General features: G+C 46.7%; 2 protein-coding genes and 2 long non-coding RNA genes across 8 annotated transcripts in view; 3 read left to right on the top strand and 1 right to left on the bottom strand.

Moving 5' to 3' along the window:
• Positions 1–68,940: 68,940 nt before the first annotated feature.
• LOC139052278 (sodium-coupled monocarboxylate transporter 2-like) lies at positions 68,941–112,707 on the top strand. 4 transcript variants are annotated; one of them, XM_070529354.1, is made up of 15 exons: positions 68,941–69,450; positions 74,492–74,557; positions 74,651–74,702; positions 74,848–74,915; positions 75,855–76,012; positions 76,087–76,227; positions 78,755–78,884; positions 78,975–79,063; positions 82,935–83,044; positions 87,141–87,208; positions 90,331–90,417; positions 90,890–91,050; positions 96,382–96,488; positions 108,157–108,251; positions 109,464–112,707. In XM_070529354.1, the coding sequence occupies exons 1-15, from the start codon at positions 69,118–69,120 to the stop codon at positions 109,542–109,544; spliced, it is 1,746 nt and encodes a 581-aa protein (XP_070385455.1). In that variant the 5' UTR covers positions 68,941–69,117; the 3' UTR covers positions 109,545–112,707. The 4 variants fall into 4 exon arrangements, with proteins under 4 accessions (XP_070385455.1, XP_070385456.1, XP_070385457.1 ...); XM_070529355.1 differs by having other exon boundaries at positions 68,942–69,231; XM_070529356.1 differs by lacking the exon at positions 68,941–69,450 and adding an exon at positions 73,922–74,030.
• On the bottom strand, positions 79,550–118,370 carry LOC139052279 (uncharacterized). The gene is made up of 2 exons (XR_011509814.1): positions 118,186–118,370; positions 79,550–81,917 (listed from the first exon to the last, which is right to left on the bottom strand). It is a non-coding gene; the product is annotated as an uncharacterized lncRNA (long non-coding RNA).
• Positions 118,371–131,637: 13,267 nt separating this feature from the next.
• On the top strand, positions 131,638–132,543 carry LOC139052332 (uncharacterized). The gene has a single exon (XM_070529426.1). It carries the CDS (start codon positions 131,638–131,640, stop codon positions 132,541–132,543), a length of 906 nt encoding a protein of 301 aa, XP_070385527.1.
• Positions 132,544–138,268: 5,725 nt separating this feature from the next.
• The window catches only part of LOC139052263 (uncharacterized), an 8,091-nt gene continuing 2,180 nt past the window's right edge, over positions 138,269–144,179 (top strand). Inside the window, exons 1-2 of one of the 2 annotated variants that reach the window (XR_011509805.1) lie at positions 138,269–138,548; positions 140,031–140,167. This is a non-coding gene — a long non-coding RNA (uncharacterized lncRNA). Of the gene's footprint in view, positions 138,549–139,370; positions 140,168–144,179 lie in introns of those variants that run through there. The other variant, XR_011509804.1, reaches the window with a different exon arrangement.

The following is a 144,179-nucleotide window of genomic DNA, read 5'->3' as shown; positions in this document are numbered from 1 at the left end:
TATTCTGAGCATTCTTTTCTGCTAAATGTGTAATTTTCGTAGATTCGCTAAGGATGTTCCCCCCCAGACCAAATGACAATAATTTAGATGCGAACAGAACAATGAATTGTGAAGGAGCAATTTCACTTTTATAGGGAGGATGTTCTTATGAGTGTAAATCGATCTGATGACACGTGACAGTTTAGATGCTACGTAGTTTGTGTGGTCGTCCCACGTAATTTTCTCATTGAAAAGTACACCTAGTACTTTAAAGGAATTTACTATCTCTATTTTAAAATTATTAAGAGTGATATCATCGTTAATAGGAACATCCTTGTTTTTTGGACGGTAAATAATGGCCTTTGTTTTAGAAGTGTTAATTTTTAGAGCGTTATATTTTGTCCACTTCTCAAGCTGCCTAAGTGCTGTATTTGCTTTCATGATCACGTTCGAGGCAGACGAGGCTGAAAAGAATGAGCTGGTGTCATCAGCATATATGACCATTTTCATTTCTCTGTCTATCTGTGTTATATCATTCACGTATATATTAAAAAGAAACGGGCCCATAATGCTGCCTTGCGGTACTCCGGAAGAGAGAGTTTTAACATTGAATCGGTGACCGTTTATTTCAACATACTGTTGTCGACTTCCGAGATAGCTGCTCAAAAGCATCAATGACGTTCCTCTAAAGCCATATACTTGAAGCTTTTTTAAAAGTAACTTGTGGTTCAGGTGGTCAAAAGCCTTCGAAAAATCTACATATACTCCTAATGCTAAATTCCTGTCATCAAGCGATTTTAGAATGTATTCTTTTTGTTCTAATAGAGCGAGTTCGGTGGACCGGTGTTTCCGAAAACCAAATTGTGAAGGTGTCAGTATATTATGCTTACTACAAAAGTTATTCATCCGGGTCAAAATTACTTTCTCAAGCCCATTCGAGAAAACGGGTAGTATTGACAAAGGCCTATAGTTTGCAAAGTCATTCTTGTCACCTTTCTTATAAACAACTGCTACTCTTGCAATCTGCATTTGCTGAGGAAAGACACCATTTGCCAGACAAAGGTTAAATATATGGGTGAGACTCGGTGCTATTACATCCATAACATATTTCACAGGTTTCACCTTAATACCGTCTTTGTCACAACTCCCGGAATTATTTAATGAAAAAAATACGGTCTTTACTTCGGACTGAGTGACAGGACTTAGGAAACATGTCTGATTCATGGTACAATTTATGTAGTCCAGAGCCATCACATCATAATCATTTCTCTGGAGATCAATAAAAAAATCATTAAACGCATCAGCCAACTTCCTGCCCGACAATTCTTCATTTTCTCCACTAATTTTTATAACTTGGTTTGATAGAGAGGGAGAATGAAGCACACTTTTTAACTTTTTCCTCGTCACGTCAGTCCTAGAGGTTGAGTTAAAAAAGAAATTGCAATAACACTCGTCTCTAGCTGTTCTGATATCTTTCGTTAGTTTATTACGAAGGCATTTGTATGTTTTAAAGAGATCAGAATCGCGATTTTTCAGGAACTTCTTATACATCCTATCCTTCGCTTGAATTCTAGTAAGTAGATTTGGCGTTATCCAGGGTTTACGTATTTTTTTTTTGACTGCGTAAGGTACTTGTAAGGAAATGATGCATTATATAATTTCACAAAGCTACTCAAGAATAAGTTATATGCATGATCTGCTTCTGTTTCGCACAGCACATTGCTCCAATCAAAATTATTGACTTTTTGTCTGAAAAGTTCTAAGTTTTTAGGTGTTATTTCTTGGAACTGAATACGCTGTGTGCTCTTTGGGCGTGCGTGGTTGTTTTCAAGGTACATGTATATGGCATTGTAATCGCTAACATCACTGCATAATACTCCGGCTTTGCAAGAAGGTGTGTAGTTATTTGTTATAAATAGGTCAAGTAGTGTTACAGATGTAGCGGTAATTCGGGTGGGGGAACTGATAACATTTGAGCATCCAAAGGACAGAATGAGCTGCTCCATTTCTCTTTTAGCGGGAGTATCAGTAAGCATGTTGATATTGAAATCTCCGCCCATTATAATAGTGTACTTATTTTCACCGACAAAAGCCAGTAAAGACTCCAGAAAAATAAACCAGTTGCGTGCGTCTCCGCTCGGGGGCCTGTAAACAACAGCAATAATATTGCTGTCTACTTTTAATGACAGGATTTCATAGTCTGTGTGAATGCATGAGCAGGCCGGCAAGATTTCACATGAAAACTGTTTTTTAACAGGCACTGCTACACCGCCCCCCCCCCCCCGGCCGGTAGTTCTGTTGAGATAAAAATTACTGTATTTCTTCAAGCGAAAGGCGTTTTAATCGTCAACGTACCACGTTTCCGTTAACATTACAAAGTCGAAATGCGACTGAATTTCATAGAACAACGTTTCGAGTTGAGCGACCTTGTTTCTGGCAGACTGTACGTTCAAGTGGAAAAACTTTAAAAAATTAGAGTGTAGATTGCAAGATTGTTTGGCAAGATCGGAAGGTAAGACATAATCGGACTCAGCCATGGTAAACTGTGGGACCATGGTTAGAACAAGAGATCAAGCGAACTAAACGAGCTGATCTAGGTCCTCCTCGTGGCGGACGTTGATAGCGTTGTCACCGTCTTTCTGGCGAAGATATATGTTTCCATTTCGATGCCACGCATATTTGAAGCCATGCGTTCGTGCCCAGTTTTTCACGTTTGCAAGAAGTGTCCTGTTTCTTTTCGTCAGATTTTCAAGGATGTGAAATCGCTCATTCAACGCATTTAGTTCCTTTCTTCGTTTCATAAACGCCTCCTTTGTCGACTGCCTTCCAAAACGGACGATAATTCCTGGCACCTTATCTTTAGCGGCTGGCAGCCTGTGAATAGCAACAACATCATGATCAGTCAACTCCGGGATTTTAATCTTCCTTGCTACTTCATTTACCTTTGACAACAGGCTTTCTTTTTCAGTTACCGGAATGCCGTGAAACTCGAGATTCATTTTTCTGCTTTGCCATTCTAGCTGGTCAACCTCTTTCATGATCTGGGAGGTATCAAAAATTTTTTCTTGCCTTTCAATTGTTTCAACACGTTTCTTCAGTTCGCCTATTTCGTTATCCTGGCGACGCATGTGGATCAGGATTTCGTCCTACTGACTTGACATCAGCTGAACTGATTTTTCGATATTTTCAACAATATCTTTAAGCGTTGCAAGTCCGTCCACCTTTTCATTCAGAGCAACCAGGAGTGTTGCTAGTTCAGCTTCAATCCTGGGCTTGGTTTCCTGAACACCCCTCGTCCGGCCCGTTCTACAAGTAGGGCACCGCCATGCCTTTCTCCATGACTCGCCTTTTGACTTAAATGTGTTCTCAGACACGTTAGAACAATTTCCAAAATGGTATCGGTAGCCACACTCCGCGCAAAGCAGTCCTTCGCTATCCAAACACCCCTCGTTACAACACAAACAGATCTCTTTTTCCGTGGAAGCCATGGCAGAGAAAAAAAATATAATACCTTTACAGCATTTGCTATTACTACAGCAACGCTAAAATGCCAAGGCAGCAGTGGCAGTGGTTTTAGACGATTGGTAAAGTGAAAATGCACAAATCGATGACTAACCTGCAAAAACGCAGAGCATGTGAATTAGACAGTGCCGACACGCTGCCACTGCTGCCAAATGGTGGTCCGATGTTCTTGCGTCCCTTCTTATACTGTGACGGTCCCCAGCGCGCTGATGTCGCTCTCCATTCCGCATGCGCCGATGTACTTTCCAGGCGATCGTCTCAGCTTCCTGGCAGTCTGGCGGTGGAAGGAGCTATCACACAATCGTGATTCCCAACCGATGCGCAATCAACTGCAAAAACGCAGAGCATGTGAATTAGATAGTGCCGACGCGCTGCCACTGCTGCCAAATGGTGGTCCCTTGGTGGTCCGATGTTCTTGCGTCCCTTCTTATACTGTGACGGTCCCAAGCGCGCTGATGTCGCTCTCCAGTCCGCATGCGCCGATGTACTTTCCAGGTGATCGTCTCAGCTTCCTGGCAGTCTGGCGGTGGAAGGAGCTATCACACAATCGTGATTCCCAACCGATGCGCAATCAACTGCAAAAACGCAGAGCATGTGAATTAGACAGTGCCGACACGCTGCCACTGCTGCCAAAATTGTAGAAGTGAGGTTGCTGCTTATGTCAAAACTCACTGTCTGTCTCACTGTCTGTTCTGACTCACTGACTCACTGGAGTGAGGAAGCGCGGCAGCAACTGCCTCTCGCTTCAACGCGAACTATAAGCGGCGAAAACAGAGCGCGCGGCGGGCTCTGTCCGCGTTACAGATCACTTTCAAGAAAGTGCTGAGGCAATCGTACCGCCAAAGTGGATCGTCGCAAATACGCCCTGCTTCGGTCCACTGTGCTACTTTGCAGGCGAAAACAATCTCCTTCTGTTCCTGAAAGTCCCGCAAGGAAGTTTCGGCTACTCCGAATGCCTATGATGCGGCCCGATTTCCATCCGTCTCCACACACATGATCACTTTCCTCTGAAATGCGGCATCATGATGAACTTGGCACTTCATGCTGATACGATGACCTGGATAAGTGCTCTCGTCGCAAGAATCTGTTCTTTTGTCTCAAAAAGAAACATGGGCAGAATTCAAGGAAGCTGATTTTTTTTTTATTCAGATCGCCTGTATAGTGTCATTGAATCTTCGGCTTTACTGCAAGCTCGCAGACTTTGCATATTCGCCTAAACGAAAAGCCATCCTGTGATTGCTAAATTTCTGCCATTCAGAGATAAAGAATGTGTGCTCATAAATGCCGCGAAATTCGAAGGTGCCCATTTCGGTATAAGCGAAGATTACTAACCAAAAGTATGACTTGAAAGGAAACAACTATTAAAGTATGCTCAAGAAGAGAGAGAAAACTTGAAGTTGCATTTCAACAAGCTTATCATGGCTGACCAAATCTTCCAATACAATAGTGCGAAGAATGCAGTGGAGATTGTGCCTCGACAGCCACCTTGTTCTACATATATCTGCCAAGAAGTGTGAGCTCACATCAGTCGTGGTTAACTGTCGAAGCTTAGAAAACAAGAAATCAGAATTCGCCTCATTATTAAAGGGAAGCTGAAGAGTCTGTCGAATGCAATAAGATGCACATATACGGATGCGGGAACCTTACAAACCATGCAAATAAAATTGTGGGCGGGATGTTTCACTTAGGAGCGATGTAATCGCCGGTTAAAATTGAGCTGTCACTCCGCCCCACGTCGAGCGCCGCACTCTGCTGCTGACGCTGACGATGCGAGAGGAGACCGGAAACCGCAGCGTAGTGACGTTAGCACTGGTGTTACGTTCCTTCGCAGTCTTCGCGACCGTACCTGACCGCGCTTGTTTCTGCGTGCGTGCGTGCCGTCATAATCTGCTTCGCTCGACCCTGTATTCCTTTGTTTGCACGTATGTAGAGTGGTACTTGACGTGCGCACCATGAACTGAAGTGGTGGGCCGATCATGTCGGCGTTCTGTGCAGACTACGGCTGCACGAACACCAGCGGCTGCGACGACGTTCCATTGCTTCCCGCAAGAAGCTTGCAGCTAAGTTGGAGGCTGCTGTGAATCGAAAGAATTTCAAGCGCTCAAGAACAACAGGGATGTGCTCTAACCACTTCCGTGACGACGATTACTATACAGAGTTTATCAGTAATGCGTGAATGAGTGAGAGTACGCAGCGCAAAATGTCGGGGCTATAAAGGCACAAAGGCGGGATGGGTGCGGGCGGGCGGACGGTAACTGGTCTTGGGAGATCTTATGAATACACGAACTCGTCCAAACCTGGATTTTGATTTATTGCTAGCTCCTTCGTGTTAGCACGCTGCTGAATGGAAGGTACATGTTCATCTCCCACCCTTGACGCAGCTTTCGTCGCAAACCACCATTAATTTTCTATTCGCATGTGTGTTGTGAAACAGCCTACATGCAGCTACCATAACGCAGTGCAAGTGTATAGTTTGCATGTGTTTGAAAGCCGATGCATGCCAGGACGCAGCGCTTCCCCTCGCGCACATAGAGAAACCGGCTGCCTTACGTAGCCGACGGAATTCGCCGCCTTCACGGCTCCGGTTACGAGTAGCGTGCGGATGACGCGCTGATGACGGTCACTACACGTGCTACAAGAGCCGGAAAGCTTTTCCTGTATCTAAACCGTCTGTGTAGATTGCCGACAGCTTTGGGGCAGCGCAAAAATGCCGACGATCGCATCGCTGCTTACGTTCCACGAGGAGGCATGCAGGAACATAACAGTACAGTTGTTTGCCCGGAAACGAACGCACTGGATCGCTGAATACAGCTTTGCAAAAAACATACTCGCCAAAGAACATTTCTAACACGAGGAGATTCTAACACTTCGCTTTCGTTCGCGTCGAAAGCACTGCTTGCTGCCAGCATCTTTTGCTTCTTGGAGAGGCCGGCTACGCACATGTAGGGAGCAACGCCGAACTCCTCAGAGAAACGCAAGCTCTCGAAATTTACCATTACCGTCTCACCAAACCACAGCGCCAAACCACCTTGCACCGTGCTTCATGCGTGGCGGTAGCGGCATAGAATAAAGAGAATAAAGAACACCATTGTTGACGTCACGAAGCGCCCGACCAATCACAGGCGGAAACGAGGTGCGCGAGCTGCCCCGAGTCTGCTGCTGCACTTTTCGTCAAAATAAAATCTGTTTGCGCTTTCTTTCGCTCAATTTCGATGCGATATTCCGATTCGGAGGGTTGAAAACCATTACGTAGAGCTCTTCACTAATTTTTTCTGGAAGATTCTTCAGCTTCCCTTTAAGAACGAATGACCCGCATATAATTTTTGGTTGGCACTGAACAGTGGGTTGAAAACACTAAAGGCAATCACGAATTTTCCCAATTGACCTATTTAGTGTACTGTAAGAACCAGATGACACAGGGCAGCGACATGTTTGTTCTTGTGCGCAGTAGTCTCAGCAGCGTGTACATGAACACTAACGATTCATGGGAGACTATAGTACAAGATCATACTGGAGAATGACGCTACTATGGCGGTTGGCTCTTTTTACAGGCCACCAGCTGGGACCAGTACATTGTTACTGCTCTTCAACTTAAATACCACTTTGCCAACTCTCAATGCAACTCGCGTGACAGTCGCGGGTGATTTCAACCTGCCCGACATTACGCGAGCTTCCTTGAGACCAACATGACACAGTGCATCATTGGTCCATTCTGCCCTTCAAGAAACAACGAACACCCGCAATTTTCCTCCGCTTGTGACTGCTCCTACGAGGGTAGCCTGCACTAGTGTAAACATTTTGGACCTGTTTGTTTCTAACAGCCGGAACTTTGTCAGTGCTTACAGTGCCAGCCATTAGCGATCATGTTGTTCTGTACTGGAGCATAATGTTTCAGAACCCCACGGTTTTCATTACGAAAGAGGGGACAATAGTTACATTTCAAGCAAGCTTGATGCATACCTCTCAGAATCCCAATCGATAGATCTGTTTTCAGATGTGAACATGTTCTGGGTTGTTATTAAAATAAAACTTCTAACTTGAACTTTCATCCAATTGCAAGTCTTATCAGTGAAATGCTGAGAAGGTAAACGCCAGCTCAATAAAGAACTTCAAACACAAATCAATACAAACTGCTTATGCACTGTCTTTTGGTAGACCCTGACATGCACCATAATATGAAGGAACTGAGAAAGAGAATCAAAAAAGATGTGCGTGAAGTGGAAGACCTGTATTTGTGCAACCTAGGTGAAACGGTTAAAACAAGCCGAAAGGTTGTATGGAAATGCATCAAGAAAAATAATAAAATGGAAATGATCGCCCCAGACGTCATCAACACTATCAGTTTTTCTGCAGCTAACACAGGTAAAGCTGAATATTTCAACCGATACTTTGAATCAGTGTTCTCGCCATCATCAAATGTCGCAGATAGGACCTCTCTGGATAGAGGAGTCTCAGAGACAGCCAACATTACAATTTCAGAGCAGTGTCGTTTTCCTTCTAAAATCAGTTATTGCAAGTTGAGCTTCTAGCCCTGACAATATTTCCAACTTCATTTTAAATAAGCGTGCTCTTTCAATTAGCCTTTCCTTAACAGTTATATTCCAAAAATCTCTCTCAAAGTGAATTACCTCTTGACTGCAAAGCAGCAAATGTAGTTCTAGTTCACAAAAGGGGCAACAAAGCAGGCTCTGACAAGCAATCAACCTATCTCTCTTACGTGCGGGAGCTGCAAAATTCTCGAACACATTATTTACACAAATCTAACAAAACACCTTATGGCTGACAACTTTTTTGTCAGGCACGATTTTCGAAACAGGATCTCGTGTGAAACGCCATTGATAGAATTCACACATGACATTGCCACTGCTTTTAATTATGGCAGTCAGTTAATGTATGAGGGACGTTCCGAAAGCAAGTTTCATAATTTTTACATGGAAACTTTATTGCCCCCCCCCCAAAAAAAACACACCATAGCATCATGGACTATACACGTTGCACTATTCTTCCACATAGTTACCACCGCCAATGAGACATTTGTCATAGCGTGCAATCAGTTTGAAGAAACCGCTCTGGTAAAACTCGGTGTCCTGTAATGCAAGGAATTGTCGCACAGCCTGTTCCACCTCAGCATTGTTTTGGAACTGACCTCCTGAGAGAGCGGCTTTCAATGCAGGGAGCAGGTGCCCATTCATACCAGATAACAGCATGCACTTCCATTAGCGAGCACGGTGTCAGCACACGTCTGTCTGCCATCATGATTTTTGCTCGAATAACCTTGGGCATGCCGGTCTGCTGGTACTCTCTCTGCTTCGGCGCATGGGCCATTCCTCCTCCACTGGCACTCCTTCCATTGTCGAACCAGCAATTGGTGTGGATTCCTATGGCGGTTGTTTGTTTCACCTGGTGTACCATCTTCTCTTTCAAAAAAACGACTAAACTTACTTTCGGAATGTCCCTCGTAATTTCTTAGGTTTTAGAAAGACCTTCCATTGTACATGCCGTGTTGTTCTTTTACTAAATCTTAAAATTCCTGCCGACATACTTGCGTGGCTCAAAGCCTATCTTACTGACAGCAACGCATTATTCTAGATGGTGGGTGTTCATCCCATCTAGCTTCTCTATCTGTTGTCACACAAGGCTCATTCTTAGGACCACTTCATTTTTGGTTTATATAAACAACCTTGTTGACGATATTTCCAGCCGTGTCCAGCTATATGCTGATGATTGCTGCATGTATCGGGATATCGGCTCAATCACTGATTCAGAGCAGTTAAATTAAATTGTGGGGTTTTGCGTGCCAATTCACTTTCTGATTATGAGGCACGCTGTAGTGGAAAACTCCGGACATTTCGATCACCTGGGGTTATTTAACGTGCACCTAAACCTAAGTACACGTGTGTTTTCGCATTTCGAACCCACGACCTTGTGCTCAGCAGCCCAACAACATAGCCAATGAGCAACCACGGCGGGTGATTCAGAGCAGTTAAAAACATCTCAGTGCTGTACTTCCGTGGTCTGCGACGTGGAACATGAAGCCTAACTTCTCTAAATGCAATTTTATTAGGTTTACTAATAAAGGAACATCATTGCCTATCTACTATTACATGGATGGCTCGATTCTCTATGTTGTAACCGAATACAACCATTTAGGATTGGATCTTGCTGTCACTTCATCTTGGAATGCCCATTTGATAGCAAAGGTGAGTCGAGTACTTTCTGTGAATAAACTTCTGAAATGCACCTTTGGTACTGAAAGCAACTCTCTATTTGTCCAGTCCTTGAATAAGCTTGCACAGTTTGGGACCTTGCTACTAAACCAAACACACAGGAATTAGAACGCACGCAGAAACACACAGCTCATTTGCGCAACAATTAGGACTTCAAGATCAGATCCAGTGTTCTTGTCAGAGTTCCGATGGCCTTTGCTATCCGAAAGACCTAGGTATCTTAGACGATGCCTCTTCTTCAACACCTTTCATTTCAACTCCTGTGCATGTGCCTTTGAATTATCATTTTTTCTAATATAACAATAGTAGGACTGCTTGCCACCGTACCAGATCTGTTCTCCAGGCTTCTGCAGAAGTTCATTTTTCAATATCAATTAATTTGTTCTTGTTACCAACTCTGTTTACAGCTGTATTTTGTTGCATGCTAATCTGACTTCTGTATTTGTACTTCTTTTTTATATTTTCTTATTATAGCAATACATCATGCCCTCTACACACAATGTTAAACCAGCCTATTTTCACAGTGCCTATAATTAGTGACGAATGTCAAGCGTTTGCATACTTCTGTATCACCTGTGTGAAACTATGCCTTGGACTCAGTTGAATTATATTCCCCTACAATAATGCACTCCACGGGCAACGTAGGATGCCTGCGTGTATGTATGTGTGTGTGTGCGTGCATATATAAGTTAAAAACTGAATTGGCTCTGTGTCCCCAGTACCTACCTGTGGTGCAAAAAGTGCCAGCAACCACGTGCTCAGAGTACCGCATTTCAATCGCTGAGCACTGTACACATACGAGTATATGTATACTACCGTGCTCATTAAGGACTACAATGCAAAAGCACCTGGTAAAGCAGTTGTATGTTGCAGCTCATACTGAGCACAGTAGTACGTAGTCTAACAATGTAAAATTGTACATAATCACTATCATCCGACAATGCAATGTCATACAAACATTTCATCTGCACAACTTGTGATGTACAGGCTCGTCCACTCTTAGTGTGAACACGGCTCACCATGGCCGCGTTCCGCGGGGCGCCACTGCGCCCGGCGCGGCGGCGCATCGAAGCGAAGCGGCGCAGGCGCACATGGACCTCGGGGAGGCGCTTCGCGTCGCCTGCTACATCGCTGGAGGGCGCCGCTGTGGCTTTGCTGCAAAGTACACTTCTCTAGACCCAGGTGACTGAGCGACCGAGGCGGCGTTGCGGGAAGGCGCACTTCACTAACTGGAGCATTTTCCATCTGGTTCGGTCTACAGCTTGTGAACAGCATGCTTAATCAATATACATTAATAGAAACAAGCTTCTCACCACATAAATCACTTAGCATGTTTTTAATAAGTGATGAGGGTAAAAATACAGTCATTTTTTCGCGCTCTTTATTAGGCTGGGGTCATTTTAATTTACTCTCACAGCACTTGGTGTAGTGCATACCGAGAAATCTATTAGGCGCGCTCATCTTCTTTGGAGTCATCACGTGATGAGCCTAGCGCACTGCTTCGCGCATGTCTTGATGCAAGAACGAATTTGCTCAATTGACCTAAGAGAGCGACCGAAACCCGCAATAAATTCCACAGAAAGTTAGAGAGCGATTGTTCAATCATGCATCATCATGTTTGCCGTCGATTTTACCATTAAGGAACGCAATACTATTACTTCGATAGCAACTAAGAAGTGACATCCACTACTTCGCGACTCTCTTATTGACGCGTGAATGCCGCTGGTAGGGGTGCATGGAGCGCTTTACGCGATGCAGGAAAGTGCTCTCTCCGGCATAGCAACTGATTTGGCGGCATTTTTACTCCCCCTTTTCATTTCATTTCATTTCATTTTATTACCTTAAAGAGCCCATTCGGGGTATTACATAAGGGGTGGTTAACATGTGAACATAGGAAAAGGCATCGTTCTACGTCCCATAAAAAAAAATTCATTGTTGTTGTCAGTTTGGGTAAAATCACCGAAGCGGTGCCAGTTCTTTGACGGCTACCTGGCGCAAGAAGCAACATTCTCATTTAGAGGAATCATCGGTCAATTATTTGATTACATTGATTAGGTGAAGTAAAACATGTGGCGCCGTCTTTTTTGGGGGGGTTGTTTTTTTTTTCTCCTTGGAGTCAATGCACGCCGCATGCGAATGCTGTTTCTGTCCGTTTTGAATAGGTTTTTGGAGTAGAAAATCTATACTCTACATGCCTGTTTTCTAGCTTAAATTACGTCTTGCCGGGTAGATAAGTCGTTATTCGCGTCTATTTCATTTCAGTACTTCTACGGAATAGGTCATATGCATATTCTCACTAGCATATAATAATTTGTTAATTGTGCGGTATACGTCCCGAAGCGACACATGGCCTCTGCGTGACGGTGGGCATCGGATAAAGTTGGAGAAAAGGAGAAACTGATTTCTCCTTCTTTTAGGGGTTGGGGAGGGGGTGAGGCTGAGTGGGTAAAACCCAAATATGAATACGGCACAGGATCCCTTGCCGCGAACAAGCGATGCTGTTGCCGTCGTGGGGAAGTAGACGGTCCGTGTGCTGGACGAACGCGGCCACGATAATTAAACCGGCGGTCATGAGGCCGGCCTGGTGTCGTCTGCCGACAGCATGCCGGTGGTCGGCCAACGGGCTCGACATTTGTAAAAGCCAAGCCCTGCCCAAGCCAGATTGCTGTGGTCGGGCCAGTCTACTTTTTAACTGACCATGAGCGTCAGCTGAATCTACCGCCGAGCCACCCCCCCCCCGTCCTTTTATTATTATTATTTTTTTTTGCTTAGGTCATGCTACCCCATCTTAGCTTAATATGGTGATGCGGTGCAGCCAACGGCTGTTCGAGTGCCTGGCCGCTCAGGAGTTAAACATTTTGGGATGACTCGTCAAATCGAAAGACACCAGAGGTGTTTCCATTAAACGCATTTCTGTCGACTTGCATGATGAATCGCCGTTTGTTCGGTTGCTGGTTGCCATGGCACTTCGGCGATAAAAACGCTGTAACAGTGCAGGATAGTTTTATTCCCCGGTGAACTTTCGGAAACTAGCCATGTCGCGGGTACCGGAAAAAGAACGACGACGCATTGTAGATCTGTGCCTACAAAACTATTCTCAACGCGTTATATCGGAGATGACAAAAAGGCCACTAAAAACTGTGAATCGAATCGTCCAGGTTTACAAGAAGGATGGAAGAATTGCAGATGCTCCCCGTAAAGCCCGGCAAAGAGCGACCACTGAAGCTGAATACATCACCATTGTTGCGGCGGCTGCTGCAAACCCGACCTCCACCGTTCGGGAAAATAAGAACAGCCTCAGGCTGGGTGACGTCCCTGACACGACTATCAAGCATCGCCTCTACGCCCCAGCCTAATAAAGAGCGCGAAAAAATGACTATTTTTACTGTCATCACTTATAAAAACATGCTAAGTGATTTTCTGTGGTGAGAAGCTTGTTTCTGTTAATGCATATTGATTAAGCAGCCTGTTGACAAGCTGTAGACCGAACCAGCTGGATAATGCTCCAGTTAGTGAAGTGCGCCTTCCCGCAACGCCGCCAGGGGGGGGGGACACTCCCCGGTTCCGGTGGCACAGGAAATTGGCGCCATCTCTGTAACGGGCGACGCGAAAATCCGTTTCCCTTGCATGGCCTCGTAGATCGTCGCGCGCACGCGCGCCGATCCAGGTGGCCAAGCCCTTCCCCCCGCTCAACTCCTCTCCCTACGCCCTATCTCGTAACACCCTCTCAACTCCCTCACCTTCGACTGCCTACGCGCCCGCGCCGCCGTGCCATCCCCGCCGGCCCGGCTGCTGCTTAGTCCGCTACGTAACGCTTTATTTTTGTTATCTACTGTCATCGAGATGCGTGTGCTGCTGTGCGTTGACCGACGTGGCTAGTTACGTCAGTTCTGTGGTCCTCGGTAGCTGTGTGCTTGTGCTCCGCGATGTTTCACCCGCTTCACGACTCGTACCGCTCGTGCATCGTGCAGTGGTGCACAAATACCTCAAAAACAAGTTCTGCAAGGTTGTTCCGGGTGCCTAAAGACAACAGGTGAGCGCTCAGACCCAAGGACATCAGAAGGCGCATGTACACGAATACAGCCCTGTCCATTTGTGTACTCCATGAAGCTCCGGACGTCGTTGCGCCTTGATTGTGCTACACTTGCCTCTTCCCGGTAGAGAAAGCTGACAAATAGATGTTCCTCCTCAATGTCACCTGGTCTGTGACTTGTGTTTTTCTGTGCCAAGTCTCATTCTGCAACTTCAGTAACTTGCCCAGCTTTCGATACCGCCCTCAGTGCTTTTTCTGTGTATCGCGTTCTACAAACCAACAGCTGAAAAATTACTGTTAGTGTTTGTGTACTATCTCAGTAACGCCCGATGGGAAAACCGCGCGAACAACCTTCATGTGTAGGCATGATACGCTTTTTTTTCCTCTGGAAAGCATGAGCATTGCAAGTGTCCTGCATGCAGATTTTTGCAGTTCGTGTTTATTATACAAGGGAGAGGCCAGTAGGTACGACTTACTGCATTAAGTGACGTCATTTTATTGCTAAGCATTGCATTCGGGTAGAAAGAAAAGTCGTGTTGGCTTGTTTTACCTGGTCTTTGATTGAGGAATAAGCCTTTCTGCGAATGTTTTCTATGTGTTGCTGCAAAAGCCGACTATCTTTTGTTCGCCTTGCCACCGTTACTCAAGTTATGGCCAAGTGCAAAATGTGATAATGTGTTTCAGTTTTTAGTACAATGTTATTTTTTTCTGCCATGTTTTTTTTTTCAATTTGTTCAGCAGTAATGAACATGTCAAGCATTTCATATACTTTCGTGCAGATTTATAAGTAAGCTTTCTTTCGGTATGGCTCTCAATCAAACCATGTTAGCATTTTATTCTATCTTTCAGGTATTTTGCGTGTCATTGTTTTTGCCATTACTAGTGAGTTTTCCCTTTTTATAGTTGTCATGACTATGTCATACACGTCGTCCAATTTTGTGCAATATCTTAGTGCACATATCAGGAGCTCGTCTACATTTAGGTCTTGAGGACGTTATATAAAAATCTTGTTTTTATATGTGTGTACATGAAATGGCCTTCGCGTTTTCTAGCGCTTTCTTTTGTTATTTCACCATCTGTGAACTTTTGTCTTTAGTACTCTTGTATATGTCATGCACCTCTCACTTTTGCTCGCTTTTTGAGCGTGTATCACACCACGTTGTAAGAAAAATCGCTTTTCGGAAACGAAGTCAATAAAGCGAGTCTAAACATCTGTTGTGCTGGAAGTGGAATTTTTTTTATGTTCCGGCACATGCTGGTATAATATATCTATGGGCAAGACTGCGTGCCTGCCAACGCATAGCCCACAGCGCACCACGCGCCAGCTCGCAAGCAATGCCAATGCGTGGCGTAGCGCGCGCATTGCTTGCGAGCTGGCGCGTGGCACGCGGAAACAAGCGCGCAATAAAAAAATTACCGACGATTACGTTACTTCCTAATGCGAAATTTGAGCGCAGCAAATAAGCTGTTTCACCTTTTCGATAGATTGAGGCAAAGAAATCGAGCAACACATGTATGCGCTATCACAGAATTTTTTTTTAATTTTTCACACGTATTCCTTTAACAAAGACTCCACTAACAGTTCTTGACAGTCATGAAGGAAGCTTTGTGGTCGGAGAAATAGACTGATATATCTTCGACTTGGTACACCAATGCTTGATTCTCAAAGACGAGATCTATACAAGTGCCCCGCGAGGTTGTCACAGCCGTGGGACGCGTTACGAGCGAGAGGAACGGGATGTTCTCCCGCATAAGTGTTAGGAAATTGCTGTTTGTCTTTATGTCAACATTAAAGTCCCCCACTACTAACATCGGTGTGGATCGATGGACGGTTAATGCGAGTTGCAGGAAGTGCACGACGTCTTTCGTGAGCGCGGTAGCGGACTCACGAAAGCGGTATCAGTCGGTCGCTGCTAGCGCTGGGGGGATGAAAGGGGGGCGGAGCTGGTTACGAGGCCGACGACAACGCCGACGACAACGCCGACCCGAAACCCAGGAACGGACGCCAAAGAGCTGCGCTCTAAAAAGAAGAAAAAAACGCGCCGCTTACGGGTAAAAACAAAAAAAGTGAGCGGCGCGCGCGGCATGGGGGAAAGGGAGTGGAGCGGGTCGGCATAATAAAAACAAAAAGGAAAAAAAACGTCTGGGAGAGGAGGTGCCGCGCCGCTGCTGTTGCTGTTGCCATGACAACGTAAGCAATCATGTGCGCCGCCATTTTGCTTAATGCGTCACCCATTGGTTAGGGCCGTAACTGAAGGGGACCTTGGCGCTAGCGTCGAAAGAGCGTCTGCTCGAAAACGGCCAATGGGATGTATACGAAGTGTCCGCCCCTGATGCCGCCTCAGTCTAAAGCCCCTCCATCCACGCGCCACCGCCGCTTTAAGTAGCGACAACCGCCTTTTCCCCTCACACCAAATCCGGTTCCGGCATGTCCGGTTTTAAGATGTCCGGTTCCGGCGTTTACGTTTTTTTGGAGTTGCGCTGCGAGAATTTCCACTGTGATTGCAGACGATGGTGAGACGCCCGTGCTTAGCAACCGGTGCTAATTTGAGTAGCTCGCTCTAGCCATTCTACCAAGCGTCATTCGTGTGCATCTACGTGCTTGTTTGCGTACGCTGCGCCCGCATGCTTTGCCTGTCGTCCCCTTTCTATGACAAAGTGCGGAGAGCCATGGGCTGGGGCACAACACACGAACGTAATTCGCCGTACACATCTGCCCGCGTCACAACACTAACACAATTCGCCGTACACCTTTGCACGCGTTACAACATGCGCGCACGCACCAATTCACTGCACACCTCCGCTCATATCACACAAGAAAAGCACACTTGTTTTCACCATGTCACTGAATGCCCTCGACGCAAACTTGAACTTGTTATATTTCATAGCTTCACGTCATTGCAGTTCTTCACGCAGTGCACGCACTTGGGACGTTCGTTACCTTCGATCTGCCGTACGAGACAAGTACAACCTCAGAATCAACAGCATAAACTCTATGCGTCTGCCGTACAAATTGGCGTCGCGAACTCCTTCACTAAAGTCCCTCCATACGTGCTGGCTGGAGGGGATGTATGCTTCAAAACAAGAATTCAAAGAGGACAAGCTGTTGTATTCCATGGAAGTAGTAGTTTGCGGTCGCTGTTTTCCAAATGCACGAAAAACGGGAGCGGTCTCCAAGCACCCAGGCACTACATTCCACTGTACGTTGTCTCTCGTGTCACAACCCGTCGCAGGTTGACGCGAAGCAGCACACACGACCAGATCGCCGATTACGATAGGCGGTGGTTCTTGGATGGAATCGCATTAACAGTTTCAACCACAGCTGGTGCAATTAAAGCCTCTCCGTAGACGCGAAAGTAAACAACTCTAAAAAACATAGCGTCACTTCCACTCGGAACAGGAAGCTGAAGCTACGTAAGTTCCGCTTGACGCCGGAAGCTGAGGGGATGAGTGGGAGAGGAGCGTGGAGGAGGAGGGTAGGTTGGCGGTACTTAACCTGGTCGGCGGTGGCGCGTGGATGTAGGGGCTCCTCAGTCTAGCGAAGTGTACTTTGCAACAAATAGCGTCCTCGATCGCCCGCACCGGTGCGCACCGGGGCGCCTTGGTGCGCACTTTCATCCTCGATCAACCGCACCGGTGCGCACCGACCATCCTCGATCTAAAGTCCCTCAATCATTTAAAAGTACCGCCAGGCTTTGATCCAGCCGACAACGCCTGCGATAGGCTGATCCATGACATGTGACCTTGCTCCGCCCCTTTGCCGCCATGAAAGTTCCCGCGCGCCGGGCGAAGAGCGCGCGTTTAGCCTGTTGTGCTTTGCACATCGCTGCGATAATTTCGTTCTGGGAGGTCTGAAATGCCTTGTTGCTGTGCGGTTGGGTGCCGAAACCGGACGAAGGATAGCAAGAAGTTATTTTGCATCGCGCGCGGCAACCAGAACCTAACCAGACGAAAAGTATGGTTACACAGAATTGCACGGACGGACTTTGAACCGTCGGTAACAGCACGACTATGCGAGGCAAGTAGCATACAACGATATAAAGGTGCGATAGAAAGTATACACGTGCGTGTGTCGAGCGGTGATAGTATTTCACTCGCCTGCATGAATGTTGAGGGCCGAACTTTGTGGAGATTATTTATTTTAGTTCGCTGTGAGCCCGCTGAATAGATCGGTATGACCTAAGATGCGAAGGACCGAAATGCCTTGTTGCTGTGCGGATGGGTGCCGAGATCAGACGGAGGACGACAAGAAGTTATTTTGCCTCCCGCGCAGCAAACAAAACCTAACCAGAAGGTAGTTCTGGTTCCATAGAAATGAACGGAAAGACTGAACCGTCGGTAACTACACGACTACGCGAGGAAAGTAACGCAGAGCGATACGAAGGTGCGAGAGAAAGTATACACCTGTGTGTGCAGAGCTGCAGTATTATTTCATTCGCGCGCATGAATGTTGACGGCCGAGGTTTGTGGAGATTACTGATTTTAGTGCATTACGAGCCCGTTGACTTAGTAAGTGCAGTATGACCTAGCATGCAAGTAAATAGTGGGGTAGAAACGCATTAACTCGCTGACGAATATCCGCATTGCGTTACGTGCGATAAAAAATAAAATTCAGCAGCGAATTCTACTTTTACACTTTCCTCTGTTCGGGCGCACGTTGTTAACTGCGCTTTACAACATGTCCAAAATGTAATTTCCAATCTCCTAATCGTATTTTGTGCATTGCATATGTGAATAAATATATTGCTAAGTGCCTGCATTACTCTGTTTTTAAAAACGAATACTGCATAGCCACAGCTACTGGCCGTCAAATAATAAAGCGTAATACAGTATATCAAAGTACATTACAAACAGCTGCGAGCTCGTTCCTTCCAAGTTTCCCTTACACTCGAAGATGTTTCAGTAATCGGCAATGCCATTTTACCGATGAAAAACACACAACTGCAAATGAACATAAGAAAAACGCCACAAGCGCTACGCGGATTGCCAGCAAAACACAGTGCAGTAATAGCTGGGTCAATCCGCGTGCGTTTCGCATAAGGGCCCTCTAATTCTTACGAGGCTTTAGCGGTGCACGGAGGCGAAAAGGGATAAACACAACAATGCGCGTCATTATTCGAGTTTACGCGGCGACGTCGCACGGTTCACGAGAACAGTAAACCGCATTCACACACGCGCACACACTACGCTCGATGTTGGTGTGCCGCGAGATCAGATCACGCTGGCAGCCCGAACACGATCGAGGAGACACGCTGACACGATCCATACCGCCGCTTCATCATGTCACGACAGTTGCACTGGCTCGTAGCATTGAACCACAAGACACAGCAATCGTCGTGTAATCGCTACAAGACAGACACACTCAGCGACAAGAAGACTGTTGGCGCACTCGTTTCCACAAACACACAGGATGTTGTTTAGTTGCCGTGAGGGTCGCGCGCTTTGAGAATCGCACGTATGAGCGACGTTATGTCGAAAGTTTTCCGGTCCAAGCGACTGTCAGCCTTCATTTTTACACGACTTCTTCGTTCAATGCAACCGCTATGTGTACGCAGCACACTTACATGCAAAAGATTTCACAGAGCATACGGGATTAGGCGTAAGCAATCGCCAAGGCTCACGCGGTGATTGAGCGCAAACGAACGAAATGTAAACACGCGGAATCGAGGCGATCAAGCCCTCATTACGCTCTCTTGAGCTATTTTATTGGAGCACTCATTTGAAATTAAAGGACTAAATTTAGCAGTTCGGGTCCTTCTTTCGTTTTTCGCCACAGACAGGCACCAGTAGGTTTTATTTCCGCGCGTATGCAGATATTTTTTCACCTCACGAATGCCGCGGCGCCGCGGTTTAGCGTGGGCGCCGTCTGCTACAGGAACTTCCTAGGCGGCACGCGCGGCAGATGTCGCTACCTTGAAAATTATAGAGGGACCTTACCTCGATCACCGGAAGCGCACCCTGTTGGAGCGGTTTTCCGTTGCCCCGTCTCGCACCGAGAAAATCGGCGGTGCGCCGGGGTGCAATCCCAGCAAGCACTGCGGGACGCGCGACGCGCACAGCCGACTGCAGAACCGCAGACGCTCTGGTGCGATAGCTTGCTGGGGTTGCAACGGAGTTGGCGGAGTTAGCTAGTGGAGATGTCGGCAGACGGAAGCCAAGAAGTCACTAAACGCAAGATGGAAGAAACAAAGGCACAACCGACAGCTTCGTAAGAAGATCGCACATATCAATCGCCAGCTGGAAGAACATTGCCGGACCTTAAGCCGCCAATAGTGGTATGACATCTGCAACGCAGTTGATGGGCAGCTCCATAATGGCAGCACGTGGCATCTCCTTCGTCACCTCTTGGGGGAAACGCAGAGCAAATCTGCTCAGCGAGCAAACCTGCAACGACTTTTGCACAAGGAACAGGCTACCACGAGTGATCACCAGCTCGTGACACGCCTGCTAGCCAAGTACTTCCCTCAACGGCCCGATGCTCTACACGGATATTACACTGGAGAGACAAATGTTACACTCGATGAAGAATTTCACGAATCAGTGATCCACGCAGCTCTCCACGACCTTAATGGCAAAACAGCACCTGGTCCCGACAAGGTTACGAACAAGACTAAGAAACCTCGATGATGCCTCGATAACCGCTCTTACGGCATACATCAACAAATGCTGGCGAGCAGGTCGCATCCCAGAGGCGTGGAAACGCTCTAAAGCAGTCCTGATACCGAAGCCAGGCAAGCCGTCCAGCCTTGATCACTTGCGGCCCATTTCCCTCACATCCTGCGTTGGCAAGGTGATGGAGCACGCGTTCCTCTCCCGCATCAACCACCACCTCGAGGACACTGGAGCCTACCCGCAAACTATGGCGGGCTTCCGGTCACACCTCTCCACTCAAGATGTCATTCTCCAGCTCTACCATCAGATTATCAATGACCCAACTAGTGGCAACCGGGCCATCCTCGGCCTAGATCAGGAAAAGGCATTTGACAATGTAGCACATGCAGCAATCTTGAGCCGCATAAACAAGCTCAACTTGGGTGAGCGAAGCTACAACTACGTCAGAGACTTCCTGTCGCGCCGCACAGTCACCCTCGCGGTCGGCAGCATGACATCCGACGAACATACACTAGGAAGCACCGGCACTCTTCAAGGATCGGTCATATCCCCGCTCCTCTTCAACCTCGTGATGCTGGATCTCCCGGCCTAACTCGACGAGAAACATGGCCTTCATCACGCCTTGTATGCAGATGACATCACCCTGTGGGTCAACAAGGGCAGTGACGGTCAGATAGAATGCACCTTACAAGCAGCGGTCTCTGCAGTCGAAACCTACCTCTAAGACACAGGTCTCCGACTATCACCACTGAAATCGGAGCTGCTCGTCTACCACCTGCGCCGCCGGCCCAAGCATACAGCCGAACCGCGCCAATGTGACGACATAATCCTCTATACGCACGACGGCTCCTGCATTCCCCGAGTCCCGAAGATACGCATCTTAGGCGTGCATATAACAGCCAACGGGTCAAACATAGAAGCTGTTCGCAAAATAGAAGGCAAGGTTACAGCGGCTACCCGCCTGATCAAACGCATTACAAACAAGCACACGGGCATGAAGGAGGACTGTGTCATGCGCCTCATACACTCTTTCGCAATCAGTCACATCACTTATGTGGCTGCCTTCCACAACTGGAATGTCACGGAAAGGGAGAAAATCAACACCCTTATACGCAAGACTTACAAGATCGCCCTTGGCCTACCGGAGTCCTCAAGCCAGGCACATACCCAGGGGGGGCCCGGGGGGGCCCGGGCCCCCGCCGAAATCAAGTAGCATACCCCCCCCACCCCCCTCCCCACCCACGCCACCACTCCTCACACATTCCTAAAGCGCCGCCAGATCAATGTTGAGACTTGGCAGCTGTTCATCGGTCAGCATTATGCTGCCTTTTTCACACCTTTTAGATGGCGGTAGTTATCGGCATCTATTATAATGTGAAGGACAGTTTTCTCATAGATTCGGCACCCGCGCGATTAACTCGAGATGCGTTCAGTTGTCACCATCTATTCAACCGTCACGCGCATAGCTGTTGCTTTTGTTAGTTCAACCTTCTTTGTTTAGGCTGATCCTGGGACCAGGAGAGGGATGCGGCTGTTACTCAGCTGGTCTGTACTCTCATGGAACGAGTTGCGGCCGGAGAAAACGCCGATTGCGTTTAACTTTTCCCTTTGCTTCATTATTTCCTTGAATTACGGCTCGCCGCGACGTTGGCAGATGCCCGGAACCATATACACGTGATATACGTTAGATAAGGTGGGAAATAAAATAATGTGAAAAAGCGTCCATCACGAAACCCTGCAATAACCCTTAAACCCATTAGCAAGATGACTGTCGCCCGTTACCTCGTCTGTTTTTCCCTAATTGTATAGCACTTTTCGTGCAACATTGGCAACTGGAAACAAAAATCGCAAGGAGTTGAGAAATTAAGCGATCTACTAAGGGAGAGAGCCAAGGCAATAGCCAAACGGCAAGCAAAAACGAATAATAAAAAAGTTTACCGTTGCTTATGAGAGTATTTATGGATCAACATTTTTTCATTTAAAAAAGGAAGTAGAGAAAACGCCGCCGAAAGTGGAGAACAATTACTTGTTTTGAATGACGCTTCTACAGTTATCGGTCGAACCGCCTCATGTAGCCACTTCTCTGCTGTGCTTATGTAGCTGTTTTTCTAACCTTTCGCGGTGAGCGCAGTACGTCTAGAATCGCAGAGTCCTGCGCTCTACGCGGTTGTACGGGACTGGCGGCCGCACAGCGTTACGAAATTCGCGGAACTGTCAAAACTGATCAACAAGGTGAAAATAACTGATATTCGAAACTATAACATGAGAAAGATTGAAGAAGCCGTAAAAAATGAACTCAGCCTGAAATCAGTAAAAAAGAAACCTGACATAGGATAAATTATGATGTATGCACTAAAAGATAAGAAGGATAATATCATCAGCAATCTCGAAGATATAGTAAAAGCAGCGGAAGAATTCTAAGCTGACCTGTATACAGTACCCAGAGGAGTCACGATACCTCACTTAGAAACAGTAATGAACAGGATACAGAAACTCTCCTATAACAAGCGATTAGGTCAGAAGGGTCCTGCAAGACATGAAACGATGAAGAGCGAGAGGAGAAAGTGGAATAACAGTCGATTTAATCAAAGATGGTGGAGACATAATGCTTGGAAAACTGGCGGCTCTTTAAACGAAGTGTCTGTCGACTGCAAGGGTCCCAGAAAACTGGAAGAATGCAGACATTATACCAATCCACAAAAAAGGAGACGATAAAGAATTGAAAAATTATAGGACCATTAGCTCGCTCCCAGTTTTATAGAAAATATTTACCAAAATAATCTCCAATAGAATAAGGGCAACACTGGATTTTGTCAACCAAGGGAACAGGCTGGCTTCAGGAAGAGATACATTACAATGGATCACACCCATGCCATCAATCAGGTTATCGCGAAATCTGCAGAGTACAATAAGCCTCTCTATTTGGCTTATATAGATTACGAAAAGGCATTTGATTCAGTAGAGATACCAGCCATCATAGAGGCACAACGTAATCAAGGAGTACAGAACGCTTACGTAAAAAGCTTGGAAAATATTGCTACATGCGTGTGATATTTGTTTGTTTGAACGAGGCGCGTAGGCACCATCACTCCAGAAAAGAGGAGGAAGAACGAACTGGGCTCGCCCTGTGAATCTAACCAGTCAGCGCTGCAATCGTTGTTGTAAATATAACCTGTAAATAGTTGACTCGTCCTTCGCGCAACAATATCTACAGAGGTTCTACAGCTACCTTAATTCTACACAAGAAAAGCAGGGAGATACCTATAAAGAAAGGGGTCAGACGGGGAGACACAATTTATCCAAAGCTATTCACTGCGTGCTTAGAAAAATTCAAGCTGTTGAACTGGGAAGGTTTAGGAGTAAAGATCGACGGCAAATATATCAGCAACCTTCGGTTTGCCGATGACATTGTCCTATTCAACAACAATGCAGACGAGTCACAACAAATGGTTGGAGACCTTAACAGAGAGAGTGTAAGAGTGGGGTTGAATATTATTATGCAGAAGATGAAGATAATAGCCGGGCAAAGGAACAAGAGATCAGGATCGCAGTCGGCCACATAGCGACTGTGAAGGAGTACGTTTACCTACGTCAATTAATCACAGGGAACCCTGACCATGAGAAGGAAATTCACAGAAGAATGAGAATAGGTTGGATCGCATACGACAGGCATTGCCAGCTCCTGACTGGAAGCTTACCATTATTATTGAAAAGTAAAGTGTGCAATCAGTGCATTTTGCCAGTGCTGACATATGGGGCAGAGACTTGAAAATGAGTTAGGACGGCGCAAAGAGAGATCGAACGAAGATTGCTAGACATAACGTTAGGAGAGAGAAAGAGAGCGGTTTAGATCAGAGAGCGAACTGGTATGGACGATATTCTAATTGACATCAAGAGGAAAAAATTTAGCCGGACAGGTCATGTAATGCGCCGGTTAGATAACCGTTGGACCATTAGGGTTACAGAATGGATACCAAGAGAAAGGAAACGCAATCGAGTAGGACAAAACACTAGGTAGAGCGATGAAATTCGGAAATCAGCTGGCGCAGGACTGGGGTAATTGGAGATCGCAGGGAGAGGCCTTCGTCCTGCAGTGGACAGACATAAAACGGGATGATGATGATGATGATGATGATGATGACGATGATGATGATGATGATGGAGGTGGTGGCCCCCCCCCCGAAAAAATATCCTGGGTACATGCCTGCCTCAAGCACTGCTCGTCTGCTACAGCTGGGGGTATACAACACGCTTGAGGAAATCGTGAATGCGCAAAGAACCTCTCAACTCGAACGCATGTCTCTGACAGCCACGGGCCGGTACATCCTGCAGAAACTCGGCTTCAACTACCACGTCCAACACGGTCAGAAACAGGTCATTCCACCCGACCTCAGCGACACGCCGATTGTCGCCCCTATACCTCGAAACATGCACCCCGAATTTAATCGAGGCCGACGCCAGGCCCGTGCCAAGGCACTGCTGCGCTCCTTGGGTGGAAAGAGGACTACGCGCTTTGTAGACGCCACAGAATACACACGAGAACACCGATTCACGGCGGTAGTCGTAGATGTTAGCTCCCGGCTTACGCACGCGTGTAGTGTCGCAACGGAATACCCCGACCCAGCAGAAGAGGTAGCGATTGCGCTTGCGCTTACCGACCCCCTCTGCGAGGTAGTTTTTAACGACTTTAACGATATTTGGTTATAGTGGCGGCGTACGGCTGGCGTCGTGCAGACTTGCGTGCAAGCTCTGCCGCGTCCCCTCGTTGGGCTCCGTGGTGGGTGGTCGGCGCTGTTGCCGAATTTTTATACATTTTCATGGAAACCTCTTTCCCCAAACTTCCTGATCGCCCTCAGAAACGAGGGCGCACCGAAGAGCTCTTTCAATTTTTCGGACGACAAGTCCACAACTTTCCTCGATTTCACGTCATTCACTCAGAAAAGCCAGACAAACTAGTGCGATCCATTTCACCGTTCCTTGTATCCAAGTCTTTGACCGAAGTTTTCGGTACAGGATATAAGGTGTCGAGAATGTCAAGTGGCGATCTCCTTTTGGAGCTCCAAAACCAGAAGCAGTATGAAAAGCTGCCGAAACTTGTCGCATTTGGCGAGACCCAAATAACAGTAACCCCGCACCGTACCATGAACACAAGCCGCGGTGTTGTCTCGGACGATGACTTGCTGGAGCTCACGGAGGATGAACTCTTGGAGGGCTTCAGTGACCAGAACGTTATCAATGTTAAAAGAATTAAGATCAGGCGTGACAGCAAAGAAATCAAGACCAAACACCTTATATTGACTTTCGGCTCAAGTATTCTGCCCGAGTCTGTAGAGGCCGGGTACATCAAGCTCCGTGTTAGGCCATATGTGCCAAATCCGCTTAGATGTTTCAAATGCCAACGCTTCGGTCACAGTTCGCAGAGCTGCCGAGGCCGTCAAACCTGTGCGAAGTGCAGTGCACACGAACATACTTCTGAAGCTTGCGTGAACACTCTCCATTGTGTAAACTGTGAAGGCGAGCACGCCGCATACTCGCGGTCGTGCCCGTCCTGGAAAAAAGAGAAAGACATAGTCACAATCAAAGTAAAGGAAAACATATCATTCAAAGAGGCACGCAGGCGGGTAGCATACTTGCCAAAGAAAAGCTTTGCCGAAGTGGCGCGTCAGGGGGCAGCGTCACAACGGCCTCCGGCGGCTGTCCGACCCACAGGCAGTGAGTCGGCAGCTACGCCATCTGCCCCCACGGCGGTTGCAGCTAGCGCTGCTCCGTCAACCCTGAATGAGGGATCATCGACCCCGAAGGTTGGCGCAGCCGAGGTTGCCCCGGCCTCCCCGGCCCCTTCCTGCGCTGGCAACAGCCGGCGCAGCCAAATCCCTCAGGGAGCCTCATCGACCTCCGGGCTGGTGGGCGCAGGGGTCTTGCCCTCCAAGGCGGGACCCTCTCTAGTAACTTCTCGCTCGCAAGAGCACGTGTCCGGCGCCTCACACGAGGCAATGGACACTACACCTTTCCTCACGGCGCGCCAAGCGCCTAAGGAGCGGCGAGGCTCCCTCGAACGCTCCAGAAAGGGCAAAACCCCGATTACAGGGCCTCGAAAGAGCTCTGTAATCTAAGACATCTTTCAGTTTCCGTACACACAGCACCAACTTACTTTAAATATGGATACACAAATCATACAGTGGAACGTCAGAGGTCTTCTTAGGAACCTTGATGATGTGCAAGAAATTATACACAAACACAATCCAAAAGTGCTGTGTCTACAGGAAACACACCTCAAATCACAACACACAAACTTTCTCCGACAGCATGTTACTTTTCGCAAAGATCGCGATGATGCAATCGCATCATCGGGAGGTGTTGCAATTGTAATCCAAAAGAGCATAGCATGTCAACATTTACAGCTACGAACGGCCCTTGAAGCAGTGGCGGTTCGAATTGTTTTGCTAAACAAACTTATCACTATTTGCTCGATTTATATACCTCCACACTACAAACTAAGCAAACATGAATTTCAGTCCTTCATAGATGAATTGCCAGAACCGTACGTTGTACTTGGGGATTTCAATGCGCACAACAGCCTGTGGGGCGACTCTCGTATAGATGCGCGAGGTCGTCTTGTTGAACAGTTCCTCTTCTCTTCTGGTACATGCCTGCTGAATAAGAAGGCACCCACATATTATTCTCTCGCCAACCGAACATTTTCATCCATTGACCTCAGTCTAGTTTCCCCGTGTATATTGCCTGAACTCGAATGGGAAGTTATGGAAAATCCTTACGGGAGCGACCACTTCCCCATACTAATAAGAACATCCAAAGAAAACGAATATCCTCCACAAGCTTCTAGGTGGAAGATAGACACAGCCGACTGGCAGAAATTTCGAACTCTCTCTAGCATCACATGGGCTGACCTATCTTCTTTAGAAATTGATGCTGCTGTGGATTATCTTACAGCATTCATAATAGATGCCGCATCACATTGCATACCCGAAATAAGTGGTTTGGCATGCAAACCACGTGTACCGTGGTGGAACAGCGAGTGTCGAACCGCCCGTAAGAATCAGAACAAGGCGTGGGGGTTGCTGCGAGCTTCTCCCACCGCTGAGAATCTTATCAACTTTAAAAAAAATAAAATCCCAAGGTAGGAGAACCCGCCGGCAGGCCAGAAGAGAAAGCTGGCACAAATTTTTATCGAGTATTAACTCGTTCAGAGATGAGGCCAAAGCCTGGAACAGGGTTAATAGGATTCGAGGGCGACAAACATATTCACTCCCTCTAGTAAATACACAGGGCGATACACTGAAAGATCAGGCCGACTCACTTGGGGAGCACTTTGAGAGTGTATCAAGCTCAAAACATTATTCGCAATCCTTCCTAAAATATAAACAAATAGAAGAATGCAAGCCCCTCATCAATAAATACCGACAGAATCAACCGTACAATTGCCCTTTTAGTATTGCCGAATTGAAAGCTGCCTTGAGCGCATGCAAAAGCTCCTCATCGGGATCCGATAGAATCATGTATGAAATGCTCAAAAACTTACACAATGACACGCAAGAAACACTACTTACACTTTTCAACACTATGTGGGACGCAGGGTACCTTCCAACAGCATGGAAAGAAGCTGTCGTGGTCCCTGTTTTGAAACAAGGGAAAGACCCTTCTTCAGTGGCAAGTTACCGCCCGATAGCCCTCACAAGCTGCATGTGTAAGGTATTTGAAAAAATGATAAATCGGCGACTCATCCATTCCCTTGAACAAAACAAAATGCTTGATCCCTTTCAGTGTGGCTTCCGAGAAGGGCGCTGCACAACCGACCATCTTGTACGTATTGAAGGACATATACGTGACGCGTTTGTACACAAACAGTTCTTCTTATCGATATTCCTCGATATGGAGAAGGCGTACGATACGACCTGGCGCTACGGAATCTTGAAAGATTTGTCAGAAATGGGCATTCATGGTAATATGCTAAACATAATAAAAAGCTACTTGTCCAATCGTACCTTCCGGGTGAAAGTAGGCAATGTGCTGTCACGTCCTTTTGCACAAGAAACCGGTGTACCCCAGGGTGGCGTGCTCAGTTGCACACTCTTTATTGTTAAGATGACAACACTTCATGCTTCCTTACCACCGGCCATTTTGTATTCAGTCTATGTGGACGACATTCAAATCGGTTTCAAATCCTGTAATCTCGCAGTGTGCGAGAGACAGGTACAGCATGGTTTGAACAAGGTGTCAGGGTGGGCAGAGAAAAATGGATTCAAAATCAATCCTCATAAGAGTTCTTGTGTTTTGTTCACAAGGAAGAGAGGCCTAGTTCCGGATCCCTGCTTGGAAGTCTGTGGACAACAGATACCTGTAAACAAAGAACATAAATTTCTAGGTGTCATACTTGACTACAGACTCACTTTCGTCCCCCACATTAAACATCTTAAAGAAAAATGTCTGAAAACAATGAACATAATGAAACTTCTTTCCCAGACTACGTGGGGTAGTGACAGGAAGTGTTTAATGAATCTATATAAAAGCCTCATTCGATCACGACTAGACTACGGTGCCGTCATTTATCACTCTGCCGCCCCGAGCGCACTAAAGATGCTAGACCCTGTTCACCATCTGGGCATCCGTTTAGCCACAGGAGCTTTCAGAACGAGTCCCGTACAAAGTTTATATGCAGAATCGAATGAGTGGTCACTTCATATCCAGAGAACATACATCAGCCAAACATATTTTTTGAAAGTCCACTCTAATCCCGAACATCTCTGTTTTAACACCATTAATGATATGACATATACTACACTATTTCGTAATCGTCCTTCCGTAAGACAGCCTTTCTTGCTGCGTGTGAGGGAGCTTAGTCATGAAATGCATGTTCCAATCCTCGAACTTCGCCTAATGCATCCAGCCAAGCTGCTACCTCCTTGGGAGTGGCAGTTGATACAATGCGATACATCTTTCATGGAAGTTACAAAAAACGCTCCAGAGATTGAAATCCAGATGCATTTCCGGGAACTCCAGCACAAATACTCCTGCATGGAGTTCTACACAGACGCATCAAAGTCACACGACGGGGTGTCCTATGCAGCCGTCGGTCCATCCTTCTCAGAATCCGACGTACTGCACCCGGAAACTAGTATCTTTACGGCTGAAGCCTACGCCCTGCTGTCGGCCGTAAATCATATAAACAAATCACAACTCCAGAAATCAGTGATATATACGGACTCCCTCAGTGTTGTGAAGGCCTTGATGTCTTTCTGCAATCACAAAAATCCAGTATTTAATGAACTCTACTCCGCACTGTGCAAATCTTATATGTCTAACCAACATGTGATCATATGCTGGGTGCCTGGACATAGGGGCATCGAGGGAAACGTTCTTGCCGACCAGATGGCCACATCAATCTCATTGCATGCAGATAATCCTACTGCTTCGGTCCCTGTCACAGACCTGAAGCCTTTCCTAAGAAGGAAACTACGAAGCCACTGGCAACGCATGTGGGACGAAGAAATAAATAATAAACTGCATGTAATAAAGCCACAATTAGGTTTCTGGCCTCCTGTAACAAAATCCCGCAGGACAGATGTCCTATTCTGCCGTCTTAGAATAGGACACACTTTTGGAACACATAACTTCTTACTCACGGGAAACGAGCCTCCAACCTGTGGTAGATGCGGGGAAAGGCTGACCGTCCTCCACGTTCTACTGGAGTTTCGGGAAGCCGAATCTGAAAGAAGGAAACATTTTCTCTTAGCATACCGGCAGCAGATCCCCCTTCATCCTGCTATGTTACTTGGTCCAGAACCACTCTTTGACACCAATGCCGTCCTAGGCTTTTTGAAAGATGTTGTATTGCATGTTATTAGCCCCACACATTCGTAGCGCTTCCTCTCTCCAGAGGATGCCGCTGTGATCATTATATTGAATAGCACATGCCTCTAGGCCCTTGTGGTTCAAGGGCTCAGGCGAGGCAGCAGTGCTCCAAGTAATATTACCATCCTATATATTTTAGAGTTTGCATCATTATTCTACCATGGATTTTAGTGTTTAGAGTATTCGTCATTAGTCATAGCCATAATTTTATAGCACGTAGATTTTACGCACTTTACAGCGACAATTTTTTAGGCCACTTTACAGCCAAGTCACATCTCCATAATACATCGTCAACATCACCACTTGTCATGGCGCTCTTTGGCCAAACCTGGCCCTTGCGCCATTAAACACCACATATCATCATCATCACAATCCCCAGTTCGCAACTACGCGCGGGGGCGCATTTCCTCCGAAGCCCTCCAGATTCTAAGGAAAGCTGGTCGACAGCACTTCGATAACACCGCAATGATATGGTTTCCAGCGCACGTCGCCAGCCCCACCGATGAGGGCCTCATTAACTTGAACGTGGTAGCACACCGCTCTGCGCGAGAACTGACCCGCCGCGCAGAATCGGAGACCGCCTCTTCGATTTGGAACTCCTGGTTCAAAACACGCGAGAACGCCTGGTCAGGTACAATGACATCACCAAGCACTACCAGCTAGGCAGGCGGTTGCTGCCCCCACCTCATCCCATGCTGAAACGTTGCCAGGCAGTCATCTGGCGAAAATTGCAAACACAAACATTCCCCAGTCCGGTGCGATTGCAGCACATTTTCCCCGCGCAATACCCGACTGCTCTTTGCAAATTATGTCAGGAAACTAGAGCGACGCTGTCACACATGTTGTGGGAGTGTCGGGTTACATCAGCTACAATGGCAGTAGCTCCGGAGGCTCTTGCGTCGAAGTGGGCCGCCGCTCTGCGCAGCTCCAACCTCAAGACACAAGAGTGGGCTGTCCAGCAAACCCGAGAGGCGGCGACGAGGCAGGGCCTCGAAGTCCCCTCATGGGAGACCTGAGCCCGGGTCGTCAAGTTTGCCAGATTCAAAATAAAGTTGTTTCCATCCATGTCGGCAATGAGAAAGGAAGCGCTAGTAGTTGCCGCAATCGATGAGCTTCCTTCAAGTTTGTCTGACAGCGAAGACGACGTACATGCTGATCGACCTCGTCCAAAAACAATGGTGAAGAGCGACCGAAAGTGGACAGGTTCGTTGAACGGGTCGTCAGGAACGGGGCGTCAGGATTAATTATAATATCCATTGCTGTTTGCTTGCAACCAGGTATGTCGGAGCACGCCGTTTGACAAGGTTCGCGTGCTTGCGGCGGATGGTCAGCACCTGCAAACAATAAAATGAGCGCGCGCGCGTGTTCGCGCACGTTTTGCGCGCCAGGGGTAAAGTGGCGCTGCATGCAAGCACCCTGCACGGGGTGCAGTTTTGCCCTCGATGGTGACCCTCCGCAGTGCGCCACCACCGCGGTGCAAAGCGCACCTTTTTGGTTTCGGGGCAATCCCGGGGCAAGGTGATCGAGGACGCTAAAAGCCACAGCGGCGCGCTCCAGCGCTGTAGCAGACGACGCGAAGCGCCTCCCCGAGGTCCGTGTGCGCCTGCAAAAAACGTGCGCGGCTTCGCGCCCGCTACACTATAGCGTATAGCGTACGCTATAAGTTGCGTACGCTAAGCTAAAACTGTCTAATTTCTCGGCACTCAACCACCAACGTGCACTCGGCCTACTACCGGACACCAGTCACACCGGAAGTCCGTTGCACTTCCCTTATACGACACCATGTGGCGCTAAGTTCTCACGAGAGTTAAGGCGCTACATGTAAACGGCGTCGCATCGCCTTTCCCAAATGCGCTTGGAAATGCGATGCGCCACTGTCGCATTCATGTAAACGGGGCTATGATGCGCGGCAGCGCCGGGCGCAGTGGCGCCCCGCGGAGCACGGCCACGATGAGCTGTGTTCACCATAAGAAAGGACGAGCCTGTACATTTCAATTTAGAAAATTATCACAGTTCGCGAGTGCTCTCCTACTACCAAACAACAATGCTTCACGTTTGGTAGCGCTTAAATGGAGCTGTGGCTGCCAAATTCTTTGAAGGATACTTCCACTATGGTAGTGGGATGTCAGTGTGGGGTACGTAGGTGGCAAGAGGGTGATGCGGAAGTTGGGTCTCTCTGTCGTTGCCTTGACAGTGAAGGGACTACCTCCTTCCCTGCTCAAAAAACCCCGAGGCATACCCACACAGGCATCGGGATCCATCTTGGCAGGGGCAACCGTGTAATTGTGGTTTTTTGGGGGGGCAGCTTTTACCCAGTCCCAGCAGGCTATATGGTCAATTCCTTACACTGTAGCCATCAGTGCCCATTGTTGCGTACTCCAGGGTAGCGCATCGTACTGCTCCCGAGTTGTAGCGACGCCTGCCTATTGAAGCTCGAGCGATGTTACTTATTGGGTAGCGTGACGTTGTCGGCAGGCTGCAGGCATCCGGTAGGCCATGGCGACCAAGCAAGGGCGAGACGATTTTTAGTGCGATAGTGCGAAACTTGCACGGTTTATTCAAAGGTTGGTGAAAGAAAATGAGAAGAGCATGAAGCGATCGAAAGTACATTTCGGAGCCCCTTAAATAGGCTCTCTACAATCGTGGGCGGGATCTTGCCTCCGTCGACGTCACGTGACCGGCACAGAAAGAGGGCCCCTCCTCCTCTGGTTATACCGAGCCGGCTGAAAGGAAGAGGTCGTCCCACCTCCTGGAAATGTAGACGCCTGTCCGCCTCTTCTGCGCATCACGGGTTCGTGGAAGTTCTCGTCTAGGTCCAATGAGAGAAAAGGGTCACTTCAAACTCGCACACCCACACACACAAAAGAGGCCTGTACGCTGCAGGGCTTCCGGCAGACACTTGAAATGGTCTTGGCGAATTAGAAAGTGACGTTTTTCGACGAGGCCTGGTTGAAGAAGATCGGGTGAGAGAAAGTTCTTTCTGCACGTGGAGCGGGACGCCAACAACAGGCGAAGTCACGCCTCATTTCGACGAGGCAGGGTGAGATGGTCGGTTGAAATTCCTTTCAACCCGTGGTGCCAGACGCCAACCCTAACACCATGCAGTACTTGCAAGCACTTGGATGAAGTACTTGCCATAGATGTCCTATTCGCTGGCGACGAAAGCAGCAGAGACTTACGTGTACGCGCAATAGCATTTTTTGAAACATCCTAGACACGCATGCTCTCCAGACTGAATTTGCTGAGCCAAACCTACACCTGAAGAAAGCTTGAGGAATAGTGGATGCAAATGCCTTGCAAGCATAGGAAGGATCTTGGTCCACCCAGAAAACACACGCTTAGAAATAGCAATGTTGCACTTGACGTACAGGAACCGCAGCTCCCAAGCGAGATTCGAGAGAGAAAAGATTGGCATCCATTTTCTTTAGTAATAATCTACCTTTTCTCCACCAAATGTAACATACATAGTTTTCAATGATGAGTTTTTCTAGCCCAAACCAATTTAGTTGTCTCCTTAGGAGCTTACTGACAGTGAATTTTTTGTTACTGCTTTACTGGACAGCTGTCAACCCAATAAATATGCTGTGGAATGCCGGTTCTCCAAAAGTACAACAAGTAATTGCATGCAGCCAGTTCAAAATGCACGCCAAGTGCAGCGGGCTTCCGACCTAACACAGGAGACTCGCATCACTGAAACTTGTGCTGATGTGGCAATCTCGTGGTACCGATGCCACTGATGCATACACACAAAATGTGGCCGAGCTGCCGAAAGCCAACTCCATTCGCTACATGACGTGACGAGAGGGAAAAGTGTGTCCTGCATTTCCATGAGACGCGAACATTTGGGAGGACCAACATGGTAGCTTTCAGCGACACGGTCATTGCGTGGCCTTCAACCATCAGGCGAACTGGCAGGCTCTTAAATTACATTTAGGATACCACAGGGCTACAACTTCCCCTTTCGGTGATTTGAAGAGTCTCTCACGTCCAGAGCCATGCTGCAGAGTTTCGAATGGGTTATATAAAGGACACTATATAATATTTAAACCCTTTTTATAGTCTGCCGAGCGCACGTCTCTGCCCTACACATTTGCTCAACTGAAGGCAGCACCGGTGATTGTTCAAATGAACAGAGTGCTAGCTACACATGCTGATGCTTGCTTCTTGTACATGGTTTGATCACTAGAGCCACATCAGTTTCCAAGCCATATTACAAACTGAGCTTGCCACGTTTGCAAAAATGGCAATGCTGCCGTAAATAGGGCAAAGTGCCTCGCTGAAAGGCTAGCTTGTGAAGAGTCTAATGAGCTGTTGTCAAAGTATTGGGTCTTCATAGCATAATTACAGTGAACTACCCCAAATAAGTGCAGGACAATATTTTTGTGTTGGTATCCCTTCAAGCGCGAAAACAAACCAAATTCATCCAACACAATTCCATCATTTTTAATGAAGCTGCGTAGTTTTTTTTTCCAAGAATTATGAAATCATTCCAATGGGTTCGCTGTTTGACGCTGCATCAAAAGCTATGTTGGGCCCAGGTACTGCTTATACGTGGTTCTCGAGTACTTCCATATAAGAGTTCCAAATCTAGTGAGCAGGAGTCACAAAAATTCAAATCGTGTTATGACGAAACCGCATCCTACACAAATACATTCATTATATTGACACGTGTACTTATCTTTATCGGGCAACCACGTTTCGCCGCTTAACAACTGTAATCGCAGAGCGAGGGACGCGCCTGCATGTATCCGACGTTTCTGGAAAGTCATCGACGCTTCTATCCGCGTGTCTGTAGTCGCCGAACCTTGTGTTATCAGATTTCATCGCTTGACACGAATGGTGTAGAACTTTGTGGAAGACACGCGGGTCCCATCAGTTAATCTGGAACATTCGACGACTGATCTATAAAAGCCGACGCGCTTGACCCGCTGATCAGATTTTCGACGATCGCCGACCGTGTTCGCCGCTATCGTTGTGCTATAAGTGTAGCCTGTTTTTTGTGGGCACAGGTTCGCCCAATAAAAGCTAGTTTTGTATTCCACCGTATTCTTGCTTTCTTCACCGTCACTACCCCGTGACATCTGGTGGAGGTGCTTTTCGTTCATGTACCGGACGCCCCCGACAAGCCGTGATGCAAGCCCGGAGCACAAAGAGAACACCAACGTAGTCCCGGAGCATCGAGCAAGCCGCCGTCTTCAACAGCTGCCCCCGGAGCACGGACTTCTACCTGAGAAGACCAAGAAGATTGTGGACAAGGCAACCCCAATGGCAGCCCCAGCGTCCCCCATCGTGCTGCAGCAGCCCAGGGAACCTCCGACGTTCCGCGGATCAACATTCGAAGATCCGGAAACCTGGCTCGAAACGTATGAGAGGGTCGCTAAGTTTAACAGTTGGGACAGCGACGACAAGCTGCGGCATGTCTATTTCGCATTGGAAGACGCCGCCAGGACGTGGTTCGAAAATCGGGAAGCCACCTTAACGACGTGGGACCTTTTCCGAAGCGGCTTCTTGCACACGTTTACAAGCGTCGTGCGAAAAGAGCGAGCCGAAGCTCTACTAGAAACCAGAGTGCAGCTGCCAAACGAGACGATCGCAATCTTCACGGAGGAGATGGCCCGTCTTTTCCGGCACGCCGACCCGGAAATGTCGGAGGAGAAAAAAGTTCGCTTCCTGATGCGCGGCGTCAAGCAAGACCTTTTCGCCGGACTTATTCGTAACCCACCAAAGAGAGAGAGAGAGAGAGAATAAACATTTTTATTAGGTGAAGCAGCTAGGGAGAGGCGTCCTCAGTCCAGAATGCCTTGAGCTCGGGCCGCGTCCTGGGCCCTCGCAATCAGCCGTTGCTGATCCTCGAGGTCGGAGCTGGCCAAGGCTCTCTCCCAAAGCTCGTTAGTGGGGTAAGGGTTCGGATGATTTAATGGTGCCGCTCTGCATCCTCCTACTATGTGCCTGAGGGACCCGGGCTCTGCGCAGAAGCGGCATTGCGGAGAGAATTTTGTAGGGTCTATGAGGTGATTCCTGGTTGGGTGGGGGAATGTATTGACCTGTAGAGCCCGGAGGAATCGCTCCTGCTCTCTAGGTAGTGACTTGTGTGGGGGTGCATATGTTCTGCGGGTTAGCTTGTAGTGTTGTGTGATGTCTTGGTAAGAGACTAGAGGGTGCATGCGCTCGGGTTCAGATTCCTCGGCGTCGGCTCGGTGGGTCAGATCTCGAGCCACGTGGTTGACGACCTCGTTGCCAGGAATGCCTTGATGAGCTGGCGCCCAGATGATCATGACTGATCTCGTTGGCGGCTTTTGATTGATGATCCGGAGTGTAGTGGCATGAATTCTGCCGCTAGCAAAGTTGCGGCACGCCTGTTGGGAGTCGGTCACTATGACTTCAACCTCTGTTTGGGAGAGAGCGAGGGCTATGGCCGCTTCCTCGGCTTGGAGGGGATTGTTTCGTGTGAGCGAAATGCTGCTCCGATGTTCTGTGTTGACGACTACGGTGGCTGTTGTGGCTGCGCATCTGGAGTAAGAAGCCGCGTCAGTGTAGGCTGTAGAGGGTAAAGTTCCGTATCGCTTGTGTATGGCCAGGGCGCGGGCCTCCCTTCGCTCTGCGTGGTGCACTGGGTGCATGTTGCGAGGCAGAGGACGTACGGTGATTTTTCTCCGGATGGCATGGGGTAAGCTCACAGTCTGAGGCGTCGGATGGCTCATAGGGGCAGAGAGCCCCAGGCGTAAGAGAATGGACCTCCCTGCTTCCGTAATCGCCAGCCTTGTTCGCTGACTGGATAAATGTGCCTCGATCAGCTCCTCGGCCGTGTTGTGCACACCTAGTCGTAGTAGGCGTTCTGTGGACGTACTGATTGGCAGACCCATCGCCTGCTTATATGCCTTTCTGATCATTGTGTTGATTTTCTTGAGTTCCGTCTCGTTGAGTAGTGCGTACGGAATAGCGTAAGTTATTCGAGACACGACGAAGGCTTGGACAAGCCGAAGCGTGTCCGCCTCCCCCATGCCTCTTGTCTTGGTTGTTATTCGCCGGATCATGTGCGTAACTTGGGCTGTTGTAGTCTTAAGCTTTTGAATTAATATTGTATTGGTGCGATCCGACTGGAAAACCATTCCCAATATCTTTACGCTCCGAGACGGAACGATGGTGTGTCCCTCCAGCTGTATGTTGATAGTGGGCGAGTCGCATCTGTGCTTCTTTCGCGGTGAGACCAGGAGTAGCTCCGACTTTTGGGGGGCGCAGCTGAGCCCGCATGACTTAGCATAGTAGCTCACCACGTCTGCAGCTTCCTGCAAGCGGCTCTCCATTTCCCCGATGGACCCTGTGGACGACCAGATGGTAATGTCGTCAGCATATAGGCCATGCCGGATCCCTGGGATGTTATCGAGGAGCGGCGGTAGGCCTATTAGGGCGATATTGAAAAGGAGAGGGGATAACACTGCGCCCTGTGGTGTGCCGCGCCCGCCCAGTAGGAAGGGGTTTGTGGCTTTGTCCCCGACCTTTAGGATGGCTTTTCTATCTGAGAGGAAATCTCTGATATAGGAGTACGTCCTGGCCCCACAGCCCAGCGCGTTTAGCCTCTGTAAGATTGCTGTGTGCTTGACGTTATCGAACGCCCCTTTAAGATCTAAGGCGAGGATAGCCGTGGGGGAGTTGCGTGTCGCTGGTACAATCACCTCCTCTTTCAGCTGAAGTAGGATGTCTTGAGTTGAGAGGTGTGGACGGAATCCTATCATCGTTGTTGGAAGTTTCCCCGAGTCCTCCAGGAATGGTTGTAACCGATTGAGAACGATGTGCTCTAGGAGCTTTCCTACACACGAAGTGAGGGAGATCGGTCGTAGGTTCTCAATGGCTGGTGGCTTGCCGGGCTTCGGTATCAGACGAACCTCGGCTATTTTCCAGTCCTCGGGAAGGTTTCCTTTCCTCCATACTTCATTAAGATGAGCGGTAAGCTCTAGTAGCGAGGGGCTGTCAAGATTTACGAGTGCCTTATTGGTAATTTGGTCCATTCCCGGGGCTGTGTGGCGTCTCAAGCCCATTATCGCCGCTGTTACCTCATGTAGATGAATGTCCTCATCTAGGAGCTCGTTAGGGGTGCCGGTGTAGGGTGGCAGAGGCTCCGATGGCTGTGTGGGGAAGTACTGGGCTTTGAGAGCCAAAAGGAGGTCCGCCTCATTTCCAGGAAATTGGTGAATTACTCGGGCCATATTGTGGTGGGATTCCGTTTTGCTGCTGGTCGGGTTGATTAAATACCTCAATAACTTCCACGTCTTGGAAGTACTCAGTCTTCCTCTCAAGCTGTCGCAGAGGGATAGCCAATTCTCTCGGCATAGTGTGGTAGCGTATTCCGCAGCCTCTTGTGTGAGTAGTGCTATTCGCCTCTTGAGCTTGCGATTTAATCTTTGCCTTTTCCAACGCTTCAGCAGGCTACGCCGGGCTTCCCACATGTGGAGCAAGCGAGCGTCGATGCTTGGAGTGGTGGTGGATGTTTCAAGCATTTTGGTGTGCGCCTTCACATCCTTCTGAAGCTGAGTGATCCAGTCCTTAATTGACTGAAGCTGTTGGCTCTGTTCGTTCGCAGCTCTTTCTTCTCTTATCTCCCGCAGCTTGGTCCAATCCGTGAGGCGAGCCGTGCCTATCCTGGCTTTGTATTCGAGCCCATGGAGAGTGGTGGCTAGCAGCGCGTGGTCACTGCCTAGGTACTCCTCCAGATTGGTCCAGCAAGCTTGGGGGATATTTCTGGTGAGGGTTAAGTCGGGGTTCGTGTCTCTTTGAACACTTGTGCCGAGCCTCGTGCTATTCTTTGGATCGGTGACGAGTGTGAGATCCATGTCCTCAATAACTTTGTGAAGCATGTTTCCCCTGGGGTTGGTGTACGTATAACCCCAGAGGGGGTGGGCTGCATTGAAGTCGCCCACAATTAGAAGCGGATGGTTGCGTGCTGCGTGCGTGGCTTGCTCCAAAACCAGTTTGAGGACCGATGGCGCGCTTTTCGGCCGACAGTAGACGTTTAGAACAAACATGGGACTCTTCTTCTTTGTTGCCTGTGGGATAATTTCGAGCAGAATGGCAAGCGGGTCGGATTGCTGGAGATGGTGTTGAACGGCCACTAGCTTCTTACTGACCAGGATGTGAAGGCTGCTGCCTGTATCGGTGCCATAAGTGACGTATCCGGGTAGGCGGACGTGTGTGTTCGTTTCTTGCAGTGCGATGATTTCGGGTGGTCTTGTTGATGTAGCGATTTATTGTATCAGTGATCCATACTTGTTCTTGTAGCCCCGGCAATTCCACTGCCACACCGTGGTTTCGCCTGAGGAGCCCCCGCGCTTACTGCATATATGTTGAGGCGGAGCCATCTTGGTTATCAAGGGGTGGTGATGCGTGCACAAGATGGGGTTCTGGGGAGCCCAGAGAATCTGGCAATTCTGGTAGGGTCTGATGAGCTGTTTTCATTGGGCGCCGGCTCTGACGAGCTTCCAGTGCTAGTATGCGTTCCTCTAGCCTCATGATGCGTTCCGCCAACTGAGTGTTAGAGTGTTGTTGTTGAGTTGCGTATTGTTGTTGTTGTGCCGCTGACTGTTGTATAGCTGTGAGTTGTTGCTGCATGGTAGCTTGTAGGGATGTCTGAAGGTTCTGAATAGCTTTTGCGACTACCTCTTCTACCTTCTGGAGAGTGGCATATTGGACGGGTATGACTCCCTGCGGTGCAGTGGGCTGTGCGGTTGCTCGTTGCGGTGTCGGGTTTGAAGTGACTTCTTGAGCTGGCTGTTCTTCCCGTTTCCGCTTCTCCGGGGGTGGGGTTGAAGTGTTTTGTGTATGGGTAGTGCTATTTCTTCCAAGTAATTCATCTTTAAGTGCTACGAATTCTGCGTGTACGCTAGTGATTTCTGATTTGAGTTTTGCGTTTTCTTCAGTGAGACGCCTAATCTGGGCATGTGCCTGTGCCAGCTCTGTGTCAACAGGGGGGGGGGGGACGAGCTTTGGGAGAAACAACCTGTGCCCAGCTCACCTGCTGCGTGACCTGCGCTGCTCCCTTGCTTCCCCTCCTGCCGCTTGCGGAACGACCACGGCTCGAGGTCCTGCCATGGGATGGCGTCCGTCATCGCGATGAGGTCCTACGCCTGGAACCGGAACGCGGCCTGGAACTGCTCCTCCCCTGGACAGCTCCGCGTCGTTTCGGGGACCGCGACTTGCGGGATGCTGAGTGCTCGCCACGCGGCCTCGGAGACGAGGAGCCTGCTCTCGGGGTCTGCTGCGGTTTCCGGCGGTTGACGGGCGGCAGGAACCTGTTGGGGCAGGCTTTCGCTGCTGTCGGGTGATCCCCGCCGCACAGAGAGCACCGAGGGTGGCACTCGTGCTGCTCCGTTGCTAGCGAAGTGCCGCACTCTCTGCACTTGGGTGTGGCGGGGGGCCGCGGGCAGACGTCCTCTCTGTGGCCTGCCTCGTTGCAGGTTCGGCAATGTGGCACGGTTCTCTTGTAGAGGTAGCACCGCAGAAGAAGGCCGGAAAATTCGATGTAATATGGCACTGTTTTTCCCAAGAATGTGATCACCATGGTGGTTGTGTTTCCCAGTCTTCTACATGTTAGCGCCTCGTATCCGGGAGATTCCATGCGTTTAAGTAACATTTCGGGCGTGGTGTCGTGATCGATGTTGTGTATTACCCCTTTGCAAGAGTTATCGGGGGAAATTCCGTATGATGCAATATCATATGTTGTTGCATCAATTGTAATTTTTTGCATCTTGCTTAGTGCCGAGGCCGTAGCTTCTGAGGCAGTGCTCAGAACAAGGATGTTTTGGTCTTCGTCGATGCGTACTTTGAATCCGGTGGAGCCGATTTGCAGCTTTGCGGCATTTGTGATGGCGTCCACCAACTTCCCTGGGCTCACCTTGTTGAGCTGCAGGCCGTTCCGTGGACGAACCGCCAACTTGTAATCATCGGCAGGAAGGGGGGGTTGTCGGGGCTTGCGCATCGCCGGTCGGCTGTGGCGGAGAACGGGCTTCGGTGGCGTTCGGGAAAGTTGGGGCGTGGTCGAGCGTGTCTGCAGCCGGCGGCGACGGGCACGACTGGTAACATTGATCCAAGGCTCATTGTCTTCTTTGTTCTCCTCAGCGGCCGGAAGAAGTCCTTGGGATTCGCGAATTTCCATGTCCTCGTCCTCCGGGGCCCGGTAGACGATTGGTGGGCTTTGTCGGCGTCGGCATTGAGCAGCGCGTTCGCCATCTGCAGCGCTGCGGCGGCCGAAGCCTTTGCTAGGCCTCGCCACTAGCGAAGTAGGTTTAGCGGGGCGGCCCCGCTTCGAAACTTGATGTGGCCGTAAAATGCAAAATATAGCACTTACACCCTCAAGTTTGGTGTTGACGTGCTCGGGCTGACTTCAGGCACACGATGATTACGTAGAATCTGGATGCGGAGGTGATTTCGCCGAAAATGTAGCTTCTGTGCGGAGCAGATGTGGAGCCCATCCGACCCGTCGCCACACTTCGTCGTCTCCCCACCGAAGACTGTGGCTGAGTTTTCTGCAGAGGCATCGACGATCGAGAAAACTGGAGATGCGCACCCGGCAATATAACCGCCACGGGCACACGCCGCAGTATGCCATCCAAGGACTAGGTTCGGACGACCTTCGAGAGACCATCAGGGCCATTGTGCGCGAAGAACTGCGCAAGGTCCTGCCGTCGTCGCAGCCTCAAGTGGCCTCGATCGCTGACATCGTCAAAGATGAGGTTCAGCGGTCGCTTGGAGTTCCGGAGGTGCAACCTCAATTACCGCAACCCCAGCCAGAAGCGATGACCTACGCCGCCGTCGCACGCCGTCAAGGACCCCCTCCGCAACCGCGCCAGGGCCCTGTCACGCCGCAGTGCCGTCGTCCGCCGCCGCCACCACCAGCACGACCACCCGTCGCCCAGCAAGACGGACATTTGGCGCGCTCCTGACCACCGCCCGCTCTGCTACCACTGCGGAGAAGCGGGTCATGTCTACCGACGATGTCCCTACCGGGAGATGGGACTGCGAGGGTTCGCCGTGAATGCGCCGCGTCCACAGCTTGGCGAGTGCCCACGTGACATCGCCGATTACCTCGCCGCTACTCAGTGGAGCCCTCGACGGCCGTCCCGTTCGCCGTCACCAGGCCGCTACCTGTCGCCGCAACGCCGACCATACACCGGCCCAGCCCGGGGCCGCTCTGCGAGCCCATATCCGGAAAACTAAAAGCAGCAACCGATGGAGGTGCGGTTGCTGTTCGTCGAACTGACGAAGATCCTCCGCCGCCGACGAAGATGACGAAGAAACCATCTCGACGACCTAATGACGACACGCCGCCGTTCCGACAAAGTCAGGAAGCCAAGACTACACTGACGAAAGACGGCTTGACGACGCGACGTTCCAGCTTCAGTTCAACACGACGCAACCGCGATCCGACGCGGAGACCTAACTGTAACGCCAGACAAAGTACCACCGACCTCGACGTGCTTCTCGACAGCCACGCAGTCACCGCCTTAGTAGACAGAGGAGCCGATTACTCCGTCATGAGTGGATCCATCGCCGCCCAGTTGAGGAAAGTTAAGACTGCATGGGAAGGCCCTCAAATACGCACCGCTGGAGGACACCTGATTACGCCGACTGGGATCTGCACGGCAAGAATTACCGTTCATGACCGGACTTACACTGCCACCTTCGTTGTCCTCCAACAGTGTTCACGAGACGTCATTCTCGGCATGGACTTCCTGAGTCAACATGACGCAGTCATCGACCTGAAGTCGAAGTCGATAACGCTGTCACAAGATCAAGCGATACCGCCGGAGAGCTGTCGTAGTCACCACGCCTTGAGTGTGCTCGAAGATCAAGTGAGCATCCCGCCGCGCGCCAGCATTATTATTTCCGTCGGCACTGAAACACCCGCTGACATAGAAGGCGTCATCGAGGGCGACCAACATCTACTGCTCGACCGTGAAATTTGCGTCGCAAGAGGGATCGCTCGACTCCACGGAGGGCAGGTGGAAGTTATGCTCAGCAACTTCAGCCAAGACTTCAAGCACATCAACAAGGGCACGACAATCGCATACATCGAAGAAATTGTGGAAACCAGCAATGCCTTTGTCCTCTCGGATTCAGCCGCATCTACCCCGATGAGCATTGTCCCCGAACCAGACTTCGACGTGAATCCAAGTCTTGCTATGAGTAAGCAGCAACAGATCAGAAGTCTTCTCCGACGATACAAAGACTGCTTTTCGACGTCATCGAGGATTCGACAAACACCAGTTGCAAAGCATCGCATAATAACCGAAGAGAGCGCTCGACCACTCCGCCAGAGCCCTTACCGAGTTTCGATGCGAAAACGTGAAGCTATTAGGCAACAAGTCGACGAAATGCTGCGCGACGATATCATCCAGCCGTCGAAAAGCCCGTGGGCCTCTCCTGTAGTCCTGGTAAAGAAAAAGGACGGAACCCTACGCTTCTGCGTCGACTATCGTCGACTGAACAAGATCACGAAGAAGGATGTGTACCCCCTTCCACGGATAGACGACGCATTGGATCGGCTCTGCAACGCTAAATACTTCTCATCGATGGACCTCAAGTCTGGCTACTGGCGAATAGAAGTCGACGAGGGAGATCGCGAAAAGACTGCCTTCATCACGCCAGACGGCCTCTACGAGTTCAAGGTCATGCCATTCGGACTGTGCTCGGCGCCTGCAACGTTTCAGCGCGTCATCGACACGGTGTTAGCCGGACTGAAGTGGCAGACGTGCCTTGTTTACCTGGATGACGTCGTTGTCTTCGCCGGAAATTTCGACGATCACCTTAGGCGGCTTGCGACAGTGTTAGAAGCCATCAAGTCATCAGGGCTCACTCTGAAGCCGGAAAAGTGCCGCTTCGCTTACGATGAGCTTTTGTTCCTAGGCCACGTGATCAGCAAATCAGGAGTACGCCCCGACCCACAGAAGACAGCTGCCATCGCAAAGTTCCCGCAGCCAACCGACAAGAAGGCAGTGCGCAGATTCCTTGGCATGTGTGCCTACTATTGGCGGCGAGGAGTTACGGAGTCGCCCTCTATCGGAAGCGCCTCGATGCCGTAGTATGAGGGATCACGTGACGCGCTCCTCATAGGTTTTGCTGTCAGCGCTCACTGAAAACACCACGCGCGAGCTCTCCCGGACATTTTTGTAAGTACTTTCGAAACGAGAGAAGTTTCTTACTGTCTAAATAATAATCTTGGGCAAGCTGAAAGCACACAATCGTTTACAGCCGCTATCTCTTTACCGAATACGTACAGTGAACGCCACTGCGCGCGGTCGCCGCGATGGAGTCTCCCGAACCGGCTTCTTGCGTGAAAGGTAGGTAAACGCCGAGAGCAAACTATGTGAAATATGTTCTTATAGTGTTTGTATAACTAAATGGAGCGTAATAGAATGAAGCCTCAATGCAGCGATCGCGCAGATTCGCAGCGACCGACTACGCGTCTGCGTGCTTGTCCGCGCACTGTTTCGCTTTCTCCGCGCGCGCGTTTTCGCACCGTGCCATGAGCTTTAGCCCGCAGAATATGAGCATTTGACAGTATACAGGCAACCATTGTTGCGTGGGCGCTATCAGAGCTGTTCAAAAATAATTTCATTGTAGAGACTTCGACGCCTACGGGGACTGTGATGTGCCGTCGCGACGATGCAATCTTTTTTTTCTTCTAAATTCTTTGACCTTTCAATACTATTTCTCGAGTTGCGTCGCACTGTATGTTTATCGGCGTTCTCAGCGTGCAATTTCCCGCTGCTCCTTTTTTGTAATCCAGTGCATTAATTCACAACACAAACATGACCATGTGCCATGCTTTCTTTAAATGTGCTTCTCACCGCTGCCTTTCCACTCCACTGAACTTGGCAGTATCTATAGTATCGACAAGTTCATAGACCAAGCCGTCATGACATTAGTCGGGCAGCGGACTCAGGCGAGCGTCTCAGTGCGCGTTTTGAGAACATCGCAGACCGGGCGCCGTAGCAGAAATCTTCCTCGCGTCTGTGCTTGCTGCATACCCGAGTTGTAGCCGATGACTGCCGGTTTTATGTTTCGCGAGCCAAGCTTCACACAGCTTCTTGTCCTGCGGCTACGTGTGAATAAGGCCGACACCGGCCTCCGTTACGTGCGTCCGGCCCTGCGGCACCGAGCAGTAGCCTACCATGTTGCGCGCCTTCAAAGGCAGCCACTACCTATTGTAGTGCTTTCAAGCGTTGTAAAGGAGACACTCGAAGCGGGAAAATTTCGCCACTAAATGAAAACCGCAGCGTACGAGGGAATTTAAACTCGTTTTCAGCTCGCTTCGGCGCGCCCGAAGCAGCCGACGCGGCCGCTATGTCCACGTGATCCCTCCTAGCACGTCACGCCGACGGTGGCGCCAGCTTTTCCAGTGGTGGAGCTCGAGGCCAATAGGCGCTTTGTCAAGGACTTCTCACGCATCGCGGAGCCGCTAACACATCTAACCAAATGTGATGTCGCGTTCAAGTGGGAAACGCCGCAGGCCAAGGCATTTCAAGAACTCAAACGACGCATGCAGTCGCCGCCGGTACTTGCACACTTCGACGAGGACGCCGATACCGAAATCCACACTGACGCCAGTAGCCTAGGCATCGGTGCCGTCCTAGTCCAGAGGAAAGAAGGACTTGAAAGGGTGATATCGTATGCTAGCCGGTCGCTGTCAAAAGCGGAAAGCAACTATTCTACGACTGAAAAGGAATGCCTCGCCATCATTTGGGCTATAGCTAAATTCCGCCCTTACCTCTATGGCAGGCCATTCAAAGTCGTCAGTGACCATCATGCATTGTGTTGGCTAGCTAACTTAAAGGACCCTTCAGGACGGCTGGCTCGGTGGAGCCTCAGACTACAAGAATATGACGTCACGGTAATATACAAGTCCGGAAGAAAACACTCCGACGCCGACTGTTTATCGCGCGCCCCCATCGATCCCCCGCCGCAAGACGACGAGGACGACGACGCCTTCCTTGGGATAATAAGCGCGGAAGACTTCACTAAACAGCAACGAGCAGACCCGGAGCTAAAAGGTCTCGTCGAGTATTTGGAAGGGAACACCGACGTTGTCCCTAGGGCATTTAAACGCGGGTTGTCGTCATTCACGCTACAAAACAACCTGCTCGTGAAGAAGAACTTCTCACCAGTCCGCGCCAGCTACCTTCTTGTTGTACCGTCAGCGCTGCGTCCAGAAATACTGCACGCCCTACACGACGATCCAACCGCTCGGCACCTCGGATTCTCCCGGACGCTGTCCAGAATACAGGAAAGGTATTACTGGCCGCGTCTGACCGCCGACGTCGCCCGTTACGTCAAGACATGCCGAGACTGTCAACGACGCAAGACACCACTGACAAGGCCAGCAGGATTACTACAGCCGATCGAACCTCCTCGCCGACCATTCCAGCAGATTGGGATGGATTTGTTGGGGCCGTTTCCGATATAAACATCCGGGAATAAGTGGATCGTCGTGGCGACGGACTATCTCACCCGCTTTGCTGAAACTAAAGCTCTACCAAAAGGCAGCGCAGCCGAAGTGGCGAAATTTTTCGTCGAGAACATCCTGCTGCGACATGGTGCCCCAGAAGTCCTCATCACTGACAGAGGAACGGCTTTTACAGCAGAGCTCACCCAAGCCATTCTGCAGTACAGCCAGACAAGCCACAGGAGGACAACTGCCTACCATCCGCAGACGAATGGTCTCACGGAGCGCCTGAACAAGACCCTCGCCGACATGCTAGCAATGTACGTCGACGTCGAACACAAGACGTGGGACGCGGTCCTGCCGTACGTAACCTTTGGGTACAACACGGCGGTGCAAGAAACAACACAGATCACGCCGTTCAAGCTGGTCTACGGCAGGAACCCGACGACGACGCTTGACGCCATGCTGCCGCACGTAACTGACGAAGAGAATGTTGACGTCACTAGCTATCTCCAGCGCGCCGAAGAAGCCCGACAGCCCGCCCGCCTACGGATCAAGACCCAGCAGCGTACCGACAGCCGACACTACAACCTCCGACGACGCTTCGTCGAGTACCAGCCCGGCGACCGTGTTTGGGTATGGACCCCGATACGCCGGCGAGGACTCAGTGAGAAGCTGCTGCGACGCTATTTCAGACCCGACAAGGTCATCCGACGTATTGGCGCACTAGACTATGAGGTCGTGCCAGACGGCATTTCGCACTCACAGCGGCGCCGCGCACGATCTGAAGTGGTCCACGTGGTGCACCTTAAACCGTTTTACGGACGCTGATGAAATTCCTTAGTTTGTTGTTTTCTTTGATACGAGTGCTTTTCTTAGTTACTTTCGTTTGTTTGCAGCATCGGGTCGATGCTTTTTAAGAGGGGGGTAATGACACGTGTACTTATCTTTATCGGGCAACCACGTTTCGCCGCTTAACAACTGTAATCGCAGAGCGAGGGACGCGCCTGCATGTATCCGACGTTTCTGGAAAGTTATCGACGCTTCTATCCGCGTGTCTGTAGTCGCCGAACCTTGTGTTATCAGATTTAATCGCGTGACACGAATGGTGTAGAACTTTGTGGAAGACACGCGGGTCCCATCAGTTAATCTGGAACATTCGACGACTGATCTATAAAAGCCGACGCGCTTGACCCGCTGATCAGATTTTCGACAATCGCCGACCGTGTTCGCCGCTATCATTGTGCTATAAGTGTAGCCTGTTTTTTTGTGGGCACAGGTTCGCCCAATAAAAGCTAGTTTTGTATTCCACCGTATTCTTGCTTTCTTCACCGTCACTACCCCGTGACAATATCTCCTATTTGCTGAAAGCATAATTATATTCATTACATACCAATGTTCGCGAGACACATTGTAGCTTCATTTCATTTCATAAAATAATTAGGGAGGTCTGACCTGGGTTTCGAAACTGCAATACATTTTCTATCCAGGCACACACAGGTGAAAAAATAGCACTTTATGTACTCTGCCAGTTTTCCACCTTCGAAGGTGGCTCGTGCTACCACTACGGATAGAAGTTAAAACAATGCACAGCATATCTATCCACTTCAGGCACGGTGTGCATCAAGAGCAAAAGCACTCAAGAAAATATTTAAAACTAGTTACAAGTGCCTTAAAACATTCCAGATTGGATCTGCACATCAAGGTTCAATAATACGTGTAGAGCGTTTTAGCAAGACAAGTTGTTAGGAATCTGGGTGTTTGCTCTTCGTATCACAGCTATGTTCAACTTGACAGCAAGTGAACAATTTTTTTTTCTTTCGTGTTTTCACATTTTACACATGACAACATTTGAAGTAGCCATATATTTTCCATGTGTACCATTCATGAAAGACATGTTCTGATATCTGACATTCCTGTAGACCAGCAGTTCCCAAAGCCGGGTTCAGCGAACGGCTTTTGGTTTCTGTGAGCAGCCTGAAGGGAACCAACTCCATCTCCTTCCCCTTTTGTGTGGATATTTACAATAGTTTGAACTTAACAATTAAAACCACCACTTCCGCACTTAGGCAAAAGAAAGATTCGGGATAAAGATTTGTTACAACGATCGTCACAAGGCTGTGGATAAGCACATCATTTAGAAAGTAGCAAGTGTGTGTGTGGGAGGGGGGAGGAGAGAGTCCCGCCGCGGCACTCCGGTAAGGCAGGCAAGGTTGCCCAAGGCCAGAAAGCTTTGAAACCCCTGCTGTAGAGATTTCCCACATGAAGTACACAATTTTAAACTCGACAAACCTTGTGGAAAAATTATTAATCCTAGACAAGATGCGCTGTCATTGCAACATTCGCCTGAAAATGTCAAGGAGCCAGATCTACCCTTCGAACTACTACATTGCCTAGCATCTCCGTAACCAAGAATAGGCCCCACAACCTTGTGCCGAATAACGGGACACCACCACAGACATCAAGATAATGGCAATCAGTCAAACCAATTTATTGAACATGTCGCCACCATCCTAAAAGCACAAACCAGCACTAACAATTTATGTAATAAAACTTTGTAGCATCAGCCAAACGCTAATGTCCAACTGTTAAAAGCTTTAAAACCTTCAATGGATGTTGCACTGTGTCATGTCATGTTAGAAACGCAACAAAATGTATTGATGAAAGAAAAAAAAATTATTAGGAAACTGCCTGTATCATGTGGCGAGGATGACAGCATGCTGGCCGCCTCCGGAGACGACCAGCGCCTTTTTGCCTGCGAGCTTTCCTGCGACAAGCTTCGGCTCAAACAAATCATCGTCGCCACCATGGCCCAGCTGGCCATTCGTGCCAAAGACCCAGGAAAGCAAGCATCCTGCAAATTAGTACACCATCAAGAAAGAGAGAGAGTTGTGTTACAGTTCTGAAGCCTCAGTATAACATTGTACACTCCATTTCACATACTATATGGGGTGAATATCTTTAAATTTTCTGGAATTCTTAAATTTGCCTTTGCAGATACCGTAAAATCATGGGGATACAATCATGGCTGGTGCAAATTTCAGTGTGATTTAATTTTCAAGCATTTCCTGTCCTGAATACATTGCTTACAATACGAAAAACATCGGCTGTTCCGAACGCGTTACCGCACTGCTGCAGATCATACGAATACATGAGGAACAGCAGCGGTGACCAAGCCAGCTTAGTGGCCAGCACAGACAAGCCGGCACAGCGGGATCTGGGCGAGATCCATAGTCGCCAAGCAGCCGGCTACATCACACGGCTGCACAATCTCTCATTAGTCCCCCGTCGAGTGGACTGGGCCGTATCACAGCCCGATGCTTTGACCAGCGAGGAAAAAAAAAAGGACCACTGCAGCAATGACGATTGTGGCCGAAACCACGAACGCCAAAACGTTCCTTGCACTCTACATGCTGAGGCGTTCAGTGGCGTGCGAAAACATTCACAAGGTCACATGCACGCATCACATGTACACCTTCTAGAAGGCGATCGTTGATTTGGCCAACAAGAAGATGCACACCGATAGTAAAACCCTGTTCATAAACGTCTTTCAAAGGCCAGCAAAAAAAAAAAATGTAAGAGCCAGGAAAACGTAACTGTGAGGGAGGCCACCAATCGCCACAGCTATGGCAGAAACAGCTCTGGAATGGCTTCCAGTACAGTTATTAGATATCTCAGCGCACATACTGTTGACGAGGATGGTGCATGCACGTGTATAATTAAGGGACATGTACAATGTTGTGTGACAGTGGCCCCTTTCAACTCTTGATATGCTTGACTGCAATATTTTGCTTACGCTTCACCGCATAACACGGCTCCATCGCGGCGAAGCTGATTTAAGAGAACCAGCAATCACTGTATTTACTCAATTCTAACACGCCCTCGATTCTGATACGCGCCTGTTTTCCGTGACAAAAAAAAGAAGTCCTTTACAGTACCATGCACCTCATTCTTTGACGCAGGAATAGAACCATCTCTCATTTGGAAAAACACAGGTTTACTTCCAATATACTAAGGTGGATTTAAATAAAAAAAAGTTCTAGTTTCGCCCGAAAGGCGATGCATCGATTATGGTAGAAAATTAGTAGACAGCTATACGAAAAGTAAAGATAGTAGAGTTTTATCGGCCGTATAAACTTTTAAACTTTCACTTACTAACTAAATTAACAAGCATGGCATCACGTGTGCACAAGCAAACATGAACATGTCTGACGCAATGACCACGGAAACTCTTCATCAAAACGCTGGAGTAGGGAAGTGCGGTAGCAGGAGCGAGCGAATTGACTTTTGCGCGGGCTGTCATTTCAATGCGCACTAAGGGACGAGAACACAGCGTGGTGCGCCTAGATTGTCTCCAACCCGCCGCGGTTGCTCAGTGGCTATGGTGTTAGGCTGCTGAGCACGAGGTCGCGGGATCGAATCCCGGCCACGCCGGCCGCATTTCGATGGGGGCGAAATGCGAAAACGCCCGTGTACTTAGATTTGGGTGCACGATAAAGAACCCCAGGTGGTCGAAATTTTCGGAGTCCTCCACTACAGCGTGCCTCATAATCAGAAAGTGGTTTTGGCACGTAAAACCCTATAACTTAATTTTTAGATTGTCTCCATCGCAGATCACACTCAAGATAGGGACTGCATGGCTGGGCCGTACGTAGCAGCTGCTAGAGAAGAAAACTTCTCCTGTTCGCACCAGTGACACGTGCAAGTTTGGGGAACTCTGAACGCCTGTGATCCGGCCCCATTTCCGTCTGTCTCCGCACACGTGATCACTTTCCTTTTAATTGCAGCATCGTGATGAATTCAGCGTGTCTTTGCATTCGGCACTTCCATGCTGATAGAGCAAATGCGGAAAACGGGGAAACTGGGAAGATGGATGGTGCACTAACCTAAGCACACATACTACAGCACATCTGGAAGCTACGGCAGCTAGGTTCGAAGCGCGTGCGAGGTGGCCATTTTGAAGCACCGATGGCGATATGGAACGCGTATTCAATTCTAACGCGCATGCAATTTTTGGACCCGTTTTATCAGAAGAGCGCGTTAGATTTGAGCAAATACGGTATGCTGCACATGTAAGACCCTTGCTGGCTTCAAAATAAATGCAACGCTGAACTCAGTGGACCTGGCCCAGTGTACGTGGTTCCCTGTAGGCTTTAACTGATACACACTTTGCTTCTGGTACTTCGCATTCTGCTCTGTGCACATGTGCAGCGCCTGGCTTGACAACTATAGTCACTTATTGCAAACAGTGGTTGCTTACTGCAAACTTTGGTCTCTTATTTCAACGAACAAGCTGGCTGCGCTGCTAAATTTACATGACCGCCACATTCAAACATAACGTAAGATGCAGGGACATTACAGATTGGGGAGGTATCAAGGGGAACATAATGCACGCAATTCAATGGGATTTATGTTGGGACCGTGAAAACTCTATGTACGAGTCGGAAAGTATCAAGAGGTTCCACTGTATTAGGAATTTTTCTGCTAAAAGTACATTCATTTTTTTCTTGACTGTGTATGTTTTAATCATACGAATTTTGGTTGATACGAATATTTCACATGAGCCCGTGAAAGTTGTATCATGGAAAGTTTACTGTAAGAATTCTTGCCCTTGAGCTGGCTTATTTGAAGTGGACATTACTAGCACAAGAAATCTAAGCACATTCATCTAATTAACAAGTCTGCCCTATTAGAGTTGTCGGACGATCCTACCGCTGTCAACCAGATGTAGGAGTGGTCGGACTATCTCGCCGCTGCCGCCATTTGAAGGAGTTGAAGGTCGTAGAGAGGAACTCGGTGAACAGGATTTATTTACATATTTTACATTTTAAGCAAGATACAGTGGCAGTCTAGCGCGACTCCCATATGGAGCCCGCAAAACTAACATACAGCAAACAGTTTACCAGCACACAGCTCACTACTACATTTCGAGCATGACAACGAGCACTCAGCTCCCGACGACGAGCACGACACGAGCACGCCCTAGCAGCCGGAAAACGCTGCTTATAAGCCGCTCAATATGCGGCCGAACGAAGAACACGCAAATCAATAGCTGACAGCTTGGACTCCCGCCCCTTTTCAGAAGAAAAGCTTTTGGGCGCGTGGAGGAGTGTTCACTGGGCCCAACGTGCCATAAAATCACTTTTGAACTTTTTAAGTGAGACTGGTCTAGACGATCGCGTTTAGAAGCTGTGAGACGTGCAGTCAGTACGAAATGTGTTTGCGCAATAACTTTTTGGGACAATATTACTTTTTGTATGGACAAGATTACCTTTACGGGTATGCGTCTTCAGTGCGCACCCGCATATTGGGCAACGTGTATATAGTATCTCATTGTAACATAACATAATCACCCGCCACCTACCTTTCCCTGTATTTCCCACTTCCCCTTTCCCCAGTGAGAAGTAGCAGGCTAGAGACACGCTCTCCAGGCCGACCTCTCCTCCTTTCTGTTCATTAAAATCTACTCCTCCTCTGGTCATGTACTAATTGTGGCCATGCTGTCCCTGCAAACTTCTTAATCTCATCCGCCCACCTAACTTTCTGCCGCCCCCTGCTACGCTTCCCTTCCCTTGGGATCCAGTCCGTAACCCTTAATGACCATCGGTTATCCTCCCTCCTCATTACATGTCCTGCCCATGCCCATTTCTTTTTCTTGATTTCAACTAAGATGTCATTAACTCGCATTTGTTCCCTCACCCAGTCTGCTCTTTTCTTATCCCTTAACGTTACACCTATCATTCTTCTTTCCATAGCTCGTTGCGTCGTCCTCAATTTGAGTAGAACCCTTTTCGTAAGCCTCCAGGTTTCTGCCCCGTAGGTGAGTACTGGTAAGACACAGCTATTATACACTTTCCTCTTGAGGGATAATGGCAACCTGCTGTGCATGATCTGAGAATGCCTGCCAAACGCACCCCAGCCCATTCTTATTCTTATGATTATTTCTGTCTCATGGTCCGGATCTGCCGTCACTACCTGCCCTAAGTAGATGTATTCCCTTACTACTTCCAGTGCCTCGCTGCCTATTGTAAATTGCTGTTCTCTTCCGAGACTGTTAAACATTACTTTAGTTTTCTGCAGATTAATTTTTAAACCCACTCTTCTGCTCTGCCTCTCCAGGTCAGTGAGCATGCATTGCAATTGGTCCCCTGAGTTAGTAAGCAAGGCAATATCATCAGCGAATCGCAAGTTACTAAGGTATTCTCCATTAACTTTTATCCCCAATTCTTCCCAATCCAGGTCTCTGAATACCTCCTGTAAACACGCTGTGAATAGCATTGGGGAGATCGTATCTCCATGTCTGACGCCTTTCTTTATTGGGATTTTGTTGCTTTCTTTATGGAGGACTACGGTGGCTGTGGAGCCGCTATAGATTTCTTTCAGTATTTTTACATACGGCTCGTCTACACCCTGATTCCGTAATGCCTCCATGACTGCTGAGGTTTCGACAGAATCAAACCCTTTCTCGTAATCAATGAAAGCTATATATAAGGGTTGGTTGTATTCCGCACATTTGTCTATCACCTGATTGATAGTGTGAATATGATCTATTGTTGAGTAGCCTTTACGGAATCCTGCCTGGTCCTTTGCTTGACAGAAGTCTAAGGTGTTCCTGATTCTATTTGCGATTACCTTAGTAAATAGTTTGTAGGCAAAGGACAGTAAGCTGATCGGTCTATAATTTTTCAAGTCTTTGGCGTCCCCTTTCTTATGGATTAGGATTATGTTAGCGTTCTTCCAAGATTCCGGTACGCTCGAGGTCATGAGGCATTGCGTATACAGGGTGGCCAGTTTCTCTAGAACAATCTGCCCACCATCCTTCAACAAATCTGATGTTACCTGATCCTCCCCAGCTGCCTTCCCCCTTTGCATATCTCCTAAGGCTTTCTTTACTTCTTCCGGCGTTACCTTTGGGATTTCGTGCCGATTTCATGGGATTTGTGCCGACATGGCGGCACAAAATCGTGCCGATTTTCTGCCGCCATGTCGCATAAGAAATATCAAGATTTTTTTCAACTATGCCACAGCATTCACGTCAAGACGCTAAGCCAGCCAGGGCAACTACGTTCTTATTTATTTTTTCTACTTTGACATTAATTCTTGAGGACACATTGAGCCTCTTAATTTTTGCGTCGCCGCCCCTGGGAGGCGGCTATCAAAAGTTCAGAGCTGGCAGACCAGCTCTGGGCCGTCCGGCAAACCGAAGGTGCCGCCCGAGTCCAAGGACTTCGAGCCGCCACCTGAGGCCACCACAGCAAGAACTGCCGGACTATTCTTCAATAAAGTTTCTTCTTCTTCTTCTTCTCGCTCTCCTACACGCGAGCCGACCAGAGCACATGCGTTTTTCTCGTGTTGCCCCGACCACCGCGCGGCGCACTTCTGTGCGCGTTTGGTTTTCTCTGGCCGAATGGATTTTAGCCTGAAAGAGCTTTGGACGCCTTCTGGCATCCAAAAATTTCTGGCGAGAATGGCGACAAAAAGAAACAATGGTAACTCACCGCCATCACTGTGAAGACTAGATGGATTGCAACGCGTTCGCTTGAGCGTTACCTCTCCAGAAAGTCTGGTCTCGCCGGTGTAGGATACTGAGCACTAAGCGTATGGTTATCGGTGGGCTAAGCATCTCCCGTTCTCTTCGATATTCCTTCGGTAGCCACATTAGGTGCCCAAAGTAGGCCTTGAATTGTGGCCTACATGCTCTCATTTACGTTTTTTTTTCTTTCGGTGCCCCACCCCACAAAAGGAAAAAAAAAAGATACATCGTTGTGGCGCAGCGATTTGTCGCATGGTGACAGTTTGTTACTTCTTCTTTTGCGGAAAGTAATCGGCCATGGCACGCTTCAGTTGCCGGATACTATTATTATATTATTGTGATAGCAATTATATGAACACTCCAGGCGCATTCCTACTGTCGCCGTCGCCCTCATGTTTCTTATGAAGTCTAAGGGTGATAACGTCGTGACCGCGCGCCGCATGCTGTATGTGCGATTGAAAGCGTAAGGCGAGGGGGGGGGGCTGGAATGAGTGAGCCAACGATGGTGGCTCAGTCTTGAAGAGCTGCCGTCATGTGGTTCTGCTGAAACTCGGGAAATACCCACATACATTATCAGCTGATAGCCTTGGTAAGCTGTGTTGGTAAGTGATAGAGCGGATGGTTCTGAGCAGAGTGGAATGGCTACTCGAGAAAGTGGGGGATTGCCTGATTTTATAAACGTATTCCTAAGTAACCAGTCCTTATGGACGGTGTAATCAATCTGGTATCCTCTATCCAACGGGAGAAAAAACTCCGCCGCCTTGTATGTGCAATATATCTGGATAATGAAGGTGGCTACGACAACGTATTGCACTTTCCGGCGCTTGACCATCTCTGCTTCGGTGGCCGGTTGTATGTGCGGCTGTATAGTTATCTCAGTGGCTGCACCATTTTCATGTTCACTACGTATGGCGAGACGTATAGACAATACGTTCGCAGGGATATTGTGTATTGTGGCGTCCTATGCCCAGTATTGTTCAATGTCATACTGGTAAGCCTTGCAGACAAGCTACATGACATAACGCATATCAACGCGCACCAGGATGACACTTTTACCTGGTCTTCTGGGGTCACACGTCCACAAATAGGTGCCAGGCTTCAACAAGCGGCTGCACCATCACGGCAAAGTACTTGCGCCGTACAGACCTGCAGATCTCAGCAACTAAGTGTCTAGTGTTGGCATTGACGCGAAAATCAATGTCACAATGCCTCATCGTTGTCGCCGGAACAGCGGTCCCTTTAGTTACTCGCCCCAGACTTCTTGGTGCCATAATAGACCGCAATCATCCGTGGACAAAACATGTAACTGTGCTTAGGACTAAAGTGACAAACTTCATGCATGTTCTTCGTGTTATATCTGGACTGAGATGGGGCGCTTCAGAAAGAAGATTGCTCTAAGTGTACCTGGCACTTTCCTGGGCTACATAACGTACAGCCTGCTTATGCTATCTAACATGGGGTCACTTTGTATGTGGCACACTGGAGAACCTAGAAGCACAAGCACTGCGGATATGCCTTGACTTGCCCCGCTGCACGTCAACTAAGGGCACAATAGCGGAGTCATGGGCTTGCCCAATCGACGTGTACAGTTCCCGTGCACCTATTGACTAGACACTCACACCACCCTCTGTCATCACTTCCAAGAGCCAACCTTGACTGTAATTTTTCTGAAGCAATTGCATGTCATGCAAGCATTGTACCTCCAAATTTCCAGGCCACCAATATCTCCGAAACATCTCCTTCGACTATACCCAGACCACTTGTGAGGCTTAAAATACCCGGAATTACGAAGATGTCCCATGTTTCTGTCATTGGCTTGAAGCAGCTCATCCTGCCCCATGTATATAATATATAGTGTGACTGTACAAATATATGCCGGCAGTTCGGTCACACAATCTGCCACAACGGCTGCATTTGTTATCCTGCAACAAATGCATTACCGGAGATTTCAATTGGACCACGACTCAACATCTATGGCTGTGGAACTGGCGGCATTACGGGATGGGGTCCATGTTATGATAACGCAAACACCTCAATAATGGACGGTGTCCTGCGATGTCAATCAGCGTTGCAGGCTCTAAAATGCTTTTTAAAGAAAGGGCCATATTATCTGCTCGCGCTGGAAATCGCCGAACTTCATCCCAGTGCCCACAGAATTGGCCGCTTCATAACTTTTCACTCAGTGGCTCGTCATTGTGGTGTGACTTCAGTAGGAATTGCCTACTTACACCAACTCAATAATCAAGGCAATCATGCAGGATCTTACAAAGGCGTACAGAGCCTACGTTGACAACATCCACAGACACCTATATATGATCAACCCAGACGGTGAATTCACTTTGCTCCCGAAGGTTACGTGGAGCAAAGCGTCGTTGCTACGCAGGATTCGGCTGGGTGTTTCTTTCACCCCCCGCTGCGCATATCTCACCGGCCAGTCGAACAGCCCTGACTGCGAACAATGTCAAACGCCTGGCATGTTGGAGCACATATTGTGCGATTTCTCAGCATATATAATGGAGCGAATGAACCTGGGTAATTTCCTAGCCAGCGCTTCCTGACAAGCGCTGCGGAGAACACTATTCTCGGCCCATGCCCTGACAATGTGACTTCAATGCCTAAAGCGCTGCTGAAGTTTCTGCATGACACGAAACTAGACAAATGGCTCTAGTAGGGCCACCGTCTAATGCGCATAAGCACTCACCACTTCTTTTATTATTTTCATCATCCATCTCCGTAGTTTCACTTTTCTTCTCTCTTCCTCAGTGCAGAGTATCAGACTACAGCGCAATATCTAAGGTCGACCTCTCTCTGGCTTTCCTTTCAATAAAGTACTTCTAATTCTTTCACGAGTGTGAGGTTACTGCAGCATTCTCACTGTAATTATAGGATGTGCTCTAGCCGCAGTTAGTACTTACAAAACATATGACGATCGTAATAGCGTGGGTACCGTTCTGCTGCGGAGTAAGTTGTGCGCGTCTACCTCATTTGTTAGACGTGATTTCCGCCTACGAATAAAATAGCTTTCGTTAGCAATTACAATATACCGTGCAATGTGAATCACGCTTGTAGAGTCGTCCAGCAACCGGCTGCGGACTGCGCGAGCGTCCGAAGCAGTGGTAGCAGCTGGGCCAGTGGTAGCAGCTGGGCTTGTTCTATGGCGCATAAGCCGAGCATGCGGCATGACAGGATGGATGGATGGATGGATGTTATGAGCGTCCCCTTTGGAACGAGGCGGTGGGTTGCGCCACCAAGCTCTTGCTATTATACTGCCTAATGTGCTACCTAGGTTAAACATTAAAAAAAGGAAGAAAAACACTATGAACTACCACCCGCAAATTTTCTGATTCCCTATTGCGAAATGTGCTTTTGTACGTTTCCGTTTTTTGTCATTTCAGGATGCCTCGAAAGCAGCACCACCGTTCAAGGTGGTGAGAGGCAGTCCCTGCCGCGGCCTGCGGGAGCGAGTGAAGTCGCGGCGGCCATAATGCTAGCGGCTAAGAAGGGGCGCCTCCCCAGCATAAGCGGCCGCGGAGTACGTGCCTGATTTGGTTGCGTTGAAAGTGACGCTGTAAAAAAATCTGAAGAAATCGCTTTAAGATGTACATCAGTTCCCAGTTGTGTGAGTTGCCGAAACAGAATTTCTGCATCCAGTTCTTGCCACAGGTTTCGAGAAAAGCAACCGCCAGCGGGACGCATCGCCAATCGCACTTCTTCGATGTGCCAAATTATACGAACGGTCCATCGGGTGACGTGACTTCGCAATATCCACCACTGATTACTCGCTTTCTGGGGAGAAAGATTTTCAGCCACCTTCTACAAAGATCTAATACACCTGCCACCAGCAACGTCTGACTATACGGCTTTACTACTGTCTTCATTTATCGGTTTGTGCTACAGCTAGTACCTCTCGTGAGTGCTACAACATGGCCGTTGACATGTGGGAAAACTGCATTTCGTATTTCATGTCTGCTCCAAGGAGTTCCAAAAATGCTCACAATTGCCGTTGGAGATCTAATTATTTTATTTCCAATGCTCTATTCAGAGCTCTTTAATTTTGGTAGGAAACTGCCAAGGTGGTTTTCTCGAGAAAGGCACTGCAAATCATGCATTTAGCATCCTGAAATACTTGATATTTCTTTACTGATTTCAAAGGCTGCGTCATCGAATTTCACTGCTGACGTTCTCTTATGATTTATATGCACCTAAGAAAATTGATGCCATGCGTCCGTTGCATCTGCAACATTTTTTTTAATGTCACACACGCAATGCACTGGTCCAGTTGTAAATATTCAGACAACACAAGTGTATTCCCAGGTGGTCAAAATTTCCGGAGTCCTCCACTACGGCGTGCCTCATAATCAGAAAGTGGTTTTGGCACGTAAAACCCCAAATATTATTATTAACACAAGTGTATTAGTCAGCAATGCTAAACAAACACAGGAACACCATAAAACACTTTTCAGTGACACTTGAAAACCCGCCGTGGTTGCTTAGTGGCTTTGGTGCTGGGCTGTTAACCACGAGGTCGCCAGATCACATCCCGGCCCTGGCGGCCGCATTTCGATAGTGGGCGAAATGAGAAAACACCCGTGTACTTAGATTTAGGTGCACGTTAAAGAACCCCAGGTGATCCAAATTATTCCGCTGTTCCCTACTACGGCGTGCCTCATAATCAGATCGTGGTTTTGGCACGTAAAGCCCCATAATTTAATTTAGTGACACTCGATACTTTAAACGTGTATACTGGTTCACTACAAGCTGAGAACGTAACTTACGTTCTGTATCTATTGCAAACATGACCTTACGACGTTAAAAAAGACACACGCGAGGGAAAAACACACACAGAGCATGTGTCTTTTTAGTGCCATAAAATCATGTTTTCCAAGTCGGACGAACATGCCCGAGAAGAAGTTCCATTAAGTGCCCATTGATCTTCAAGTAATGAGCCTTTCGAACGCAGTGTTCCCGCTCTTCACAATGCGCTCAATTGAATTTCGGAGTGATGCGGTCCATCCGAAACTCTGCAATCTTGTAATTGGAGTTGAGCGCAACCGCTCTTGTATTCAAGCCATAATACAGCATAATCTTCTGCTGGGCGAGTTGGTATGCATGTCTGAATTTCAGACTAATCAGGAAGCCAGTGATACATGCAGACGCGCACACATAGGAAGTGGACTACATTTAAAGTTCAAATCACTTTACTTACGTAATAGTTATGTCTTAATCAGCGCTACACTTGCAACCCTTACTTTTTTTTGTCATAAAGCGAGCGCTCGTCTTTCATGCGAGCATGTCTCACTGGTTTCCTTATTACAAACGCAGGCATTGCGCGATACGCGCAAATCGAATAGAGAAGGTCATGGAAAATGCTCGCCGGCACATCACAACCCGAGCCAGCTGCGCTGCATATTAAGACCCGTAGTGACCTGCCAGCCACAACTTGACGCGCAGGCTTTGCACTTGTACGCGCTGTCCTGCTCCTCTCTATGCCACAGGGCACCAAGTAGTCGCACCCAATGTGGGTCACAAGCGTCAATCTTACGTTTCCCATAGTTCTTCCGCGTTTGTATCGAGACGCAATGTTGCTGTCCATTTAACTTTGCGGCCAATATCCATAGCAACCGAAACTGCGCTGCAAACGTCGTTAAAGTATTTTTGAGCTTTGGTAGGCACTGTTATTCGTAATTACTTTGTCCGTATTCAGTATTTTAAGAAAAACGCAATGATTTTCTTTTCTTGTCCCTGCACTCATTGACTTTCCCACTAATGTCACTAGGGGAAACTCCGGTGCTGTGATAGTTCAGCCACCATGGGAACGATGGTTAGTACGTGTAAATGTGTGATCTTCGTGCATGCTGCGTCAGACGTTCTATTGGCTTTTCTTGCTCTGTTTCTCTGACTTTTATGACCCAAATTTTGAAGTAGTCATTTTTCTAAACAGAGAAGGCAATACGGCTCTGCTTGTTATACATAATCGCCTAGAATTATAGCACTCATAACGCAATATCTTGTTGAACACGATTAGTTTGCAAAGATGAAAAAGCCCTTTTAATCCAGAATGATGAAATTTAGGCAAATCCTTGCATTACCCAAAATCCCATGCTGGCTTAACCGCCATTCTTACAGCTCCCGGAGACACTACAGTGCCAGTTACCCCTAGTAATTTGCGGTCATTTGTATCGAGCGCAAGGCTTGTAGGCATCGAGCTCAAGTACAAATAAAGGTTTGTATCATTAAAATAGCTGCAAGTACAGACATCTGGAGCAACTCGAGCAGATGACAGCTGTGCGGCCTATATGGAAATCGACCTCTCCGTTAGCTCGAGAGTTCAGGCCAGTTGAATTTCGCAAACGCGCACAGATATCGGAACACAAGCGATTGCTTTTGGAACACGATGACCCTAAAAGACAAAAGCCTTTCGTTGTCTTTATCTTTTTTTATTACGCATAAATATATGGCCTACTAGAGACGATCGCCGCGGATGACAGATATGGGCTTTCAAGCGGATCCGTAGCGCAGCTGTGTTGCAAAAATGCATCATCATCATCATCATCATCATCATCATCATTTATCGTCGTCATCGTCGTCGTCGTAATCATCATCATCATCATCAGCAGCAGCAGCAGCAGCCATTTTTATGTCCACTGTAGGACGAAAGCCTCTCCCTGCTATCTCCAGTTACTCCTGTCCTGCGCCAACGGATTCCAATTAGCGCTCGCGAATTTCCTAATTTCATCGCCCCACCTAGTCTTCGGCTGACCTCGAGAGCGCTTCCCTTCTTTTGACACCCTTTCTGTAGCCCTAATGGTCCGCCGATTGTAATAATTAAATACCCGAATACAATAAAATGCCTCTACTGGCGCACGATGCCAAACATAAGTTGTCTCAAGAGTCGTTTCCTTCGCCGCCTAATCTATCCGTAATATGTGCCTAGTTATCTTTGTGAACTCCTCAGTAGTGAAAGGAACGTCGCTAACATAACTTCTTGCTCCTTTGCTTAGACAACGGTTGTTCAGCTTAAATATTAATATTTTACTAAAGAAGCGGCTGCTTAGTCGCCAGAGCAGCGCTACGGTTTTGCGTTTTTCGATGGCTGCACTATACCACTTGGCAGCATTTTAAAGCAAACCTTTCTTTTTTTTTTGCACAACCTCACGGACTTTCCTCGCCGTGGCTGGGTGCTGCTGTTTTGCCGAATAGCTCGCTCGCAGGACCAAACTACCATCTTTACTACCCTTGCAGGTGCCCTGGCTGCTGGGCTTGGCTTTCACGGATTTACTCAGTGATAAATGATACCGAACTATCCTTGTTGCATCAAATATAAGTCACCGAGAGCGCATGTACTTTAATAAAGCAAACCTTTCTTTATGCCAGCTTTCCTAGCATTACGGGTTTGGCACATCTGCTTGGCCGGTATTTCGTGCAGTGAAGTGCAGTTTAATGTTGCGTTATCTCAAGGATCGGCCCACTGTAGTCGGCGCGGTGACCCTGGACACAGTGGAGTAGCGTAGGGGCCAGTTCCGGAGAGAACATAATGCACGTTCACGTGGTTCACTTGGCGGGGGTATCTCTGCGTCTTGCAGTCTTCACTGGCAGGCAGGTAATCGCTTGTGTGGGAAAGGCGGTGTAGATTATACAGGGTGTCCCAGCTAACTTTAGCCAGACATTAACAATATGCCAATGCCACGTAGCTGGACCGAACCAAGGTAATGTTGTTTGCCGTCGCTTGAAGATACTCAAACTATCTTTTTCATACCGCCTAATTGGGTAATTCATCCAAATTATTTATTCAGCTTCTGAAATATTATAATTAGATGAAAAGTGTCAATGAGAAAATTGTAGAACAACATAAAAACCTCCCGACACAGCTTTCTGTTGCTCAATACGTGCTACATAACTGCTTTTCCGAGCGTGAAAGGATCCCGCAAATACACGCCAAATTGCCACGCGTCTGGCAGCTCGAGGTACTTTGGGTGTATTCGTGGGCTTCTTTCCCGCTCAGAAAAGCACTGTCATGTAGCACGTATTGAGCAACAGAAAGCTGAATCGGGAGTTCTTCATGTTGCTCTGCAGTTTTCTCGTTGACACTTTTTATATAATTGTAATATTTCAGAACATGAATTAGGACTAATTATGTAAGTAGGCGAAACGTGAAGAATAATCTCAGTATCTCCCAGCGATGGCAAACAACACTACTCTCATTCTGTCCAGCTACGTGGCATTTGTATATTTTGAAACTCTGGCTAAAGTTAGCTGGGATACCCTGTATAATCAGTTGCGTTGCATTTATTTAGCCACTTCGCTTCTCAGATCCCAACAGTTGGGTTGAATCTGCATATTCTTTCTTCTCTGCATTCGAATGTACGCGACGATTTAGTCGCTAATATCGTCCACCTACGACCAAAAAGAAATCGTGTGAGGTCGCAGGAACGAGAAGATTACGTTTGAATGTTGCACAAAGTATCATGCAGGGATTTTTTTACGATGCCATATCTCTTTCTCTGCTACCAAGTTCCCTAAAAACTTGAATTTTTTTACCCAAAAATCGTTTATCTCAGCTAGCTACAAGAACACGGTTCATTCAGTTTCCATATCACTATTATTAATATTTTCGAAATACTCTACATCTTCATTGGTGGAAAAGCTATGTCCCACTGCCAACTCACAGCGCAGTGCGAAGTGGGACACCATCTATCCCGTTCCCTAAGCAGACCGAAATGCGCATGACCATGCCCATCTTACTTTGGTGCAATTGTGGCTGTGACAAGGACCAAAACGCTAGTACCCTGCAGGCCCAAAGGTGCGCCTGTAGCTGGTACATAAGTACTTTATAGGCACTTCGGTGCTTTTCGAAGGGAACCCGGCACCGCCTCAGACGTTTTGCTACCAGAGCGATCTGCAAGGCTCAAAAATAGGTTTGGTGCCTTTTCAGTTGTTACCTTATTTTTTCAAGCAGGACAATGCAAGCGAACGGCTGCTTGTTACACCAAAAATGGGAGCATGTACTGGGCGCGTGTACCTATCGGTCTCCGCTGAGCCCAACAAATTTTGCCGTGCATGCAAGTTGTGAGTAATAAAAATAGACTGCCGCTACACACGATAATCAGGTATAACAAATTCTTGGTACATTTTAAACGCTGGAAATATGACTGCGATCATACCAGACGTAGCAGAATATCAAAGTTCTGTTAAGAAATGAGTTAGAAGATTCACATTTCACGCACTGAAAAAGTCACCCGAAGAAAACAACTCGTCAGTACTGTACAGTGACACCAAATAGCTAAAATAACACTGAAGCAGTCTCCTGTCATCGTCGTAGACGGCGCTACAGTACAAAGTGGGACCACTAAAGTGTTACAATGAACCTAAAAAAAATGACGTAAAACTTCGGTCCCTTCCGGTGGGACATATCTATCCCACTGTCCAAAAAAAGGGATATCACCTTAGCCTTTTCACAAACACTCAAAAGCGGACTTTTGAAAAGGAAAGAGCTCTGTAAAATGCATATATCCCTGATCTTATTTTGCGTTTGACATTTTGATTTCTGTCTCGTTGTCTCCCTTTGTATCCAGTCCTGTGTTACGTATGTATTCCTCTTCGGCTGCTAGGGTGTCCCCCCGTCTCGGCTAAGTCGTTCGGGTATTCGGAGGCAGTAATCGAGCAAACTTTCGTCGTGAATGAGTTCACGCGTGCGGAGTTTAACTATGCGACGCGTTGCAGGGAGAGGAAGCAGAAGGGGTTCGCCCCCCTCGGTTTGCGCTCTTCCCCAAGCCACCCCTGCGACAGCGTATGCGCGGTCATCCAGTGAGATCGGTTCCTGCTTGCCTGTGTGCCCTTGACACCATAATTGCTCATTTCGTTAATGCGCGAATGTTTACTGCAGTTATACGGCAGATAGAACTACGAACCTTACTTCGCATGTTTAATTCTTCGCAATCGCTATCAATGCTTCCCCTTTCAGGCGAAGCTGCGACTTTTATTGTGCCCTCGGGGCCGAAGCATTACAGAGGGGAGTGGCTTAGGAGAAATAAATCAATTGCATCGGGCTCGTATAATACACAATATAATCAATTGATGCAACCTCTAAAAAAAGGCAATGAATCCGGAAAGCATACAGGCGAAGAAAGTGAAACAAAATAAAATGCAACAAGATGAGTGAACCAAGCAAAATCTTGAAGCTGTTAAGTAGAATTAGTTCGCTTGAAACCTTGGTAGTCATGAATTTTCGTTGTGAACGTAGGAAGGTGGCTCATCTCTCCAGGGGCCGAATACACAAAGCTTTTCGTTCGTAAGTGGTATTTGCCATTGGCTGTCGGCCTTCGCTTGTAATACGTCGAGCATTAGGAGGAGCTGGAATTTGCTCTTAGGAACAATTCTATCGTGAGAGATTTTTGTGAATGCAGGCCCAGTGTCTGTATTGAGTCCAATGTGGGGATTGAGGCTAATGTGTTGTTTAAAATGTTTCTTTTATATTTTTTCATGGCGGCAACATACTCAGCAAAAGCTTGTTCCTGTGCTACCCAGTGGCCGTCTCCTAACTGTTATATTGTTAAACTTTAGACACGTTTTCTATTGTTGGACAATTCTTTAATGCTATCGCTTATTACGGTGGTACCATTCCCCGTTACTATTGCGAAATACAGCGCAAGTAGGTATGTCTTTACTTGTTAGTTTTCTCACTTTGGCTGAAAGTAAATTTCAATTTGATTGCATGGCGAGTTTTTCAAAATAACCGACATAGCTGTCAGTGCAAGTACAGTCGCTGCTACTGCTAGCGGGAACACGAGAGCCGTGCCATCGCTTTGCAGAGAGCCCCACCATCAGCGCCTCATGAAGTCTTGCGCCGAATGCGCAATCAAAGTGATTGGCGGAAAGTCCGGCGAGTTGTCTACTATAGTGAGTCGTCTGCCAAGCCTTCATGAGGCGCACTTGATTGCACTCCGCGGAGGGCTGCTCCTGTGCTTCCGCTAGCAGTGGCCGCGCTTGTACAATGAACATTATTGATTGTCTAAATGCTGGCATTTTATACTCTCTAGGTTTCGTTGCGTTTTTGAATTTCGTTAGAGAAATATTAATGCGAATGACAGTGTAGAATGGTTGCTTACACCAGGCTGGTGTGACGTTGCACACATATTTGGGGCGTCTTGTTGGTGCTAATATTTTGTGAATGCTCGGAAGAAGCAGACATTCACCACTAAAGATAAGGACGGTGGTCCCGGGATTGCTGAGGGCTTTTTTAATGGCTGCCCGCAACAAATGCTTGTCGTTGGCATACGAGCAAGGCGACTCTGAGGTTACCTTGTTGTTGATCAATGGCTGCCCAGCAAGAAAGGCGTCTTCAGGTGGATGGAAAGGTACGCTTGCGAGAAGAATGGGAGATTGATCTCCCAAATACGAAGCGCTGAAATTTTGAAGCAAAAATAATTTTAGTGAAAATATTGCGAGGAATGTTGTGACGAAAGGAAAAGGCAAGATTTCCTTCACCCTTTCCGGCATACATTATCGAGCGTCACCCCAAGCGTGCGGCAACTGATAGTGCCTATTTCTCAATTGACTGGCAAAACATACCCTTTGAGATAGCACTGCAATTTTGACATCCCAGATACCTTCAAGATCGGACTAATCAGCAAACGCGGCCAATCTCAAGTTATTGCGCCGTGAACGCCTTTATTGCCGGAACAGGCTGCTTATCTCGTCAGGTAACTTCAGAAACGCTGACAGGGTGCCCCTGGTGCTCTTAGCACGTTTCTGCATTTTTTTTCGAAAATATTTACTGCGTGCCTACTATAAACCATGTAGCCCATATCACCCCCGTCGTTCTGCTGTTTCCGTTCAGCCTTTCTCACATAAAACATGAGGTCACCAAACTCGTCTTGCAATCTTTTTTTTTCACAAGACAAACCCTCCAATGCATGCGTCTTTGTTTTACATCTTATGCTATGTTCAGACTACGTTCGTAAGGCGCCGATTTTTCGTAACATGCGTAAGCGGAAGCGCAACAAGCGTATGCGTCTAGTTCAGACTGCGAACCAACATGCGCAATTCACGCGAAAATCGTGGGTGAGAGTGTTAAAGGGTCGGCAACATTTACGACTGTGATATTACGACCGTTGCGACACAGCCAATGACCGATAAGCTTTCGGTTTTCAACAACCGGCGACGACGCTTCCGTCCTTTCGTCTGCAGACAGCTCCGGGTGCGGGAAGTGCCATTCCGCCATTCCGTGCGCACGATTAGGTTGGCTGTGTTCGTGAAAGTTTGTGCAGTGCGCCTTGCGAGACTGTTTTCAGTTCATGTAGTTTATCCGCCGATGAAATCGATGGCCGCAGGTACATGCTCCGAACTTCGATGAGTGGTCTCACTAGGTTTTCAAGGAAGCGGAACTGCTGGGGTGGCATGCGCATGAAGTTATGAAACATCGCAGTGTCACCAAGTCGGAGCTTGGCGAAAAGGTTGTGAAAATCGCCGTCCACGGCCCTATCGAGAAATACTTGCCGCACCCAAACCCTTCTGCGTCGCCTTCATCGTCTTTGGGCGATTGAATACATGACTATAAGTTTGTTTTGAGCGTGAATTTCTTCGATCTCGGCCAGCGCTCGCATGTTGACAGGAGCCATATTGGACCGCTGGTGACGTCGATTCTGCAGCTCCAAATTTGATTGGCCTGTTGTAAAAGCCCTAATTTACGCCGCAGTAAATGTGAACAAAGGTGCCGGCTTAACTGCCGTAACGTTTTTTACAGCCGTTACGTTCGATACGCCGTAAGAGCTGTTGCGCGCGTTACGACCGTAATGTGAACATAGCTTTACACGAGGGGTACACATACACAAAGTTGTTTTTGATCGTGAGCACTGTTCGCCATCAGGTACTCGTCTTCACTACGTCCGATATCACGAAGTGTTCTAGCATTGATTAAAATTATGATTATGACTTTTTGATTATGAGGCACGTCGTATTGGAGGACTCCAGAAAATTCGACCACCTGGGGTTCTTTAACGTGCACCTAAATCTAAGTAAACGGGTGTTTTGGCATTTCGACCACATCGAAATGCGGTCACCGTGGCCGAGATTCGATCCCACGACCTCGAGCTCAGCAGCCCAACACCATAGCCTCTGAGCAACCACGGCGGGTAAAGCGTTCTAGCGTAAGAACTTCTTTTTGAATACTGGTCCAATTTTCCGGGCGTCAGGAGCACACTTAGGAATATTGCTCAGAGGAACTCTCAGGCGATGTTTTGCATATCCTGTACTTATTCCAGAATGTGCGGCGACAGTGAGGTGCGAAAAAATTGCGCACAATGGGAAATTGATATTCTTAGCAAAGGTACATTTTGCATCCATGTGGAATTCTACATGGTAGTCAATGCAGTTTGAATAAAGGCACGCGTTGTCTCGGTGAAAATGCATCTAGTTTATTCCTGGGCATCTCGCTCTCTCTCTGTCCCTCTCTCTCCGCCTAACTTATCATATGGGATTTCAATTCAAATGGGTCTCGTTCCATGGACAAGCGCTGGTCCCAAAAAGAAAAAAAAAGGAACAAGTGCCTTTTCAAAGAGCACAAGCACAACAGCAAAACAAAGCAAAATGAACAAATGCAAAAGATAAGCGTGAGCGAATTGATGATGGGGGTCGGGCTCTAGCGACGAAAGCTTTTGGACGGACGACGGACAGCTGCTGTCCTCCTGTCGCGTACAACCGCGTAATCCAGACACCGGGGTCACAGTTGGCGTTTTCCTCGATTCATCCTTCCGCTTTGTGGACAGAACTGCTCTCTCGACGCGACGTCTATACGCGGAGCTTCGCAGTGCCGCACATCCCTCGTCGCATCTTCGTGCGCGGCCCTTTACTCAGCGGCCTCTCCCAGAGAAAGCGCCACGCGCCGACTGACCAACCGGCCTAAAGAAGGATGGACACCGCCTGGGCAGAGTATGGCGTGTTCGCGACCCTCATGGTGGCCAACTTCAGCCTGGGTCTCTACTTCTCCTTCCGACGGCGGAGCCTCAAGTCGACTGCCGACGAGGTGTTCCTCGGCAGCCGGTCGCTGCACTCGTTGCCGCTGGCGGTGTCCGCGCTCGCTTCCATAATGTCGTCCATCGGCATCATAGGCATATCAGCGCACGTGTACGCCTACGGCACTCACATGTTCTGGAATCAAGTGCTGGCGCCCCTCAATGCGCTCATCGTGGCGCATGTCGTGGTGCCCGTCCTCTACCGTCTCAGGGTTACCTCCGTATTCGAGGTAAGCCAAGGCCACCGAGCAACCACGGCGGGTATGTCTGGAGTTCATGGTTCGAAGCAATCTAATCAAATATGTGAATGGGTTAGAAACCACCATTGAAACAGCATCGATAGAAAAGGCTTTATTTGTACGCAGGGTTGGCTCAACGCATTCTTTAGGGGTAATCAATGCGGTCTGTTCTTTAAAGACCATTCAAGGATGATTACAGTTGGCTGGTGATGTACCTTAATGAACTACGGAAACAGCTCACGGCGTTTTATTGATATTTTGCTTTAGTACATATTGGCATCCCATTTAACTTTTTCATGCCACAGAGCCTGTGGGAAGCGCTGTCTCCAGGGTATACAGCGGGGCTCATGCTGCATTAATCGCAATATCAACCTGGAAGGCAAATGGACCTGTGTTCCTTGTAATCTGGAGCTTTGCAGTACTACGAGTGATACATAAGCCCCACAGTACCTGATAGGAAAAGAATGGCTACAAAAATAATATCGCCGAAAGTATATCGGGCACGCGCCCTGTCACAATTTTCTTTTTGCGATGGTCTCCTTTAAACTTTGGCTATTTGGTAATCCAACGTGCTTTACCAATTAGTGCGCTGACAAAGTCCCTCGCACTGATTCTAGAATTTGGTTTGCAAAGTTAGACAAAGATAACGAAGAATTGCGTCGTTACAGTTATGGAACGCGTCGTACAGTTATGACACCAAGAATGACAAAAAATATAACTTGTATTTTTTACATCACTCCTAATAGTAAGGTTTTTAATTTTTTTATTAAGCAATGCACGTGTGAAGAGATCCTGAAAACACTGACGATACGGTAGTCGATAGGAACAAAACGAAAGTCGCAAGTGTCAGGTGTTTTTCTTTCCCAAAACAAAATCGAAAAAGAGTCTCACGCAATGATAAAAGCAATGTACTACAAATTTCTGTTAAAGATTACTTCACCGTAAACATTTTAAGGCCTACACTATGCTTTGCTAATGTGTAACCAAGAAGAGTCAGATTCGCCTAATTATCGCTTTCACAGGAACAGTCGCCTTGGATCTAGATTTCACATAAATGGTAAATCTGTATCCTGAGCCTTCTGCGATAGCCAAGATCGGCACTTACCGTCTGGATGGACGCTCTATATGTAGGCAGGAAAGGGTGACGGAAACCTTGCCTTTTCCTTCCGTCAGAAATTTCGTCGACATACCCAGTGACGAAAGTCGTCTGCTAGTTTGAAACACTGGGTGAGTGCTGGCAGCTGTCTCACCCCGTTCAGACAACATGAATCACTGAGCATGTGACCGAATAGAGAACTTGTTGCTCGCTACTATCTGAGCATGCAGACAACTGGGGTCACTGGTTATGCGATATTGCGATGTGCCTCTTCTCGTCCTATCCCCCAGAAAAGATGTGCCAAGGTGACGCAAGTATTATGTAGCCTTAAATATACCGGGTGTCCTACCACGTAACTTGAACCAAACTTTGAAAATGTGCAAATGCCACGTAGCCGGACCGAACCAAAGTAATGTTCGCCGTCGTTTGGAGATGTTGAGATTAATTTTTTTCCATTGAGTCTAAATTCATAATTAGTAATAATTAATTTCTCAAATAATATAATTACATAAAAAGTGTCAATGATAATATTGTAGAGCCACATGAACAACTCCCGATACAGACTTCTGTTGCTCAATACGTGCTGCATAAAAATGTTTTTCCAAGCATGAAAGAAGTCCGCGAATGCATGAAAAGTTGCCGCGGGACTGGCTGCTCGAGGTACAGTGGCTCAAGCTACGTGGGACACCCTATATGTTAAAGTGATGGCGCCCCATTCGCAACAGACACTTCCGCGTCGAACGTGGCTGTGTGATACAAGACCATTGTAACGAAGTCGTATTCAGGAGACTAGTGACAGGTCGTGTTTCTGCGGCGTTTCAATGGGGGGGGGGGGGGGGCAGGGGTTACAACAAGATTACTGTGTCGTGGTGTTATTCGGCTTTGTGGTTGGCAGCGAGATTTTCACTTCGTGTGTCTGCTGATGTGCCCATAAGGGTTCGTGATTCACAGGTATTACAATAATCATAATGATCAGCATAACGTATAAAACATATTGTGGTGTTATCAGAAACCCCGCGGCCAAAGTCACTGCTAAACAGGAACATTACCCAGGACGGCCTTTTAATACCGCACACTAGTTACTTCCTCTGCTTCGCTTTATTTTAAATCACGATATAGAGGGTGTCTCACGTAACTTGAGCCGAACATTAAATATATGCAAATGTCACGTAGCTGGACAGAACCAATGTAATGTTATTTGCTTTCGCTTGGAGATACTCAGATTATTTTTTTTCATTCCGTCTAATGAGATAAATAGTCTGAATTAATTAATCGCTAATCAAATATTATAGTTATATTAAAAGTGTCAATGAGAAAATTGTAGAGCAACATGAAAAACTCTCGATACAGCTTTCTGTATCTCAATACGTGCTGCATAAGTGTTTTTCTGAGCGTGATAGAATCCCGCAAATACACGCAAAGCTGCCGCGCGACTCGCCGATCGAGGCACGTTGCCGATATTCGCTGGCTTCTTAGTGTGCATGTGCACTCTGCACATGCCCACTAAAGCAGGTGGCAGCAGGATGCATAACTGAAAATAAGCAGAATTATAATCGTATAATAAGCAGGAAAAAAGTCATGGTTCTAGAGAATTATTCCGTTAGATTACAGATTTCCGCAGTTTACTGTACAACATTTTCTGAAGCTCTAATATTCACCTCTGTAACGTTTGCAAAACGTCTTCCTTACTTTTCCTGATTCTTTTTTTTTTACAGAGCACATTGGTGGCGCTTTGATGGACTCGTGTTACTATTTAATTATTTATTTGTTTGTTTTCAGTACTGCTGCTCTCAATTGAGAGCATTGCAGGATATGGCATGCAACAATATAAAAGGCAAAAAGATGTGTCAAATATAGTTAACATAGAGTCAAATCAAGTCGACAGAAGAAAAGCAAAAAGAAAAAAGTCTCAATGGTTGTTATTGGACAAATTTTGCAACAAGTAAAGATTAATTCCATAAGTAACGACAATGACTTCTACGCAAATACGTTTTGGCACTCTACACTTGCACTTAGAAAAGTCCGGCGGGCATACAATGACTTCAAAACGCAAGACATTGGCAAAAGGGGCGGTTATATACAATAAAATCATGCCCAATTTGCGAAATGTAAAAAATAAAAAAAGCTTGAAACGCTTGTTATTAGCCAAATGTTTCTACCGACATATATTGTACAGTCTCTGATCTTGGAAATTCAAATTGCTCCAAATTCAAATTGGACGCTGGTTGAATTGATTTTTTATATTTTTTCAACCACGCAAAATATTTTCCTGGGTGGGTTTTTGCAGGCCTACTTCAATATCGCGTCGTTCAATTTCCTTGTCACTGTCATTTCTACGGACGCCACTCAAAGTCTAGAGAAGCCAAATGTTCGCAACTTTTCTATTCAGCTTGACTGGTCCTTTGCTATCCGTCTGCCTAAATACACGCCGATCTTTCTCGCAAAATTTTTCGCAATTAACTCGGCTATCAGAAAGTTTGGTCTCCTGCGATTAACGTAAGTGTTATTACAGATGCTCTTCCGGTCTGTTGCCATTTAACTTCTGCTGAGTGGTCGCTCCTGATGCGTATATTTTGGGCACTTATGAGAGAAATCTATGGGAAGTACAGGACACTCTGGCATCTTCCTAAATGAACCCGCCGATTCTCTCGCGTCGTCCTCACTTAATGAACCGGTTTAAAGGTTCCTGCTAAATTTTATTTGATAACATGTGCTAGATTTAAGCGCCTTTTATTTCTAAAAGGCACAGAATCGCCAGCTCTAATTTTCTCTGATGATTCGAAGCAGCGAAAATTCGCGTGGACCACGACAGTGCGACAATGCGAGGTGGCCTTATCAAGGTTCCACCGCTGCCTAAATATTTACCCTCACAGGTCTGGTTTTTCTTTGACTATACTTTGTTCTGTTTGTAATCAAACTCAAACAGTGGGTCAGTTTCTTTTCTTCTGCCACAGCTTGTCATCCTTCCGTAAGTGAGTGAGTGAGTGAGTGAATAAACATTATTGCAGGTCAGGCGAGGACGCGAACTCGTCGCGTACCCGGCTAGTTCCGTAGAACATTCCATCTGCATCCGACTAGAAATCTAGGCCTACGTCAATCGACATCAAACCTGTGATCCTTTGGTGCCTGTCAGTCGGGTACAGGCCCCAGCTCCATGACAACAGCTCTATATATGTTCGTTGAGGCGTCCGCAAGGTTATGGGGCTCGGGGTGCCAACTGTGACATATTTACAACTTTATTATAAAAAAATTGTCCTGATGTGAGGCAATGCTCCTTTTTCGTTGTAGTTTTTGTTGTTTTTTTGCTATGTGTACTCATTACCTCCAGTGTGATTGGCCCCCTTGTGGGTATGAGCCATGTTTCGAGGCCACAACAACAACAAGTATACGTACAGAGACAGGCTTCAAGTGAACAGTGATGTTCGTCGCGCCAATGCATCGATTCTGTTCTGCAACTGATGCCTTTCTAAACACCGTGAGTCTCATTGCACGTAAGATTGAGCGACCTTATTTATTACCGCGGCCGCGATACATATCACTCAAGGTACCATTACCGCGACTAGAAACAAACATACTAGCTGTCATTGCACCAGCCGCTGCTGCTGCTGCAGTGGCAGCCTAGGCAAATGTTCTGCAGTGCCAAGGGCCTCTTCCGGAGGCCTCAAACTACCCATGTAGTGCGAGAAGCGGTTCCATCATAATATTCACAACATTCAGGATCTCAGCAGCCCATTTAATATTTTATGGTCTATTAAATTTTTGCTCACCTAAGCTACATTTTAGTGTAAGCTAAATATAGTCAAGTATACAAGAAGAGAAAGGTCGATATGACAAAGTTTTTGTGCACAGTGAGACCACTCAACGAAATGTAAAAAAAAAAAAATTGTAATTGATATTCTTTGTCGCAATAACCAATATTCCAATTGCTTCTTGCAGTACCTTAGGATGCGTTATGGGAACAAAGTCGGACTCACCTCGTGCGTCCTGTATTTCTTTTTAAGTGTGAGTAATGCTTTTTATTTCTCTACAGGCATTAGTTTTGGAAAACTGACACGGAGTAGTTTCAGGTACATCTTTTTTTTTTGTTTTCTGCAGCAAACCATGGGCGCCGTAGCGATATTTCCGGCAGCCGCAGCTGTTGCGACAAGCAAGTACACGGAAACAGTATTGCTTAATTGCTACTTGACAATGCTCCGTGACACCGCTGCAGCAAATGCGGACAAACTGATTTGCCTGCAGCAAACGAGTTTATTGAATGCTTCATGGTGAGCAACATCTTTCTCTTCTTTCAGTTTTCGGCGTCTCGGCGAACTGGTGCAGCTTTACTATCGGCTTAGCAGGCTGCGTTTACACTGCTCTGGTGAGCGATTATTTCTATCATATTGCTCTACGTTTATATTTACTGATATAGTCTTCTATATTTAATATTATTATTGTCTCATTTCGCGAAAGTTCCAGGTATCTTGCTCAAAAATGATTTGTTTGAGCGCTTCTCCATGGCCAGTGGGTAGGCGTGACTATCCGCACAGTGGTGTAATACACTAAACGTAAACGTGTGGTTATCAGCATGCCAGTCTTTCTTGGCACAGTACAGGGCCTTTATGACGCAAAGGTTCCCTTGTCTACATTCTATTCTCTTCCTGTTATCCACTGCTCGTGACCAGACGATTCCGGCGATGACGTAGGCGAAGCGGCACTTTGACCATTGACGAAGGCCAACAAGTAGCAGCATTGAAATAGGATCGTTACATTATTCTGGCAGGGGCCGGTATTCCAAAGAAAAGTTTTGGCACTGAAACCGTTCGTAAGAGCTTGATGCGAGCCGATCGTGACCTCTGACACATTATTAGCGAAGGTGGCCGGCCAATGGCGAAGGGATTTTACGAGCAAAAAGCTTCGTGAATTCGGCCCCATGTTAGCACATACAGAAGGGCACATGCAGAAAGTGTCAATGTGTATAATCCATAGTTACGGTCAAGATAAAAACATTAGCTAGCGTAAGTACACAGCTAAGTGAAACTATACTTTGTACAAAGAGCAATTCTTAGCATAAAAAGAAATCCACATGAATACCTATTCTCATGGTACATTATACCCTTACACTTACCCTTTATATATGAACGCTTCTTCAATTGCAGGTTTTCGTACCATCAGCTGTACCACGTAAAGTACTCTATATAGTTTGAGGGGCGTTTCATCATGCTAAACCGCTCCCGCGGCTTTAAAACTGCACTACAACAGAACATAAACGTTTGTCTCTCTGAAGGAAATATCCTGATAGCTGCGTTCTCTATTGCAGGGCGGTCTGAGGGGCGTTGTATGGACTGACTGTGCGCAGGCTGGGATAGTGTTGCTGGCTCCAGCAACTATTATGATCAAGATTGCTTACGACGCTCATATGAAGGACTTGAACCTACGGCCATTCAGTGACTTCGCTGTCAAAACTTTCATGTTTGAGTAAGCACTCGTTGTTTTTAATTGCTCATTGGGTTGGAAAAGCGTGGAAAAGCGTTCTTTTTTTCCATTTTCAGAGGCAGCTTTGATTTCACAAAGGATGAAAACGTCTGGGCGTGCCTCATAGGTCTGTCAACAATGTACATCTACAGAGGAGGTGTTGATCAAATGATAGTGCAAAGATTTCTCGCTTCTAGAAACCTCAAGGAAGCACAAAGGTAATTTATGGGGAAGGCGTGCTGTTCCATTAACTTTTCAGCTAGGCACTCGTATCCCGGAGTAATTAATTTCCGTCCACAAATTTTAGGTGTGCTGTTAGGCCAAACAAAGCAATTTAAAAAAATAATTTTGACAGGAGATTGTCATTGAAAATTGGGCTGAAGAGTCGTATCCATCACGCCAACATCGCGTAGTGAACTGAGGATTCTTTAAACTGACACTGTTCTTAACTTGTAGGTTTATTAACTTACGTGGTTTATGTGGTTTATTATATGGTTTATGTGGTTTATGTGGTTTATTACTTACGTATTAACTCACTGTCCATGTAGTGGCGACATTGCTCAATACTCAATTGATGAACTGCGGACCGCGCATGTGCTAGCGATTATATGTAGAGTAGTACGATGCACGATGGCAAACTACACAAAAACTTACTTGCAAGTGATCCCAATCCCCTTCACACTCAACTTTTATTCCTCAAGCTCTGGGACTGAATTCACAAATATTTTATTTCTTAAGTACCGTTAAACCAGTTCCTTCAGCAGTCGGCCAGCCGCCTTCACTGATAATATGTTCAACACTGCGATTGGCTGGCATTTGCTTTTGGAAGAATCCAAAAGTTCACATTTATTGGCAGTATGGGTCCTGGTTGCCGCACGTTTGCCAAACTGCTTGAAGTTTATAAGTGAGCAGTAATCGTTTCTTAAAATTCGGTCAGAAACTATCGAAGATGCTTGTTAAAGTCAGTGATCGCTTAACCTATTATCCTGTTGGGATCTTTTTCTTGGACCATCGGGAACCTCGTCCTCCTATGTGCGTGAAATCACCGCCTGCACCAAGCAATCACGCGCCTCCTTCTCTCCTACCCCTCTTCCTCTGTGCATGCGCTTCCCTCTACAGGAGGGTTTACAGGAGGTATTCAGAGACCTGGATTGGGAAGAATTGGGGATAAAAGTTAATGGAGAATACCTTATTAACTTGCGATTCGCTGATGATAGTGCCTTGCTTAGTAACTCGGGGACCAATTGCAATGCATGCTCAATGACCTGGAGAGGCAAAGCAGAAGAGTGGGTCCAAAAATTAATCTGCAGAAAACTAAAGTATTGTTTAACAGTCTCGGAAGAGAACAGCAATTTACAATATGTAACGAGGCACTGGAAGTGGTAAGGGAATACATCTACTTAGGGCAAGTAGTGACGGCGGATCCGGATCATGAGACGGAAATAATCAGAAGAATAAGAATGGGCTGGGGTGCGTTTGGCAGGCATTCTCAGATCATGAACAGCAGGTTGCCATTATCCCTCAAGAGAAAAGTGTATAATAGCTGTGTCTTACCAGAACTCACCTACGGGGCACAAACCTGGAGGCTTACGAAAAGGGTTCTACTCATATTGAGGACGACGCAACGAGCTATGGAAAGAAGAATGATAGGTGTAACGTTAAGGGATAAGAAAAGAGGAGATTGGGTGAGGGAACAAACGCGAGTTAATGACATCTTTGTTGAAATCAAGAAAAAGAAATGGGCATGGGCAGGACATGTAATGAGGAGGGAAGATAACTGATGGTCATTAAGGGTTACGGACGGGATTCCAAGGGAAGGGAAGCGTAGCAGGGGACGGCAGAAAGTTAGGTGGGCGGATGAGATTAAGAAGTTTGCAGGGACGGCATGGCCACAATTAGTACATGACCGAGGTTGTTGGAGAAATATGGGAGAGGTCTTTGCCCTGCAGTGGGCGTGACCAGGCTGATGATGATGATGATGATGATGATGATGAACCGCAATATCAAACAGCTTTATCATTGTTCGCTGGCGATGGGAAGTTCCGCACTTAGTATAAAGAGATGCATGGGGGAGTGCTAACAGTTATTAGAACTGCATCCTTATTTGCACTTTGTTTCGATGGCGGCCGCCACATATCGCCCATAGCAGGGCTCAAGGCTATCTGACACTCGCTCCTGTGTTCCCGCTCGTATTGCTCACGGTAGTACATGCATTCGCTAAAGAAACGGCACGGCCGTATACGAACGGTGGCAAGCGTTTGCGGCATCGGTCAATCAGATTTTGCGGTGATTAGAAACTGAGGAGGATGGTTTTATTTAAACTCGTGTGTGTCGCGCGGGTTTGTTTTCTGTTATGTCCCTAGTCATTCCAGTCGTTTCACCTATTCGTTGCCTAAATTGTGTACGCCATGGCACTGTTCATATCACAGCAGAAAAAGAAAGGAAAGAAAGAAAGAAAATTGAAAATTGGTGCTGAAGTTGAAAGTTGAAATTGAATAGCGTTCATGGTTGCGGTGCGCCGCGTGGTGGGCAATGTAAATAATGAACGGTATAATTTAGGGATTCCTTTCGCCTTATTTTATTTTTCATTCCTTATCATACACCGTTCAGGAACTGTCAGTTCTGGTGACTACTAAGGAGGAGCACGCAAAGCTATATGGACATGTGTACTTAGTTACCTTGTGTAACCTGTGTAATCCTGTGTAATAACATGTGTACTGTTATTCCCTTGCTTTACGCACTCAGGACGGCGGTTGTTGGAACAGTTCTCGTGCTGATCTACTACGGAGTTGCTTCGAGTCTCGGTGTTTCCCTCATCTACTGGTTTCGCGATTGTGATCCAATGCTGACCGGTGCGATCAAATCCTACGACCAGGTGACTTCTAAACAGCGATGTACTGTTTACGAAATGCCGATAAGCGCTCGATGAGTGTTTACACTTTGTGTCTCTTGCGTATCTTTTCAGATTGTTCCCTATTATGTGAAGAAAAACCTCAACGAATTTCCTTGCTTCTCAGGATTGTTTCTCGCCGGCGTAGTGAGTGCCGCAACAAGGTAAAATTAAGTTTGCTTTCTACACTGCATTCCCAAATCGCTCATGTAAGTTTCGTGCAACGTGTAAGCGCCATTGAAATAAAGAAGAAATATGACATCTTTCAGCAAGATATCATTATTTCACGAGGAAAGCACGACTAAACAGATACTTAATTTTCGCACAACTGTAAATGAAGCCTAAAGTCAGAGGTCAAAATTACAAAGTTTCCTGTTTGTAAGCACTCTCTGCCATTTACCGGTGACCCTCGGTACTAGTTTGCCCAGCATCACGATTGACTGACATCTGCTCTTACGAAGAAGTTTAACGTAAGAATGTTTTTATGAACACGTGCTCAGTTTACACTCTCGTTTAAGAAGGATTGTTCCTATGCGGGAGCCTACTGTTATGTCGCGACGCGTTACCAGAGTTCTAGAGCTTAGGGAAGGGAACCTTGCACCTTTATCGAAATACGGTTCAATTATACTGAACTTCACAATGATGCACTGTTCTTTATGAAGTAACATACTTTATATCTAGCGGTGATGCAAAGTGGAACACTGCTTGGACCACCGGCGAAGCACACAAAAAAAACAGAAAATAGAATGGTTATGTCAAACGGACTATGGTTTTTAGCACAACGGTGACAAGCGGAAATAAAACTCACCCAGAAAGAATAGGACGACCAACTAGATCACTGAATTCTCAACAAAATTTTGAAAAGGAAACAAGCAAGCATGTATATACAGTTACCGTCAAAAGTTTACGGACCATTGTGGATCTGATGAAATGTCGAATTTCCGAGCGGGTTGTGACCGTAGTTAGTAAAACCGTACAAAACTATGTTTTTCGGATATTGGAGTGCAAGCTGGAAATCCGAATACCGGACTCTGTGTCCCGGCAGTAAATATTCAGCTTATTCTCAGGTCGCGTAGTCCGTAAACGTTTGACGATGGCTGCACAGATAGGCTTCCATATAGCCTGTCCGAAGCAATCATATTATGAAAAAAATGGCGGATCTATCGCCCCAGAAACACGGGAAACAAAAAACTAATAACAACGGCGAAATAATGGGGAAACAAAAAAAAAACATCACTTTTAACCATCGAGCTTCCGCAAATCAGTCAGGTTACTTGTCAAGGTGAAGATTTCTCATGCGACATTATTGAGAACAAGCTGGCTCATTTTCCCCACAAAAATTTGTGAGCAGAATACTGCTATTCTAGTTCGCCTTCATATTTTCTTTTTGATAAAAAAATAATTGTCTCTTCAAAAATGCTTGACTCCCGCACACCTTGTCAACTCAACGAAATTCGATGTCTTCTTTATTTTTCAAAGTTAGCGCATGCTATCGCAACATTTCGTTTACACGACGTCTGTTTTGTCCAACATGTGCACTTCCTCGCGTCGACCTATGACAATCAACCATAGTCGTTCCGCAGGAACTGTACAAAGCGTTGTGTTTTATCCTTCATGTTTTCGTTTTCGTGCAACTCTTTCTAGTCGCTTGTTGATTAAAAAAAAACCAAACTGCACAATTTCAAGAGCGTTCAGCGTATGGGGCGGGAGCTTTCATGTGCAATTAAATTGGTTGAAAGCTGTGCGGTATAGGATTCGATAATTAGCATTCGCAATAGAAAACTTGTTCGAACATGTAAACCGCGGCATTCACCAAATTGTCTTGCAGAGAAAGGTGAATTTCAAGAAAGGCCTGTTCAAATTCTTCACGTGCGTGCTGTTTCCACTTAAAATGGAGTAAAAAAAAAGTAAATGAAAGCGCTAATGTTCGTTTTGTATTCTCAGTGTATCACAAGTTTGAAAACATGTGCAGTTGGCAACAATTCACGCACCTGCATTCAAGTGTCAGGCACATACAGGATGTCTAACCTAAGCTTAGGCAAGGTTTAATAATATGCAGATGTGCTCTTGCAGGACGCGACCGAATGCATACCATTGGTGTTATATGGAGCAAGTCACACTACGTTTTCTGCTCTGCTTAATTGCGCAATTTGTCGAGCGTAATTAACTAACTTCGCAGGTATTCACTTCGCGTTATAATTAACATCTAAGTCAGCAGCTTCTTACTTTCTGTTTGTCTCGTCGTCATTTCTGCGTCCCAATGAAAGCGCGCGAATCATGAAAAAGGAAAGTTGGAAGGCGATTCAACCTTCAGTTGAAGTCGGTGGAAGACAAAGTCTTCCTGAGCTAGTTGGGAAGGAGATAAGGGCGTAGTCACTGCGTGCCACACTTTATCGCGTCACTTCTCACGTGAGGGGAGTAGGAGGAGCGCCTGACTCGAATTATATTACCGCACCATCTTCTGGTTCGGCCCATATTTACCGTATGACGACGCGTTAATTATTTTAAGTATATTCTGGAATTTAACATGTTAAAACTACGATCCGATTATGAGGGACGACGTTAAAGGGGGAAAAGTGCCCGTGGCGTAATAGAGCATTGGGCGTCTGTGCCAGAGGTCCTCTGTTCGAGCCCAGTCCGTTGGGCAATTTCACTCGTTTATTTATTTAAAAATCGTAACTACGCCGCACGGGCGAAACGATGAATGCAATATCAACGTGTTAGAATGTTCCGCGAACGAAGACTCGCAGCTTTGGTGGCACTGTGAACTGCGGCGAACATAAACTGGCTGTAATAAACACGTGTGGAATGACGTGCGCAGACGCAAATGAATGGAAAAGAACTCGATGACCGCGGGCCCAATCGGTTAGAAGTACAGGATCTTGGCGGCGTCGTCGCCTTGCGCCGGCCTCTCGTACTGCGGCACGCTCACGGCGGCCGCGATGTGTGGGTCCGGGCTTTTGAACTGCACGGTCTCGTAGGAGTTGTGGACTTAGCCTCGGCCTCCCGTTAGCATGGCTGAAATGGAAATCGTGGCGTTAATGTGAGTAATGTTCTTCGTAATACGGATTAAAATTTAAAATAAAAAGTCGGCATTTTTATGCGTAATTATTAGCGGCAGCGAAAGATGGCGTCGAACGTTTGTATTGGGATAAAACGCACTAAGCGCCTCAACGCCCTGGCTTGCACGCCGGCAATGCTTATATGCATGGTTTATTCCAACTGCTGAGGCTTGCTGGCGTCACGGTTAGGGAATCGGGCTGATGTGCTCGTGGTTCTATGTTGGAATGCTGCCGCCGGACAATTTTATGTATGCTCATTTAGTACATACCATATGTATGTATGTATGTATATATATATATATATATATATATATATATATATATATATATATATATATATATATATATATATATATATATATGCGGGACATCACGGCGACCTATATCGACCCTGGCGTTGACTGCGCATGCGTGATCTACGTCATGGATGTGCCGGACCAGATTAGGCAGTACACTGAGCTAAATGCGTTGTTGGTCCATACGCGGCACATTTGACAGCACTGCAATCGAAGTGCACAAGCGGGCGTGTCATGTGCTTTTTCACTGTTTTCTTAAAAGTTAGCTGTTTTTTTAGGGCGCAAAAAAAAAATACTACTTACCATGTAGAAACTTAGAATCCGCTGAATTACATGTTTCTTAGAACGCTCGAGAACTTTCTCAATGCCAGTTTTGCCCTTAATTTAGTATTTCGAAATTGATTATTATCGTGTCATTATCTAATTAGGCAGGATACAAAAATAGTGTGACTTCTTCAAACAATAGCAAAGTATACTTTCGGTTGCGTCTTCCTTTACAACTCCGGCTTAATTACATAACCTTCGCTAAGTGCACCCTGTATTTGATAATATGTTTCAATATTCATGTGTTCGTCTTTAGATTTGTCGTGCATGAATCTGCTAAGTTGATATTTACTAACGGCTGTTGATCATTCATCGTCCTACGTGCTATTCATAACAGCGTATGCGTTTCGCAGCACGATTTCGTCACTGATCAACTCTCAATCAGCAATCATTTACGTCGATATCGCAGCACGATACTTTAACGTGGACGAGAAGCACTCGGCTGCAGTCACAAAAGGAATAGGTAAGTTTATTGTTGATACTACTTGGCGGAAACACAAATATCGCAGTTTAAACAAAGGGGACGTGCCGTTTCTGATGAGATGCGGTGGCATTTCACAGGCTGGTAACTACACACGTACATCACAGGTTTTCGGCAGCGCCAGTGAGGCATGCGCCATCTTTCCTATCTGTAGTAACATGACGTTTGTGTATCCGACATCCTGCTTAACCACCCAAAGACCGAAATTTCATTACACATGAAGCAAAAATAAATCAAGTTCTTTATCTTTAGCTCTTGCCATGGAAAGTACATTCCTATAACAAAACAATAATAAGTTGATTTAGTAAAAAAGTATTAATTGTAGTAAATTAATAATTGGCTTTGTGAAGTATCTACAAGTGAAAACTCGTTGCAGCTTATCAAGAACGCTACTATGTGCTTTCTGTTACGTTTCCCGCGAACAAATAAACATTTTCGGGTTTCAAGTTCAGAGTAAAGCAAAAAAAATTATATGTTGGGTCTTGTGGGGTTAAAATATGCGCCGTGCGTTGTCTTATGTTGTAGACAATGTCTGTCAACACCGCAATATTTTTGTTTAATTGACTTAACTCGAACATCACGTGTCTCAACTGCATTTAAAAAAGTCACCTTTACACGGTGTACAAATGTTTTAGGAAAGCTGTAAAAGGAGTTGCACGTCTCCACGTGCCTAAGGCGCCACAGCAAACATCAGGCCACCATCCATGATTTTTATGCGAATGAGTTCACTCAATGCCGCTATGCGAGCGAGGGTTTAGAGGCAGTCAATGAATAACAAGCACGAAAACGCGCTAACTTAGCAAAAACTATAAAATAGGAGCGTTCAGTAGATGTGGATGTTTGTAACGCGCATTTGCATTTACCAGAAGCAGGACGACAACTGCTTCATGGACAAACTAAAACCCGTTCTTGAAGATTACTCTCGACTTGTCCTTCATAAGTCGTCAATTGCGTTATTAAACAATAGAACTAACCACGTGCAAGAACTCGGTACATCTGCGTTAGCTCTGGCGCTCCAAGTCCATAGAAAATTCAAGATTAACCCTGATGGCGCATGAAGGGACGTATGTTAAAGTGACGAACAATCTGTTATTTCAGCATGAACAGCAAAACAGTATAACACCCCACGCGGTGGAATATTCGAGCAAGTCAAGTCGCGTTGACTCAATCTCGGTGTGCTCTCTCCGCTTGTCCACACTGCTTAGCGATGGCCCATGTCAGAGCTTAGCCTGACAATAGAGTTTATGCATTTACGCTATAGATTTTATAGGGACACTAAAGGTTACTATGAAGTCAAATTAAAGTGATAAAGCAACGCTCTCGAACGTCTAAGGAGTCAATATAATCGCGAACAGAGCTATAGTAACCGAGAAATTGCGGTAAATGCATGACACGATTTGAGACCCCCCAGCGACATTCCGTTGCGAGCCCGATAACGAAGGCACTCCTCATCATAATTAATGTCACTAGTACTCAACTACTCGTATTAAAAAGATCAATTGATTAGGTTGTAAGAAAGAAGAAAATGTTGCTTGTCTACTTCTCTCCGATTTTAAGAAAAAATAACATTTTGACATTACCCTTCAGTGGTATGGGTGGTCGAAAGGTTTCGTTTTCGCTCGACTCTGCGTGCTCAACTCTGCGACGCGCGCGCTTTAGAGTTTCAGTTGTTTCGTTATCGCGTCGTGCTGCGCTGGATCTGCTGGGTCGGGAAACTTGCATTTGGAACAAGCAGCGAGAATTCCACGTCCATGTGCTGTCGTGGGATGCGCGAACGGTCCGCGGAACTTCGCCAAGCGCAGTTGCAGCGGCAAATCCAACGTTACTTATCACTGTGTGCCAACGAGTGTACCTTTCCGTTCCAAGTGGTTAAGCGCCGTACGACTGTCTCAGCGCGTTGGAAAAGTGTGCTCGCTGCACTTTCGTTCAGAGGATTACGAGTTCAACGCCGACTTACTGAAGTCGTGTGGACCTCAAAGCAATTTTCCGAAGCTCAAGTGCGGTATTTGGTTTTCACGAAGGAAAAGCTACAATACGGAAATATGTACAGCCATTACATACAGTTGCCCTCGTAGTAGTACGCAACGACGCCGGCAGCGCGAGCCCTTAGCATCAAGTCACGTTCATCAGTGCTTAAATAGCTGAAGTCGAGCCCAGCATCGCGAGCCAATGTGTCGTTGTCAGGGTGGTCCATTGCAACGAGCGTCAAAGTTGGCGTGATAAAATAAAGAACCAGCTTATCGTCGCGCGCTTTCCCTCCCGCTAGCCACCATAGTTCCGCTTTCGCACTGCTGTCGGCTCTGTCTTGGCTCTGTTTCTGGCCGCGCGTTTGCGTTTTGGGCAGAAAAGCCGCAGCGCCGTCTGCGGGCGCCGTTTTACTCAACTATAGCGCAACATCACTATGAGACCATGACGTCACCACTCCTCGATCGGAGGGCGCGCGATTTGAACTGCGCTAGAGGTACGCGGACGCTTCAGAACGCATTTTCTCTTAAAATAAGTCTCTTCTTCGCACGAAACAAGCGTTTCGATGTTTCTGGGATAGTATTGCAACAGTTCACGTTGACTTAATGTTAACCTTTAGTGTCCCTTTAAGAGCCTGTTATTGGGTTACACAGTTCGTCGCACCGTTCACGCGAATTAGGAATGCTGTCTTTAGTCTATGCCGACAACGCAAGAACGTTAGGCAGGTGTCTGAAGATTGTTTGACAACACGCAAACAATATAGCACATCACATGCGTTTTCCGATGTGGTTAGTCATAAAACGACGTTCAAACTGCGAATTTCATTTTGCAAAGGTTCGTACCGTCAAACGCAAAAGCTTACGGGACGCAGGATCTGATAAGAAGCTGAATTCTAGCCTAGAGTGGCCACACAACCCTGAAATAACTGTTCCAGCATATAGTAGCCTTCGCCACCTACACAGTGATTCCTTAAATTAGAAGTAACATGCCTTAATAGTGCAGGAATTCACATTTGCATGGCAAACCTCATCCCGTAAACTTTTGCTGTTGACTGTGCGCAGTGCGTAACTTTTTCTGCCACTGACGTCTCACCCGCAATGCCATTAAGGTGACAAAAACAGCAAGTTTGGAACAACTTCTTGTATGTGTCGAGGCGTGTTGTTGCAGCAACCTGAAAGCTGCGCTTTTGAACTTAGAGAAAAACCAGAATTTGGAGGGGGGAGGGTGGGAGTAATATGGTTTGCACAGTGAATAGATGGAAATTTGTTGTTTGTTAAGAGATGGCTAGAATGTCTGACAATACTAGACTACGATGGCTCAAGCTTGCCATGCAATTCGAAACAAGTTTCTGACCAAGGGATTTACTACCGTTCATGCTTGATGTACCGGCTAGAGCCTCGTAGATTCTATTTCTTACGGATATTTTTGGTTAGTGGCCTCTGCGATTATTCATTTGTAAAAAAAAAAGACATTCTTCTACAATAACTCACCTTTTTTCCCGATCGCAGCCGCTGTAAGAAGCGTCTTTGATGGTAAATTTGGGTACCACTGATGTACAGCCCCAATCAAACTTAACCCGGAGGACCAAGACAAATGTACAGCTGCCCCAGTTCAGCAAACCCAGGCTAGGAAGAGCAAACGTCGAATGCTTTCAAGGGAAGACGCGTGAAGCTATAGCCCTTTCAGGGCACGCCAAGCAGAAATTTCCAGTGCCAGCCGCAGGAGAACCCGAAAGGCACGTAAGGCGTGTTCGCGTCAAGTGTGACGCAGGCTTTGAAATCCTCGGCCAATGTAGTGTACGGCCAACTCACCTAAGGCGAAAGTTGACCCAGAACACTCTTTCGGATCTCCTCAGATCGCCCATTCAGCACCCCGCGTCGCGACAGAAGAATGACAACGCAGTTGCTTCGTTGTCCAGAGTTTCGCGATGCGCGGGTGATGCAACGGGAGCTCCGTTATAAAGAGCTCGGACTCTGCCTTTTGTTGCACACCGCGAGTATCGTATACCCTTTCGACAGTGCCATGCGTGACTTTCAAGGGGCTGCGCCGTGCCGTGGATCAATTGGCGCCGATGCACGCGCGGCTCTACGAGATTGTGTCATTTTTTTTTCAGCTCTCGTCGTCGGTGCAATCATGACAGCGTACGCCATAGCAGCACCTCACTTGGGATCAGCGGCAAAGGTGAGCGCCTCGCAGTACTCATCATACTATAGCTCGCACGTTTTGCACACACGAGGTCTTACTTACTGGCCTCCTTCAACGTGTGCTTCACTTCCTGCTATGTTGGGTATTGTTATCGTGAGCATGGCATTTCATCAAATGTAGCAATGACTCCCGAGCGCGGGAGTAATTGCTAATTACATGGATACAACGTTCTGTCAACTTTAGTGCTTCACACATTTATGAGGCGGCTGCTACCTACGTACACGACACGCCCGTAACAATTACTGAAACGAACTGACTCTTGCTGTGATGAGTTTTGTTTTCTGCTCAAGTAAACGCGAGTTCTGTATGCAGAACCGATACGTAATTTAAGCGGTTCCAACCCCATCTCTGTCGGCATCCTGATAATAGTACATTTACTTAACAACCAGACGAAGTCACAGCATCAGTTTGCCGCTTCGTTAGCTAAGTCGTGGCTCAGAGTATCATTAGTGACTTCCGTTCCTTTCTGCCGTCTCCCCTTCGAGAAAGCCCGAATGGCACCGCTTTCAGGAAATGCTCGTCGCACTTGCCAGTGCACCTTGTTTTATTTTTTTTCTTTGAATTTTCCACATAGAGTTCTTTGTGCAAGATATGTGCGTGTATGGTAAAATAGCACGTGCCTGATAGCGCGAAAGCTTGATTACCGGCGCGAGCCGAAGCTTGGGAGTCTGGTGCTAGAGACTTTGCATTCAGGACGAGTAGAGCAGGAAGGCGGCGTCGACAAGCCAGTGATAGAGAGAGAGAGAGAGAGAGAGACAGAGAGAGAGAGAGAGAACTCTAAGTGGAGTACTATACGTGTGGCGGCCAATCAAACACGCAAGCTATTTATTGGCGAAGTCTAAAAGGCCAATGGGCAAGGGTGAGTGCGAAGGAAGAGGGGGCGCTCGCAAGTGTGACTTCGCCGGTGCCGTTCGCCGTGTCTACTGAAGCCGCACAGAATGACGTTCTCGTATGCCACCAAAGAATTAGAGCCGTGGCTTATGCAGTCTAGCTGTGGATATTTTTGCGATGTGCGTGACCGTTACACAAGGGGCTCGACTGGAGAAACTTCAAAGCCTAAGCGTTCAATGTCAGAGGTAAAAAAAAAAAACACTCCTAAAACTACTTTCTCCTCGGAATCGTGTGATTTCATTAGCCACGCAGCCTTTCCAAGTCAAAGGATATATTACCCCACGAACAGTAACCACGTGCGTACCGTTGTTCGACATCCATGCCAATGACGGTTTATGATTCGAATTCAGCATGCAGCTTTAGACTTTTCATCGGGCGCGGAGGAAAGGGTGCGCGGCGAGCCTTTCCTCCTCTCTGGCTTGTGTGATCCGGCGCGGCGCTGCTTGAAAGTATTGCTGTCGCGGGCTGCGGAACGATTTCTAGATGTGTTAGATTGTACTTTGTGAAATTTACGCAATGTCCGTTCATAGAAGGTCATCAGGGAAGCCTTTCGGTGCATTGGTAACTACAGTACGCGGAAATATCTCTTGGGGGCACAAACATGCGACACGCATTATCAGCCGCGGTGTGTGTATGTGTTGTGAATTATTTTGCCTATATCGGTTTTAATTCAACAAAGAGAACCGGCGTCTCTGTATTACCAGCATGAAATGGTAAATATGCTCACTATCCGATCGCTTGGTGTAGGGATTAGAACATAAGAGTGCACGCTCGTGTATGCCCTGCCTAAGGCAACCACGAAACATCTCAGCGGCAGGCAGTATCAAATATTTACGATACACCGACATCGTTCTCACGTATTTCAAATATAGTAGGCTTAAAATCCCGATATGTCGACTCTAGCTAGCCTCCTGCATGAGGCCGATGGCGCTGCTCAATACAGCGCAAACTGCGGTCGGTCAACCAGCATGATACATATGAGCTATGTGCTTCAGCATTGCCTTTTTACCCTGTAAAGTCATAATATCCGAGATGGATCGTATAAAAAGAATGCGATGGCTATTTCTGAGGCCAAAATTTCCATATTACGTGTGAGGGCGTCGTATGTAGAGAACGGAACGAACGCAACCGAAAAAAAATTTGGTTATGATCCTCTTTCTCGAAAAAGAAAGAGAAAACGACCTTACGCCGCAGTACGACCTCGCATAGTCACGCCGCACAGCGTTTATAAATCTATAAACGTTGATGCCGCATGCTTGGACCATGCGCTATATAGAACAAAGATATCTGTAATCCAGCACTTACCACTGCTTAGGATGCTCGCGCAGTTCGTAAACGGTAGCTTTACTGAACAAGTATAATTCATACGGTAACGTATGCTGTTATTACTAAGCAAAACTCCTTCATTAAATCATCGAAACCTGATCCACCGAACCAAGTAACCACGCAATGTAATCTGCAGCTAACAGTTTGAACGCTTGTCAAAGTATAGCAGCAAGGCCCCTAGCGTAGCAGAACGGTACCCACGCTGTTACGATCGTCGTGTATGTTTCGTTGCTTCTAAACGGCAGCTTAGAACTAGAGGATAATACTGCAATAAGGTCACATAAGTGAATGGAACTTTCATAAGTACACAATTATCTCCGAGGCTGATTGTAGGCTCAAACATGCGCGAACACATCGCGCTGCGTGCTCCGTCCGCCTCAACGGCAGCAGGAAGTCCGGCCATGCCGACTTAAACCACCTCAGTACGTCTCACAGAACAGTTTTCCACGCAGAAGATGCCACGTAATACTAAATAGACCGCATGAGCACGAAAACAGACGCCAGAAACTACCACCGAGCGTATACCTGCCATGCAAGACGGAGCGCTCGCCCAAGCCAGCATACCGACAGCCCGTAGATGGCGCCACTGCGTAGCAATATGGTGGCGGCCATGAAAAAATTGTCTATAGAATCCACATTGCGGGATACCTATGTGCATGTTAGTGTAACTTCTACATAAAGAAGTCGTTTCTTATGGTTAAAACAAGTTCTTGCGTGAGGATTACTGCTGCACAAGTGCCCCCGCCAGTATTCTGTAGCAACTTCCTTTTGGAAAAAAAAAGCAGCAGCTGTTCGCTTTCGCTTTTAGCTTATGGCAGCATAACGAACCGCCATGTCACAACAGAGCATATTTTTAATAATTTTATTATCATCTCTTGCAGATAATCATGGTGTTCTACAACAGCGCAACAGGACCTTTTGTCGGCCTCTTTTTTATGGCGGTTGTCTTTCCCTGGGCTAACGGCATTGTACGTATTGATAATTTATAATGGGACATGAAATATGCAAGAAAATTGGCTTTCAAAGTGTCTGGAATGTTAGCCGCTGGGTATATATGGAAATAGACTTAGTGGACATTTAAGTAAAAAAAAAATGGAACTCCAGGGATAATTTATAACGTGACACGTGTACTTGGCATTACTATTTTTATCTATATTTTAACTTTTGTTGCGTACCACCTGCCTCATGCGGGAGTGGAAGAGGGCCAACCAAGCTATTTATACGCTTTCTTTTCTCTCTCCTTCATCGATGATGTGAATGAAGTTATGTATCTGTATCTCGGTATTCTCCTAGCCCCCCCCCCCTCCCCCCTTATTCCCGCTGCCATTTAAAGAACGACTGGTTCTTCTCCATCTGTTAACATAATTCACGAGGTCTATGTTGACTTACGTTTGTGCACCTAATATGTTAGAATACTACGTGTAAACTAAACATTCGCAGGGCGCAGCAGTTGCGACAGCTTTGCTGAGCTGCCTGACATTATGGCAAGCAATCGGGAAAACATTGAGCGGTGTGCGGTTTCCCAAGATGCCCGTCACGACCGAACTTTGTCCAGCCAACCTGACGCTGCCTGGTGTTCCAGTCAGCGAAGAGAGCAGCGTGTAAGTTCAGCGTCCTAATGGGACGGTTAAGTGCCGATGACGACAGCAAGCGTCCACTCTCGCTTTTCCTTTTGTATTTATTGATATTCACAGTTATGGATTTATTGTAGCGCTTCGTTGCATTATTTTTGCACTTTCTTGCAGACACTTTGTTGCATTACGGCTTATAGTTAGGTTTACTGTCTGTTCTTTTGTACTGTGTTTTATAAACATTGCCTTAGGCTGAAACATTGTAATGCCTAAAAACTTATTCGAAAGTTTGTCAAATGAAAAACAAAAAGAAACAGACAGTGTAAACTACGGTCACCACGCACTACATTTGATCAAGTGCAGATAACATAAAATGAGGGCTTTAACGCCCCTAAACTGTACAGAGGGCTACAAGGGACGCCGAAGAGAAGGTTCCGATTTTGACCACGTGTGATTCTTTAACATGCACCCAAAGCCTGGTGCAAGTATCCACCCCCATAGGAATGCGGCCGCCACGGTCGGGATGGAACCCACAACGTCGCACCTATAGCAGCACGACGCCATAACCACTGAGTTACCGGGGAGGGTTTCCACATTTAACTAAATAAAGGCCGTGTAGTCATTTGCTCTCGTCATCCTCCCTTTGTGCTTGATCGTCGTCACGTAAGGAAAGAGAAAAAGTACATTAGGAGAACGCTTAAGCTTCGCCTTTAGGAGTGGAACGCGATAGCATTCAAAGATCCCTGACTGCTTCTCACGCTTCCCGGCAACTGCAGCTTATGTAACCATAGTGTTTACCGGGAAACGCTGGCGGGGAACGCTATGCACGAAGGGGTGAGCTGTCTGTGGCGCGCCGCTCCTACTAAGATTAACCTCAAACGGCAGCTGGAAAAGGGGTTTGTGTTTGAGTTTCCGCGTGACAGAATGATGTTTTCTCGTATATTCTAATTGCATTCCGACGCTATCATGTACGGATGGTGTGTGTAAGTCGTCCTTTATGAATTTCCTGACGCATTTTACTTTCAGAAATTCACTTAGTCCAGTAACGCCTATACGACCCGCGGAGCGCCTGCGGGGATCGGTATGCGTAGTTCGGTATGATTTTTCTCATACGTACAACGTCGGCGACGCCGGCACCGGCGCCTACGCCAACACTGACGTCGGATTTTTGCGAAATGCTACCGTGTGGCAGATAAAGCCATCATAGATGATTTTCAGAGTCTGCGATAGCGTTTTTGTGTGGATCTTAGCGGCATATTCGCGGATGACGTACGTACTTCGCATCTTCGGAGCAGTTAATCTAAAACGATGCTTTCGTAGCGAACTTCAGTAGGACATTCTGCCGGGCTAGTTGGTTGGTGAAGCGTCTAAATATTAGCGAACCAATCCTTCCCCTCATTCCTCCTCGGCGGCACTGGCCGCTGCTTTTGTCGTCTTGCCGAATAGCTCACGCACACTGTAAAGCACGCATATAACGAATCGGCTTACATAGCCATATATGCCCGACCCTCACAGATGTGCCGGTGACCTTCTCTGTTCTATGCGGAATCATGTAATGAAACAAAAACGATATATGAATGTCCTAACTATAACAAATAAATGTCTTCTGAGGGCGTAATTCCATTATTATAGCGAAGTTTCCTAAGCCTTCTTCTTAGCCTGGATTTGGCACGTCTTGTCGGTTGATTTATGGCCGTGTTAAGTGGGCCGATTTGGACGGCAGTGTATACCACCGAAGTAAGCCGATCCCGTAAATGTGTGTGTGTTTTTTTTTTTTTTAAACTGGGCTGGTTTCGGAGGCAGTGTAATCCGGATCGCATGGGTTTCGTGGTTGAGGTCGCGTCTCCGCCTGACAGTCTTGTCCGGCAATCGCGCAATCTCTATGCCGCAAAATGCAGTGCGAAAGAGAAATACTTGCATGCGCATTACCGAGAAGCTAAATGGGTGGAGAATGTGAACAGTTCCTTGTGCATATTAAATAAGATTTCACCGCGCCATGTGTCTCTTTGGAGAGCTTTTAGATGCAACGTTTCACGAAAGCTTCGCTTTTAACGTTGATTCTCATCGCTTTCGTATTATTGTCGCAATTTTTTTCTTTCTTAGTCGCGGCTGGGTCAAGTCTGCGCCGAGTCTCGCGTCGATGCCGCAATGCTCTTGCTTTTCCTCCGCCTCGATGGCAACTCACTTTTTCTCAGCATCCTTGGCGCTTTCGCGTTGTTTTGCGGCTTCTTTCATCTGTCCATTTGCCTCTCCCGTGCATCACCCTGTTCGGTAGCATAGCTGAGACACACCACTTCAGCACGACGTTGCTTTCTCTCAGCTATCCATCTCATCGAGTGAGAGAATGCGCATGGGGAGGCATTGCTATTGGGGGCGAGCTCCACCACTGGAAAAGCTGGCGCCACCATCGGCGTGACATGGCACGAGGGATAACGCGGACACAGCGGCCATGTCGGCTGTTTCGGAAGCGCCGAAGCGAGCTGAAAACGATAGTTTAATGTCCCACCTGTGCTGCGGTTTTGATTAAGTCCTGAGGCTTTCCCGACTTGTGTGTCTGCTTGAAAACATTTGAAAGCACTATAATAGGTAGTGGCCGCCTTTGGAGGCGTGCAGCATGGTAGGCTACTGCTCGGTGCCGCAGTGCCAGACGTACGTAACGGAGCCCGGTGTCAGCCTTATTCACACGTAGCCGCGGGACAAGAAGCTGCGTGAAGCTTGGCTCACGAAACTTAGAACCGGCAGACAGCCATCGGCTACAAATGGAGTGTGAAGCAGGCACAGACGCGAGGAAGATTTCTGATACGGCATCGGGGCTGTGATGTTCGGTGAGTAGCAGAAAGCGCGCACTTAGACGCCCGCCCGCGCGCGCTGCCCGGCTAATGTTATGAAGTTTTGGCCTATGAACTTGTTGATGCCAGATACTGGCAAATTCACTGTAATGGAAAGGGAACCATAAAAAGTACATAAAAAGAGGCATGACATATGCTCACGCTTGTGTAGCACCAAACAATGAAATGTACTGGAATAAATAAATGAAGCAGCGGGCACTTGCTCGCTGAGAAGACCGATAAATATACAGTGCGAGGCAACTTGCGAAATAATGGTATTTAAACATCGAAGACCTTAGAAAAACAAAGATTCAATCATCGCGGCGGGACATCCCAAGTCGCCCTGGTAGGTGTGGAAGTCCGTAGATATAACGAAATTATTTTTGAACAGCTCTGATAGTTTCCACGCAACACTGGTTGCTTGTGTGCTGTCCAATGCTCATATGCTGCTGCCAATATGCTGCTCATATGCTGCTGCTCAGGGCACGATGCGAAAACGCGATCGCAGCGAAAGGGAAACATTGTGCGCGTACATGGATGCAGGCGCGCAGTCGGTCACCACGAACCCGTGCGATCGCTGCATTGAGGCCTCATTCTGTTATACTCCATTTAGTTATACAGACAGCCCACTATAAGAGCATGTTTCACATGGTTCGCTCACAGCGTTTGCCTACCATTCGCGCCAGAGGCCGCTTCGGGAGACTCCATGGCGGCGACCACGCGCAGTGGCGTTTACTGTAAACGTATTCGGCAAAGAGATAGCGCCTGTAAACCATTCTGTGCTTTCAGTTTGCCCAAGATTATTCTTTGGACAGTAAAAAACTTCCCTCGTTTTGAGAGTATCTACAGAAATGTCCAGGAGGGCTGCTGCGTGGTGTTTTTTATTGGGCGCCGTAAGCGAAACTTGTGAGGAGCGCGCCGCGTGATCCCTCATACCATGCAAGGGAGTAGTTTCCGACAGATGGCGACGCCGCAAGTCCTCGCCCCCAATACTGGCATGCGAGCGCCAACGAACGGAGCGTATCTGGCGATCACAGGTGACGCGAGCTTCGGTGGTGAGTCAACGCGCACGTGGTAGCGAGATGTCTGCTTAGCGGGGACCACGCGGGGGCGCCTATCCAATGCAAGTGCTGCTTTCTCATGTGCTTTACTCGTGTTGCGTTCACCAGTTGATCGCCGTCGGCGTCCAACCAACCAGAGGTGCGGAAGTAGCTAAGTAAAGCATTAAAAACGCAAGATATGCCTGCCACAAAACTCGATGCCTTCTATAGCGTCACCCAACTTGATATATTATAGCGCTGAATGAATTTGTAGGTATGCAGTGAACATAGGCTTTGCGGACATAAAAGAACTAAAACGGTCAAACACTTAGCAAATATATTACACCGAGCTGCTTCAACAGGGCTATATACTAGCACTCTGATTAGAAATTCGCAAAAATAAATATATTGACTACCAAGAGCTCACAGAAGTCATAGAACCATTTCCCGTGCGCACATGTATACATTCTCTCATTTAGTGGAGGCATATATTTGTCACTAACCCGTGGATTGCTATTGCATCAGTTTTTAGATACGTTCTGCAATTAATAAGCTACTGGGTTATATGCCCCTTGAATTCACTTGCCAATATTGTCGGGCCTTATTTTTTTTTCGGCTTTGTAGTTTATTTTTCGCCACTTGAGTCTTGTTCCATTATTTCACCAATACCACTACTGCCATAGACCATCTCTTATTGTCGTACGTAAAACTAAAGAATAAATAAATTTAAATAATTCGTAGCGCAGCCAGTCATCAAAAAGCAACACTAATACCCCGGTTTCCTTCAACTCACTGTCGCCTTCTCAGCTATCCACTAGTGATTGTTTCAAAGCACGTGCTTCATCAGGTAGTGCAGTATACTGGTGACAAATCGTGATCAGATAACGCTAATATTGTGGTTTAATTACACAGAATTCTACATTTTCATTGTCTAATTGTTCCGCATTAACATGTCCTCAAAACACTTTAGTTGACCAAGGCATTCGGCTAAGAAAAAGTTTTTTTTTCCTTCCTATGAATGACAGGAGGTCATCCATGTTTCCCGAATATCTTATCATTTCAATCAAAAACGAATAATTTACTCTTCGTTTTCCTTTGTTTTTATTGTCTGTTGGCTTCACATGATTGTGACTAACGAAAATTCGGCTCCTCGGTTCCTCGATATCTTCTTCTTCTTCAAAGAGTGTCCATGTTTGTGAGTGGCTGCTGTTCATGTTGGTGGGTGCAAGTATGCGAAATCGAGCCGCCAAGCCAGTCGTGCCCTCTCGGTGACCCAGGCCTTGTGCACTATAGCATATGAAATCGCAGCGGCAGACAATTCTGCTTTGAAAAATACTTTGTTATCACCCGATATGTCACGCCTCTTGCTGTTAAAAAAGATATATTTAGTTTATTCATAATAGAACGTCGGCTCACTTACGATCATTAGGGCTACGTTACACGACGAGTTTATTATTGCTTTTTTTTACGGGCTGTGCATTTGCATCTTACAGGATCCTGGACGATCTGTTTCCCCTCTACAAATTTTCATCATATTGGAGTGGCTTTCTCAGTGCGGCTCTTACAATAATCCTTGGCTTGACGTTGAGCCTAATAACAGGTATGAATGATGTCGCTCTTTTTTTTTCCTCTTTTTTTTGTTGCAGTGTATACCTACAGGCGGATGTTGTGTAAAAATGTTTGGCAAGCTTTTTTTTTTGAGAGAGATTGATTTTCAAACCCTTACGGCTGTCAACCAAACCACGATATGGATACAGACGTTCATATACTTTGAAGTTGGTCGTAGCGCTAAAGAGACAATAAAGAGGAATAATGAGTGAATCCTTGTTACTAAGACGTGCTTCTTAAATAGAAAAACGGCCACTCTTACCCTAAGTAGAGGCTTCTTAACCACGAAAAGAGATGTACAAAAAGGAAGTCGGGCGGCAACAACGCTCTCAAGTTTCTCTACAGACTCACCGTGATTTATGGCACCTATACACAGGTCAGGGCAATTAGTTTTGAGTGTAAGCAAGAACTAATTTGCATTCTAAAGAAATCTAGCTGTTCATCCAGAGCAACAACTGCTATTCATTCTGGTGGAGCTCCTAGCAAATTACTTACATGCCTTAAAATAACCAGGAATGTCTGCTATCACGATATGGGATTTGCGTTTATGTCTAATTGGAAAATGTGCATCATCCCAGTTTTAACCTGTGTAACTTCCAGCAGTAGCGTCAGATTGTGGGGTCTCACGCGTGCTCTTGGAACCACGGAACGACAACACAGTAGTGCAGACGATCACAAGGGCCTTCATTGCACATTTCAATCAGTAATGCCTGCTAGCCGAATGAAACACGCCGATGGGCGCGCGACAAATGGAGGACGTCAGACTCACCGCGACCGGATAGCGAGCGAATGTGCGTGTTCGCCCCCATGCTGGACACCAACGCCTAATCGTTGGCGTGTGCGGTCACGCGAACGGTGAAGCGTTCGAACGATCATGTTCGTCCATTCCGGTGTCCGGCTCCTAAGCCTTTCGCAGGATGGCCCCGTGAACGGCGGGCAAACGCGCGAAAGTCCCGCGCCGCTCACCGATCCCAAGCCAAAAGAGCAGCAGCCTTGCGCCCTTTTGCGCCCCAGTAACCCCGCCGCTAGACGGCGTTAGCAGCGCAACACGTGCGCCATCTTTCGTGCTAACCTGCAACCCCACAGCACGCCGCCGGCTTTGTTGCACGGAGAAGCCAGATTACAGGAGACAGGTGAGAGTCGAGCGTCCCCGCGAAATTCATCTAGTACGCATCGCATTGTATAGGTGAAATGTGAAAAGCGGCACAAACAGAACGCTACTTTAACCTCGGAACAGCCTCGATAGTTCACACACAGATGTACAGACGCCTACGTGCCAGCTGTATTGCATCAAAGATGCAACCAGTTGCGAGTCGCCTTTCAGCGGCATACTTAAATGGCGCATTGTCACGCTGGCAAGTATATATATATCCACGCTTTGGCTTTCATGCTGCAGCTGTTAAAGAGAATAACATGCCCGACGAAATTCCGGCCCTGGATACGCCACCCATTGACACTCAAATTACAGAGCACGTATGCTTCTTCACTGAAACAAAAGCTACTCGAAGGAGTATTAAATTTCTTTGACATGGTGAATGCGCTACATTACTCCATAGCCAAAGATACAGAACACATGGATCACAGGTGACAGATCTCAGCGACCACAGCTGGCCTCTTTTTGCTGTCGTGTAGAACAGCAAATAACAATTGTTGTCTTGTCAGCGGTGGTGCAGTACCGCGGTGAGCTGCATAGCCATCTTGAAATCTAGTCGGGTGGACTGATCAATCTATTTTGGTTCCATTCCATTAGGGCACTCTGGCGAACGCGACAGCGCGTTTCATTAATGCAAAAAATACATGTGCACGTATGTCAGCATATTAAGTAAGCAAGACTGCCAGCAAGTTAGCTAAGCGTTGAATAGACATTTTACTAAGGCTGCGCGCGTGCCCTGCAGGGAACAAGGGTGCAAGCCGTGTCGAGCAACAGCGTCTCGCTGACGGGGAATGAAATGCTCGCGAATTGCACTTTTATGCGAAGCATATTACTAGAGCTCAACCCAGCTCCTCAGGCGCGGCAGTGTCACCTTCAATACCACGTGACACCGTGACGTCACGACAGAGGAGAAACGGGGCTCCAACTCGCGCCGTCGCCTTCAAGGCTGTCCACGTGACACCGTGACGTCATGACAGAGGAGAAACGGGGCTCCAACTCGCGCCGTCGCTCGCGGCGTCGCGGCGGTATATAAGCAGCTGCGCTTGCCTCTGCTAGACACTCACGAGGTGAGATGCCTCCTGGAGACAGAGCTGCTTGTTGGAATGAGAAGCGAAGGTTGCGGCGTGCTACAGAGACTGTTTCTAGGTGGCTTTGCTACGGCGCAGCGACTACGCGCCCCGCATCGGACGCGGTGAGCGTTGTCAGGATTGGGGGTTCAAACCCATCGTCCGTGGTCCTTTGCCAAGATTGGAGTACGGCATGAATTCGGAGGTAGCTGGCCCATGCCGTCGTCCAACTTATTTACGCTGAGATCGTTGATGAAGTGAAGAACTGCTTCTCATCGAGAACGAGGAAAAGGGTTTATTTACAGAAATTAAATCAGTCTAACATGACTGCTTGAGAAAAAGAGTAACAGTCCAACATGACTGCATGAGAGAAGTGACTCAGTCTAACATGACTGCTCAAGAGAAGTGTGTCCTCAGCATTCGCACAACCACAGTTTTTATACACTCGATCCGCCGGTCCTACGACGCGGCGACTGTTCGTTTACACATCACCAACTCGCAGCTGCTCTGAAGATCAGTTTACGTACACAAAGGCAACCGCGCTCTGTAGACAGAGGCAACCGCGCGGGGTGCCGTTCCGGGAACTATCGGAGCCGATCGAGGGTCGCTCGTTGTTCTGCGCCACTCCGAAGCGTGAGACGCACCAAAATACGTCGTCCCCAGGGCAGCTTGTCCATGCGTGTCAAATCAGCTCCGCGTTGGGGAACTCCGGAATCATTGTTCACACACGCCGAACTAGTCCCGTCACAATGTCGATGGGGCGGGTGGAAGGCGGCGGATTCCAGCGCAAAGGCCGCTTCTTTGAACGCCTCCCAGCTGCAGCGACGGAGAGGGAGAGGTGCGCGTCGTGTCGCCCTGTCGTAACTGTGTGGCAATCTTGTTGCGCAACTCGCCATTCTTGACAGCGCCTCCATGGCCCGGAAAGTCTCGACTGTCTAGCGCTGACAACCGCTAGGCAGGAAGAGAACGGCTGCTGGTCATGGGGGGGGATTGATATCTTGGCTCGCAGCGACCACTTGTGCATTGATGTCACCGCCCCAAAACATTCAACAAGGACAGGCAACTGCAAAATGAACCCCACAACACGGCTCTGCGCCGAGATGACGCGCATTGGCTCCTACTTTAGACTCGCTAGGCTTCAAAAAAAAAAAAACAACAACAACAACATAAGTGCAGAAAAAAAAATGCTACATTTCACTATGCCAATTTCTGAAGCAAATTCCTGCTGACAAATTCAGCAATTAATGGAGGGAATTCTGCTGAATGAGAGGGGATTTTCTTCGCCTAAAGAAAAGCTAACACTAGTAACCCTAAAATTTAGGCGGGACCCTCAAACGCAGAATTCAAATTAGCCTGCTCAAACCATCCGCATTGCTATGCAACTTTCCCTTCTTATATCTAACGGAGAAGTTGTACTCTTGGAGAGTGAGGCTCCATCGGAGCAAGCGGCCGTTTTTGTGTGACATTTGATTGAGCCATGTCAGAGGACAGTGGTCGGTCTCGAAGATGAACTTCGCTCCGTACAAGTAACACGACAACTTCTGGGCGGCCCAAACCAAACAAGCGCATTCCCTCTCTGAAGCGCTGTAGGCTTCCTCTCTTACATTTAGTTTACGGCTGGCGTAGAGGATAGGATGCTCCTCGTTATCGTCGCCGACCTGACTAAGTACCACGCCCATACCTCTGTCGCTTGCGTCGCATTGAACTATGAATTCCTTTGTGTAGTCTGGCGCGCGAAGCACAGGGCGAGAAACCAATAGCGTTTTCAAACTTTGGAAAGCGTTCTCCTTGTCCTTATCCCAGTGTACGTTACTCGGTGCTCCCTTTCGGAGGGCGTCTGTTAATGGACTTGCCAATTGCGAGTAATTCGGAATGTACCGTTGATAGTACCCCACAAGTCCCAAAAATGAACGAAGGTCTATTTTCGTGCGCGGCTGAGAAAAATCTCCAATCGTCGCTATTTTCAGCTCAGCCGGCCGTCTCATGCCCTGACCGACAACATGGCCCAGATAAGTAACCTGCGAACAACCAAACCTACACTTTTCCGCTTTCATCGTTAAGCCGGCTTCCCTCAACCGTGAGAACACCTGTTTGAGGTGCGATACGTGTTGTTCCTAGCTGTCCGAAAAAATGGCCACATCATCAAGAAAAGGTAAGGCGAACTCCTGCAAGTCCTTTAGGACAATATCCATTAACTTAGAGAAGCTAAACGGCGCGTTCTTCAGCCCGAAGCTGAGTGCGAGAGGGCGAAAAGTGCCTACAGGCGAGATGAATGCGGCATAGCGGCTGGCACTTTCTGAAAGGGGAACTTGCCAGTACCCCCGCACGAGATCTATAGTTGAAATGTATTTAGCAGCGCTAACTCTTTCAATTCGTTCCTCAATGTTGGGTATCGGGTACAGCTGATCCCTAGTGATCGCATTTAACTTCCTGTAGTCAACACACGGACGAGGGTCCTTGTTAGGGGTTTCTACGAGTATTAGCGGTGACGTGTAGTCACTCTCAGCGGGCTCAATAACTCCCAACTCTAGCATGCGCTGTATCTCTGCCTCCATAATCTCTCTCTGTCTTGGAGACACCCTGTAAGGTTTTGATCTTACTGGTTCGGCAGAGGTCAGCTCAATTTCATGCGTTATCAGTTCGGTTCTACCCGGCCGATCGCTGAATCTGTCGATATATTCCCCTAACACCCCTTTTAGCTCATCTAGCTGCTCGGGTCTTAGAGCGTGCGAGCTTACCGAGTGTTCTACTACTTCTTCTAGGCCGATTTCAGAGTTGGAGGTCGTCCTATACTCCTTAAACTTGGTACCAATGCCATCCGGCTCTTTGACGGTATAGTTAACGACTCCGCTCCGCTCTACATACGGCTTCATCAAATTACAGTCATATATCCTCACTTCCTTCCTGCGACCGGGCATTCTCAAAGCATAGTTAGTATCTGAAAGTTTGTGCAACACTTTAACGGGCCCGTCCCAGTGAACTTCAAGCTTGTTCTTTCTTGAAGGTTTGAGGTTCATTACCTGGTCTCCGGCGTTAAACGTACGAAGCCTCGCATTCTTGTCGTAATAGAATTTGGCGTTCTTTTGAGCTAGTGCCATGTTCTTTCCGACTAGTTCTTGGGTTGCGCTTAGCCGTTCCAGTAAATTTAGCACGTATTCAACCACGGTTGGACTCTCCCCTCTTTCCTCCCACATCTCTCTTAACATTCTCAGTGGAGACCGGAGTGTCCTCCCATACACTAGTTCTGCTGGTGAGAACCCTGTCGCCTCATGTGGAACCGTTCGCAAAGCAAACAAAGTTGCCGGCAGACAGTTCTCCCAGTCCTCCTGGTGCTCGTAACAGAGCTCACGCAAAACTCGCTTAAGCACCGAATGCCACCTCTCTACACTGTTTGACTGAGGGTGATAGACAGAACTGTGTATTAACTTTACCCCGCACTTTTGCAAGAATGTGGAAGTCAGTGCGCTCGTGAATACTGACCCTTGATCTGCCTGAATTTCGGCTGGAAACCCAACTCGCGCAAACACTGTCAAAAGCGCGTCTACTACTTCAGTGGAGCTGAGCTCTTTCAAAGGGATTGCTTCTGGAAACTTGGTAGCCGGACACAGCATGGTAAACAAGTACCTGTAGCCTGATTTTGTTTTTGGAAGAGGCCCTACCGTGTCTATTACAAGCCGTCTGAAAGGCTCTGTTATTAAGGGCACTACCTTCAGTGGAGCTTTCCAAGTCTCTCCTGGTTTACCAGAACGCTGGCAGGCGTCGCATGATCTTACAAAGTTTTCTACATCTTTGAAACAGCCAGGCCAGTAGTATTCCATAAGCAATCTTTCCTTTGATTTGTTTATGCCTAGGTGGCCGGACCACCCATTTCCATGACAAAGACTCAAAAGGTCCTCCCTATACTTAGTAGGTATGACTAACTGATCTAAAATCTTACCCTTTCGATCTCTGTAATGCCGATACAACAATCCTCCTCTCTCATGTATCGTTACGTTGCGCCTAGCAATGCCTTCTTTAGCTGTGTCACGTAATTTAGCTATGCTCTCATCATTCTTTTGCTCAGCTGCCAGTGACTCTCTATCCACGCGTAAGAGTTGATCGAAGTTCTTTGAGGCCGGTGATAATAACGACCCTGTCTCGCTTGTGAGCGCGTCTGCTTGCTCTTCCTGCAGGCTAGAACTCTGACACTCTAGTGCTACGCTCTCATTGAGCTGGTCAGCTGGCAGGCTCTCCTCAACTGTTCTTTTGTCCCTCGGGCCTAGCTCGGATTCGGGTATTGAAGTTATGCCCTTTTCTGCTTCCGCTGGAGGAGCTTGAGCATTTTCAGCCGAAAGCGCCGCGATCTTACGAGCTTGGCCTCGGGTCAATGCCTGTACTATGCCCTCTCCCAGTTTGAGCCCTCTGTCACGCAGTAACTGATTCGAACGATTCGAAAAGATGTAGGGATACTGCAGTGACAAAAATTTGGAAACTGCAGCCTCAGTCTCTAGCTCCCCGAATGGTCCACTGATTTTGACTTTGGCCATGGGCAGACACACGCTGTGTTCTTCTACAACCTGTTTTATCCACGCTACTTCTCCGGTGAAGTCATCTACCATCACGTAAGACGGATGGACAATGTCCAGCGTGGCGGCACTGTCTCTTAGCACTCGGCATGGTTTTCCATTAACTTGCAGGTCGTGGAGATATGGACTTAAAAGTTCCATATTCTCATCTTTTTCCTCCACGTAGGAAAAAACTACGCTAGACTTCTCGCAGTTTACAGCTATATGTCCCAGTTTGTGGCATTTGTAACAGCGAATTGGTCTAACAGATTCGAATTTTCTTTTCTGTTCTTTTTGTGCGGTTTCTCCGTTAAGTTTCTCCTCGCTCTTTTCTGCGGGCTTTTCCGCCATGTCTACAGGCTTCGATCGTCTAGTTTGCGCACCCTTTTGGAACGGAAATGGTTTCCGCGGTCCATTTCGACCGTCCCAGTTTCCGTCCTCGGCGTTCAACTTTCTACGGGTTGCGTACTCTTCGGCTAATTCAGCCGCCCTTTCCACAGTGTTTACATTACCTCTGTCTTGCACCCACAGTTTCACAGCTTGGGGGATGGTTTTGTAAAACTGCTCTAGACACATGCATTCAATGATCATGTCTCTGCTGTCGTACGCTTCCGCGCTTTTAAGCCACTCGACTAGGTTGGCCTTTAAGTTATATGCAAACTCCGGATAGCCCTCGCTATCTTTCTTGCCTGTGCTCCTAAACCTTTGCCGAAAAGCTTCGGCTGAAAGGCGGTATTTCTTCAGGAGACTAGCCTTAACTTTCGCATAATCATATGCATCCTGCACACTCAATCTGGCGATTACTTCCGCTGCCTCACACGGCAACATAGACAGCAACCGCTGTGGCCATGTACTCGGACCGAAGTTCATCTTTTCGCAAGTCCTTTCAAAATTGCTTAGGAACAAGCCTATGTCGGTCCCGACCTCAAATGGCTTTAATAGCCTGTCCATGCGGTACGATTCTGCCTCACTTGATCGACCCAGAGCGCCTTCACTTCCTTGAGACAACTCCAAACGTCTGTTTTCAAGTTCAAGTTGCATTTTTCTTAACTCGCGATCTTTATCGCGTTCCTCTCTCTCTCTATCCCGTTCCTCTCTCTCTCGTTTTTCTCTGTCCCGTTCTTCTCTTTCTCTTTCCCGTTTCTCTCTCTTTTTGAGAAGTTCCAATCCCATTTCAATATCTTGCTCACTGGCCTGATTGGAAATTAGCTCCAATAATTCCGATTTGAGCATTTCCTTGCGTACATCTAGGCCCAGTTCCTCACCAACAATCAACAACTCGTCTCTCAGCAGTGTCCTTAACTCCATGACTGCTGCTTTACTGCCTTGATTCTGCTCTCTAAATCTAGCTAGGAAAACACAACCTAGCTAACACACAACAATCTAGCTTCCCTACTGTTCTAAACAGAACAACCACAAAATGAAGCCTAGAGAGTCAAAGCAAAAACCAAGCACTGACCGCAGATACAGCACCATGTCGCAAAGTCCATCTCACCGCTGTCAGCCAGTTGTCAGGATTGGGGGCTCAAACCCATCGTCCGTGGTCCTTTGCCAAGATTGGAGTACGGCATGAATTCGGAGGTAGCTGGCCCATGCCGTCGTCCAACTTATTTACGCTGAGATCGTTGATGAAGTGAAGAACTGCTTCTCATCGAGAACGAGGAAAAGGGTTTATTTACAGAAATTAAATCAGTCTAACATGACTGCTTGAGAAAAAGAGTAACAGTCCAACATGACTGCATGAGAGAAGTGACTCAGTCTAACATGACTGCTCAAGAGAAGTGTGTCCTCAGCATTCGCACAACCACAGTTTTTATACACTCGATCCGCCGGTCCTACGACGCGGCGACTGTTCGTTTACACATCACCAACTCGCAGCTGCTCTGAAGATCAGTTTACGTACACAAAGACAACCGCGCTCTGTACACAGAGGCAACCGCGCGGGGTGCCGTTCCGGGAGCTATCGGAGCCGATCGAGGGTCGCTCGTTGTTCTGCGCCACTCCGAAGCGTGAGACGCACCAAAATACGTCGTCCCCACGGCAGCTTGTCCATGCGTGTCAAATCAGCTCCGCGTTGGGGAACTCCGGAATCATTGTTCACACACGCCGAACTAGTCCCGTCACAATGTCGATGGGGCGGGTGGAAGGCGGCGGATTCCAGCGCAAAGGCCGCTTCTTTGAACGCCTCCCAGCTGCAGCGACGGAGAGGGAGAGGTGCGCGTCGTGTCGCCCTGTCGTAACTGTGTGGCAATCTTGTTGCGGAACTCGCCATTCTTGACAGCGTCGAGCAACGCAGCGTTCGGCGCGACAACGAAATGTGCGCCTGAGCAAGCGCCGCACGCCTGAGCCGACGCCGACGACACCGGCTTTTCTGCGGCACGAGCTCCTTAACGCTGTCGCGTTAAAATAAAGGCTAGTATGCTTCGCATCCTGGGCTTCACCTTAGCTAAGCCACAGCCAGTTTTTTTTTTGCACAAATATCGCACTTAACTGCATCATTGTATTACGTCATGACACATCTAGTTTTCTTTATCATAACATTTCGGCAACCTCAGGGTTTTAGACACAAGTAAGCTGTTTTCTATTTTGTCTCTACTACTTCCACAGCGAGCTCGCTACCAAACGGTCTCCTTAAAGTAGGGAAAGGCGAATCTTTGAAGTTTCGAATACCAATTGAATATTACACACTAACTATGTGTATTCTAAAAAGAACTATTCGTCACTTCGAATGTTGAGACTGACTTTATATTTTGCAACAACCGGCTATTAAAATCACCTGGGTTATTCTTCTCCGTCTGGCAAACAAAGTATCGCAAAATATCAGAAATGAAACAAGGAAAGAATCTCTTTGAAGCAATGCAGAAAGAAACTGGGCAAATTAAGCTGTGTTTGCAGTTTCACGGCGGTAGCCTATGAAAACCTGTGGTTTTCGCTTGGTAGTCTGTAATTTAATGTTTCTTGCTGTCTAGTCATGTAGAAGTTTTATTTTTCATGCTACAACCAGTGATGTGTTTCTTGGAACGGGCCCCTTTACATGTGCCTATGGAACACAAGCCCTTTTGCAGTTTTTCTTTCTCACAACGTTTCACCGTTTCTTTTTATCAACTACTTATTTGGCGTTTTTGGAAAGCTAGTCACAGCCACCATTCATTAGTGAAAAGCTTGTATGCAACCAGGCTCTAAAGATGTTGAAAGGCTATTTTTGCACTGACAATTAGCCTCAGTTTTAAGCAGTAGAGCACTAATTGTCCATCACAGAAGACTGTTTTTTCACTAGTCAGTACAAGCTTGGTACTTACTTATACCGCAATGAATCTTCCTGCTATAAATGTGTGCTTCTTCGTCTGACTATACAATATTCCATTCGATATTCGACATTTACTATTCGTGTTCACTTAGTATTTAGAGAATGATATTCGCCCACCTCTACCTTAAAGGAGCACTGAAGAAGAATATTAGGTGGAAGCTTCAGCAGGGCCCAACTCCAATGCCGTCTATTCAAATACATGTAAAACACTGAAACGCTCTTCTGAGATAACCACTGGGCAAATGTAATGAAATTTGTTGCATTTTAGAGAGAAAGCTGAAATCTAGTGACTGTTGGAAGCGGAATTGCGATTTATGGCCTGAATTATTTTAATGGAATTTTCAAAAATTGGTAAGGTTGAAAAAAGTAGACGCAAGAAGTTTACAAATTCGTTGCTCTGCACCTAGAACAGACATCGCAGTTCTGTGAACTCCATCCATTATAGCATCCAAAGCGGACAAATTCGATTCGTCAATTTATATCTTACGTGAATTTATTACATTGTTTACAAAGGTTTTGCAAAAGTCCTGCTCACAAATTAGTGGTTGACTTGAAAGCCATGAATAATATATCAATTTTGTCCGCTTTAGATCTGCCATAAGGAACAATTTACACAATTCTGCTATAATTGTCATTGCTGAGTTGCAGAGTTGGAAGCTTGATAGTTTCGTTTTCTAAAAATTTGCGATTTTTGTCAATTTTTATTAAAAAGTTGACGGTCTAAATAAGAAAATCGAAACCAGCAGTCACTAGATTTTAACTTTCTTTATTTTAAACGAGACAAACCCCCTCAAAGTTGGTGAAGTGGCTGCCCAGAAAAACGATTTTTCCGTTCCATGTATTTAGACCGGAGGCCCCGAGTTAAAGCGTCCTCTTAAGTCGAACTAGATCGACAGAGCATTCGTCCAGAAGTCTACCATCGTTTTCCAACTGAGTGGCGATATATCACTTTGTTGCGTAGAAAATTGCCTCCGAGTCGCCGCTGTTGCTCCTCAATTCAATACCGTCCGCGTCAAGACGAGGGATTTGATGTAATTCACACGTGACCTACCTCAACGCCAGCTTTATGTACATGTCTCTTTAGAAACTCTTTATAAAGTCTATATGCAAAGCGTACTGCTGGGCGGCTGCAAGTGTTCTGCTTGCGTGAATCGCACTGCGGTTGTGCTTCGGTTCAGGATACCGGATACTTGGGCTGAGGTTACTGGACTTGAGTCTCCGCGACCGGAGCGGGCGTGAGTGGTTTCCACCTCGGTGCCGACATTGAGACATTGCAGCCGCTCTCTCTCTCTCTCTCTCTCTCTCTCTCTCTCTCACACACACACACACACACACACACACACGCACACACAGACAGACACACGCACACGCGCACACACGCGCACACACACGTACACGCAGACACGCACACACACACGCACACACAAACACACGCACACGCGCACGCATGCACACGCGCAGACACACGCACGCACGAACGCACACACACACGCGCGCGCACGTGCTCTATGGTAGGACAGTAAACCGGGCCTGGACAGAGAGATCTTTGACCCCGCAGAAGTTTTGGACTGCATAAAATGTCGTTTCAGGTGGTCGCAAGCAGTACAGCCAGAATATACCATTGACATCGAGCTTATTTCTCGCTTTGTGGAGGAAGCTTGGACTGATCAACGAGACCGAGTCGGTAAGCTTTGCTTGCGAGTCTCCAGCCGATGCCTCGTATTATTATTATTATTATTATTATTATTATTATTATTGTTATTATTATTATTATTTGCGCAATGCCTACGCTAGATAGTCGTGGACCAGTTATTACGATTTCCCAGTTCCAGCGCAGCCTGTCGGTAGTTTATTTGTAGCAATGCAGGGAATTGAAGCGCTGCCTCGCCATTTTAACAAGCCATTTCGTCGGCGAACTAAAGTTATGTACATCTTTGTGCGTCTACTGCGATATGGGTAGTATTTGCTCCTGTCGCCTGGTTCAGAATGCCAGAGCGATTCCACTATACTTAATTTTTGCACGTGTGTGTCTGTGCGCATGTGTGCATGCAACCTCAATCCATGCTTTCTTTACGCATTGCTTGTGGTGACACCACTGGTCCAGGTTGCCAGGTCGAAGATTACGCCTTATCTAGCAGTGGAATTTTGCATCTTTATTTTTTTTGCTTATACATGTGCGAAACTAATTTCATCATAGCAGGTGTCTTTGTTAGCCTAAAGAAAAAAAATTAAATTATGGGGTTTTACGTGCCAAAACCACTTTCTCATTATGAGGGACGCCGTTTTAGTAAAGGAGTCCGGAAAATTCGACCATCTGGGGTTCATTAACGTGCACCTAAATCTAAGTACACAGGCGTTTTCGGCCCCATCGAAATGCGGCCGCCGTGGCCGGGATTCGATCCCGCAACCTCGTCTTCAGCAGCCCAACACCATAGCCACTGAGAAATCACGGCGGGTCGAGCCTAAACAACAACAAATACAAAATAACAAGGAAAGACCGGTGTTTCGTCCTTTGCATACTTAATTTTTATTCTTGTTAGTAAGTGGGGCATAAAGTTCTGCGCGACAAGAATTGTGTCGGGCGACATTTATCGCTGGATGCGATCCTCACGAGACACCCATAAGCAGGCCACTGCAAAAATACATAAATAAATAAATAAATAAATAAATAAATAAATAAATGCGAACTGTACCTGGCATTGCGCGTTCGTAGAAATAAAATTTCCGGATTTCCGAATAGTAGGCAAATACGCTTTGTGCATGTCTTGCAGAAACAAAAAGAAAACAAAAATAAACTTTGTCCTCCACGTTTGGATGCTTCCGGGGATATGTTCTTTTACGTGCTAATCATGCTATTTTACTTTTTCTTTCTTTCTTTATGGCGGACACCACACAGGTATGCCAACCAACCACTTCTTTCCTGAAAAACACGGCCTGCCACGTGCCTCCAGAGGAAGATTCTTCGACGGCTGTTTAAATTTAATTTTCCATTACCTGCCGTGCTTTGAAGAAGCTGTATATGTCATCAAAAAAAGAAGAAGGAGAAGAAGAAAAAGAAGCGTTTTTGTAGTGACTTACCCGTTGTCAAGTATGAGAAGATATGTGAAACTGCTCGGCGTGGTTAAAAAAATGGCGTGGTTGGGGACTCAGGGTTAATTTTGACCACCTGGGGCGTTCTTTAACATGCACCCAACGTGGGGGCGTTCTTTGCGGAAACGAGCTTGCGGAAACGGTGCTCCCCTGGAGTGGCACAGTTTGTGAAAAGGGTTCTCCCCTAGAGTCGCTCACACAAAGGGGCCTGTCATCATTGCGGGGCGCTTGCCAGACTGGCAACCACTCGAGACAACCATAGCAAATTATGAAACCATCCTTTGTTTCTATTAGGCATGGTCTTTGAGCATCCTTTATGCCAGAGGTGTTCCACGCCAACCGTAACACTCCCTATTGCGCACTTTGCTTTTGGATGTCTCTATTTTTGTCGTTTCCCTACTTTCCTTTCGCCAATCTTCCAATCGACTCTTATTGGACGCGTACCAACGAGCGCCCCAAGCGGCCCCGCCACGAAGCTAGCGCGTTTTAAATGGAACGAGCGGCGTTTTCGTCAATAACAAAAGCTTAAGGTCGATTATTGAAAAAGGCAGGGGACAGACATGTTCTGGAAGACAATACACACGAGCCAAATGCAGTGATCATGCTGTGGCAAGTAAGAATTTTGTCCCCAGAGTGGTTAAAGATTCAGCATTGAAATCCTATGGAAACGACGAAAATTTGTACTCGATTTTCGAGACAGAAACAGCAGTTGTGATAAAACTACGCCGTCTATCGTAAAAGTCACTGCAGCGTTTGTAGTCCAGATACTCAGCTTTCGATTAATGCCTATCTCGACTCTCTACACATGGCGTAACACTGTTCCCAAAAGCGATTTTTGACACACAGTCGTGCAAGTTAACGTGGTATCTATAAAAACCCGAGCGTATATCTCGTGGTAACTTGGGAACACACGGCCGAGTCGTCTAACCGATGGCACCTATCGTTCCGCGCCATGCGGGCAGCGGTTCGATGCCGTGATACGAGTTTTTTACGCCGCTTCCACCAGACGGCCGAAACACAAAGCTCATGATTTGGTTTCAGTTTTAGTTTGCTTAGGACGGCTCTTGAAATACCATATTTTCTATTTTTACTTCCTAAAACATTGGAATGGGTTGCTTATTTGTCAAGTCATTGCTTTTATGATCATATATTATTCCTTGGACAACATAGCAACAAACATGCGCATGTCTTTGTGTTACGTTAAAGAAATATACTATCGTGCCTTGTAGCATGGACGTTCTCAGGAATTCTGGGCATTGCACCTTGACCATCCTGTGGATCTTCACGGCGATTCACATGCGTAACTGAATGGGCCAAATTTTAAACAATTTTATTTCTATATAATAGCCGAGTATCAACAAGTTTCAACTGTCGGCGCCAAGAGGGTAGTCTTTTATAACAACATATGCATTTATGACAGTCGGAACATTGGGGGTGCGTTAAAGCAGTATTTTGGTCGGGGATGTGCAGTTATGTCACACGACAGGAACAGATAGTTTTGGGCCCTCTGGGCAGAGGGCACATTGACTTGAGGAAGCGCCAAATTTAAACCATAAAGCCATTTATTACAGCTGGTGTTTGACCGGTGACTGCAGAACGAGTGCCATTCAGTCTATTGCACGCGCATGTTTTTGGGAGGCAGCAGGGGAGGGGAGAGATTGTATATGCGTCGGGCGGCTGATGCCCTGAGCATGCGTGCGTGTGTTCTTGCATTTGCATGTGCATACGTGTTTGTGTCTCCGTATTTGATTCTGCGTGCGCACGAGTGCGCGTATGCGTGTGCGAGCATACGCGCGTTTGTGTATGCGTGCAGTCCCGTGTGCATGTGTCCAGTCGGTTCCGTGTGCAGGGATGGATCCAGTCGGTGCAGACGTGTGTGCTTCAAACTTGGTGTGTTCCATAAAGTTCTGATGGCTTCATTTGCAAGCACGCAAATTTTCATTGCAGCGGCTGTTCTTGAGAATGGAATGGAGTCTTGCAAGCCCTCCTCATGTGCTGATCGTTCTGCTGCGTCGGCATGTTCATTGGCCATAATGCCATAGTGGCTTGGAATCCACTGTAACATGATGTCGTGTCTTTGCTCGACGAGGTGATCAAGCAGCAGTCTGATTCCTAGAACTAGTTGTTCATGGGGTCCGCGGCGTAACGCAGAAACCAAACAATGATGAGCAGCCTTGCAGTCACTGAACACGCTCCATTTCTTAGGTAGTTCATCAGAAATTACAATGAATAGCAGCATGCTCCGTGGCAGTCGATGTAGTCTGGTGAGATAGTCGAATCTTTATGGTGGAGGTTTTTGTAGGAAAGATCACCGATCCTGCAGACCCATTCACCGAGGTTGAAGCGTCGGTATATAGATGATGATGCTCGTTGTATGTCTCGTACAGCAAGAGCAGTGAATTTTAATAAAGATATCCTCAGGATAATTAAAAGCCTATCCACTTGAAAACGTTTCATGTGAGTTCCCCCTTTGTAAGCCGATACCCACTTGAGGGTGTTTCGTATTGTGGGTCCTTGACCTACGTCAAACCTTCGAACAATGGTCATTCCGAATTTTTCATTTCGGGAAGGCGTTTTACCCTCCTACCTTTGACTCCGGTTCACAACCATGCAAAAGAGGAAAATTCTGCGTGAGTAGCGTCGTTAGTCCAAACCCACCAGCTACCGTAACTCCCCTCGCCTGTATCGCTGTCATTTAGGCTTGGATAACAAATGTGTCTTTTAAATCGACGCATCAGGAATCCGAAAAAGCTGCCCTCGACTAGCGCAGCTAGGCTTCTTTCATTTTGTGCTTCGTCCTGTGAGAAATGAGGCAGGCCGCCGACAGAAAAAATGCAACATACTAAAAAAAAGGGCAGATAATGAAAGTACGAAAGACAAGGGGTTTAACCATGCACGTGCCCGATTGGCTACCGTACACATGGGGAGGGAAAAATTAATGGTAATTTAGTGGTAAATGCGAGAGAAATGCGGTAAGCATTATGTTGCACCTCTGTGAGGTCCCGGATCCATGATTTATGCCACGTTTACTAAATTGCAGTGTTGTTCTGTACCTCACTCGACACACGTATATTGTCACTTCTAGGAGCGAAGTGTAACCGACGCTGTGGTCTGGAGCATACCACCATGCATACATATATATATATATATATATATATATATATATATATATATATATATATATATATATATATATATATATATATATATATATATATATATATATATATAGTTGAAGAAACGAAGGAGCACACTTACGAAAATTGCATTTTTAATGGTTTAACGTATCGGCCGTGGCACGGCCTTCGTCAGAATAAACACAGATACAAGTGCGCACCTGCTTTTATGGGCATGCGCACGTGCGCATAATCAGCAGTGCATGCACGTGTACACTTCCAAATGATAACAGAAAAAGTGCAGCAGTATGTATATCTTAAGCACAATAAATGATATGTATGAAACGTCATTATGGTATCGCGATGATTATACATGAGGTCACAGAATGATATCAAGTGCGACATGGCAAGACTAGGAACAAATTGATTTGGCATGATTACTCAATGCTGTACAAGAATATGCATATCAAGATGTGGCAGAAAGGCACGACATTTTTCCTACGCTCTCGTTGATACCAGATGAAACGCTGTTAAGTTTATGAATGAGAAAGGATTCTCGTACTTCTCGATCAGGGTGTGATTTGAAGCCTGATTGTATTACTGTTACTTTAATGTTGTCAAACGTATGACCTGGCAGTCGAACATGTTTAGATAATGGAAGATGCGGCAAGCTGTTAACGTGTGCTTTGTGGTTGTTGAATCTGATACGAAAAGATGTTTCGGTCTGACCGATATACTGCATCTGACATATTGAACATTCAAGAAGGTAGATGATGTTAGCACAGTCGCAAGTGAAGTCGCCGTTGATTTTAACAGAAAAATTGATGCTGTGCTTCTAGGAGTCTTTGACGTGGTCATATGTGTACAAACTTTACAACGGGGTTTATTGCAGGGATCAATCGCAACAGGAGCAATCGCTTTAGTCTTGGAAGAGGTTACTAGGTCACGCAGATTCCTAGAGCGACGATAGACCACTCTTGGTGATTCCGTGAAAATGTTTTTAAGACGGTCGCTCTGTGTCAGTATGTCATAATGCTTCCTAAGAATGTGCGACACGTTATGAATAGATGCAGAATGGGTTAGGATAAGATTAGCTCGTGAAATCGGCGCCGATCGCTTGTCCGTGCTGATCAGTTCTTTCCGGTCGAGACAGTCGGCCCGTTTAAGGGCATCGTCAATTATTTGTGAAGGGTATTTCTGTACGGTTAGTGCGTTACGAAGCTGGTTACAGTTGCGAGTGAATTCACTGTCGTCCGAACAAATTCTTTTGAACCGGACAGCTTGGCTGCAGGGAATGCTCGTTTTGCAATGTTTGACATGGCTGCTTTTGAAATGCAGATATTTCATTTCATTTCATTTTATTTGTGCCCATTTACAAGCAAATGGAGGGGGCCAAGGTAAAAGCTGCTTATTGGCAGCTTGAGTGATCCCTGGCCCCCTTTACATATTGGCAGAACGGTGGCAAAGAACACTTTCAGAAATGAAAAAAATAAAGAAGAGTGGGTTACATAAAAATAAAAACATTTCTTTCATTGAATGCATATGGTTTTACGGAATCATGGTGATTTAAATGGTAGTTTTCACCAGACAGATGAGCTCCGATGGTGTCAAGGCATGGATGTCAATGCCGGCTTCTAGGTAATAATTTATTAGCAGTGGCAAGGTATTTGCGACCATTTGATGGCCGTAATTTGTCCTCGAGAAGGGTATGAGTCATTTTTCATGGCTGCGCGTCTCATATGTAGGTGTATTCTCTTTTAAGTTTGCTATATTTGTAATTAAGTTGCTTCTATTTTTTACCTGAAAGTAATAGGTGCGTAGGAGGGTTTGTTTGTAGAGATGATGACTTTTTGTTATGTTGTACTTGGTGAAAAGATTCTCAGTGTGTGAGTTGTATGGCACATTTGCGATAGCGCGTATTATCTTTTTTTGCATCAATAGTATCTTAGAGTGATTGGAAGCTGATGTCGTGCCCCATACAAGATGGCAATAATTTACATGCGAGGCAAATAGTGCATTATAAATGATCAATTTAACTGACATTGGTAAAAGGTAGCGATTTCGATGTAGTAAACCTGTTACGCGGCTCAGTTTCTGCAGTACAAAATCCACGTGAGCGCCCCATTGCAATGTGTCGGTAAAATATACGCCAAGTACTTTTACCGTATCAACAACCTCTATTTTCTCAGAGTTATAAAATATGTTGTGGGTCAATGGAGTACATGTACCTCTTGTTTTAAAGATGACTGCTTGTGTTTTATTCGAGTTTACTTTTAAAATTTGTCCTGGCTCCATTTTGAGAGATGGGTTAGTAGGTTGTTCGCTGCATTAATGAGGCCTGTAAAAGAGTTGTTTGATAAAAAAACACGCGTATCATCCGCGTAGTTTATGAATTTTGCTTCTCGGTGGATAAGAACTATGTCGTTTACGTATATGTTAAACAAAAATGGGCTAAGGATACTTCCCTGAGGGACACCTGTTTGTATTTTTCGTGTAGATGATATGTTAGTGTTTATAGCCACATATTGCTGTCGATTTTTAAGGTAGGATGTCAGTAACTGAAGAGGAAGGCCTCTGATGCCATATCTTTCAAGCTTAAGTATTAGGAGGTCATGGTTTATGCAGTCGAATGCTTTTGTGAAATCTATGAATAGACCAATTACAAGTGACTTATTTTCGAGGTTCTGCAGTATATATTCTTTTTGTGCTACTAGTGCTAATTCTGTTGATTTACCTTGTTGAAAACCGTATTGAGCGTCTGTTATTAGTTTGTGTTTATTGCTGAAAGATGTTAATTGGTTAAGAATGATTTTTTCAAGACCTTTAGAAAACTGCGGGAGAATAGATATCGGACGGTAATTTTTTAAATCAAGCTTGTCACCTTTCTTATATAACACAATTACTTTTGCAATTTTCATTTTTTTCGGGAAAAGTACCTGATGTTATGCATAAGTTAGAAATATAAGCTAACACAGGTGCAATGTCACAAATGACGTGTTTGATAGGTCTTATTTGGAGGCCATCAGCATCGTAGCTGCATGAATTTTTCAGTTTGAGAAAAACTGAACAAACCTCGGTAGGTGTTGTCGGTTGGAAAAAAATAGTGTCCATGGTTGCAGGGAATTGAAATGTACATGGTGGGCTTAGTGATAAATGGGAATCAGTGTCTGTGAAGTAATCATTAAATGCGTTAACTAGATTATCTCCGGTTAAAATGCATCCGTTTACAGAAACTTTCTTTATAGGTTCAGTGTTCTGTTTACGTCCCATTAGTTCATTTAACTTGTTCCACATCTGCTCTGTTTGTCCCTCGCATGAAGAAAAAGTACGTAAATAATAGCGATTTCTTGCATTTCTTAGCTCTTTATTTAATTTATTTCTAAAAACTTTGAAGGATTTTAAATCCTCGCTGTTCCGAGATTTTATGAACCTGGCATAAAGCTTATCTCTTTTCTTTATTTTTTTAGAAGCTCTTTGGTCATCCAAGGTTTCCGATAAGCTTTCTGGTTTCTTTTCTTATGTATGAAATGTTGCGCATAAACAGCTGAGAATTTCTTTAAGAAGATGTTGTATGCTGGCTCTGCCTCGTTTTGTTGAAAAACCTCCTTCCAAGATACTTGTCTCATGGCATCCTGAAAGGCAGTTAGTGTGTGCTCGTTTATTGTCTGAAATGTTTTTTCAGTGTTATCGTTTTCCGTGTCGTTTGCTCTTGTGTGGATAAACATGTCTATTGGCATATGGTCACTGAGAGGACAGTTTAAGACTGCGCTAGTTACTAAGAAAGGACTATAGTTCGTTATAAAGAGATCAAGAGTGGTTTTCGTAGTTTCTGTTACTCTTGTGAAGGTTTCAACCGCATTTATACATCCGCTTGCCACAAAAATTCTTTGAAATATCATTTTCCTAGCACCATCGGAACTCATATCAATGTTGAAGTCTCCTCCTAAGACCACTTTATATTTGTTTTCTGACGCAAATTCTAGCATGCGCTCTAAAAAAATGAAAAAAGGTTCCAATAAACCATCCGGCGGGCGGTAACATACTGCAAAGAGTACACCCGGTGTTTGTACACACAACATTTCACAATTTTCTGTCATACAAGAATACTCGGCTAACAGTTCACATGTTAGAGAATCATCTATCAGAACAGATACTCCTCCACCGCGACGTGAAGTTCGGTTTTTATAAAACACTCTTTTGCAAGGCAGGCGAAAAACATCATCAGAGCAATACCATGTTTCGCTTAGCATGACTACATTACACTGATTATTTATATCAGAAAAAAAGGTTTCTAATTCTGGTAGCTTGCTGGAGACTGATTGAATGTTCATATGTATGAAAGACAGTCCCTTCTCTTGAGTGGCCAATAATGTGAACCAATCCTGCTTGCCAACAACAACAGCAAATAGCAACAACAAATTGGCGTTCATTGCAATAGAGCACGAAGATCATTTTCGCCCTTAACGACAACTGCCGATTCACCGTTTGCCCTACGTACGAGAACTTTTCCATTTCAGTGCCACACGAACTGGTATCCCGCCTCCTTTGCCCATTCTTTGGCAGTGGCGAGGAGTTTCCTCGAGCGAGAGGTTAGGTTTTCGTTAATGAAGATGTTGCCCTGATTGTCTCTTAAGGCTCGCCTTTTGGCAATCCACGCATCCTTCAGTTCCTGCCGTGCAAGACGGATAATAATTCCTCGCATTTTTCCTTGCTTTGCCGGAAGCCTGTGAACTGCCACAACATCTTCCTCGCATAGAGGTTGAAGTTCAAGCTTCTTTGCAAGATCATTTACCCTTTCGAGTAGGTTTTCATTGACAGCCTCAGGTACACCGTGTATCTCAATGTTAAGACGTCTGCTGTGCCATTCAAGTGCGTCTATGTCAGCCTGAATCTGATTGACAGTGTTTAATTCCTTTTCGTGGCTCTCAAGCCTTCGTTGAATTTCATCAAAGTGATCGGAAAGTGTTTGGATGGACTGTTCGATCCCGTCTACCTTGTTTGGCAGACTAACAAGCAAGTTTAGTTTTTGGTCCATTTCGGCAAGTTTTTTGATTATCTCACTTTCATTCTTACATGCTTTATCAGAGGAGGAGCTTTTACTTCCTGTAGGTTTGCAAGACTCGCACTTCCAATTCTTTTTGAATTGATCTCGTTTGCCGTTAATGGCACTTTCAGCAACGCCGGAGCAGGTACCGCTATGGTACGAAAATTCACATTGTGAACAAGTCAGAAACAATTCGCTTTCATCTATCACAGAGCGATATTCACAGCAACGCGACATAGTTTGCAGCTGTGCAGGTCTATGACTTTCCAAAATAGGGCAATGAGAGCAACAAATGAACACAAATTTGTAGATTGGCTGTAGCGGAAAGAGCGCGTTGCAAGATGAGTAACGTAAAGAAAGAAACCAACCTGAGAAACACAGAAAGAGCGATAAGTGCCGTGTCCTTTGCGCTCCACCGCCACAGCCAATGTGATAGGAAACGCCCCCAGCTCAGTTACAAGCTGCGCTTCGTCGACGACGGTGGCGGCACACGTGGTCCGGCTTGCAAACAGAAGGCGCGAAGTTCAAATGTCCAGTTTGGCAGAGGCGATGAAAATGCTTTTGGCAGGTAGGACGCTACTGAACATGGAAGCAGCTGGGCAGGTCCAAGAAAAGTTGTACTACAGTCCGGTTGTGGTAGCGTTGGGTCCCCAGCCAACCTGAGAAACACAGAAAGAGCGATAAGTGCCGTGTCCTTTGCGCTCCACCGCCACAGCCAATCGCTGTCGGTCAGTGGGCTTTCTGTAAAGATTTGTCGTTAAGGTACCATTGCACAGAGATACCGAGATGTCAAGGAAGTTTATGCTGAGTGATGAATAGGAATGGGAAAAGGAAATTGACGGTTCGGCGTTGTTAAAGTCAGTAACGAATGAAAGTAATGGAGCTTCTCCATGGTGCCAAATTTGGAAAATGTCATTGATGAAGCGTTTGTAATAGAATGGTTTGAGGTCACGAGTAGCGAGGAAATTCTTTTCTAGCATGCTCATAAAAATATTAACATAATTGGAACCTATTTTTGTACCCATGGAGGTACCACTAGTTTGAACATAATGTTCGCCGTCGAATTCAAAGTTGTTAGGTTCAAGGATTAGTGTTAGAATTTTGCCAAGGGTAGAATCGTCAATCGGTTTCATTAAGATGACGAAACGTGACGCGGTGCTGCAAATTTTATCAACCAATACACCTTTTTTTGTCTTTGGCAGCTATATTGCGACGTTAGCGCTTCGAAAAGAAAGTGAGCTGTAGAGTACAGGCGCCAGTGAGTGGATCAGCAATTTCGCGAAAATGTGGTGGCGATCCAAGATAGCCTTGATGCCAGTTTACTGATTGGCTGAAAGAATGTGCTGTGGGGAGCGTCACAGGAAAGGCCATTTCGTAAACGTCAATTTGACGTTGCGTGACGTTGCGCTTGGCCGAAATTGCAGAGATTTTCCGCCATAATTAGTGGTGCGACGAGCCGCGCGAATTATGCTAATGAGAAGCCATATGCAATAGCAGCCGAGAGGATTGCGTATTGCCACATTTTCCACGTCGTTTGGCGCCATGAAATTTTTTGTTCATAACGCGTGCTCAAATTATTTGCATCGCCCTCGGGTGGTGTTGGTATTTGTTTTTTGGGCCATCATTTTTTAAAAGAACGCATTTATACGAAATAATCTTGGTTGAACGTAGCAAACTTTCTACAACGTTGTCCGCTTTTCACTGCTGCGTTTGTATTGTAATCAAGATTAATGCCTTTTCGCACAATCAAAAGGCATGACAACGGCGTCTTTTTAATTTATAAAAAGCAATGTACGCAAGGCGGCGCCTTGAAGTTTCCTCCCGCGGTGCGAGTAACGAGCGAAGTGAACAAGAGATGGCAGCGCCGGCGCTTGCGTCGCGCCGGCGGATATCTCTGGCGCGCGCAACGCTATCGGTGATATTCGGCCGTTTCTAGTCTGGCGAGTCGGGCTGAGTTACTTGAGTTTCGCGAGATAGCGATAACGCTGCCTAGAACGTGTGCTCATCACCACTGGTTGTCGCGTACGTTGCCTCAAGGTAGAAACTCCGATCGCGCCCCAAGTGCGCGATCGAAGATCCTTGTTCGATACACGTTCTGTTCGGTTGCTGCAACGTCACAAAGTAGCAGTTTGCAAAATTTAGAAGAACGGGGCGGAGAGAGCAGCCAAAAATCAGCCTGCGGTGAACTCGCCGGAAGTTTACTTCCCTCGTTTGTCGTCTGCTTGCAGACAGTATACTACAAAACGAAATGTTGCTTGTCTTCCAAATGAATGAAATCTTTATATAAAAAAATGAATTTTTTCTTCTCAAGCCCAAACACGTTTTCAAATGGTAATACGTGTGACCACTGCAATTTATAACCATTAGTTTCTCTGCGTCGTCCCTAGGTGGTGTCGTGCACAGCGAGAAGAAAAAAGAAACAACGGCAAGAGTGGCGCACTTTTCAAGAGGCAGCAACGACATTCCAGAGGCTCGCTGGTACCGATGATGGGGTCGATTTCGCTGTACAACCAACGCACTACTTGTTTCGAGAAACGAAAACGACGCCGGAATTCGCTTTCTGCCATTTCTTCAAACGCGTTTCGCACCGCCACCCACTCTCCTTCCTCCTCGAGTAGCGCCAGCGCAACAAGGGCTCTATTATTGGCGGCGAGGACTTACGGAGTCGCCATCTATCGGAAGCGCCTCGCTGACGTAGTATGAGGGATCACGCGGCGCGCTCCTCATAGGTTTTGCTGTCAGCGCTCACTGAAAACACCACGCGCGAGCTCTCCCGGACATTTCTGTAAGTACTTTCGAAACGAGAGAAGTTTCTTACTGTCTAAATAATAATCTTGGGCAAACTGAAAGCACACAATCGTTTACAGCCGCTATCTCTTTACCGAATACGTACAGTGAATGCCACTGCGCGCGGTCGCCGCGATGGAGCCTCCCGAACCGGCTACTTGCGTGAAAGGTAGGTAACCGCTGAGAGCAAACTATGTGAAATATGTTCTTATAGTGTTTGTATAACTAAATGGAGCGTAATAGAATGAAGCCTCAATGCAGCGAGCGCACAGATTCGCAGCGACCGACTACGCGTCTGCATGCTTGTCCGCGCGCTGTTTCGCTTTCGCCGCGAGCGCGTTTTCGCACCGTGCCATGAGCTTTAGGCCGCAGAATATGAGCATTTGACAGTATACAAGCAACCATTGTTGCGTGGGCGCTATCAGCGCTGTTCAAAAATAATTTCATTGTAGAGACTTCGCCGCCTACGGGGACTGTGATGTGCCGTCGCGAAGATTTAATCTTTTTTTTCTTCTAAATTCTTTGACCTTTCAATATTATTTCTCGAGTTCCATCGCACTGTATGTTTATCGATGTTCTCAGCGTACAATTTCCCGCTACTCCTTTTTTGTAATCCAGTGCATTAATTCACAGCACAAACATGACCATATGCCATGCTTTTTGAAATGTGTTTCTTACCGCTGCCTTTCCACTCCACTGAACTTGCCAGTATCTATAGCATCGACAAGTTCATAGACCAAACCGTCATGACATTAGTCGGGCAGCGGACTCGGGCGAGCGTCTCAGTGCGCGTTTTCAGAACATCGCAGACCGGGCACCGTAGCAGAAATCTTCCTCGCGGCTGTGCTAACTGCATACCCGAGTTGTAGCCGATGACTCTTTGCCGGTTTTATGTTTCGCGAGCCAAGCTTCACGCAGCTTCTTGTCCGGCGGCTACGTGTGAATATAGAGTTTTAGTATAGCGTAAAGCAGCAAACGCAAAGAGTTAGCGTTAGCGTTAGCGTTGCGTGCACCACACTGCGCATGCGCTATACGTAAACGCTGCTGGAGCTCTTACGTACGTACGCTATTTTTAGGATTTAGCGTTGAACGCTAACGCACGCAAGGGGAGCCTTACGTACGGTAAGATGGCGGCGCCAGTCGAAGTGAGAGCAGCCCGCTTCGGATCTATCGAGCCGTCTGCCTGCACTGCTAGGCTCTATCCTTCCCCACTAATGCTCGTGTTCGCCTTAGATTTGTGTGATGATGCTTCGGCAGCGGTGCACAGGTGACAAATGGGCGTTGTTTACGATATACGTTCTTGATTAGCGGCGCAGTAGGCTTAACTAGAGGGTTTGCTCATAGAGTTAGTAGAGCAACTCTATGGGTTTGCTAAATGGGTTTGCTGTATCCGCCTCGAGATGGCGCCCAAGTGTATTTCGCTCTAGTGTTCCTGTATATGCTCCCGCAGGGAGCAGAGTTGCGCATAGGTCCGCCGCCGTGATCCAGCTCTGCAGCGAAGCCACTCCTCGCGCGCGCAGGAGCCAAATGCCGCGCGGTGTTCCGCCTTTTTCTCTAGTGGTCGCGAGCTACAAGCGCCAATTGTTCGCAGGCGCTTAGCAAAGGGCAAGTCTTAATACAGTCTACGCTCCAACGAGTCATTCGTGCAGCCGGAGGGGGTGGGCTTCCAACCAACCGAAACTTTGTATGTACCTATGTAAACACGCATATACAAACACACGCACGAACGTACAAATAGGGGGTAGGACCGCCTTCGATTCCCCAAAATAAAATACTCCCGTGGCTCGAACAGCTCCAAAGTTCGCTCGCAAACGCGCAGTACGCCGCCACAAAAAGCGGTGCAATGATTTTCAGCATGCATATGAAGTTGTCTTATCATGGTCAGAAGGCGAAAAATGTTTTAAAGAGTGTTTAAAGAAAACTTCACACACGTAAGGTGGACACTTAGCGCACTTTGGCTGCCGAAACCAGCCGATTAATGACCGTCGCCAAGAGAGCTATCGTGCCTGCAGTTATGTCAGTGACCGTTAACAGAGCGTCATTTATCACTAACCATCGTTCACAACAGCTGCACGTTTTCGATACATGTGGTGCAGACACAGATTTAAGCGCATTTCAAATGTTCACATGCGCACATTTTAAGCAAAGCTTACTTTTACGTTTCATTCATACCGCAGACTAATCAGCTATACAGTAGCCTCAAATCTGCAAGTAGGAAAATATTCAAGATGCAAGAGCTTCTAGATCAAATTTCTTTCATACAAGGGAATGCATGAACGGCTGCTGGCAGCAGGCCAAGTGTCCTGGTTCTTGGAACCTTGGGGGCAGAATAAAAAAAAAACTGGAAAGGCAACAAGCTATTAATAGGAACAACAGGTTATTTTTATTGCACTTATCACATCAAGATGGCAAACTTGCAGAGTAATTATTCACACAGGGCAGACTGTAATCTGACAACACATTTTTCTTGATCTCTTACTACTCAGAGAAAAGCCAGTAGTTGAAGACACTGTATCAAATCAATGAAATCACTGAAGCAGGCTTTGGCCAAAAAGCCAGGTTACAAAGCTTTGTGACCTATCGCATCAGAGGCAAGGAAATTTTACGTCATTGAACAGCGCATTCACTCCACTCCCGCCCACAGGAAACAGCATTCACCAACGCACAAAGTAGATTTCTAGCGTGTTTAATTGAACGACAAGTTTTGTTCCACTGGCTGATACATGATGCTCACAAGCTAGCACACATACAATTGCGGCTTAGCTTCGATGGCAGCAATTAGTTAACAAAATAAATAAGCCTATGCACTTGAAGACAATAAATTGACTAGAATCAATTTTACTGTTCTCGAAACTTCACACGGAGAAGGAATATATTACAATTATTACATCTAGAGAGTTAAATATGCATATACCAACTTAGCACCCGTTTTGTCCTTGTTCCCTTGTGTGCTTTCTGCAAAGATGTCCTAGCTCTTCAGAAATTGCGGTTGACGAGAGAGGTACTTATTCTTCATTTCAATTTTAAACTCTGAAGGGTGCATTCAAAATCAAGAAGCCGAGACTTGTTAGCAACAACACTCTCACTATAGTATCAGTGTGCCTCCAGCTAGTTTGCTTGGCTGAAGCATTTACTCCTATGGCTGAATTCCGTGCGGTTTGTGCAGTGTGGTGCGCTGCACCCCGTCATACTGGAATACAAGTGCCAGTACGATGTGTTTCGTATCACTTCGCCAAGGTCCTTGACTTCACATCGTCGAATACCGTACCTGAAACCCGCAGCTACTCCTCTCAACGCACGATCGACGGTCCGCTGATTGCAATGGCGATGGCACTGACGGAAAGGGAAGGACGAGTTCGCATGAGTCGGCGATGCGCCCGTAAAGTTGGCTTCGCAGCGACGCGGATCATTTGACGTCATTTTTCGCGCTCGGCCAATAGCGGTGCGAGCGGCGCCGGAAAAGGTATGCGCAACTCTGCTCCCTGCGGGAGCATATATACAAGAACACTATTTCGCTCGTTCGCTTGGTGTAAAGCCGCATGTGGAACCGATGCGTGTCATGTTTTCCGCGGCAAAATACAGTAGTGTGGTCGGTGCTGTGGTCACAATGCGTGTGCGTTTTACCAACGACGACGATATGAACCTCGTGAAGGAGGTTTTCGCCTTGAACCTATTCGGATGGACGTCAAAGTGGGCGTCCCTTGCAAAAAAAATTGGAAAGAAGTGGGAAAGCCGCTTTCTGGGAGAGAAATTGCCGGCGAAACGTCCCCTCCGGTATAGCTTCGACGTTGAGTGGATCTTGAGGACACGTAGAACCTGCGCGGTCGCTCTCATTCCCGAAGCATGAGGGTGTCTATGTCATCCCAACTTAAAAAGGACACGTAACATGGGTCCCTCAGAACACTCGATCGCAGAATGCCAAGATTAATCAGTATGTTTCGCTACTCTCGACAAAACAACGCTCAAACCAAACACCTATAGACATGCGTAATTAACGCAGCGACTGTGGCTTTCGATAAGCTTGACTTAGGGACACACTTGCGGATTCGGCATTGGATAAGCTCGACATTTCGTGTTGATTTGGCTTTCCAGTACTTTGTGTCTTTACATCTAGATGGCGCTGTATTTGTTTGCGTTAACGTTAACGCTTTTCTCCGTTCCGCTATTCTAAAACACTACCTTGTGCCGCGCAGTGCAGTCTTTCTTTGCGTTAGCGTTGCGTCGCACGCTAACGCTAACGCAAGGGTTTTACGCTATACTAAAACTCTCTAATAAGGCTGACACCGGCCTCCGTTACGTGCGTCCGGCACTGCGGTACCGAGGAGTAGCCTACCATGTTGCGCGCCTTCAAAGGCAGCCACTACCTATTGTAGTGCTTTCAAGCGTAGTAAAGGAGACACTCGAAGCGGGAAAATTTCGCCACTAAATGAGGACCGCAGTGTACGAGGGAATTCAAACTCGTTTTCAGCTCGCTTCGGCGCGCACGAAGCAGCCGACTCGCCCGCTATGTCCACGTGATCCCTCCTAGCACGTCACGCCGACGGTGGCGCCAGCTTTTCCAGTGGTGGAGCTACGTCGCGTGCACCGCCTATAGAGGCGCCACTGATGGCCACCTAGCGGGCGTTTCCAACAGTACGCGCGGGAGCAGTAGCAGACGACAACCCTTTGTAGCAAGGACGGCTGAAGTTCGCGGCTGCGATTTCTCCTTCGTTCGGGCACCAGACTGCTTCTGCAATGACAGCCGTAGGGAAGACGCTGACCTCTGTGGGAGCGGGTATGAGCGCGATGTTAACGGCGTTTGGGACAACATGGTCCACATACGTGCCAGGTGCGTCCCGCAGACAAACGCCATGAACCCCATTTACATTAAGTGGAGCTCATGTGAACTAGCCGATAGATTTTGTTGACTAATGCGATGTCTCGATCGTGTTTTTTTATTGTACCCTTGCCGTAATGCTGCTTGTGTACCTCAATAATAAGCACCCTTCGTTAGTGCAGACTTATATCAAACAAATCCTCACGGTGCGATGTCTGCATATGCCGTTGATTTTTCGCCGATGAATACATGTGACATCGCTGAATAAGTTCAGTCAAAGTCGCCTCAAGAAGAGTAATTGCGAATTTATTGATGGAAACCCGTACAGTAGTCAAAGAAGTCACCAAACGCACGGGTTAACAAAAGCGCGTGTTAGCGCTGTACCGACGACGAACTGCCGTTCCCGCTGCAATTTTTGCAATTTTAAATTCCCCAAGGGAGCTGCTTGGATAAGTACAAAGCTAAAGTCTTGCTAACTTTTCAGTACTTTTTTTTAAATTTGGCTAGAGAGTGGTGCCAAATTATATATTTAAAGGCAGAGCAGCGCCAGTCAAACTAAATGAGCGCTGGCGGCAAGGCCGGGTTTGGTCCACTGTAGCCTAAACATAATAAGAAATAATCCAGTTGAGTACAATATTCACATGCAAGAAGCGACCCCTACGTTGTGAAACAAATAAATCACTCGACGTTTTAAGTCTGCTCAGACAGCATCGAGGTGTGATGACTTCCCAAACGTGACGCGAACTTTTCTGTGAAAAATGGAACAAAAATACCGTATGCAGCAACTATGAGCAATTCTCGCCCTGAACTATTTTCTAAGGACATTTTCCAAAAAGACCCAATATCTAAGATGCCCCTACGCGAAAAAAATAAAGCTATTAAAGAAGCACTTGTTTGGTATCATCCCGATAAGACATAGCGTGATTTATACCCTTTACAAACGAGGCAGGGCGAAAACCTCGCAGCTCAAAAGAATCAACAAGAGTTATGCATGAAGCAACTAGCAGTAGTTAAACATGTGCGAAGCCATGCATAAAATAGATGTAAAAATATGAAGTGCGCGACAGCTGGTGCGAGGATTTACCGGGCCACATAAAACTAACAATTTCAGTTCTTGCCAACTTCTGCAGCTTTAAAATGCCATACAATGCGCTCGTGCAGTCGAGCTGCCTAGCTAGTGCAACGCAGTAATGAAGCGGAAAGCAATATAAGCGGCAAACGGCATTCCGAACTTTAGCGAAATGACTTTAAGCCTGCACTGCAGACGAACTTCGTCGCTTACGCGTCTAACTACGATCGAGTGGACAAAAAACACAGACGACACAAAGGAAAGGATGAAAACAAGAAATTTCCCGCCGAAGCGACGATCCATTGCTACCATTGCTCCCGCTGATGAGGATTTTCGGGGAATGATTAGAACCGCATCGCCGGCACGTTTTCGCCGGTATTTGAGCCCCCCACCGTGCAACAATTCTTCGACATTCCTTGAAGCTTTGAAAACCCAACATATGCGAAGAGTGTTGCCTATTTTGCTCTGAAAACGTGAATAAGACAGAGAAGCACTATCAACGACCCAACAAACTACGGCGCGCAGCTGGCTCCTCTCCCGTGTGTTCTGCGCAAGGCCGCCACCAGTGGCGCTTCCATCGGCGCCCACTACGCGTATAGCGGCTAGAAACTTATCCTAGTGTCGTGAAGGCGCGAGCCGACGTGAGATACTTTGCTATGCTCCGGCAGATGGCGCCAGTGCTCGCAGGCGGGTTTCTCTTGCGGGCTCCGGCACGCTTTTCAGCGGGCGCTCGCAAGTGACCGGCGCTTTCCGCCGATTTGCAAGTTCATAAAACAGGCACGCAATAATCTATGAGGACCAGTCAACCTTAGAGAATTAGCGAGCATGCTTATCGCGACGAGCGGTGAAATACAACTTTGTTTTGGGCTAGTTCGCCCATAGCTGGTTATGATGGCAGCGTAACTGAGATGAAAAGACACAGAAACGAGACGGTGCACTTGTCATGTGTTTCTATGTGCCTTGCCTTCGTCTCTGTTGTGCTGCAATTTTAACCAAAGTGACGGAAGCTACGCAAGCAGCCGTAATAAAATGGGGTTGGTATTTTTTTTTTCCGCGGGAGAAGCGACACCAATCAGCCCACAAGCGTGGAGAGAGAAAATTGAATGCATTCCGTTTTTCTCGTGCGTATAGTCTATTGCAGCTTTACAAAATTGCACACTATGGTCCGCAAAAACGCTGTATGGGGAGAGCTTTGAAAACCTATGTTACAAGTTCTTTTTTTTATTGCACAAGGAAGGTAGGTATGTACAAAAGCAGGGAGCATTTTCACGACTGTCGTTCTACTGGCATCGCCTCATTTTCAAGAGCTTCTGTTTTTCTCTTTGTGTACTCCATTCCATGTTCTTTGCTTTTGCAAAGAAGTGCAGCCTCGTCAGGGCATAGAACTTTATTATGTTGGTTGTCAAACACCGCCCAGGCTCACTGCAACCCACTTCTTTAAGCTTCATTCCCTGAAGGAAATGCAAAAAGCAGACCATACTTTCAGCATGAAGCTGATTCCTGCCGAAATACACAGTAAATGTGTCCTCAACTTCACAAACAAGCTACTCAACAGCTTTAGAAGGGCAGATCAAGCCCCCACGACCAAACTGCCTTGTTAGTATAGAATTTACATCACAATCTGCATGTAGGGGCAAAATACAAAGGCAAGAGGCGTACTCTGGGCATGGAAATTTTTTGAAATACTTTCTGACAACATAGCCAGCTTTATAATATACTAATCGTCTGTCACTGTGCTTTTCGACACAGTTTTCATGATCCAAGTGCTTGCCCTGTGTTTTCAACACAGATTATGCACACTCCAAATTGCCATCATCCAATAGCTCATCAATAATTTCAGTTAGGTGGTCCAGCTTTCGTTTTCCAACATCAGATGTCTTTAACAGTGCGGTTACCAAATCTCCTGGTGAGTTACCATTTTTAGGAGGCCTTGGCAGACTGTAGAATGACAAACTGTTTATTATAATTAAAAAGTGTTCAGGCGAAGGATGGTCGTTACAACCAAAGGATTGCCTTACGACACCAAACATATATTCGATTTTGTTCTGACTAAGATTAGCTGTCAATAAGTACTTGTAGCCTAGTGAGCTACTTGAGTAGTGTAAAAGGGACAGGGTATTTTTATGGTCACACGCAGACCAAGGGCAGTTCCCGAGCTAAGAAATCCACCACCATGCTTGGCAGCATAATCTTCCCATTCTGCAACGAATGCAATGCACTCTTCAAGAAACATTGCACTTGCAGAGTTGGGTCGGAGGCCCTTAGATGGTGTTCTTGACTTCATTATAAATATTAACTTTTCCATAAGCTTCACACGCTCTTTTGTCGGCTCAGTTGTTCTAAAGTGCCTGTCCAAAGGAACTTTATAGAAAAAAATCCCCTTTAGTACCTCCTCGCTAAATAGCTGGAAGGCTACGTTCACGCGCATTTCTTTAAATGCATTTGGATGAATGTGCGAGCGGGTAATGAGTGGCATTACTTTAAGAGTTAGTGAATGTTGGTGAGTCAATGTGCTTCTTCCATGCTTCTATGATTACATCTGCATTGGCATGACCACTTGGAATTTGTACACCTTCAGTTACAAAAGCATTCCGTACACATTTAACCAAGTGCGGAAAACCGGAAATAAAAAGGAGGCTTCTTCCTGGGTCAACAGGATGGGGGACTCTGCACGTTATTTTCTTCATGGAAGCTGTGGAAGTAAATAGAATTGTGCTAATGAGAGCAGCTCATCAAGCAATAGAGGATTAAGTACAAATGTGAGGATCCAAACTGCTTAGTTTTAATGCCAAACAGCTTCCACAGACTCCGATTCCAAGGGGCACCGTCACTGGTCCAGTAGTGAACAAAGAGACCAGACCTCTCAGCCAATATAGTGGCCTCCACAAGAATTTTCGACAAAACAGCAGCTTTCACATTGCCCTTGGCAGCAAAAACTCCAAGGACCTGGGTCCACTTTCCTACAAAAAGAAGTTTCTCTTCTGCAACTAAGTTTAAAGCTCACTTGAAAATGAGTTTGCCAGGTGAAGGAGAAAACAAATTATGTGTTAAACTGAGCCACTTACCCTGAAAGGGCTGGTACATTACGACGAGTCCATGGTCCCTCACTGTGGAATCATTGTCCTCACTAAATGGGCTGAGGTCTGCGAAGCCGCTCAACTTGCCAGAGGCTTTCACACTAATATTTTCGGAGAGCTTTATCTCATCGGAGACAATGCCACCGTGGCAATTGCATGCATCCATTTCATCAGTTTTCTTTTGCATGGCCTCAAAAACAGTAGCAGTGAATCCAAAGGAGCTCTTGAATCCAGCCATGTGTTTGTCCAGGCAGGACTTGCTGGGGAGTGCAAGTATCTCATGCCTTCTTACATGTTCATAAAGCTTGGGACTCTTCATGCGCATGAGTATGCACTCCAACACCCATGTTGTGTCATACAACATGCCTCTCGTTGACTTTCTAGTGGCCGCCTCAAAATATGCTTTCACAGCGAGGCGTTGCTTCGGAGGAAGACCTTTGATTCTGTCGTCCAAAGTTCCAGAAGAAATATTCTGGTTGGTTGTTCTAAGGTCTTCTACACTCCTTTGTGCTTGCTCCAGTCTTTTCTTTGTTCGGAACTATTGAAGCGATTTCCTGGCCATGCGACGCTTGAAGTTTGTCTTTGCTTGCTTTTTCTTCAATCTACACATTTGGTTTTTAACAAGTTTCCTGGTACATTTGCAGTGCAAACAGGGCTTTCCGTCGGGGCTGACCCCACGGCAGTTTTTTGCGAAGTGCTCTGAACCAAACTGCATGCACTGACCGCCGGTGACAGGCTCAATACCACATCCTGGACAAAGTTGTAGTTCGTCGACCTTCTTCAATGCCTGGGCAGCATTGCATTCGTTGTTTACACAGAACTCTTCTGTTTTCTTGCCGCGGCAAAACACGGTGCAAATATGAGAATTTTGCTGCGTAGCAGCAGCTTCCGTGGACGTCAAAAAAGTAACGTGTTGTAAGACACGGACATCGCCGGGCTGCGTGCCGGTGTGCCACGCGAAGCACAAAACAGTGACATCACATGGCAGCGAAATCTTGCTGCAGAATGTCGACGGTAATTCGATTTCTTCGAACGAGCGCGGTCTTTGCGGCGTTTCATCAGTGCGGTCCTGTGTTTCAACGGCTTCAGCTTGGTCGTTGTTCAGAGCCTTGCGTTTCGCTGGCGGGGTATCGCTGTCGGCCATGTTTCTTTCCGCTCTCTTTTTCGGTAGTTGCTTCGTGAGATAAGGTGGTGCGTCCGGAAAAATAGCAGAAATGACGTCCTCAGTAAGCGCCGGACGTTCACGGTCGAGCTCGACAATGTCGCCATTAATTACGTGCTTGAACTTCCTTTGGATGAACCGCTCCTCGAAGTGGCGAGAGCACACAACACAACTTTCACTCAGCACTTTATCGTCTCTCTTGAAGTTCCTTGCCCATGCCTTCAAGCGAACAGGGTCGGATGGAGCGCGGAACAACGACACCTTTTCTATAGACGACTTGTAACCGCCCTTACAAAGGGGAACAAAACATGTCCTCTCTTTTTTTGAAGGCATTGTCACAGAAGTTCAGAACGTCGCATCGCACCAAGCCGTGGCACTACGGTGTCAAAGAAAATAAAGGCTGGAACAAAGTGAACTACGTCGGTACATGTGCTACCCAAAACTGACGACGACTTGTGTCTGCATTCCTTCGGCTGGTGTCGGTAACCTGCCACAGAAGCGCAGCGCCCTCTTCGAACTACCCCGCCAAGCATCCAAACTGGTTTCTCCGGCGCTTCGGAAAAGGGCAACCGCTCCTGAAAATAGGAGAACTTCCTATAGCCTCCATAGGTCTCCTCGATATGGCTGCACTTTTTGCACTAGTTCAGAAAAGTGCTGTGCCAGTGCTGCGCCAGTTCTTGAAGTGTGAGTGTAGCGCGACACTAGCGCTTTCGGTGCAGCGGTTAAATCGAGGACAAAAGTGCAGAAACGTACAGGCCTTCGTCTGCTGCGGCTGAGCGGCTGTGGCTTTTCTTTTGTTGGTGTGTGCCGCTAGCGTGTGCGTTCAAACGTGTGCGCAATTATTACTAGTTGTAAGAACACGGATACGCTGTGCATTTGTTCGAAATGGCGTCTTTGTTGGCAAGGGCTATGGAACTCGTTGACTCCGACAGTGACGAGGAATTCGACGCAGCTCTTTCCGTTGCGTTGTGCAAAGTGGCACGGGTCGACCGTCACCGAATCAACGGGTACTTTGACAAGGTGACAACTGAATACTTGGACTTTGAATTCAAAATGCTGTTTAGGCTGTCGCGTGAGACTTTTGACAGTCTGTGCACGTGGTTCAGGTTGTCGCCATTCCACCCGAAAAGTGTCTCCGGCCGTCCGCAGATCACAGCAGAAAAGACTTGCCTCATAACTTTGAGCTACCTTGGTGCGCAAACGAGCATGTACTCGGTGGCAGATAGATTCGACGTTTCTGAATCATCAGTTGTGCTGTGCATGCAGAGAGTGCTCAATTTTCTACAGGCGATCAGCGCTGAAGTGATATGCTGGCCTAGCACTGCCGACATGGCCCGCAGCAAAATGGCCTTCCTGACAAAAAGCGGCGGGAAAGGCCCCCGCAACACCGTGGGATGCTTTGATGGCAGCCACATCGAGATTCTGAAGCCGGACGACTCCACTGCATCATACATAAACAGGAAGAAGTGGGCGTCTATAATCTTCCAAGCAGTTTGCAACGACCACAACATATTTTTGGATGTCTTTATTGGCTTCCCTGGTTCTGCGCATGACGCCCGGGCGTTGAGAGGAAGCACCTTCTTTGAAGAGGCTGCAGCCAAGTGCGGTGACTTTTATATACTTGGAGATCCAGCATACCCCTTGCTGCCTTGGCTTATGACGCCGTACAACGACAACGGCTCCAGCTTTCCAACATGGAAAAAAAAATTCAACAAGTTTCACAGTCAGCAAAGGGTGGCCATTGAGAACTGCTTTGGCCTATTGAAGCAACGCTTCAGAAGGCTGTATCTTGTTGATGCCAAGACAATTATGTAGGGTTGTCTCATTGTTATGGGAGCATGTGTACTTCACAACATGTGCAATTCTGAAAGAGATTTCATTGCAGAACTTGCAGACCTACCCCCTCACGACGATGTTGGCAATGATAATGAGCCAAGCGAATGCGATACATCCACATCGCAATGTGAAAGCCGAAGGCGACACGTTGCCCAACATCAATGCTAAAGTGCACATGGGAATAACGTGAAAACAAACTGCCGGTGTAGGCGTACTTATTTATTGCCCTCGGCAGCGCGTACAAGACGTTCAAGTAGTTTCAGTTTTTCGTCGTGCTGCTTCTGTTTCGCAGCGATGGCTTCCTGCAAAACACTGATCAGGCTGCCAATCGACGAGCCCCTGTGGCGGCCACCACCACGACCTCTCCTGGGTTCAACTTCACTTCTGCGGGGTGCTTGTAGCTCCTCGGCTGGTGCCTCCTCAGCTGGGTCATCAGCAGGCCCATTTTCCGGCAGGATGCTTTCGCCATTCCTGTTACTTCCATGAATAAAGTTTCATTAATGTCAACAAGTTTCAAATTGTTTTGTACATGTTCTGGGCACCTTCAACTCACATCAATGCTGCAAGCAGAAGCAGTGGGTAAAGTGCAAATATTCTTACAGCTGAATACATCTTCATTGCAAAGAGGATTCAATTGCACATGGAGAAACAGACGAGGTCACATTAGTGACCTCATCCTGTGATAATAAATGGTCCGTGTATGCCGTACTAATGGAAGTAGTGTTTTACCACAAAAACGTGGATGCACACAGCAAGTTTAGGGTGTGCTAACAATTCTGTACAAATAATAAATTGTCCTTGCATGCCATACTAATGGGAGCAGTGTCTTAAGTAAAAAATATGCACGCACACAATATGCAAGTTTAAAGCTGGCTAATAGTTATGTGTGAATGCACATAAAGTGGAATTAAAATATGCTGTCAGCAAAATTTGCATGCATGATCAGGTGACGTTTTAGAATTGTTTTGAGGATAAGATAAAGATAATGCTAAATGCAAACTTACGCAACAATCCTCCCCGGGGCGAGCAATGCGACAGGGGTGATGTGGTGCTCCCGCTCCAACACTTCGGAAAGCTCTCTGTTAAGAAACCGCATTCGAAAAAATTATGCTGGGTCGGGACATGAGTAAAACAATGATGTGAAAACGTCTGCTTCCCATACCCTTCGTACTCGCAGGCTGCACGGGAATGGCTGGATGAACTATTCTTTATTTTTGTTTTCTTATACGCTCGTTCTATTGATTTCCATTTGTTTTACACTTGCAGAGGCGTCATATGACATCGGAACTCCTGATTAATCTCATGGGCCAGTTTCTCCCACATAGCCTTTTTGGTCCTGTGGAAAAAATTCATGTATTAGTACTTGGAAATTAGTTCGAACTTCGGCATTATTCAGAAAGCATGACGAAGCGTGGTTTTCACACCTTTCTGAATCATATATGGAAAAACGTTTCAAACGACGGACCGATGTGGTTTCGCGTAAACTTAATGTCGTGGTAGCGGTAAGCTCGTAAAAATTAATACAAGCGACTGTGACCTGTGGGAAAATCCCGGCTTCTAGTGCACTTGTCAGCAGCTGAACCCGAAAAGCGCCCTTAACAAGATGCTGCTTACACATCCTGAAGGAAACTGGCGTCCGTGCTGCGTTACTAATAACAAGCGCCGCTGCAGCTGCGTTATGTGATGTTTTATCGTGCATACACAGCAATTACCGAAGCGTGCACACGTTTAGTAGCTCTTCTCTAGTTGCCATTTTACATGTTGGTAGCAATGAAGGCGACTTACCTGAAGCCGCCCTTCTTGCCAATTACCTCCTTGAATTCCTTATATTTTGTGATAAGGAACTTTGATATGTTGGTGTTCCACACCTCGCGTTCACTCTCTGCGGACAGTGGCGGCGGCGTAGATGTCGGCGCCAGTGTGGCAATAGATGGTGTTGCTATCGAAGGCATGGCCTGACTGGCGACATCAAAGCCAGCCGCTGCCGCAAGCGGAGGTGAGACTGGCGCTGCCTCATGTCCAATGGTGATGTGAAGGCAATCTAAGCAAAAAGAAAAGTTGTAGCGAATCATCACAAAAGTTGCGATCGCCAACGTGTTGAAATAACAGCACTCACCTTCTGTCTCATACAGAAATGCTCCGTCGTACTGCACGTGACAGCCATTCTCTGTCACGGGAAACGCTGCCGTTTCTATCCCGTCTACCAATACCCGCATGGCCACGGAGCCGTACGCGTCGTCTGCCATCAAGCGCCTTGCACTACGTGCACGAGAAAAGAACTCACGCGGCGTCTAGTGCCGAAGTGTACATGAACTCGTGCAACACGACGTCAAATCGAGTGCCGAAGTGCAGGTGGCGCTAGCTGCACTGGCAAATCGAGTGCTAGAGTGCAGCACCCCCTGAACTAGTGCAGAGAGTGTAGCCAAATCGAGACCTCATAGCTCTATCCTGGACATTCCGCCATTTTCTTAGAGGCGTAACGTACACGCGACGCGTTCAAAATGGCGCTGATAACCCTGTTTTGCTTTCGTAACGTGATGCAAACTTGACGTTTAACCTAAGAAACTGAAATGAAGGATCCTAACCTTACGTTCTCGATAAAACAAAGCAGTTTTGGTCCCAACTAAAAATAAAGCAGCTAGCTCAAAGCGTACGATTATTCAGTCGAAAATGCTTCTGCTTCCGTCGCCTGCTTCATTAGGTACACTCTTAAAATTTTCACACCCTTATGGGTGTAATGCGGGTGTATTCATCTTTTCACCCCTTGTAAACACCCTTGAAACACCCTTTTTCAGCGCAAAAGGGCGTTCAACAAGAAAACACCCTTGGAACACCCCCAGTCTTTCTAATTTACACCCTAATTATAAGGGAGTAAGTGAACAAGCTTACAGTATATGATAAATGAACATTGCCAGTTAAGGCGTTGATATTGGCTGTACATGAAACGCGCGCTACCTGCGCTTGAATCAGGTAGCTGGAATGATTAGATCGGGGCACGTAGGCAGCAGCGCACTGGCTCCGAACAGTGGTCAAAAACGAAGTTTCCCACGAATGTTGATATCGAACGGATGACACTAACGCGCAGACTTTGCATAGCCAGATATCTGCAAAAGGCTTCATATGATCAATAGCAAAATATTTACAATGCTATCACTCACTGCTTAAAGGTGTGCAACCAGTTAGACTGGGAATGGTTAGGAGTGAGGGCTAACGGTAAATAGCTCACCAACTTACGGTTTGTAGATGACATTGGCATACTCAGCAACGCTGCAGACTATTTGCAAGAAACGTTTGAGGAACTTGCCGAAGAAAGTAAGTCTGATTGAGAGTTAGTATGCAGAAGAGAAAAGTAATGTTCCGCAGCCTGTCAAGAGAACGAATGTCATGGTCGGCAGTCAGCCTCTAGGACCTGCGCAGAAATACGTTTATTGAGGTTAATTACTCGCACGGGCCTCTGATCAAGGAAATTAACAAAAATAAAATATTAGCTGGAGAGCTTACGGCAGGCATTACTAAATCATGACCAGGGAGCTTACTGCTAACCATTGCTTTCTACCGTTAGTAACGTATGGGGCCGAAACTTGGAAGTTACCAAAGAAGCTTTGGAAGACGTTGAGGACCGCGCAACGAGCGATGCAATGAAAATTATTAGGCATGATGATAATAGACTGGAAGACAGCGATGTGGATTAGAGAGCGAACGGGGATAGCTGATATTCTGGTTGACATTATGAGGAAGAAGTCGTGCTGGGCAGACATTGCAATGCGTAAGGGAGAGAACTGCTGGTCTATTGGAGTTGCAGAATGGGTGCTAAGGGAAGGGAAGCACAGTCGAGGACGGCAGAGAATAATGTGGACGTGATGGAATTGGGAAACTTGAAGACACGTGGAACCAGTTAGCACAAGACAGGGGTATTGGAGATCGCTGGAGAAGCTTTCGTCCTGCGATGGACGTCAGAATAAGCTGATGATGATGATGACGTGACGACATCCATGCTAGCTTCGCGGCATGTCATTCATGTTATGTCATGCATGCGTGTCATGCACGTTCTGATAGCTCGATTTGCGTCGATTGCGCGGGGTGGAGGGAGGGGGGCTAGTAGCGGCGTAGCCAAGTGGGGCACGCCGGGCACTTGTAACGCTCACTAACAGTAAAATTTTTGCTGCTATGGCAATGGCCCCGCTCCTTCCCCCTCCACGGCCAATTGGGACCCCCCCCCCCCCACATGAAAAAATTTTCTGGTTACGCCACTGTCGGGAGAGGGTTTAAGATTGCTCTAGACCCCTCCCTGTAACTTGTCAACGGAAACGGGGGACGGGAGGGCAGCTGCCGCCGGGCCGCAAACCTTAGGCAGCCCAATTACCGGCTGCATATCCCTTTGCACGTGAATACTGCTCTAATGCCATTACACTGTAGGATCTGTGGCGGTTCGAGGGCATGCGACAATAAAAAAACCCATACAGCCATCAGCAAGTCTTAGCTTGAGCAGATCTTTGGGAGCTGGGCAAGAGTCTCACAAAAAAAAAAAGCTTGGCACCCCTCTTACACGCATTGTCAACTCTGAGTCCCACCGCTGACTGTACATTTCCGGTAAAAAAAAAACACACCGGAACACCTCTCGGATTTGTCTAAGTGTGCGTAAGCATTGTGACTCTTCCTCATCTACACGCAGTCCATGTCGTTATCAATGTTATGAGACTTGAGCCGACAAGTATAAGCGACAGCGCTGCGGCGATACGAGCTGCTCTGGTCGGCGGCGCAAGCAAAGTACTGCAGGTGGCGGGGCCAGGCGCGCTGGTGACGTTCCGTTCGTTTTGAGCTGTTATCGCTCTTTAGCCCTCCTCATCCGCGTCGAACCATTATCAACCGTTCTCCGGCGGCGGCTGCTTGTGGCACGGCCGCGCGAACCGTATCTTGAAAGCGAACTGCATTGTGGACAGAGTGTGCCCACTGTTGAAACCTTCCCGCGCTGTGTTCGCACCGTTTACTTCGCTTTGAAAACAGACGCGCGTACACCTATCTTGAAATTGTTCTGCGAAAAGCGCATAGTGCGGCATGAGCTGAGAGCTTCGTGAGCGCAGTGTTCTCGCCGCTTCGGTCGCGTTGAAGCGAGAGCTAGCACGAAGGTGAATTCACTCGCTGTTGCGGGTTCTATTTTGAAACGTATCGTGTGGTACGGACTGACGGACGGATGTTTTTTCTTGTTGGAGAAGTATAGAAATGCTTACGTTATAAAAAAAATCGCAGGGTTCGCGAATTTCGCGATAAGAACCAACACCAAGCCACTCCTCGGCGCCCCGCGGAGCGATGCCGTCTTCATCGCCCCCTCCCAACCCCGGGAAAAGGGACACTACCTATCTCAGTTGAAGAAACGATGATGAAACGTTAACGACAAGAACGGCATCTCCTAACGAGTTGTCTTATGGCCTCTGAGATTCGCGCGCGCAGCTGGCGCGCGCGAACCTGGGATAGGATAGGAATAAACTGGAGGCCCTAATTGGCCGCTTAATAGCATAAAAAGACAAAGATAATGCCAAATGACACAGTTAAAAATTCAAACAAATAACTGATCTTAATTATACTGTTTGGGAAAAAGAAATAAAAAATTAGACAGCCGCAACACACGCCACTAAAGCCACCACCGCCGGCATAACGCGGAACCAGCAGTTGGCAACATTCATCCGCGCGTCATTGCTTCGTTCGCTTCGTCTTCGCAACGAGAGCCGCCATCTTCTCGCGCCTAACGTTTTGTATGGCTTTGTTCTCTGCAATCCGCGCACGCAGCTCATCGGTGGATGCACGTCTGCTCGGCGTCGCAATGCGGCCTGCGTCATTTTTTGGTGTTCGCGCAATCGGTGTGAAGCATGTCGCATGTGAAATGTTTGGTAGAAGTGCCTCACGTCCAAGTCAAGCCGCCGTACGGGTGTATGGCTGTGCGCTCTGTTCTCGGAAGCGTCAACGGGTTTCCGGCATGCGGATTTCAGGTACGTGCAAATGCGTTTCGCCCTCCTATTGAGCTCCGGCGCAAAGCGTGCAATATTTCATGTGAAAGATGCAGTGCCCGTCATCATGGTGTGAATTTCGAGCGGCAAACGAGAACTTTGGCATTTAGAGCGCACCGCGGCTGCTAAGTTAGCGTGGAAATTGTTTTACGTTACCGTAATATGTTGCTGTCAGTCTAATCTGCGGCTTGTGGACAGCTAGCCCATTGACTTTTGCTTGTGGCAGCGATAAGTATATAAATGGAAGCGGTAATAATTTTCGAGACTAGAGAGTTGTTTCGCTCGATGTTTGGTCGTGTTCATGGCGTTATGAAAGCTAGAAAACTAACTGGCTTTATCGTGCTTAGTTCCAACTCCAAGGGGCGTAACGTTGGCGCTGTATATGCTTGTTTTCGGTGTCACGAGTACCACTTTCATGCTTTTGTTGCATGAGAGGTAGCTGCTGCATGCCGTCTGGGCAGAATACAACAAAAGCAATTTCCTCACTTTCATACGTATGCAATGTGACGTAACAAAATTTCCAGCGTTTTATTCGGAGCGTAAATATCCAGTATAGTTTAGTAAGAAACTCGAATTCTGTCTTAGCTTAGTAGGCGTGAAACAAGTGAAACTCTTTCCTTTTTGAATTCGCCCGCAGATGCGTCATCGGGTAATTGACAGTAGCTTGGCTACGTGAGTTGTTTTATGCGCCAATATTGCCTGGTTAAGTATCCTGTTAATTTATGCCGACGCTCGTTCATCTTGATTTTAAGCGGTTACTATCCCCGAGTACCGGACGATGCCAAACTTGTGAGGTGTAGCAAACGCGGGAAATTCAATGTGGCGTGGCTGCAAGTACCTGTTTTTACGTTTCTTGCATTCAAAGCCAACAGAGTATCACTGATTTACTTTCCATTTCTGCTGTACTTGATCAATCTAATGTGACAACTGCATTTGCTCTTTAATGTTCTCCATTTACTGTGTATTCAGCTTGGCTGCCGTCCTCTCTTCAGAGGATGCTGCTGTGATAGCTCTTTCGTATAGCACATGCCTCTAGGCCCTTGTGTTTCAAGGGCTCTGGCGAGGCAGCAGTGCTCCAAGTAATTTTACCATCCTATATATTTTCTATTTTGCATCATTCTTCCACGATGGATTTTAATGTTCATACTATTTGTCATTAGTCATCGCCATAATTTTATAGCACGTAGATTTTACGCACTTTACAGCGACAATTTTTAGGCCAGCTTACAGCCAAGTTACATCTTCCATAACACATCGTCAACATTACCACTTGTCATGGCCCTCTTTGGCCAAACGTGGCCCTTGCGCCATAAAACACCACACATCATCATCATCAGCTTGGCTGCCAGAAAATGCTTGAATTTCTTTCAGTATCCAAGTGACGAAATATTCCACTGACGGCCGTGTGTGAAACACGCAAGATGACAAAACTGATAGCAAAATGATGAGATATTTCTTTTATAGCGTTTGGACTCGACTTTTGGTGAGGCTGTCGATCGACCTTGGGCCTGGTGACAGCACACCCGACATCGCCAAAGTGCAGCCTATCAGTTGAGTGCCCCCCAATGGACCATCAACATCGGAAACTGAAGCAGAGCCAGGTAGGGCCAATTTTTACTTTGGAACAGAATACTGACAGCTGCCTCTTTTTTTAAGAACTAAATAACATATTTACAAACCAATCCTTTCTCTTTGTGCAGCCTACATAGAATTGTTTTTTGTTCTTATACAGACCTTCAGAAAGCAGTTCTTCTGAACCCTTTTTGCATGCACAAATAAATAAAGAGGAGTTCACTTTCTGAAGAAATTGATGCACAAAAATGTGCGTTCGACACACAATGAGATGCAAGGTAACCAACAACTTTAAAGCGGTAAAAAAACAAGTTTGAAACAAGTTCTAACATCATAACCCGCCTTGGCATACGGATCTAAATATAACAGCAACAGAGGTGCATGCAGAGAAGTGTTTGTAAATGTTTGCAAGATATGTACATTGTCTATGAAATTGTTTTATTTACTTAGAGCTTCTTGGTGCCATGGCAGTGCAGTAAAAGCTCAAAATGATGCCCCTGCTCCTAATAAAGCACCTTTAGATATTAAAATTAAATTATGGGCTTTTACATACCAAAGTCACAGCCTGAAGTTTTGGGAACCTGGCCTTCTTTAATGTACACCTGAATATAAGTGCATAAGCGTTATTGCATTTTACCCTCATTGGAGGGCAGCTGTCATGGCCTAGATTGAAGCTGGGACCAGCATGACTGAGCAGCATGGCATCATAGTAAGTGGGCTATAACACTAGGTCAAAATGAGAAATACTGCTTAGAACTACCAACTTCTTGGCTCACAAGCACTTTGCACTAAGTTAAAGGAGTATGGAGTACTGACAGCGACTGTTAATGTACCAATTTCTTTTTAACCTGACTCCATTATTAAAGTGCGAAGCTTCAATTAGTCAAAACCAGCCTAAATTGCAGAACCAGCTCAAAACACGCACCATGTATAGCTGGATTTGGACATGAAAATGGAGTCAATTCATGTCGCCGAAAATGGAGGTGGCAGTCACACTATTTCATGCTTTTTGCCTAAAACATAGTCAATAATTAATCAATTTCTAAAATATTCTTTTCAAAAAGTTTTTTTTCAAGCATGAAAGGAGGAGCCAAATGGTGTTCAGGTGCACGAGTGGTTAGTTGCACGGCACTTGCATGTGTTCACTGGCTTCTTTCAAGCTTGAAACATTTGTTGCACCTATTGAGCAGTAGAAAGCTGGATTGGGAATTTTTCAGGATGCTCTACAATTTTCGCACTGACACTTTTGCTTTGAATATAATATTTGAGCAGTTAAGTAATCGTTAACTAATTACCTAATTACGAAAAATGCAAGAATTGGTTTCACTTCCTCAAAACGATGGCAAACGACATTACCTTGGTGCTGTCCAGCTACGTTGCAGTTGTACATATTTAAAGCTTGCATGTGTTATACAGACCACCTGGTAATTACAAGGCATATATAGAAGTGGCTAAGTTGTGTAAGCCAGCCATGTGTAGCGAATCATGAGAAACAGCCATGTTTCTTTGACTTAAGGGCATGATAAGATTGACATGCTCGACACCTTGTATCAGTGTGTTCTAGGCCTGTTCGTAGTTTAGCTACTACATAAACAATATTTCTCCACGTGTAAGCTCATATGCATCTTTGAAGTATATTGCCTCGTGTGTCCAAAATAAACCATCCTCGCGCTTCCTTCATTATGTCTTTATCTGTTGCTGTGCTAAATTTTTAACATGCAACTGCACAAATTTTCATCTAGTTTTCATGTTTCCTCGTTGTTTGGTGGCTTTATTTCTGAACAAGTTGTTTTCGTTAAACCCTGTTGCACACAGCAGTACACAGCATTTCTGCCTAGAGTGGAAATGGTTTTTTTTTTCCAGATTGACATAAATACACCTTGCCTGGGCAATGTAAGGCATTCTACATAACACTGCCATGCAATAATGTTTATATTGTATTCCAGCATCATGCAGAACTGTTTACTTACCAGATTAGAATATGTATAAGTGTTGGAAGTAACAGAACTGGAAGAAGCCAGCAGATAATGAGGCCAAGGAAAGCATACAGGAACATGTGTTAAGTTTTTTTATATGAAGTATAGAAATGATAAATTCTGGGTAAGTGAAAGTGGATTAAAAGATATCCACCTGTGGGTGGAGAACGGACCCATAACCTTCACATTACACATGTGATATACTAACCACTGTGGTACTACTGCCGTGTTCGAGCGTCGACAATCTTAGGGGCCATTGTGGACGGTTGAATGCTGCCTCGGTGGCACAGTGGTTAGTGCATCGCATGCCTAATGCAAAGGCTGTAGGTTCGTTCTCCCCCCATGCCTGGTTGTTGTTTTTTTACCATTTTCATTTCCCTTTATCATTTCTACATTTAAATAGAAAATTACAAATAAGTTTCCACGTGCCTTCCCTGGCATCTTCCAGCTGTGATTCAGAAAAATTTTGACCCTCAGTATCCTTTCTTCTTTGGAAGAACAGGAGCTTGATTTTAAAAATAATGAATTCACCTTGTTCAGTATCTCAATGTGGTCTCAAATCTTATCATAGCATGTGTATTACTAAGTGAAGTTTTTGTTAAGATGATATAGCATGGGACCTAATTAGTAGCCTTTGTGTACAGATATATGACTAGTCTAATAAATAGGAGGATTTTAAGAAGCACTTCTAACATGGTCTGAGCAAGTGTTTAAAAAAACTAATCTAGCATGATTTCAGGCATAACTGTTGCCCCTGAAAAATATTTGGATAATATGCATTGGCATTGTTTATAGAGAGCACCAATACTGCTTTGATAGAGGTAGCCTCGTGGAACATGAAGCATCGCTTCTTGCTGAGTCAAGGAAATATTTCCATATCTGAGGTGCATGTGTCATAAGCTCGAATGCTGTTTAGAGGCTGCTAATAAGAAAATTACTTGACTTGCCTTCCAGAGATTGCTTCAGTAGTCTATGCTACTCCATCATAAACAATTTACCAGGGTGAACATTCACCACAGTTGGCTTTGCAATGTTTATGCAAAATACCACAATTGGTTACTAGACATGTGACTGCACTAAAACTTGGAATTAATGACCAGTAAGATTTATGGGACCAGCAAAACTTAGTTTATTACTCCAGAACAAAATGCGAGGCACTTCGGTTATTTCTGCCATAGTTTCTTACAGTAAGTACTAGAGGGAACTCTGGCGCTGCAGTCGTACCACCATGGGAATGATGGGAAGCACATGGATTTGTCGGATAATCGTGCTTGTGAATTCAGACGTTCTTGTGGCTTCGTATATTATACGCTATATAAATCTCATTGTCGTAAATTTCAGCGCAGTCTATAATCTTCGAAGTGCAGAAGACGGCGTCAACACGCACAATTGCTATTAATTGCAACGATTGAGCTTGTCCAGGTAGCCAAATCGAAGGGCGCCAAGCGTCTCAAGGCACTGGTATGCCCGCGATAAATTCATCAGGGCGTTGCACTCGCTTGTCGTTACATGCCTCCGTGGCTTAATGGTTTCAATATCAGACTTCTGTTCTAGAGTTCCTGTGTCTGAATCCTGTCGTCGGACGATTTTCATGTTTATTTATTTATTACACAGTATATTGTTGAGAATGACTAGTTTACAAAGTCACAAAGCCGTTTGAAGCCAAACAGATGAAGTTTAGGCAAATCCATGTACTTCCCATAATTTCCATGCTGCTACAGCCGTTCTTGTTTGATCTCCTGTGGACACTAACGTCAGAGTTCCCTCTAGTAATTATTGTATGAAACTGATTTCTGCGCCTCACTCGTGCAGAAGCGGCACCACACCTGCTGCGTAAACATGCACTACCTTTCGGCCAAGTGCAGGGAATGCTGTGAACTCGCCCTGTACAAAGCCTGCACTAAGTAAAACGAATCGCAACGTGCAGGTGCTGCCACGTTGAACTGGTGGAATGAGGAGTGAAATTCAGCACCTCCTGAACTAGTTCAGAAAGTGCAGGTTAATCTAGTGGAGATTATATAGTAACAGAAGTTGAGTGATTCTGCGTTACATTCATGAAATATAC

This window comes from Dermacentor albipictus, unplaced genomic scaffold (genome assembly GCF_038994185.2).
Source record: "Dermacentor albipictus isolate Rhodes 1998 colony unplaced genomic scaffold, USDA_Dalb.pri_finalv2 scaffold_21, whole genome shotgun sequence".
NCBI lineage: Eukaryota > Metazoa > Arthropoda > Arachnida > Ixodida > Ixodidae > Dermacentor > Dermacentor albipictus.
The sequence above is the reverse complement of the archived record's forward strand: the minus strand, read 5'-3'. Positions and strand labels throughout refer to the sequence as shown.

Excerpts from the sequence above, each read along its gene's own strand:
- LOC139052278 (XM_070529354.1), top strand. The coding sequence starts at position 69,118 with ATGGACACCGCCTGGGCAGAGTATGGCGTGTTCGCGACCCTCATGGTG. Across the intron at positions 76,013-76,086 it reads GTCAAAACTTTCATGTTTGA|AGGCAGCTTTGATTTCACAA; the intron begins GTAAGCACTCGT and ends TTCCATTTTCAG. Across the intron at positions 79,064-82,934 it reads GTAGTGAGTGCCGCAACAAG|CACGATTTCGTCACTGATCA; the intron begins GTAAAATTAAGT and ends TGCGTTTCGCAG.
- LOC139052332 (XM_070529426.1), top strand. The coding sequence starts at position 131,638 with ATGGAACTCGTTGACTCCGACAGTGACGAGGAATTCGACGCAGCTCTT.